This window comes from Candoia aspera, chromosome 8 (genome assembly GCF_035149785.1).
Source record: "Candoia aspera isolate rCanAsp1 chromosome 8, rCanAsp1.hap2, whole genome shotgun sequence".
Lineage (NCBI taxonomy): Eukaryota > Metazoa > Chordata > Lepidosauria > Squamata > Boidae > Candoia > Candoia aspera.
In genome coordinates, this window is record NC_086160.1 from 75,772,777 (window position 1) to 75,914,557 (window position 141,781).

Below are 141,781 nucleotides of genomic sequence, written 5' to 3' on the forward strand. Positions count from 1 at the left end.
TTGAACAAAATGGGAGTGAAAGGGGGTCAGGGAGATTTCTGCACCGAGCCGGGATTTTCCTTGGGGAAGGGCTGCTCGGATTCGAAGCAATTGTGGTGCTTGCAGATGAAGGCACGGTGCTGTTAGGCGAAACTTGGCAACCCCCTTTCGGGGTGAATTTGCAGGGGAGGGAAGAAGAGCTTGCCGAGGGCCTGAGAAGCTGTTGGGTGACCTTTGTTCACAGGAAGCTTCTCTGCTGCCAAAAAATGCAGGGCTGGAAGAGTTCTGGGCCTTTACTTGTGAGTCAGGGAAGGGCGAGGCCAGAAGCCAGGGCAGAAAGGCCTGTAAAGAATCAGGAGTGGCTGAGGGTAGCTGCTGACAAAGCCAGCTTCGGTTTGGTCAGGATGGGGGTGGTGGGAGCTGGGGGGGCGATGGGGGGGTGGGCCTAATCCGAGCCAGCCTGCTTTGCCAGGCAGCTCCTGGGAGGGAGGGGGCGCGCCCCTCCCTCCCCTCGCCCACGCACGTTTCCGGCAGTGCGCTGCCGAGGTGATTGGAGCGCAAGGCAGGTGAGGAGGAGGACCTGGGCGTCCTGGGGGGCGCAGGGGCTGACGCTTGGAGCCCGGTTTGCAGGGGAGATCTTTTCCTTGGGGGTGGGGGAGCCCCGAGCTCTTTAGAAAAGCAAACATGCTGTGAAAGGAATGGCCCCTCTTGGCTACGAGCAAGTCTACCTGAGTGAGGGACCCTGCCAGGTGAGGGTCTCCTTCCGTTGGTTGTGATTCTTGAATGCAAGTGGGACGGGATGGCCAAAGGACCCTTTGAGGGAAGATGGCAGTGCTCCTGGCCCTTCCAAGACCTCCTCCCTGGTCTTCTCCTCCTCTTTAAGGAAGAAGCCCCCACCCCAATCCAGAGTTGTAGATCTCCAGGCCGTTGTAGACCATCAGCCTCCTTCAGCCTCGATGCAGCCTGCGCCGAAGAGGGGGAACTCATGGGATGGGTCCAACCAGGTTGGAGGTCACCAGGGATGAGGAGAATTCGGAACCTGGATCTTGCACGCCAGGCCCACGCATCCTTTTCAGCGTCTCGAATTCCAAGTGCCAGTCAGTTGCTTTGTCTTTTGGGAAGGCGTCCTCCCATCACCAATTCACATGGGCGGTACAATTAGCCCTGACAGGCCTGGAAAACAGAGAAGGGCTGAGTCAAGCTCAACGCTGCAGTAGCCCGGTTGACTCAACAACGAAGATGCCAGTGAACTACTACTCGGGAGATATGGCGGACTTTGTGTGCCCAGCGTGCAACAGCCCTGAGTGCACCACTGGCTTTGCACATGCAGCATATGCTCGCCCAGGTCCTGTAGATCTTTTCTTCAACCTTGATTTAACTGAGGTGTGTGCAGATAACCTTTTGCATGAAGGAACTTCCCTTACGCAGGCCTCCAGTGGCATGGCAAGCTGGTTTCCTGTGTCCGACTCCTGCACCAAAAGTCAAGGGGAACTTCCCCATTTTGGCTGCATCTTCGCCCCGATTGCGAGAAACGTGGCAGGGACTCTTCTCAGCCAACTGGCAGGCCCACGGAGGCAACCAGCTGACCAAGAGGCTGCAATGTCAGGCAGGTCCGCAGGGTGTGGTCCAAAAGGTCAAGGTGGTGGCCCCGACGGTGCAATCAAAGCACTGCCTTGCGTGCGATGCAGATAAAACTAGGTGGTTTTGATTGCACTGCTGTGTCCTTTCATCTTGACTTTTCGGACCACACCCTGCACTCACTCCTGGCTGCCTGCATCCTGGTGGGCCTTTGGCACGGTCAGATATAAGTCAGACTTCCCAACCTTGCATTGGCCAAATGTTTTGGATTTCAGTTCCAGAATTCCCAGCCAGCCTGGTGATACACTGGGCCCTTTGGACGTTGAGGCTCAGCCTGGCTGGTGGACATCCAGTTGGGCAAGGCTGATATGCAAGGAGACAAGAAGAGTTTTCTGAATTTGTTGAAAATCTCTAACATTTGATCTTTGCAGCTGTTTGCTTTTAAATCTGCACACTGTCTAAAGGAGGTTTTCTGCCCTGAGAAGCATTATAGCGATATGCCCACCTACGAAATAAATGAATCACGCCCCAAGTTTATAAATACATACAAGTTTACACCCACCTAGCCATCTACCCCCACCTCCCCACCACGTTTGCCCTCATTCTGGTGGACAGAGCAAGTCCCCGTGAGGCGGTCGCTGAGAGTCACACTTGTTCAGGGTGAGAGGAGCAGAGAAAAGGAGGGAGCCGAGAAGGCAGAAGGAGAGAAGGAACATACTGTGGTTAAGAATAAGCCAATCCTTGGAGTGACCGAGACGGTGTTTGAAACTTGTCTGCAGAATCCTCAAAGGGTTGGTCTGGTTGATGGGATCAGGCAAACATCAAGCAAGGGAGGGAGGGAGGGAAAGGAAGAAGGAAGGAAGGAAGGAAGGAAGGAAGGAAGGAAGGAAGGAAGGAAGGAAGGAAGGAAGGAAGGAAAGAAGGAGAGGAAGGAAAGGAAAGAAGGAAAAGGAGGAAGGAGAGAAAGGAAGGAAAAAAGGAAGGAAGGAAGTAAAGGGAGAGGAAGGGAGGAAGGAAGGAAGGAAAGAAGGAAAAGGAGGGAGGAAGGAAGGAAGAAAATAAAGGGAGAAGAAGGAAGGAAGGAAGAAGCAAGGAAAGAGGAAGGCCAAGAAATAAAAATGGAAAGGTGGTTAGCGAAGCACAACAACCGCAGTAAAGACAACCCTGAGATTCCATTAAAACAAGAGCGACGGAAGGCCCGATTCCTCTCAAGACACTGCCTTGTCCTGGTGTTAGACAGGGAGCAACCAGAGACCCGCCCAGAAGCTTTTGACCACCGAATAATGCAATTGCCCTGTTTTCTTTTCTGGCGGGAGAGGTTTAGAGGGCGCACCATCCTAGGGTGTTCAGAGGGTGGGGAGGACGAGGGGAAAAGGTACCTCAAGGAGGTTCCTGGGAGGAGCCCCCTCCATCCGGCAGGCCTTCTAATTCAAGCCAAGCAGTCCCTCTTCTGAGAAAGGGAGCAACCCCTGTGGCTTGGCTGAGTTGAGAACAAAACTGTCCACGGAGGGTTTGGGGGATTCAAAGGTCTGTTACCAATCAGCCCAGACAAGAGACTGGTCCTCATTGAGGCTGAAAGCTCTTTATTTTAAAAACAGGTCTGTCTGCTTAAAAAAGCAGCAGGTCAAGGAGGTGGGTTTTCACTTCCACACGATGCAACTTTTCTGTACTTCGCTGCTATTGTTGCACGAAGGAACGTTTAAACCCTGTCAGCCTGGCAACCCTTTGGGGTAAAGGTAGGGTCCAACCGAGCCCCCTCCCCACAAAGCTGGATTTATTTCTGTCCACTTAGGTCCCACAACCATTTTGGGGTGACGGAAGATGCCTCTGGGAAAATGTTATTTGCTTTAACGGAAATGCCCTCTGTGATTCCTGAAATTCCTCCCATATATTCTGGAGCAGAAGTCCCCCTGCACTGCTCCGACCTTCACTTTACATGATTGGTGGCGAGAAGCCAGTCCGAATTGGGGGAGGAAGGGAAGGGTACGAGGACCTTTCAAGCTGGAAAATTCAATTGCAAACTCGAAGGGGCCTCTATCCCTTTCCTTCCTTCCTGAGCAGGACCACAAAGCTTGACAAGGGACAGTTCCAGGCAAAGCAACACACTTCTTGCTCCTGACCAAGAGAGTCAGGATATTTCCAAGGTAACCCAAGTTTGCCGCATGGGCCAAAACGGGGTTAGCTGCGGATTCTGCTTCTTATGCCCTGCAGACAAATCTGCCGATCCATGCTGCTGGGAGGGGGAACCTGCAGCCCTTCAAGGGTCACTAAACTACAACTCCCAGCAGCCTTGGGAAGTTTGGCCAAGGGTGAGAAGTCTTGGGAGATGAAGTTCCCTGTCTTTTTGAACAGGCTGCAGCCAATCCCACTGGAGGAGAGATTCAGTTAAAACTGTGCCAGTATTTTTTTGCGATTCCTCCAAAGAGCGGTCCTTGGAACAGAGGCTTCTGTTTTACAGCCTCAGGAAAGCCTTCTCAGGGGACTGGAGAGTCTCTCTCGGGGGTGGTCTTCCAGCCACTGTATTGCGGGCAACTGAGGTTTCCTTTGGGATTCAAAGGAGTCAAAGAGCTGCAGGCGATGGGGGAGAAGACCGTGCGACCAGGACAGCTTGCAGATAGAGAACGTGGCTGCCTCCTCACCATATGAGCACCCAAACGCCACATTCCGCCATGAACATTTCCCCAGATATATTTCTTTCCCCTTGAGAAGGACTTTCCAAGCAAATTCTAGCCGAATGGGAACTGGGAGGCCCAAAAAGCAGAACTGTTTTTGCACATCGCTCAACTCCCACTGGCCAGGCCAATGAGCTGGGAATGATGAGAATTCTGGTTTACTACATGCCAAGACTAATATCTGTAGGTCTTAGACAGTGTTCATCAACCTTGGCCACTGGAGGATGTGTGGACTTCAATTCCCAGAATTCCCCAGCCAGCTTTGTGGACTTCAACTCCCAGAATTCCCCAGCCAGCTTTGTGGACTTCAACTCCCAGAATTCCCCAGCCAGCTTTGTGGACTTCAACTCCCAGAATTCCTCAGCTAGTTTTGTGGACTTCAACTCCCAGAATTCCCCAGCCAGCTTTGCTGGCTGAGGAATTCTGGGAGTTGAAGTCCACACATCCTCCAGTGGCCAAGGTTGATGAACACTGTCCTAGACTATCCATAGGGAAGGTTACGAGTTTGCTACGATCACCAGGATCGTAGCTCTGGTGGAAGACAAGCTGTGAGGCCAACTTACCTTGCAGGCCGCTCCCGTTCGCGCTGGTGCAAGTAGGGGGCGGGGAGGCCTGTGGCCGGACGACGGGCGCAAAGGCGCTTTTCTGCTTGACCGCTGAGATCATGTTGACGGGGGAGAAAGAGAAGACGCCGGCTGGGGTGGAAGAGGCCCCCAGTGGCGGGCTGGACGGCATGACTGTGCGGGAGAGAGGGACCGGGGTCAGTGGGGCAGAGGAGGGGAGAGCCTCAAGTCCTGGGCAGTTGGGGAAGGCTGGCTTTCCTGCACCCACGTCCGTTCTCCACCACTGTGCAAAATCCCACATCCTTCCAGCCCCGTGTTGGCCCTGAACTGGAAACCGTTTTGCACACCAAGGTCTCCTTGGATTTTTTGGGAAGGACCAGGGTAGAAGGAGATCTTCCAGCCCAGGGAGTCTCCCCCAGCTCTTTGGTCTGTCCAGGGGAGATCATGTCCTCTTCTGAAGATTGTTCCTGTGGATGACCTGGAGTTGGGCACCAAAACCAACCGAAGCCCAGACTTTGTCTCCAGCGTGGTTGGTGGGGAACCAGAGGCTGCAACAAGTGGGGCTCTTACAGCCCTGGACTCTGACCAGACACCCCACGGATCGCCTGTGGGAGCAACAGCGCCACTAGATGGAGGCCTGCAAGGAAGGGCTCCTCAGAAGCCAAGCCTGTGTGAGAATAGGTGCTGCTCCTGAGTAAACTAGCATTCTGGATGGAGTAATTGCCAAGGGTTGCAAGTCATGTTTTCTCTTTGGGCTGCCAGAAGCATTCTTTGGTTAGTAATGCTGCCTACTTGGACCCAGATCCAGATCTGGACCTTTTGGATGTCTGGAACTCTCTTACAACTTTGGCTGATGGCCAGCGGCTGGTGGATCTCATCTGGCTTCTCTTTCTACAGGTTTCTGATGCGGCTAAGCCTCCAGTTCCTACATCCTGGCTGCTGGCCAGGCAGTTCCCCAAACTCCAGCGGAAAAGAGTGGGATGGGACGGGACAGACCTGGTCTCTCTGATTTTGGGGAGCTGGTTCCAGCTGAAGGAGTTGGGCCAGGTGAGATGGGCCAAGAGCCAGCTCAGCAGGAAAGAGGTTCCTGTGCTACGTTTCACCACCAAGGGCTTCCCCCAGCCTACGTACACCTGGCTCAGAGAACGTCCCCTCAAGTTGGCAAGCAATGAATCCAACCGGTGCCGTTACAGGTCTCTGTCAAACAGCCATGATACTCACTGGCATAGGGGGAGTTGGCAGTGGAGCCGTTGAGAAAACTGGGCGACCCTGGCACCCCAAGACCGGTCATGGTGGCCCCTGCGTAACCGTTCATGCTGGACGTGATTGTGTTGTAGTTACTCTGCTGTGGGGTGGAGCTGGGCACATAGCCCCGTGGCGAGACGCTGCTTGCACTGCGTGGGTAGCCTGCAAGGCAGACAGAGAGAAAACCCAACCTTCTTTGCCCCTCTGGAAGGAAGAGAACTCTAGCCAGATGGTGCTTAGGGTAGACTGGCAAATGGACCCTCCAGGTTTAGGAGTAGTCTACCCCACACCCCTGAATGTCAGATTACGAAGATCATTCAATAGCATCAATTAAGTGAAAGGGCACAACGTCCCTCCTTGGCCTACCTTGCTCTGAGCCCTGAGTGGACTCGCCAATGTTGACGGCCAGCTGGCTCCCGAAGGAGTTGACGCCCATCATGCCCGAGTGGCCGTGATTCCCGGCCAGGGACGTCAGCTGGTTAGGGTTGCGCGGGACGCTGTACAAGGCCTCGGCAATATCCGCTGCCCGTTTCAAGATGATGTCCTGGTTGGGTGCAAGAGATCAACCAATGCCATGTTTTTGCTGTTTAGAAAACTCCGTTCCCAGCCTCACAGTCCCTCAAAACTGCTGGGAATGCAACTCCAGATCCCTCAGCCCAGCTCATTGCAGACGGGGGGCGGTTGTGAGGATAACGTCAGGGGAGATTCCCAAATGGGGCTCCCACGTGATGATGGGATAAAAATGGTTGAAAGGAAGAACAGCAGCAGGCTCCTCTTCTGAAACCCCTTTTCTGCCTGTGCGCAGTGCGTTGAGCTGTAAGCTCACCAAACTGGCTGAGTTCACACAATACACTAAAGCCCCACCAACCTCACCCACCTTAATCCCGACCACGCTTAGCATGTGGCATAACCCGGCCATTGCTTCTTTTCAGGCAATTGGGTGTAACATGTAGCCAGGCTCCATCTCTGGCTTCCCCATCTCCTTGGTGGGCGGCTGAGAATTTTGCCCCACTGTTCTGTTGCGGGTCACCCCTGAATGGGTGTGGAAGATTTACACCCTGGAAAGGAAGCCGCAGGCACTTTGGGCCATAAAACAAAGTTCTCGGTTGAGCCAAACGCCTCCCCCCACCTGCTTGGCCTGACCTGACGCCTCCTCAGGACCACAGCAATATCCGTCCAGGTGGTGTTAGCTATGACTGAGCTGTGAAAACACTGGCTGGGCCCTTTACGGGGGTGAGGAAGGATGTTGCTGCTCTAAGTCCGTTACTCAATGGCCCTGGAATTTCTGATGACAAACAGATGTCTGCTTTGGAGCCAGGCCTGTGTATGGGCCCAGCCAGAGCAGTGCAAGGCTGTGGGGAAAATGTGTTTGTGTGTGTGTGTGTTGAGGGTAGCAAGCGAGATCCAAGAAATGGAAATGATTATCTGCGCAGACAAACAAGTGGGGGGATATTAGATACTCAGAGATTTCCGGCCCCCTAGAAATCCTGCACAAAAAAATGTCTTCACATCTGCACATCCACGGCTGGATCCGCAATCTGGGCCGGATCCAGACATTTGCAGCCAACTGGAGCTGGGATGATAAAACTTCTGCAGAGGGGCATTCTCCAACCTGGGGCACTCCAGGCGTGCTACCAGAGGCATCATGGGAGTTGAAGTCCAGCATGGTGGAACATACCGGGTAGGAATGGCTGGAACAAGGCGACCTTCAATGTTCTAAGGAGGTCTCTTGGTAGCTTTGCATGTTCCATCTAGGGCTACCAGGTATGGATACAAACACTCAGGTAACCTCCAGATCGCCTCCAAAAGGTGCAGAAAAAGTCCTCTAAGAGGTCCTCTGGTCTTAAGTTTTGCAGCCATATCAGATAGTCCTACTTCAATCCTCACCTTCACCAGGTATGGCTGGGAAATCCCAGAGACCCTCATGAGCTAAGAGTGACCAAAAATGAGATTTGGTGTCAAGGCTGCCCACCGTTGAAACATCCTATAATATGCCCAAATCTGGCACTCTGAACTAAAATGGCACTCGGGCCCATGGCTGTAGAAGTTTGTCCACCTTGTCTCAGCCTTGTCACCAAGCCCATCTTCCACGTCATCTTGTATCACTGATGCCCAGGTACTCCACTTTGGCTGTGTTCACATAAAATGCTCACCTGTGGGTAACTCAACAATGGTTTACTGAATTCTCAATGTGTTGCATTTGCACACAGGCTAGGTGCTCTCAACACGCTAGGCCAGTGTTTCTCAACCTTAGCAACTTTAAGGCGGGTGGACGTCAACTCCCATGCTGGCTGGGGAATTCTGGGAGTTGAAGTCCACATGTCTTAAAGTTGCCAAGGTTGAGAAACACTGCGCTAGGCTAAAATACCAGCGACTGGTTTGTGGTTCAGCTCCTGAAGCACAGACTCTGCATCTGGACAAGGAACAGGGCTAATTCCCCATGCCTTGGTGTGTCTGTATGGAAAGACCTGGGGATCTTTTTCCAGCTGATCAATCTTTGGGCTACAAAGCCTCTTTATGCAAGCCTCAGCAGATTCCTTTCCTCCTAGCTCTCAGCTGTAGGCATCTGGTAGAAGCCACAACGATACCAACAGGGTGTCATGGCATTGAGTGGAAGCCATGATGACATCAGCATGATGTCCTGGTGCCATGATATCATTGCATGGATTACACAGATGACCTATCTGTGTCATTTTCAATGCAATGGTGTCATGACGCCTATTTATTTTTGCATTTATTTATATGACCTTTTTTTTTTTGAGCGCCTTTGAGTTGACTCCTGGAGACTGCCTGGACAAGCCCATGCAGTTTTCTTGGCAGCGTGGTGGAAATGGCATTGCCTCCTTCCTAGGCTGAGAGACAGACTGTCCCAAGGTCGCCCAACTGGCTTTGTGCCCAAGGCAGGACTAGAACTCACCATCTCCCGGTTTCTAGCCTGCTGCCTTAACTACGACACCAAACTGGCTCTCTATAGGCTGCAAATTTATAATTTTGTATATGGGGCAAAACCCACAGCTACTGGGTCTGGCTAGGGTTGAGTCAGAGCCTGTGTTTCCCCACCCAGGCCCTGGGACAGAATCAAGACAGCGCTTGGTTGCTCAGGGGCAGAAACTGATCACTGAGTATCATCGGTGCATCAATGAGCCATGGGCCCGTGCTGATGGATGACCTCGCCCAGCGTTTTCACGCAGATGTTAAACCAAAGCATGATGTCGCTTGCCTCCCTCTGCTCTTCCCAAATCCCAGGGTGAGGGTGGCCAAAGGTGAGGGTGGTGAGATTTACCTGGTTATTGTGTGGCATCCCATACAAAGCTTCCACCAGATCCGCTGCTCTCTTCAGCAGCACCTCCTACGGTAAGAGAGACAGAACTACGATTAAGACCTTACCAACAAACTCTGCTGATTATTTCTTTAAAAGTATTCTTCTTGTTACAGAAAACCCCAAGATGGTTGAACAAACTATAACCATGCTCACAATAAAGCCCTCTTCCTCCCTTGGATGCCTTCCAGATGCATTGTGGGCCCTCTCTGCCGTTCCCAGACAATGAGGCCAACACATCTGGAAGGCACGCAGTGGAGGAAGAGGGCTCTGCTAGGATCGGACAGCTGTGGAGACAGGAATGCATTTAGATGAGGTGCAACCCTCTGCGCATTTCCAAAGACGGCCTCCTGGGCCTACTACCTTGGTCCACAGCAAAGATGGGATCCTTCCCTGGGCAGGTCCCATCTAATACCCACAACCTTGCCCAGAGTCCTCCCCAAGTGAGAACTTCTGCATTCCAAGAATCTATATAACCTTTGGGGTGTTGGTGCTGGATATTATGATATGTGACATGGAGCAGCTCATTACAGCTCTTCTTGTGTTTTTCGGGCACAAGTTATCAACGTGGGAGAGAAATTGAATGCATCCTGATGAGGCTTGGGCTCTGTTTACCTAGCACGCTGCCAAATATTCTTCAATTTCAGGGATTGTTCTCTGGATTTTTTTTTTTGGATCACAAAGCAATAACTTTACTGGGATAGAACATTGCTGAGCCTGTGCAACTATTTCCTCCTCCTCCTCCTCCCCCCCCCCTTTTCTGAACTGTGTTTAGCTCAACCGCTTCCTTGGTTGAGACTCCTATACAGTTGGTCCCACCCAATCAGGGAGCACAGCGTAAATGGACCGAGCTGGGGCAAAACCAGGATCTAACTGCAGATACGTAGAGATAATTCTTCTAACCACATGCAAACAAGGATAAAGTGAGTGGTTTGCCTTTTAATAAAATGTGTTAGCCTGAAAAGGTGCCCCCGGACTCCTTCTGTGTTCTTCTTGGTGACATGTTTAGATAGAAAGCACCTTTTTGCACGAACTTTCCATCTTCTTACGCCGAAGCAGCAGAATCTGAAACCTTCACCTACCCATTGCTGGTAATTCAGAGTTGTGAAAAAGAGCGAGAAATCAAAGATCAGGTACACCTTTTCGGACACAGCAGGCTTGCTTTTAACCTGAGAATTCTGGCTCACTACAAGGAATTAATCCCTTTTCCCCCGCTTCTGGTTTGTACAATGCACTGGATGGGCTGGGTTCACACAATATTCCACACCAGCAGAAGCTAACCTGGGTTAAAACTAACCAGGCTTTACAGGTTGCATGTATAGAGTTGCTAGACTTGGTTTAACCGACTTGGTTAAACCTGTTGGAAGAAAGGAGCCATCGCTGGCCAATTCCTGGGGCAGGTTGGAGACGTTCCCCCAGTCCATTCCTGAACCCGCCCACCCCAACCTCCCCCTCGCCTGCTTCCCAACAACCCAGAGACCGACCGGCCAGCTCTGGACTGTACATCAGGATCTCAAGGCTATTGCATTGCTGTCAAGCTAAGTGCCAACAATCACCAGCACTTGCTCTTCTGTCTTCTGCAATCTCTCTGCGATCAATACAGTAATGGAGCGGGGAGGGGGGCTTCCAGCCCATTCCTGCGCATCCAGCTCCCGTTAAGGCGGCATAAAGCACCCGCTTAATTCTGGGCAGAAATGGTCGGGGGGGGTGGGTTAGGAGGGAGTCAGCAGCAAGGCAGCCTCCAAGTTTTCCACCCCAACCCCTGAGAACACAAAGCTTCGGAGCGGAACCCCCCTTTCGTGGGGCATCACGGAGAGCAGGCATGGAGGATCCGTTCTGCCTAATGAGTCAGCAGGCTTGGGGAAAGTGGAAAGCATAGGACAGGGTGGGGGGGCATCCAGAAAGGAAGCGTGTCTTCACACAGAATGTAATTGACCTACAGAACTCATTCCCACATGACACAGGGATGGCCACCAGCCCTTGATGGCTTTAAAAGGAGACTGAATAAATTTGAGAAGGACAGCTCTATCAAGCGCTATCAGTACTGATCAGCCCCTTTTCTGAACTGTGTTTAGCTTGACCACTTCCTTGGCTGAGACTCCTGTGCAGTTGATCCTACTCAATCAGGGAGCACAGCGCTGATCGGACTCACTGTTACCCTCCGAAATCGGAGTTTGGGGAAGCATTCGTAGGTCAGGCTAGATCTGGTCTCCTGCTTGCTAGCACCCCAAGGGGATCAGCTGAACTGCGCTGAAAAACCAAATGCGGGACTGGGACTATTTTTGTCTTGCTATGTCGTGAAAGAGAACAAGGTTGATCTAAATGCTGGAGCTCTTTGTCTAGCTTAAAAGATCCAGGGGACCCGCAGAAAGGATTAGCAAGTGAGTGGAAGAAAGATTTTTGCAGAATCCCTCCTTTTATTCTGGGATCTGGGAAAGGGGATCATTTTTCCATCAACCCCTCGCACCCCAGTTTTCTCTTGGCATCTTGTGAACCACACATTTGCCCCAATCTGTACATTCTTACATCTTGGTGTGTAACACCAATAAAGTACTAAATGGTAACCTGAACAACACCTCATGAGGTCTAGGAACTTGACATTCCTGTCTGGATGATGCACCGTCCTGCATGCCACACATTCCATTCCACGTTCAGCGTTCGATTTCATTATGGCCTTTACAGCATGCAGATCACTTTTTAAATTGCTGGAAAGGAAGCTTTCAAGGGTTTTGTTGTTTATGAGAGAGGCCCTTCTACAGTGAGAGGAAAATACACAAATCTCCTTTTCTTCTGCATCCCTCCAAAGTTGTGCACTCAGGCGCGTGCACACGCGCACGCACACACAGAGAACTATGTCTACCTGTTGACAGTCTTGCAGGATGCATAGAGGAGGAGGGAGCTGTGTCTGTCGGGCTCTGCTTCATCACAGCCCAGCTACGACAGGCCACCTAACTATGATGAATGACCAGCCGGGGCCGGCCAGCCACTCCCAAGTCTTGGCTAAGGGAGAGGCAGATCACGGGCGGCTGAGCAGATCCTGCAGGTCCCTTTTACAATCTATCAAGCTGTCCAGAGGCTGATAGGGAAGCACCCCAGATGCTGCCCCGGAGCCATGGCCTCTGCTTTGGGGGTGGGGAGGGGAACAAAAAGCAAATCTGGATCTCCGGAGGAGACTTACAGCAGATCGGAAAAGATTTCTGACACCCAACAGCTTAGCGATAGTGGTAACCCATGTCCCCTTCCGGTGCCCCTTCTTTTAAACATTCTTTTTTGCATAAGACGAGGAGGACCCAGAAGGAATAAAAGGAAGGTGAGAAAATGCAGGGCAAAAGAAAGAAATGTAACAGAGATAGAAGGATCACTGGGACAATGGAAAAGGTAATACAATCCAGGCTGCAAACAACAAATTAAGCCTTGACCACAGTGTCCCGTCTTCCCCTTGCATCAGCGCAGGGCCATTCCCAAGGCTGGGAGTACCCACGTTTCATCAAGCCAAACACTGAGGTCAGGGACCGAGAGTCTTTCCGAGCCAAGGTTCCTCACAGAGGTAAGTTTCTAAATCTTAATTCCCCTCCTAGGAGCTGGTTTCCCACTAAGGATATTCAGCCACTACAGGGCAACTAAAGGGCATGAATAAATCGTATGTATGAATGCACTTTCACACTTATTTCAGCCTCCCATCCCTGCCTTCGTGATAAATTGGAGCAAACTTGAGATAAACGGGTTTATTTTTGTGCAGAAAGACTGTTGTGGTAGCCCTAACAAGCGCATGGATGGAGAATTATTTCATTCCAAGCAAGCGCGTTTTGACCAGCATTTGGCTGGTGCACCACTCCATTTTAATAAAAAGGAATTAGGCAATTCCTTTTTTCCCCCCTACTGTTCACATCCAGTTGGGTTTCTTCAAAGGAGGAGAGAACTTTGGTGCAATCTCACAGCTGCTGCTGCTGTGGTCGCACAAGCAATATATCCGAGAGTGTTTATCTTTCATTGTACAACCATCTTGCAGTGGGCTCTCTGCTTCTCACCTTTCCATTCCACCCTGCAGAAGACATCACGAGGGACCCTTTTTCACACTGGAAAATCTGAGCAACCAAGGGGAGAACTTCAGAGGGGATGGAAAGGTGTGTCATGGAAAACCACGCTAGTCACGGCACACGCTATGGACTGCACCAGACACAGAAGCCCAAAAACATCAGCAAGAGAAACCGGGAAGGAAAAACATCAAGTATCCTGAGAATGAAGTAGAAAAACAGAAGCCTCCTCTGCAGGAGAAGAAAAGCTTGGAGAAGCTGCCAGGCCTGTTTGGCACAGCCAGAAAACACGTACACACAATCCCGCCAGCCTGATGTCTGCCTAGCTTTGCCTCAGTCCAAGTCCACTAGAGCAGGGTTCCATCCATTACCAGGCACGATGATGTCACAATGGGTGTGATGTAATCCCCCACTTGCCTCCCCTTGGGGATGACTTGGGGGGATCACAAGGGTCCCATTCTGAAGACGGGCAACGTTTGGAAGCAAAGGAGCAGGCTTGCGGTGGGTTTCTGGCTCTTTAAGAGAGAGATCCCCAGCTCAGAAATCCAGTGCAGGAAATGGTTTTGGCCAAAAAACTGACACCATTGCATAGAATGAAGGACAGGTTTATTCCAATCTGGCTGTTTAGTTATATTAAGACAGTTTTCCCTAATTGTTACTCTGTACCAGTGTTTCTCGACCTGAGCAACTTCAAGATGTGTGGACTTCAACTCCCAGAATTCCCCAGCCAGCATGCTGGCTGGGGAATTCTGGGAATTGAAGCCCACACATCTTGAAGTTGCTCAGGTCGAGAAACACTGCTCTGTACAACTGTGATTCTGGGTGGAAATACTGAATATGCTTGTTTAAACTTACATACATACATACATACATACATACATACATACATACATACATTTATCTATCTATCTATCTATCTATCTATCTATCAAATTTGTCACCGCCCACCTCCTCCGACCGGAGGGACTCTGGGCGGTTTACAACACAGAATAAATATACAATAAAAACTCAAATAAATACACGATAAAATTCCAATAAAATCCCATTAAAACCAAAACAATTCCTTAACTACCCCAGCTCAAAAAATCCAGATGGCTATGATCTCTTCAACCATCATGTAGGAGGGGCACTTCAAGGTACCAGCCAACCCCAAGTATGTCGATTCTCCTCCCTGCCCCAAGCCCGGTGGCCAAGCCAGGTCTTCAACTTCCTCCAGAAGGCTAGGAGCGATGGGGCTAATCTTACCTCCGGGGGCAAGAAGTTCCAAAGGGCGGGCGCAACTGCCGAGAAGGCCCGCCTCCTGGACCCCGCCAGAGGGAATTCTCTTATTGACGGGGTCCGCAGCAGGCCCTCTCTGCACGATCGGGTGGGATGGGCTGATGAAGCGGGGAAGATATATACTCTCTTTCCTTCTCTCTCTCACAAAGGGATGCTTAAAATTGGATATTCTGATTTGGCCGTGGGGATCAAACTACCTCCAATTTAGAGAATTGATTTTTGGAAAACTGGCTTGGACCCAGATTGGCACAATCTGGAGAAAAAGGATGGAACATTCAGCTTTGCACATCCCTAAAGTTTTGCGTGTGTGTGTGTGTGTGTGTGTATTTCCAAGTTTTGCTCCCCTTTGTATTAATTCTTCTTCCTTTTCTTTCACTCCCTATTTTTAGTTTTCCTCTGGAGGTCATGTCTGTTTGCTCAATCACCCTTTTTAAAAAGTCAGAATGGGAGATCTCCTTTTTTTCAAATCACATGTTTTAAAATTTTGCAGGATCTGCAACCTATGATGTACAGTAGCCATGAAAGGTGCGTGCCTGTTAAGCCACCTTCATGTGCTTAACCTAGTTAGTGGTAAGAAGCCAAGGAAAGGCCAAATGTCCCTCTGTCCTATTCCATCCTCAGCAGACCCAGCCAACAGCACCTGAAAATTTTAGGGATTCTTTTGCACAAAAGGTAAATGCTGTCCCCACACTGCACACCGAGTAAAATTTACTGACTTAACAAATATCTTCAGATCATGGCAAAATAACCATCACCACCACCACCACCACCACCACCACCACCACCACCATCATCATCATCATCATCATCATCATCCCCAACATATAAATAGCCTCATGCACCAAGAGTCACCACTTCATATGCTCTAAATAAGGAAATGAAAGGGATTCAGCAAACGCATGGAAGAGCCTCCATAAACAGAGGCAGTATAACTCAAGAACCATCTCCTGGGGACAAACAACTGCAGCATCTATCGTTGTATTTCCCTGAATCACTTCCAAAGAGAAAGAGGGCTAGAAAAACAACCACGTCTGTCTCCAGCTTGGCAAATCTAGTTCTAACGGTAAATTAACTTGGATAAAAAGGGATCCTCCTTCTAGGCAATGACAGCCTCTCCAGGGCCTTCTTAGGACCCCCAAGAGCCGCTGATGGTGCTGGGAGGGGGAGGCCCAGGAAGAGGGACCGGAGAGGGGGTCTTTTATGTCCCCCTTGTAGGGGGAGGCTTCTGAGCCCCCCAAGCTTGGGCACTGAGCCACCAAAGCCGGGGATGGAAGCTGGGGGCGGGGGGCAGCATCAGCATCAGCATCTGCAGCGCCCGGATCCCTGTCAAGCCATGATAAATGGCTCCAATTTGGAGGCTGCCTCTGGCTGTCATTCCCATCTGAAGGCCCCCTCTCGCCGCCAGCTGCTCGCTGCCCAGAGGCATTAGCAGACTTTCCCAAGGACGGCACAAGCGAAAGGCACAAAGCCACCCAAGGGGGAGCTGGGCGACGCTCTTGCCAGAAGTGGGTGCCCAGGGCTCCTCTGGCCTTGGGGAAGCCCAGCCTTGCTCTGCTCCAGCTCATGGGGGTCCCTTCAGGGATTCTCAAGGAGTAATCAGGAGCGTGTCCCTCTTGTCCCTTTGCAGGGTGGTGGTGATGTGGCTTCTGAACCACAAGCCTGTTTTGATCTTGGGGTTCAAAGCAATTTCCTGCCCGTCATTGATTCAATGAAAGCTCTGCAAAACCATTTAACTGACTGATTGATTGATTGATTATGTGCCATTGAGTCGTTTTCGACGGCTAGCGACCACATAGGTAGATTTTCTCCATGACGATCTCTCCCTAACCTGGTCCTTCAGGTCCTTCCAACTCTGCACTCAACGCCACCGTGACTGAGTCCACCCCCCCTTGCTGCTGGCCGTCCTCCCCTTCTCTTTCCTTCCACCTCTCCCAGCATCACAGCCTCCTCCAGAGAGCTCGGTCTCTGCATACTGTGTCCGAAGCAGGATGATTTGAGCCTGGTCTTTTGGGCCTCGTGTGAGAACTCTGGGCGGATTCGTTCAAGGATCCACTGTCCCCGGTCTTCTCAGGAGTCTTCTCCAACACCAAGGTTCAAAATCCTTTGGACACCAGCACTAAACTGGTGCGCGGTGGGTGGAACGAGACTTTCTCCCCCCGTTCTCCATCATTTCATCAAACGCTACCGTGCACCCTCCCCGCCCCCGCAAGTGTTCTTTCTCCTGGGTAGGACCATCTTCTTCAACTTGGCGCCCTCCAAAGACTAGGCCTGCACATCTCAGGATTCCCATACCAGCCTGTTGGATGGGAATCGTGGGAATTCTCATTCCAGCTCATGAGGAAGGCATCGGATGAAGAACCAGAATTTATTTATATACAGCTGTTTGCACCAAGATGGAGCTGCTATTACAGAGAGATTTGCTCAGAATAGAGATCCCCCATGCTGGGGATATGTTTGGGGTTTGATTGCTCTATTGGCACGAAGATGTTTTCTCATTGTTTTATTGTGCTTTTTTTGGGGGAGGGGTATTTTTTCATTCGCAGTTCGGTCTTGCTCTTACGATTTACGGTAGTTATCTTTACCGTGGAGGTATGTGGTACATAAGCTACTCAGATGGGAGCGGCATGTAAGCCTTAGTAAATAAATATTAAATAATATTGAATTTTGATGTTTATATTTAATCACACCCTGTGATCACCTTGATCACACCATTGCAGCACCATCTTGACTTTTTTGTCACACACCCCTGAGGCCAATAAACGCAGGAAAATGAGGTGGCAAGACTTCAGGACTTTTAAATGCTTCCCCTGGTAACAACAACAACAACAACAACAACTCCCTGCAAATTAAAAAAAAACACCCTAGCAGATAAAGAAAAAAAGTTCTATTAGGGTTACTAAGAGTTTCTCTTTCTGCCCCCTACCCTCACTAGAAAATTCAAAAACAGGACTCCTTTGCTGGAAGTTAAAACCTGGAGCAACACGCAGGGGCCTCTTGCAAAGCCTGTGTCGCTTGTCCAGCTCAATGGGAAGATGCTTAAGGGAAAGGACGGTGCCCCTACCTTGGGCAAGCGTTCAGGGTCGCCGGGATGCCGCGGGATCACCTTCTGCAAACGCTGAAACCCATAATCGATTGTTGGCTCGTTCAGGGCTAGGGATGGAAAGAAGGAGGTGGTCAGATCTGTGGAGCTGAGGCTGCCGCATCAAAAGAACAAACAAGGTGACTTCAGTTATAAATCCATACTTAAATCCATACTTCAGTTATAAATCCATACAACCCAGGAGACGTTCTTACTCTGTTATCTGGGAATGGTTTGAACCTGCTGAGCCCGAGGAAGTGGACAGGATCCTCCGGACTGTAAACCCCACCACTTGTCAACAAGGCCCATGTCCCTCCTGGCTGGTGAAGGCAGCCCGGGAGGGGACGTGTGGTTGGGTCCAAGCGATGGTAAGTACTTCCTTGAGAGAGGGGGTATTCCCGGCAGCCTTTAAGGAGGCACTGGTGTCCCTCTCCTCAAGAAACCATCGCTGGACCCCAGCATACTGGACAACTTTCGCCCAGTCTCCCACATCCCCTTTTTGGGGGAAGGTGGTTGAGAAAGTGGTGACGCTGCAGCTCCAGAGGATCCTGGATGAAACAGATTATCTGGACCCCTTTCAGGTTTCAGGCCAGGATATGGGACGGAAACGGCATTGGTTGCACTTATGGATGATCTGGCGAGAGCAGGATGGAGGCAGTGCGTCCATCCTCGCTCTCCTTGATCTCTCAGCGGCTTTCGATACCATCGACCATGGTATCCTGTTGGGGCGGCTCAGGGAGTTGGGGGTGGGCGGCGTAGTTTTGCGCTGGTTCACCTCCTTCCTCCAGGGCCGGTCCCAGTCGGTGTTGATAGGGGAGGAGAGATCGGCCCCACGGCCCCTTCTTTGTGGGATGCTGCAGGGATCAGTACTCTCCCCTCTCCTTTTTAACATCTACATGAAACCACTGGGTGAGATCATCCGTCACCATGGGATGAGGTATCATCAGTATGCTGATGATACTCAATTGTATATCTCCATCCCGGGTGAAGTGATGCTGTGGCTGCCCTTTCCAGGTGCTTGGGGGCTGTGGGGGCCTGGATGGGGAGCAACAGGCTTCGACTGAACCCTGGTAAGACCAAGTGGCTGTGGGTTAATGGCTCCTCGTTTCCGGGACTTTGTCATCTTTAGTCCTAGATGGGGTGGCACTAACCCAGACAGACCTGGTGCATAATCTGGGGGTCCTCCTGAACTCACGGCTTCTGCTCGAAGAGCAGGTGGCAGTTGAGGCCAGGAGGGCCTTTGCTCAACTTCGGGTTGTGCGCCAGTTATGCCCATTCCTGGAATGAGAAGCCCTCCAAACAGTCACTCATGCCCTGGTCATCAACCATATAGACTACTGCAATGTGCTTTACATGGGGCTACCCTTGAAGAATATCCGGAAGCTTCAGCTGGTCCAGAATGCAGCTGCGCGGGTCATTTTTGGTGCCCCTAGGTCGGCACATGTAACACCTTTGCTATGTGAGCTGCACTGGGTGCCAGTTTGCTTCCGGGTCCAATTCAAGGTGTTGGTTATGACCTTTAAAGCCCTACATGGCATGGGACCAGGTTGCCCGAGGGACCACCTCTTCCCCATAACATCGACCCGTCCCACTCGGTCAGGCAGGGGGGGCATGCTACGGGCCCCATCTATAAAAGAATTCCATCTAGCGGGGTCCCGGAAGCGTGCCTTCTCTGCTGTAGCTCCCGCCCTTTGGAACATCCTCCCCCGCGAGGTCAGACAGGCCCCCTTGCTCCTGGACTTCTGAAAAAGACTAAAGACCTGGTGTGGTCAGCAGGCTTGGAATGGGAGGGGGAACAGTCATACCTGGGGATGGCTAGCGCCCTGTGATTTTGAGGGGCCTGTTACACTCACGGACTGATTAAAATCTTTTGCCACTTAGATTTTATTGTATCTTTATTTTATTGTATTGTTGTATTGAAATGGTTTTAAATTTTAACTTCATTTTGTTGTAAACCGCCCAGAGTCCCCCATGAGGTGGAGATGGGCGGTGAATAAATTTATAAATAAAAAAAAAATAAAAAAAAATACTTTGGTCTATGCGTGTTCTCTATGGGTAGTCCTCACTTAACAACCATTTGTTTAGTGTCAGTTCAGACTTAACGATGGTGCTGAAAAAAACTGGCATACGACTGTCGCAGTTGTGATCTGGTCTCGTGATCGCCATTGGGCCACTTGGCAACCAGTTCGCATTTATGACCATCGCAGTATCCCTTGATTGCCATTTCCTGGCTTCTGGCAAGGAAAATCAATGGGGAACTGCATGATTCGCTTAATGATCATGTGGTTCGCTTAACGCACATGATTTGTTTAATGCCCGCAGCAAAAAAGGTTGTAAAATTGGGTCAGATTCGCTTAATTACCGCCTCACTTAGCAACTGAAATTCTGGTCCCAATTGTGGTAGTTAAGTGAGGACTATCTGTACCTAAGCAGCACACTAGACAATCCATTCTGAGGTTCTCCTTCAGTTTTTGTGGTTTCTTAAGTTTCCTAGGGGGCACAGGACCCTAATTTTATCCCTGGTATTTGGCTTTGATAGCTAAAGAGCTGGCCACTGATTGTTCAAGCTGCTCATTGTGGTTTCAAATTCATTTGGAGCCTCACCCGACAAACCTACATTTAGACAGTGCAAATCCCTTACAAATGTACGAATCCTTACGGCCACACCCCACAAGACTGTGATTTCTGGGAAGTTAGGCCTGAAACAAAGACTCCTGTAATCGACTCTAGTCCTCAGCATGAACCGAGAATGGCATTGGCCTTTTCTGCAGTCACAGCACCCCACTGGCTCATGACTTTGGGCTTGCTATGCACATGTCCAAGTAGTTTTCGTGGCAACTCTATGCAAGTGGTTTGCCACAGCCTTCCGGTCTCATCTGCTGCCCTAGGATTTCCTCCTGGTCTCCTGTCCAAATACCAACCCGTCCCAACCCTGCTTAGCTCTTTGAGATCAGTAAAACTGTGAATTGTCTTACACACCCTGTCCAAACTATCCGAACAGGCCACTTTGGCTCAGTCCAGATGTGTTAATCCCACAATGTTCCCACACCCCACCCCACCCCACCTGCCACCACGGGCCTTCTTGGAAAGAGCAAGGCTAACCTGAGCTTGGGGTCCAGACTTCTCCCCTGTTCGGCCGCCATACCAAGTCCAGAGCATCAGGGATACCTGCCCCCTTTACCCGGATCCCCTCCGACAGACGCACGCAGCTTCCTGGTACCCCCTCCTCCAACGCTGCTCCCCCGCCCCCGCCCAGATTGGCGTGCTTCATTACTACACCAGGATGAAGATGGATTGCTTGATTTAGTGTAAACACATGCTGCGATTCCAGTCCTGGGCAGCACTCGTGCACCAGTAATTGGTATTGATTTCCCTGGCTCCCACTGCTGCCGCCGCCCTTAACAGGCCACAGCACGTGGGACTGGCCATGCAGCGAGGAGGAGACAGCTGAAGATGGGGGAAGGATGCTCGGCGGCGGTCCCTTCTTACTCACCAGGGTGTGGTTTCTCTCAGTGAGGGTTAGCATCTATTGGTTCCTCCATTCCAGAAGTTCTCACCCAAGATGGAAGCAACTGGCCTCCATCCCAGATGGAAGGAAGCATCAGATCTCGCCCAGGCATTTCTGGACTCTGAGTTTCCATTAGCAGCTTCTCTTCCACACACACAAAGGTAGTCCTGAACTTACAACCATTCATTTAGTAACCGTTCAGAGTTACAATGGCGCTGGAAAAAGTTACTTATGACTGGTCCTCACACTTATGGCCATCTCAGTGCCCCCACTGTCACGCGATCAAAATTCAGGCACTTGGCAACCGGCATGTATTTCCGATGGTTGCAGTGTCCTGGTGTCACGTGGTCGCCATTTGCAACCTTCCCAGCTGGCTTCTGACAAGCAAAATCAATGGGTAACTGTGTGATTCATTTAACAACCATGGAGATTCGCTTAACAACCACCGCAAAAAATGTCATAAAATCAGGTGCGGTCACATGATCCCTCACTTAACGACTGCACTGCTTAACAATGAATTTTCTGGTCCCTGTTGTGTCGAGGACTACCTGTAATCCAGTGTTTTTCAACCTTGTGAACTTTAAGAGGTGTGGACTTCGACTCCCAGAATGCTGGCTGGGGAATTCTGGGAGTTGAAGTCCACACCTCTTAAAGTTCACAAGGTTGAAAAGCACTGCTCTAATCTCTCCTCTCAGTGCCATGGTCTGAAAGAGCGAAGCCGAGCCCTGGGATCCAGAGGCTGCAAACTTTTGGCTAGCAAAGGTCTCCAAGAGGCACGTAACTGCCACCGAAGCGTTGGTCAAGGCCCCGTGACTGTCTCCCGCGGGCTGCCATGCAGCATGGGTCTCCCGTGCTCATGGGGGTTCCCCCCAGATCAGACCCCATCCTACGCTGGAGAGCTGGCTCTGAAAGGCAGGGCGGGGAAACTCGCCTGACGGAATTTCCTCGGTGAGCTTGCCCATGGTTCGGGCTGCCCAAGCGCTCCTTGGAAGCCACCTGTGCTGGCTGGTGGGTTTAGCCTCTCTCTGCCTTCCCCGAGGGGGCCTCCGTGCAGGTCTCCCTTCATCTCTCCCACATCACAGTGATCCTGGGAGGAAGGCTGGGCTGAGAGGGAGGGAGGGGAGGACTGCCCTTAAGTCACCCCGTGAGTTTCAAAGGGTGAGAGGGGACTTGGATCTGGCCCTCTCTGTTCTTGATGCAGCCCCTTCCCAGCTGCTGGGTCTTGGCCCTTGCACGAGGACCTGGTTCAACAGAGGTCAAGCCCCCTGAGGCAAGCTCAGCTCCTGGGGTGACCTGACGCAGCCATGCGGTTTTCTTGGCGCAAGACCCTCGTGGCTGGCACTGCTCCTCTCCACCCCTGTTGAGCCATCGGTCTTGGGACAGCCCAGCAGGGCCCGGTCCAGCTTCTGGGCCCGGATCGGAGGGGCCGCACGCGCTGAGAGCAGCTGCCTGGGACTCCAGGCACAGGGTGGCCTTCCCTGGTCCTCGGCTGCCTGGCTCAGGTAGGAGTGAGGAAGACGATGAGTGTCTGGTTGTATCCAGGCTTAATTCTAGGTTAGTGGCCGAGGGTCACTGTGGTGAGACGGAGGCCATAGGAATGGGTGGTGTAAAGGAAGCGAAGTGAAATGTGTAGGAAATAAAGTAACGTAGCATAAAAGTGAAATGAAGTGAAATGGTAAATAAACTAACATAGCCTAACAAATGTAAAGTGAAGCAAAATGAAATGAAAAGTAAAGTAATATAAAGTAACATAATATAAAATGTGAAGTGTAAATATAGAATAGAATTAGAATTAGAATAGAATAACCAAATCAAAACCTCAAAGTGTGGAATGAAAGTGGGCATTTTAGCCAAGCCATGGATTCTCCTGCAGTCTAAATCTAGAGCTTCTGGGGGGCCCTGTGGCCTGGAAATTTCTGTTTGCCACAAATAACTTTCCGTTCATTTTCCTCTTCTGGTTTTGTGGCCCAGGAGCCTCCCGGTGAGCACCAGCTGTTCCGCCAACCCGTGGCCACAGGCCCAGCTTGGCCCAGCTCCCATGGTGCCTGGGTGGCGCCCTCGTCAGCAAGGCTGTGGGAATGCACATTTGCTACGGAAGTCTGGCTTTTGAGAATCTACTGCACTTTTAAAAAACAACCTTCTGCTAAAGTAATAATTCTTTCCCTGGCTAAGGGAAGTGGGAAAAAATGGGCAAACTGATCAAAATTCACCCTAAGAGATGCCTGCTAACCCTGAATTAAACCTTATCTGTCGAGAGGTACACTTAAAAAAAAAACTTTTATCACCAACGTCATGTTACACTGCTGTAATGATCCCCCCCCAACCAAGTTTCTAGTCCTTAAGAACACAAAGTCACCGTTGGCAGCACACGGGTGATGCCCAGCAAAAGAATAAGTTGCTCACCCCAGATTTTTTGGAGCTTATGGCCAAAGCTGCTCTAAAGGATGAAGGCTTCAGTTTGTCACGAAACTGCTGTTCCCCGTCAACGGAACAGCATGAATTAAGCCAAATAAGCAAAAAGCTGCAAATGAGCTTAATTTGCATGCTGTCTAATCTGCATCTGTCGGCCTCTGTTTGCAATAATTTCTTTGGCCTGGTTGCAGAATTGTGACTCATTGCAAAGCCCACAAGTCCAACACACCCCTCGATAGCAGCAGATGGGCCGAGGTCTCTCCCTCATATAACAAGGACTGACTTATTTCTTTCCCCATATATCTTGGGGAAATCTTCCTTCCTCACCCCAAACTGCTCAGAATCAGATCCAGGAGGAGGGGGCGCAGAGGAGGAGCGTGTGTGTATGTGTGTGTCTTCTCCTTTACTAAGAACTCCATCTGGAAGATCAACACCATATACAGGCCATGCACAAAATTGTGAAATTTAGACCGAGCACCCCACAGAGACCTATAGCAATGACCTGGGTGTGCCCCTGCTTCTTCTGGGATGTTTCTAACTTTGAGATTTCCTCGTGGTCTCCCATCCAAGGATTACCCAGCTACATCGGCGCTGGTTAGCCCTTTGAATACAGCCAAGGTTGGGCAGGTGCCCTCGCCTGCTGTCAGCATGTAGGCATTTCGTTGCAGGGCCTGTGCCCACCAGCTTCGTGACTCAGCCGGACAGTGGCAGAAGCCATGGATGCTGTCCTCCCCCTCATTTTCTTGCACTGCCCCTCCCTCTTGCCGGGCGCTTACCAGTGTAGACAAAACGCCCGGGTGCTCCCTTGCAAAACTGCTTCGACTTGTAGGAGAGCGTCACCTCCACCACCCCGGGGATGTGCCGTGGCGGCGTCTGGACACGGATGGCGTGTGGCGTGATGAGCTGTGGTGGGGAGAAGAGGATGGTCAAACCAGAAGAGAAGCTTTGCAGCAGGGAAACTGGGAGGGCACAGAGAAGCCGGGAACATTTGTGGCTTGCAGCTACCTCCTCCTCCTCCTCCTCCTCCTCCTCCTCCTCCTCTGCCCCCCGTCAGTGGGTTTATTGTCCCTTGTTCTGGTCACACTTCTTCCTGCACTTTCCCTCCCTGCCACCCCACCCCGAAGGAACCCACGGACATGCAGCGACATCAGGGCTCAGAAAACGCTCCTTACAAGAGGACCCAGCACAGAGCCTTCTGGAGTGTGGCCAACTCTCCCCAAGGGGATGCCCATATCCCCCACGAGGGGTGTGCTGTGCTTTGAACATGAAACTGGGAGCAGGCGGGGGGGGGGGATCAAGGCTCCTTAGCTCAAACGTGTATTTTCCTGGCACCAGAAGAAGACGCAGCTTCTTCAAGGGCCCGACGGCAGGTGGGCCAAAGCTGCTTTTCACCTTGGGATCCAAAGCAGACTGCTGCACCAGCTGCTTTTTGACCCCAGACCAAAAGCCGTTAATTTGCTGAATTGCTCTAACTTTTACGTTTGCTTGTCCGCTGAGTGTGGAGGTGGGCTTTGCACAATTTCTGCCTTTTGTTAACTTGGTCTGGATGGTTTCTGCAAACTCTCCTGGGAGCCAAAAAATGAAGAGTGGCAGAAGGATGGAGTCAGATCAGCCTGGGACTCTTTTGAGTTGGTTGGAACTCAAGGCCAGGGAAGATGTAGGGCTTTAAAGGTGATAACCCACACCTTGAATTGGACCCGGAAGCAGACTGGTACCCAGTGCAGCTCATGCAGCAAAGGTGTTACGTGTGCTGATCTTGGAGCACCTAGAATTGTCCACACGGCCACATTCTGGACCAGTTGTAGCTTCCGGATAGTCTTCAAGGGTAGCCTGATGTAGAGCGCATTACAGTAGTCTATATGGGAGATGACCAGGGCGTGAGTGACCATTCGAAGGGCCTCTTGGTCCAGGAAAGGACCTAACTGGCACACAACCCAAAGTTGCGCAAAGGCCCTCCTGTCCACAGCTGCCACCTGCTCTTCGAGCAGGAGCCGTGAGTCCAAGAGGACCCCCAGGTTACGCACAGGGTCTGTCTGGGGCAGTGCCACCCCATCCAGAACCAGAGATGACGAAGTCCCAGATATGGAGGAGCCATTAATCCACAGCCACTCCGTCTTCCCCGGGTTCAGCTGAAGCCTGTTGTTCCCCATCCAGGCCCTCACTGCCCCCAGGCACTTGGAGAGGGCGGTTACAGCATCACTTACTGTTGAATAGGAGAGGGGAGAGAACCGAACCCTGTGGCACCCCAAAAAGAAGGGGTCGAGGGTCGGATCTCTCACTCCTTATCACCACAGACTGGGACCGGCCCTGGAGGAAGGAGGTGAACCAGTGCAAAACCACGCCGCCCACCCCCAACTCCCTATGTCGGTCCAGAAGGATACCATGGTCGATGGTATCGAAAGCCCCTGAGAGGTCAAGAAGAGCAAGGATGGGTGCACTTCCTCCATCCTGCTCCCGCCAGAGATCATCCATAAGTGCGACCAATGCCGTTTCCGTCCCATAACCGGGCCTGAAACCTGTCTGAAAGGGGTCCAGATAATCCGTTTCCTCCAGGACCCTCTGGAGCTGCAAAGCCACCACCTTCTCAACCACCTTCCCCCAGAAGGGGAGGTGGGAGACTGGGCGAAAATTGTCCAATACAGAAAATTGTCCAATACAGTATATAATGAATATAATGGATATTATATTCACTACAGGGAAGGGAAGGGAAGGGAAGGGAAGGGAAGGGAAGGGAAGGGAAGGGAAGGGAAGGGAAGGGAAGGGAAGGGAAGGGAAGGGGGTAAATGGATGAAGAAGGGAAGGGTAGGGTAGAGTAGGGTAGGGGAATTGTATTATGTCTAATACGATGGGACAGGACGGGATGGGAAGAGAAGAGAAGGGGAGAGGGAAAGGGAAAGAAGGAAAGGAAAGGATAAATGTACAAAAGGAGGGGGAAGAGGAAGGCAAGGCAGAGGATGGATGGGTGGATGGATGGATGGAGAAAGGGAAGGGAAAATGGAGGGAAGGAAGAAAAAGGGAGAAAGGAAGAGAGAAAGAAAAAGCTGGGAGATAAAAATGAATGCAGAAAGGAAGGAGGCCTCCAGACTCACCTCACTCCACACCAGCATGGTGCCAAAGACCACCTGAAGCCCGTCAAAGAAGTTGTCTCCGATCACGATGACGGTAGCCCCGCCCGTCGTCCAGCCTTCGCTGGGGCTGATGGCTTTGATGCAGGGGGTGGCTGCTTTGGGGGGGAGGGGAGAGAGAGAGGGCAAAGCATCAGGGGTCCCCCAAGCAGGGCAGGAGAAAAGATCCTCAGGGGCGAGGGGAGCCCAATGCAGGGGCCGGAGGCGGGCACCAAAGAGACCCCCTTGCAGCTCAGAGGAGCCCCATTTGGGCAGACGGAGAGGAAGCCAATGAGGAGAGCCAAAGAGGGGCGCCCTGATTGGTCTTCCTCTTAATTAAGACCTTAAATTGCCTGCCTGGGCTGGAGAGGAGCTAGCCCTGAACCAGGAGCAGAGCCACCTGGCTTCCCTTCCTGCTGGATGTTCTTCTGGCTATCTCCACTCCCCAGGCAAGTGGTGACCTCCTTTGCAGAGGAGACAGGGAAGGGGGAGGATTGTCTTCATCGCTTTGGACTCTCCTGGAAGATGGAAAGTAAGCCTGCAGGGTTCTCCTTCACTGGAGGCTTCCAATAAAGGTTGGGTGATCCTCTATCAGAGATGCTGTAGAGCAGCGTTTTTCAACCTCAGCAGCTTCCAGATGGGAGTTGAAGTCCACCCACCTGAAAGTTGCTGAGGTTGAGAAACGCTGCTGTAGAGGATCCTGCAATGAGCAGGGAGAGGGACTGGATGACTTTAGGACTCTGATTCTAGGGAGATGGTGAGGCTGGAAGCCAACATGGTGACGTTAGAGCATTCTACAGGAAGAAACATGGCCCAGCTTGCTTGCTTAATTAATTAAATCAACCAATCAAGTCTATCTATCCATCAAATTATTCTGAGTACATAACCAGGCCGATATAAATACTAAGTAACTGGAAGGCTTAGCTATTCACATCATAAAAATAAGAACAGCCACTCCATCTTCTGCTCCCTGGCAGCCAGCATGTCTGCCGAGTGCACTTCCCACTTTTTTCGGGTGGTGCTCATCTGGGAATGATGGAGGTTGTTGTCTGGGAGGCCACCAGATTTCAGAAAGCTGTTCTGAAGAACTGGAGGGAGCTGGATGGGAAAGAGTGTTTTGGTGGTATACTGCTGTTGATCAAGGAGGGTTAGTAACATTTCTCTATTAGTATTGGCTACCTGAAAGATTCTCATTTAGAGGCAAGTCATCGAATTTTGGTTCCTTGATGGAAATAGCAGAATATATTTGGAAACAGGCCAGAAGTAAGGCGTGTGGGCCTTGTTCCATCACTCCCTATGGCCCTAACATTTATTTATGTATTTATTTAATTCAATTTGTATACTGCCTGACTCCCAACATTTATTAGGAGTTTATTGCTTGCTTGCTTGCTTGCTTCCATCAGCTTCCCAGGTGTACTTGTGGGACCACTGATGAAAGCAACTGATGGGACAGCCCGTTCCTGCTGTTCACCCTGGCAAATGGGGTTCAGTAGCATCCTGCTCTTGAACATGGAGGCTCCAATTGAACATTTCCGGTCGGCATATGAACCTCTCTGTTTAAGAGCAGTGTATTACTGAGTCCCAGTAGCTGGGGGGCTCCTCCACTGAGACAGGGGCTAGGCAGTTGCGGGAAACAGGAAGCAGGCTGAAGCTAGAAATTTGTTTTTTGGGGGGGTCTTTTCAGGCCAGCCAACTGAGTTGGGGGGAGTGTTAGCTGTTAGAAGATGGATCCATTGCTCTGAAAAACACTCCCTGTGGAACTTTTCACATCTGGGGAAGAGTATGGGTTTTCTGAATTTAACTCTTTTTAAAAAAAAAAAACACGTGCCAATCATTTTATGCTATTGAATTTAATGTACTGATTTACAATTGCATGCTATTTATTTATTTTGAATAGATCTCCCACCATCCAGAGATTTTCATGGTGGGCTACAATTCAATTGTTTGCATAATGTTGATATGACTCTGCTAACGGTCATTCTTTGTGGGATCTAGAAACTATCTAAAGTTGGGGTACAAATGCCAGCCAATCGATCAATCAGTCAATCCCTGCCTCAATCCATATGTGCGTATCTGCTTGTACTCATGGAGAAGGATGGACTGCTCAATGATTAAAAGTTGGGGAATTACAGAAGTTGGACTCAACCATTTTCATCAACTGTATATAGTTGCTCATAAAATTGCACTGATTTGGAGCAATCAATCCTTTGCCAGGCTAGTGACCTCCACCAGGGTGGGTCTACCATTCCAATTGTCATCCATGCTGCGTGGAGTGATGGAAGCCATCGACCATCACTGAAGGTCACCAGGTTGGTGAAAGCTTCCATGGATACAAGTCTTCTCCATGTTAGCTAAGCAGAGTTCCATCTTCAGGAACAGCTTCTCACTCAGAATATTAATGGTCAGGAACAGTTGGCCACTTAGTTGGTCTTGGTTGGACACTGAAGGGGCATCTGTGATTAGATGGAGATCCTTATGGTTATCTGACAGTATGTTCCGTCCAACAGTGGAACAGTTTACCTAATGGGCAGATGGGTTTTTTATACTGTGGGTTTTAATTTTGTAAGCTGCCTGGAGTCACCGTGTGTGAGTTGGGCGGCCATAAAAATTTATTACATTTATTAAATAGATAAATAAATAAATAAGATAAGATAGGATAAGATAAGATTGTGGGTTCTCCAACTCTGGAGGTTCTTACAAAGTCACTAGAGATGTTTTAATCGGTTTTCCTGCAAACTACAGGGGGTTAGATTAGATGATCCTCATGGTCCCTTCCAAATCCACAATTTTATGATTCTGTGATTCTCTTCTTATCCCACTCTTCAATTAATTTCTAGAATGGCTTACAACAGAAATGTCACCTACATTCACTGAACACCAGACGAACAGTCAATAGACAGTATAGGAAAAACAACAAAATCTATATAACAGCAACACCCAGTGGACTGAACTGAAGGAATTTTTCCAAATGGTGAGGTCAAGTGTGAAAATTCAGATGTTCCTCCAGTGTCACTTTCTCCAACCTGGCATCTCCAAATGTGTTGGGGCTGCCACTTCCAGATCACATCCAGGGGGCACCATTTTGGGAAAGGCTGCTCAGATGCATGGTTTGTGGAAACCATGGTATGGATTTGTAGACCTGGAAGACCTGGATTTGTAGACCAGCAGTTGGGGCTTCAGAGCTGTTCATGCAATTGAGGATTTGGAGCTCCTTCTCGTGATGGTATGAGGATCAAAATTATGGGGTCCCAAAGGTCAGACATGCACCTGACAAAGTGACTTTGTGGTTTCTGGTTTGCAAATTGGAACCATATAATAGGGAATGGTACCTTCTGAGGGATCCAACCTCCGTGCTCGGCGTCCATGTTTGGAATTGTTGTGGACAAACATGTTGTCGGAAACTGCAAGGACGTGGCCATCTACATTCACTGTTGTTGACACCACAACCTGCGGAGAGGGAAACATCAGGGATAAGCTAAGGACAAAAGAGCACAGAGAAAACTTCAAGTATGACCAGGACAGAACCAAAAATGGTGGTAGCAGTGTTAGAAATTTAGTTATTAAAAAAAAGTTTCCTTCTATTGCTTGGGTAGTGGAGAGTTGTTGTTTTAACATATTTTTAAAATTTATTATTAAAGTAGCAAATAACTAGTAACGGAAAAACTACTTCCAGAAAATGCAAAAGAAAATATGTAAAAGGAAGGAAGGAAGGAAGGAAGGAAGGAAGGAAGGAAGGAAGGAAGGAAGGAAGGAAGGAAGGAAGGAAGGAAGGAAGGAAGGAGGCAAGCAAGCAAGCAAGCAAGCAAGCAAGCAAGCAAGCAAGAATGGAAGGAAGGAAGGAAGGAAGGAAGGAAGGAAGGAAGGAAGGGGAAACCAAGTCTGTCTGTCTATCATTTATTTCTATCTATGTATCATCCATCCATCCATCCATCCATCCATCCATCATCTCCCTGCAGAATGTTGATCTTGCCCAGAATGCAACTGGTTCCTTTCCAGATGCGTTGGACTACAACTTCCATTGCCCCAAACACCAAGTTGCATCCAGGGCATAACTGGACAATCCCCTACCTTCAAGGTGCTCACCTAAATTTTGACCTGGGACAACCACAGGGTCACATAAGCTCCCATTTTCAAATGCCTTCCCAAGCAAGTGCATCCCATGATTAAAAAGTATGACCATTTGAGGGCGAAAAAGTTGCTTCTCCTTTTTTTCCTTTTCGCCTCACGTTGGTCACCGGCCAGAGATACAAAGGGAACCGAGCTTGGCTGTGCAAAATCAGAGCGCTGTGGGCCAGGACTCCCCAGGTATCAACCAGCACTGACTAGCTAGTTGCTTCTTCATCAGTTTGCTTGCATAAGGATATGGTAATTGTGACATTTTTACATGATTAACAGCCATCCCAATTTGCATAGCATTGGTGCCAGGCGGCCGGCGGCTGCTGGAGCAAACAAACACAACTGCCTTGATGAGAAAATCTGAGCGCACTGCTGCAAGAGAGAGGGGGGTGAAGCAGCGTCCGGGATGAAGAACGGCCAGTGTCCTTGCAGGCTGCTGGACCTTTGCAGGGCTGGCCAAACACTTTAGACTTCACTGCTCTTTGCATTGACCACCTGCATTAAATCACCCCCAATCTTGGACCTGGAGAGGCCAAGCAGCGACAAAGCCCATCGTCTCCCCGCTTTGTGGCTGCAACAGTCGGGGTGGAAGGAGGCTTCTAAGTCTCCCGTTCGCTCCTGGGGGGAACTGGAGGTAGGGACCCTCTGCCATTCCAGGCCCTTCTCACTGGAGCTGCTTGGCACAGGATCCTGGGCTTCCTGCGTACCAAGCAGCTGCTGTGCCGTTGGGCTATGACCTTCCACCAGTTCCTGCGCTTGGTCCTCTGTCTCCTGGCCCTGCAGAGGGTCATCGGAGAACATGAACAAGTCCCGCCTTTCCCTGTTTCTCCTTCCCAGGGGTCAGGCCCCCTGCCATCATCTCAGGAGAGGGCAGAGGGAGTCGTTCTCACCCAACCAAGTGAGGACCCACTCCTTTGCTCACTAGACTGTGGGAAAGGACCATAGGGATCTCTACAGGAAGTGCCATGCCCTGTTTTTCCCTTCCCTACGAAGCCCCATCTTGCATAGTTTCTGGATCGTGGGTTCTGGGTTACAGGTTATGGGAGATGTGGCAGAACGTTGGTAACTGGCTTTGGCAGAATCATTGCTGAGAGGGATCTGGTTAAGCAAAACAGCTTTGACTGGAGTCAAGAGGGCCCTTGTGTTGGGGACCAGGACATCCCACTATGAAGTGGGCAGTGTTGCCCCTGAACCTCCATTCCTCGGATCAAAGCTAGGATCAGTCATGCAGCCTGCAGGGGACTTGGGAGAGAAAACCATCTGTCATTCGTATGCTTTCCCTGGATAAAGGTGGTAGTGAAAAAGAAGGGAAGCCATTGAGGTCCATTGTTATTGGGGACAAGTGATCCATTGTTCAAGCTATCTGTCCGACCTTGTAGGATAAGGTTGGGGAAACTGTCCTCCAGATGATGCTCAAGGACAGTTCTTAGATCTATTAACTAGTGTGGCCAATAGGAAGTGGAGGATCTCAGAATCCCCACTCCTGCTCCAGATCCATGTGGGGATCCACAGTTTCTCAGAGGCTTTTCCTGGGGATCAATTTGCTGCAGACTGCATTAACTTCCCAGGGTTTGAGGTGATGATACCCAGTTCACTTCCAAACCAGTTCAGGACAGTGATTTTGATGCCTCTACGTCCTAAAAGATTCAGCCCGTGCTTCTTGAAGACCAATCCACCTGCAATTTTACACTGTGAACCCAGGTGTATTGATGTGCATTGTCTTCCACAGCTGCCCCTGCCTCGAACCGATGGCTCACCCTCTTCCTGGAAGTGCATCGCCATCTGAGATGCAGCACATTTTGTGTGGAGCCTCCTGGCTCCAGGAGACCCAAACAAGCCAGACGAACAGATGCTGCAAAGGAGGGTATCTTCCTTTTTAGAAGGGTGTCTCCGGGCAAGGGCTGAGTAGGAGAGAGAGGAACTTCTGCCTCATACAACAGAGGGCCTCACCTGGAACCGGCGCATATCTCGGGGATTGCCAGCATTCTTCAAGCAGTTCTGATTGCATTTGAGGAAGAACTTGAGAAAAAATCTGGAAATAGGAGGAGAGAGAGAAAAGCAACATTATTTGTGGGGGCGGGGGGCACTGCTTAGTTGCCTTGAGGATTCCTTGGCTTCTTATAAGAGTTTGACCATTGGTCTGCCTCTGACCTGACAAAGGATCCCAGTGATCCCCTCCCTCCCTCCCTCCCTTCATTTGTTCTTTCCTTCCTTTGTCCATTCATTCATTCATTCCTCCCTCCCTCCCTCCCTCCCTCCCTCCCTTCTTTCATCTCCCTCCCTCCCTTCCTTTTCTTCTTTCCTTTGTTTGTCCATTCATTTCTCTTTCCTTCCTTGTCCATTCCTGCCTGCCTGCCTGCCTGCCTGCCTGCCTGCCTTCCTTCCTTCCTTCCTTCCTTCCTTCCTTCCTTCCTTCCTTCCTTCCTTCCTTCCTTCCTTCCTTCCTTCCTTCCTTCCTTCCTTCTCTCCTTCCCATTTCTTTTGCCAGGCATTATCAAAAGTATCAACCCTGCCTGTCTGCAATTTCCCAACTGGTTTGGGCAGAGTTTTGATATTTCCTATTTCCTGTCCTTCTCCCCAGGGAGAACATGCACAGAAGCCACAGCTAAACCAATAATCATGCAAATCCATGGCTGTACCGTAGGTGCATCTCCCCACCCTGGAAGCTGAAGTTAAAAATTGGGGGATGGCGATCACATCAGCAATGGCACATAGAGCATATTGTGCAAAGATGAATTGAACAATTTGTAAACTAATTTAGCTGGCTACCTCCAGTCGAGTTCAGCTTGCCCTATACAGTATTTCACAGAATTGTCGCCTGTTTAGGACTGAAACGTAGTGCTTCTTTTCAAGTATGTAACGAACACGGTTAGTTCCATTTGGGGTTTGGGGATGATGCACAATAACTACAAAAAGCAGTTTTGATGACAAGCAACATTAAATCCCACTAATTCCAAAGAAGCGTAGTTAGGGCTAATTTGGTCTAAACGCTACCAATGAATTCTAGGAACATCTTCTTTAGAAGACCATTTATCACTCCATTTAATTAATTTGTCTATCAAGTTGCAACCCTGCTTCTTTTCTGATGTAAGTTGCACAGATATCTTTAAAGTCTTTAGAGCTGGGTTAGTTATTCTGGAGGTCTCTGGGTGGCAACTCTGGTTTTCGTTAAGAATTAAGGTGGAAGGAAACAGAGGTTGGCTGTCCCCCAATTCAGCTCATGAGAACTAGAAACTTCTATAAAGCAAAGGCAGCTTTGCTCATGGCCGCTCCCTGGCCAAGCCTGCCTCCCTGCCCTGAAATGAAACTTCTGCCAGGGCAAATTCTTCACTTCCCTCCTTCTCCATCCTGGTGTTGGCCCTTTAAGGCAGCTCTGAAATGCATCCTTGTTTGTCTAAAAGGGTATTGATTGGTAACTGATCCCTGGCTGCCTCGGAGGCAGCTAATGGGCTCCATTCCTGCACAGAATGATCAATCAGGGAATAGCAACTCTGGAGATAACGGAGCCTGCAGGGAGGGGAGAAAGGGAGAGGCCCGTGGGGGTGGGGGGAAGGAAATAGGGGGGTGGGACAAAGCCTGTGCTGGAGAAACTCAATGATCAGCCACCTCTGCACTCTCCTCGCGCCTTTCCAGACATGCTGAGCTGTTGGGATCCACCCTTCTGCTCATCCTCCTTGGGGAGGCTCTGAAAAACTCAGACCCGCCTCCAACAGCAGACTGATCCAGGGGAAGCTGCCTGAAAAGAGATCTCGTGGCAGGAGTTTGCAAAGCATCCACTGCGGGCACCACTCTGCAGCTTCTTCAGCAAGGATGGGACTGGCCCGACAGGGGGCCATTGTGCGCAGGCAGCCGCTGTGTGTGCAGGGAACTCTGGCTGCCTTCGGATTGAGGGACCAGAGACCTGGGAGGTAGAAAGGCCTTCCTGCCTTGAGCTCCAAGGAGAAGGACCAATGTGGGTCTCAAACAAAGGGAGGCTGGGGGGGGGGGCAAAGCTGCCAATAAAAGGGATAGAAGTATGCTCTGTTCCCCAGAAGCCTTCCAGGCTGATGAAATATTTAGCCTGCTTGTGCAGGGACCTATAACTGTCATTCTGGCATCAATAATTAACGGGCAGAAGCCGCACACACTCTGGAGAAGGAGAGAGCCAAGGGGGAAGATAGCTTAACCCGCACAAATGCCCCTGCGCGATCCAAGCATTCACAATTATGCCCAGCATGGTCCTGGTCAGCCCCTTTGGGCCAGCCCTGATGGTCCACCTGGCCTAAAGTGAGCCCTCTCCATCACAAGAGCCAGGAACTGGGGTGGATTGTGCTCCGGGCAATGGGTTGGAAGACCCGGGTCTCCTTGCAGATCCTGTTCCACAGAGGAATCTGCTAAGAGCCAGAAATCCAGCTGTGAAAGAGGTCCTCCCTGATGTCACCTCCTGGCAGAAAACAGGTCTTGACCTGAATCCCACCCCTGATTGAAAGATGTCAGAAACAGGAAACCGGCAAGGGATTACCACAAAGATAATAAGGGCATGGAGGTTGTGGAGAAGACAGTGGGATTCTGTGTGTCTCTCCCAAGGATGGGAGAGAACCTGGACTTATGTGTTGAGGAAAGAAATCTGAGGAACTGAAGGAAAGAGTGACAGGGTCTAACATAGATTAATGAATGTAAGATTACCAAATTGGTAAATCGGCAGGTCCAGGAAGCATCTACCTAAGAATTCTTGAAAACTTCAACGGATTTTTTACTCCTCAAAAGACAGCAAAATGGGTAGCTCATTCCTACAACCAGTCTCTGAACCAGCGCACAATAATGCCGATTTTCAAAAAGGGATCCAAGGAAGAATTGAGGACTGGGCTGTTATGAGCATCTCTCCAGGTAAACTGGTAGAAGATAAAGATAAAGATAAATAAGATAAAGATAAAATATAAATATAAAGACAAGCCTTGCTCAAGGAATATTAGCACAGCTTCTTCAAAAGTAAGGAGTGATCCAGTAGCGCTTTTAGAGATTTTTTTTTACAAAAGGTATCCCATAGCTACACAGATGTATATTTCTCACTTGGGCTTCCAGAAGGCTATGGACAAAAAATCCACCAACCCAAACTCCTGAGCAAGCAAACTTAACAAGGGATCAAAGGAGGGTTTACCTTAAGAATCCTAACAACTTGAACAAAATACAGATTAAATTTGTATAAAATTAGTATAAAAATGCCAGTTGTATAAAACTTTAAGATGAGTGGACTTCAACTCCCAGAATTCCCCAGCCAGCAAAGCTGGCTGGGGAATTCTGGGAGTTGAAGTCCACTCATCTTAAAGTTGCCAAGATTGAGAAACACTGGTCTTGACATTCCGCTTCTTGAGGAAGACTTGCCTTCACCTCCACCTCCTCCCTTGGAGCCACTTGAAAAGGATTATGGCGAGCAAGTGCCCCCAAAGCCTATCTGACTTTCTGTCCCCCCTTTTTTGAGAACTGCTCCATCCGAGCCAAAGAGAAACTAAGCAGAGGGGAAAATTGGATAGGTCTTGCTAAGGATGAGAACAAATAATGGAGGGGGGAAGGTGTGGAGGTTCATCACAGGAGTGAAAGATTCTCAAGCAAATTTCGGCTTAGACTGGCGGCTGGGTGGGGTTCCCAAGATCTTTGCAGGTGGTAATCAAGAGAGGGAAGGAAGAGAGGACGGAAGAAGAAAAATTCATAAATGTGGAGTGGGGGGGGGGAGAGGGAGGCAGCCCTCCCCTTCGCAAGATTGACAGTGAACCTGCAATTTCTCTCTTTGTCACACACACACACACACACACACACACACCACTTCTGCCGGGCCCACCGTCCCCCCCGACCTCTCTCTTCGAATAAAAGACAAGAGAAGGAAATAATAATAAACACATGTCGGACTCCCTCACCTCCTTAAGTAGCAGGGGTGCATATAAGCCCAGGGAGTTAAAAATAAAGACAATGTGCATACATTAGCATCTCTAATGCACAACTCTCCCCATTTAACATGCAAATTCCCAGGAACGCTGCCGAACACCTTCTGTTCCAAGTGCATAAATTTGAATTTGCAATTAGAATAATCTTGTATAATTAATGAAAAGCGTCAATTTTAGCTCCTAAGTAATTTGATTAACATGTTGATAGGGGCACTTACCATGCTCTCTAAACCAGAGGGGCTGGGCGTCAGAGGAGGAACGAGGGGATGGGGAGAACGAGGCAGAGGAAGAGAGGGGAGGGAGGAGGAGGGGAAAGGGGGAGGACGCCCCCCTCCCCAAACATCAGCTGGGACGGAAAGACTGCAGGGCTAGAGAGGAGAAACGGGTGGGTGGATGGGCTTGTAAGCCAGAGAGAGAGAGAGAAGCAGAGCATGGCAGTTCTGAACCCACTTCTGCCACCAATAGGCCCCCAGAAGGGGCAGGAGAGGCCATGCAATTCGGCCTGTGACTTGACCATCGGAGGCCTGGTCAGCACTGGAAAGTGGCTGGCCTGCTAATTCTCAGTCCCCCCACCGCGGCCCTGGGGATGCCCTTCTCACTGCTCTCACCACCCATCCACCCATCCCAAGTCTTTCCAGGAATGGTGAAGGCCGCGGCCGGAGGGTCCTGGGGTCGCAAAAGGGCTGGTGGGGGCCGGGGCACAGAGCCCTGATGTCCTGCCTGGGCCAGGATGGGATGGCAGGGACTGGGTGCCCATGGGGCTCCTCCGGATGACGGGCAGGCCAACTCGGCCCGAGACCTGCGAGAAAGGGAGGGGGGAGAGGAGAAAATCACGAAGCGGAGAGTTCCAGGGGTGGGAACGCCCCAAATCAGCAGTCGTGTCTTTGGCCACTGTCCTCAATACATTTATCTAATTTAGGTTACCCTTGGGAATGGAAAGAAATGAAAACTTGTGGTGGTGGTGCTGCGGTTAATCGTTTTCTTCCAGTAAAAAACATCAGTCCTGCCCACTGGATCAAATCCTGGGCGTTTCTCTTTTCCCTGCTTCCCACCGAACTGCTGGGTCTTCTTGGGGAGGGAGGGGCTTCTACTTTGCGTATTCTTGCAATGCCTGCTTTATCCAACAAAGTATCTGTCAATGCTTTACACTGGTGTTCCTCAACCTGGACAACTTAAGATGGGTGGACTTCAACTCCCAGAATTCCCCAGCCAGCATGGCTGGCTGGGGAATTCTGGCAGTTGAAGTCCACACGTCTTAAAGTGGCCAAGATTGAGGAACATGGCTTTACGTGCTTAATCCTGCTTTAAGAGGCTTTAGAAATGCTCTGGGGGAGATGATTGGGATTCTGGCTGACACACAGGCCGGCCAATAGGTGCTGTACATGGCTCCGCTGTGCAAAAAAGAGATGGCTATTGAAAAATACAGTAATTTTCCCTCCAAACCTTTTCTTTTCCCTGCTGTTCTTCTACCCAGCCCTTTCCAGGAAAGAATGCCAAACGCACTTCAGATAGCTGTGAATCTGACCCATGCTTCAGTTTATAACGACAGTCCCTATCTTGTGGCCATGAGTTCCACACATTTTCGACAGAGGAAGGTCCTCTTAGCCTGAGTTCCTCATGCTGGCTACCCCATTCAGTTCCTTGAAAGCTGGGTGTCCTAAAAACCAACAACTGGCTCGATTCACTTGCTCCACATCAGCTTATACACTGTTGCCGTGTCCGCTGACCCCCCAATGGAGATACAGGTAGTCCTCGCTTAGCAACCATTCATTTAGTGACAGTTTGGACTTACAATGCTGCTGAATAAAATGACTTATGACTGGTCCTCACACTCAAAACCATCGCAACGCCCCCACAGTCACGTGATCACGATCTGGCCACTTAGCAACTGGTTCGCATTTATGACCATCACAGCGTCCCATGGTCATGTGATCACCATTTTCGACCTTCCTGGCTGGCTTTGGCAAGCAAAATCAATGGGGAATCACTACATGATTCACTTAACAATCCCATGGTTTATTTAATGCCTGCAGTTATTCACTTAACAACTGCCACAAAAAGGTGGTAAAATTGGATTGGATTCGCTTAATGACCACAACAAAATTCTGATCCCTATTGTGGTCATTAAGTGAGGACTACCTATACTAAGTCCCTGGTTTGGTCCTGCAGCGCCTTTGAGGAACAGGCATTGGGCAACAGGCTGATGCTCGATAGGGGGTAGAGATGGTGGGGAGGTGGTGAAAGGGACAGAAGGAATCTTACACATGAGCAAGGAAGAGAGGGAGGGAAGTTCGTTAGCAGCTTATCTCATAAAAGGGGACTCAGGCCAGGCTGGGGGAAAAGAAAAAGAGGAAAAAGAGTTGCAAATATTCCAGGAGACTCTGCCTTAATGAACTCGCTAATAAAGGAGGGTTTCCAAGTTCCTCTGTTCCTCATTCTGCATTCAAAGACCACACTGAAGTCGGTAGGATGCCCCCTTCCTTGAACACGTCCTGCTACGAAGAGCTTGACGTTCACCTGATGGGCTTCCCCCCACCCCACAGAAGAACCCCAGCACTAGGGGTTGAAATAAGCCCACTGAGTCTCCAGCCCACACTAGGGTCCCGAGGTCAAGGGAGGTGGGGAACGTAGGAACACGCTCAGCCCCACTTGGATCTGCCACCCTTCTCCACAGCTGGGTTGGCACACCTTACCCAGCGAGCTCAATGGTGAAACACGTTGTGTGAATACCAGGCTGCACTGGGGCAGGCCGGGGGTAGTTTTAACCCCACCCCACCCCACATTTATTTAATTATTGGAATTTATAAGCTGCCCGACTCCAATGGACTCTGGCTTAGACCGGTGTTTTTCAACCTCAGCAACTTTAAGATGGGTGTCATGTTCACCGTTTCAATGTTTCTGGTGCATCGTAACGTTTCGCATGTCATTTCCCTGATGCGTGTTTGATCTTGGATGGGAGGAGGATTTTACTCTGCAGAGGTGTAATCTCTTGGCCGCTAGTTTGGAATGTGTTTGGGTTATCTCATGTGTTCAAGGTTCCTTTCCCAGGATCAGTGGGTAACGGTTACCAGCACCTGGGAGGGGGTGGTTGCTATGGACGGGCGAGGGGAGGGGTTACGTGTTGAGCCGAGGGATTTTAGTTTGTATTTGGCGCGCTTTTGCTCATTCCCAGCTTTCCTGTATTTGAATTTATTATTCTTTTAATAAATCAGATATCATTAAGAACCTGCTTGTGAGCCTGAGTATGTCAGGATAGGCAATCACTACAATGGGTGGACTTCAAGTCAGTGGCTCAGGGCTTGGTATTCTTGGAAAAAAGAGACCTGGATCCGCCACAGCGTGGAGGGGAGTGGGCTCACTGGCTCCAGCCTCCATCAATAGCCAGCCCCCTTGGAAGGCTCACAAAGGTGGATGGGTCCATTAGACCTTTGTCACTAATCTTTGCACGCATTCTTAGCATTCATCTACCCTTTCTCAAACCTGCAACCGATCATAATGGGGGGGAATTTATTCTTAATCTTGGAGGTTTTCCATTCCTGGAGAAGCACTGCATCTCAAGGGGTAGGTGTATGCGTGCCTGTGTGCCCGCACACGTGTGCATGCACAGCAGAACGGAGGCCCAAAGCCAGAGCACCCCTTCCTTCTGTTGCGCCTTTAAAGCCTCCGCATTAGATATCCCTGGCTTGCTGGGAATCTGGGCCGTGCCGAGGGATTTGCAAAAGAGCACGTAGGATGTAGGCCTGCCCTGCGGCATTCACTTGGACGGCCCCGGGGTCTGTTCCAGGCCAGGTCCAGCATCCTCAGAGCTGACTCCAGCAAACGTGCTGGAATTTAATCCAAAGGTGGCTGGGTGTTTGTCCTGCGTGCGCTCGAGAGCAAGCGCCAGAGCCGGCGGAAGGAAAAGCTGAAAGATCAGCAGGCACAAAGGCTGCTGGCGAGACAGCCTGTAATGGCTTTGATTCTTCTCCTTCTAATCTCCCCACTGGCTTGTCAATCCTTATTCTTCTCCATCGGCGGCCGGCGGCCTCTGCGGCGGGCTGAGTGACAGGCAGGCCTTCCCAGGCACAAGCCCCCTCTTGCCGCGCCCGATGTTATCAGAGCGGACAAAAGCTGGGGAAATGTCAGAGTGTTATCAAGGCCCCCAACTGCCACCAGGATACACTGAACAGGAGGGCCACTGTCCTCCCATTGGCCTATTGTCTGCAAGAGGAGGAAAGTGACTTGTACACGCATGCACGCACACACCCCCCCCCCAAGCACACAGGCACAGAAGGCGGACAATAGAAGACTCCTGATCCCTGAGTGAAGGGAGCAGGTTTCCTGTTGAAGGGCCGAGAGGACCTTCTCCATGCAAACCATAAATAAGCCAACTTTGCAGGCATCTTGTAACAGCCCAGAAAGTCAGCTTGCAATGGGTCTGGAATAGGCCCTTGCTAGGTGCCAAGCCCCGCGGAGCAAGAAGCAAAAAGCACACAGATTTCAGAAAGGCATCTTGAATGCTAGCCCGGGGTTGAGCTCCAATCTGGAAAAGCACGCAACTCAAACCCCCGGCAGACTCAGAGCAAGCCAAGGAAGGTAGAATATTTTCTTTCCGCAGCCTCCGCATCTGCACTGGGCTGAGCTGCCTTTCCTCCCCGCTCCCTCCCCGAAATCTTCCCCCACCAGCTTCCCACAGTCCCTCACGCTGAGCTATCTCGGCCTGGCAACCCAGAGGCACCTCCCTTGTCCCCTTCTCCCAGCTCACAACAAGTTCTGCCCTCCACAGCACGCGGGAAGACCAGTCAAACCATCTACTGTGAGAAGTGGCTGTCCAGCCGGGTCTTAAAACCTCCAGGAAGGGCAAGCACCCCATCTCCGTAGGGAGACTGTTCCACCACTGAACCGATCTTACCATCCAAAGCTTTTCCTCGTATTTAAATGAAATCTGGCCAGCTGCATCTTGTACCTGAGGTTTCGGCCCCATACCATGCTGACATTGCTACCCGCTCTGCTGTGAAGAAGGGAAACGTCTTGGCTAGCCGAGCCGATATGAAATGGGGCTGCAAAGAGAGCTTCAGTTTGCACTGCTGGTGGGGCTGCTATGTTGGTTGAAACAAGAAGCTGGAGCTGTTCTGTGGTAGCCCCACTCCGCTGGTTACCCAAAGGTTCCTGTGAACAGAATCTCCTACTCCGCCTGGGTCCCTGGCTGGAACAGGTCTTGATTTTACTTTTGTAGTGGGTTTGTTTGAACCCTGGTTCAGAGGCACCCTTTCTTGAGAAGCCGTTTGCTCTTAAAGTAGGCCCAGAAGTATTTTCAATAAAATTAAGTGTAGAACTAAAGATCACACCCAAGGAAACAGTGGTGAGACCACCTCCTGGGGACAGGCTTTGGAGATTCCAAAGGAACGATCCAGATTCATTCTGGATCAGGTGTGGACCTTGGATGGTCCATTTTGGAGGGTGGAGAAAGAGTCATCGTGGTAGACGATACCTCTGGCTGGACTTCAGGGTGTGGTCTGACCCAACAAAACCGAAGCTTGGAGCTTCTTTGATTGTGCGAGAGAAAAAGCAAGGCAGGAAAAGAAATGTGTGTTTTCTCTCTGCTCATCCCCAAGACCTAGAAGAGAGCTCTCTCTCCCCCACGGGAAGCATCAGCATTCCCCAGAATGGGACATCCTCTACTTCTCTTTATAAAGAACAGACATCCTTCTGATCTCTGGAAGGACCAAGCGCCCGGGAGAGGAAGTGTCCGGTCTTTGAATTGTCCGGTGCTGCTCAAACCTCTAACTTCTCTTTTCTGTGCTATAAACAGGACGATCAACACAACTTGGCTTTGTGGAGTGTTCTGTCCAGGGTTCCAGCCAGCCCCCTATCACAACACCTTATCAGTACACCCTTTCAGTTTCCACTTTCCGACTGTCAATGGCCACTGAGCAATGTGGCCGTACAGTGCTAAGAACCTGCAGGCGCACCAAGATCTTTTGTCTGTGACTTATTAAAGCAGCCACGTCTGGTCAAAGGGCCTCTCCTGAATGGAATGTGAAGGTTGCACAGCCACACTGAGTGTGTTGAAGCCTTACTGAGCAGTTTTTTTGGGGGGGGGGCTTCTTTTAATTTTTCAGTTAGTTGTGCCCCTAAAACCTTGGGGTCCAATGAGTTTTATCTTCTGCACCGCGGGAGGGTGTAGGCCTCTATGAGGAGAATGAGTTTGCTGTTGGAATGCAAGAAGCAAATTGTGCAAGACGGAAACATGGATTGAGGGATGGAAGAGCAAGAAGGGAGATACACCAGGTTCTACAGCAGCCCCTCAACAAGACACCCCCCCATTGGCACCCCCTGTTGGCACACCGACACACACCATGTTGGCGCTGCAGTCCCCAAATTCCCAGCTTATTGTCTCAAGATCTGGAAGGTGGTAAACTGGGGAAGGCTGGCCTTGATGCTGTGTTCACACAATACACTTACCAAAGTCAGTTAGATTCTTAGCAGCTGCATTCGCACAACATGCTAAACTTGGTTAATTTTAGCCATGGTTAGGTCCCTTTGCAGGTTTAGCACATGATGTGAAGTCAGAAAAATGGGTTGAGCAACCCCATTAAGTCTATTGTGTGAAGGCAGCCAGAGTGTAGGACGGGCATAAGTACCTCTGCTTCTCTGCCTAGGGGGAATCCATAGCAAGCCAGTTTCTATGCATCCAATGTCTTCTTGAACAGACTGAGCCAGCATAGAAGTCAGAATCTGCTGTAGAAGGCAACACCCTTTGCGAAAAAGCCAGCTTGCACCTCTCAAGGAACACATCCGTACCAGGTTTCCAATCTTTGAAATACATATGGAAACAGGGAGCACCAGGTAAAATCTCAGCATCCAGCAGGAAGTTGAGAACTTCCAGAAATTGTGTGTCCATGTCCGAAGATCCCCTAAAGAGAGCTAGGCGGGGTCTTTCCAAACCTTGAAGAAAAAATGGTCTTCAGCACCATCCACCAAGACCCTTTGACCGGAGAGGTTGAGAAGTGACTTACGAGCTGGGCCTACAAGGCTGGTGCTCAGCCTTCCCCAGCGCAGGGATTGAGGGGTAAGGGCCGGGCCCCGACTCCCTCCTCACCCTCTCAGACTTAACTATGAGACCACATCTGCGTTCAGTTCCCAAGTTCTGCCTACCACGGAGCAATTCCAATGTGAAAATTCAGAACTGTCCCGTTGGTGCTCACCTGTCGATGATGACGGGATCGGAGGGTGTCTCGTTGCGGTTCCCACAGCTCTTCTTGTCACAGCAGCGGCTGTTGGGGGAGAGAAAGGGGGGGCAGTCAGGCAGGAGCAGAAACCCAAGATTGCAATGACTTTCCTTGGAAACCAGAAGAAAGCACCCACCCTCCCCAAAACTCTTTGAATGAAAGACACGGTGAGCAAGGTGTTAGACACCTTATTACGGTGTTTCTCAGCCTTAGCAACTCTAAGACATGTGGACGTCAACTCCCAGAATTCCTCAGCCAGCATGGCTGGCTGGGGAATTCTGGGAGTTGAAGTCCTCACATCCTAAAGTTGCCAAGGTTGAGAAACACTGCCTTGTTAGGTCAGAATCTAATTCTTTTTGTTTTTTTGTTTTTGAAGAAGGAATTCTTGCATTCTGTTCTGCATTGGTTTGATTTCCTCCTCAAGGATGATGTCCATTTCTGGTCAAGACCCTTTAAGGAGGGATCTGACAAATTGGAGTGGGTCCAAAGTAGGGAAGGACGAGGAGGGATTGAGGGAGCTGGCCTTGGGAAGAGGAGCCCTCTTCCAACACAGCAAGGAGGTCAAGAGCCAAAGGTTTCCCTCTCATCCAGAGTGCAGGGCATGGCATCATGGACTTAAGTTTCAGAAGACTTTTTCCAAATGGGTGTTAAAAAATTCCTCAAGGGTAAGAGTAGGGAGCCCTGGAATCACTGACTCAGAGAGGTAGTGGGCTCCCCTGCACTGGAGGGACCCAAGCAGAAACCAGCAGCCATCTGGTGGGGATGCTTAAACTTGGATTCCTACCCAGGGGTGTAGCAGGACCTGCCCGCTCCAGATGGAAAGGCACATCTCACAAGGGAACCAGTCCCAGAGCTCAGTGGGAGAAGAAAAAGTGACCTGCTGCTGTGTTCTCACAATATGCTTGGCTTGGTTACCGAATCTGCTGCATTCATGCAATACATTGAACCGTAAACCAATCAGAGAGGCTGGGCCTGGATGGTACACCACCCACAAAAAGACTGGCCACCTTGGGGTGTTGTTGGGACGGAGCTGCTGTGCTGCAGATAGGCTAAGCAAGGTTAAGGCTAATCAAGAATTGGTTGTTGTATGAACCAGTTTTGTTAAATGTTTTGTGTGGATAGAACCATAATGGGCTGGAGGTCCCAATGTCCAGTTTAATTAAACAGAACCCAGGGTCTTGCTTCTACTTCGACTTGGATATGTCCCCCACTTTTAAAGTTTCCCTCCCTCCCTTCCTTCTCATATCAATCCAAATTCTTCCCCCACCTCTCTTAACAATTTGGGACTACCAGAAGGGGTCAAAAGGTACTGTACTATACTATTACAGTCCCTCGCTCTCAGCCCAACCCACCTCGCAGGGCTGCTGTTGTGGGGAAAAGAGGAGGAGGAAGGAGTATGAGGTATGTTTGCCGCCTTGAGTTATTACTTATAAAAACAATAAAGGTGGGATTCAAATAAATAAATAAATATTTTCCCCACATCCATAGAGTTTTCCCGTCTTCACTCCTGCACAGAGGCAGCAGAGAAATCAGAGGACCAAGAGATTCCCAGTTTAGTTCCTCTTTCCAGAGTAAGCTCTGAAACTCGGTTTTCATCTCAAACTTGCAAACCACGGATTTCTTATCCATTTGGGGGGATTCAAGACAGAAATCCCCCCACTAGATCTCCTGCACATCAACCCCACACGGAAGCATGAGAAACTGGCTGAAAAGAAGAGCATTAGGTTTCACAATAATTTGGCTATGAAAACTCTGTAATGGTTTGGATTCTGTTCCAAAAAGGGGCTTTGCTGCATGTGGGGATTGGAACGTGGCCCACCTGCAACTCTTTAAAGCAACCATGTCTTTTCATAGAGGGCAGCTGTTCCGTCCAGGGAAAAGAGGCAGCTGCTTTAAAGAGATGCAGGCGGACTCACGCTCCAAAGCATCAATTGCCAAGTTTGGACATATGGAAACAGTACTTGGGTTCCACGCTGGGTCCACGACACGCTCTTTCGCAAGAAACTGGGTGGATCCAGAGATGAAAATAAATAATGCAGCCAGGTCAACATGGATTTCTTGATTCACCATCCCAAATGCAGAGATGCTGAGAAACTGACCTGATCTTGTGAAGCGTCTCAGCATTAGGCTGCCTTTCCCTTGTACGCCATAAGATTCAAGATCCCTATCCAATTATTGTTTTCTCAATAATTATAGCAAGTACCTTCACTCACATTAAATATAATTAATAGCTGATCTGATAAACAACTGAGAGCTCTAAATTCACCCCACTCCCATTGGGGGAACGGCAGTTCCATCCGCAGCTCCATAAACAAAGCCAGAGGCGTCCGTCTAAGCCACAATATTTTGCCCTCCTGAGTTGCTACTCCTGAGCCACCCCACCTATTCCCTTAGCCCCTGGGATCATTAGCAAGGTTCCTGAAGATCAATTAGCCACGAAAGTTGGCAATGAGGCAGCCGTGCTAATTTGCAAAACACCAAGCGCGAATGCCGTAAACAAAGCAGGCGTTAATGGGACACCAGGGGATTTGGCAGAGCCGAGCAACGTTCCGCAGCTCCTCCAGTTGACCAATGACATCCTGGCACTTGGTGAGGGGAAGGCAGCCCCCATAGGTGGCTCCTAGCTGGTTCTGGGGGCGAATTTAGAAACAGAGGCCAGCACCTCCCTAGCCTGGGTCACGTTGTGCCTCTGCGGGCTGCCCTAAGCCTTTGCCCTACAATGCAGTGGCATCTCTTGATGCCCACAGGTAGTCCTCACTTAACAGCCATTTGTTTAGTGATGGTTCGGGCATATGATGGTGCTGAAAAAAACCGACTTATGACTGGTCCTCACACTTACAACTGTCACAGCATCCCTGCAGTCACGTGATTACAATTTGGGAGCTTGGCAACTGGTTCACATTTATGACCATCACAGCATCCTGTGGCAACATGATTGCCACTTTCAACTTCCCGGCCGGTTTCTGGCACACAAAATCAATGGGGAACTGTGTGACATGCTTAATGTCCATGTGGGTTGCTTAACCCCTGCAGTGATTTGTTTAACAACTGCCGCAAAAAGGTCATAAAATTGGGTCAGATTCACTTAATGACCGCTTTGCTCAGCAACCAAAATTCTGGTCCCAATTGTGGTTGTTAAGTGAGGACCACCTGTACTTTTTGAGTCAAAAAGTGCATCAGGGAGCATGGATCTGGACCCTAGAAGTGAGGATCAAGTGGGAGAAAGAAGTATCTGTGGGAACACCAGCTGGATAAGTAGCAGCATTCAAGCCCCCCCCCCCTTACCTTCTTTTGCAAACATCAGTCCCTCACCTCTGCACGCCCACACAATTAAGGCACACTGGCCAAAAACAAACAAAAAACTATGCAGTGCATTTATACACATTTGAACAGCCTTGTTAATAAGGTTTCTTTACAACTGTTTAGCAAAAAAAACCAGGAGGAGTCTGGTAGCCCTAACTTTATTAAAAGGCTTTATCAGGAAAGAAAAGCTTTATCAGGAAAGCTCAGCGTGAAAGCTTCTGCTTTTCAATAAAATTTCCTTGCCGGAAAAGGTGCTACCAGAAACAACTCCTGATTTATTTATTTTTTTTGCCACTGAACTAACACAGCCCCCCCTCCCACAACGCCTCGAGCAAGAAGCACCAGCTTCTGCCGGACGGAGCAGAGTCCCATAGGACGTACATGGCATTTTTCCTACAACCTTAACATTTCCCTAGCACATGAGTGTCTTCCAGGACGTGTCTGCTTGCAACCCTCACAGCAACCTAACATGGCACGATCTGCCCACTTGTGGGTGTGTGCCTGCACGTGGAGAAGGATACGGCTGAGAAAGTGGGCACCACTCTCTCCTATATGTCTAAACCATCCTTCCTGGATATGATCCACACAACCTCTTTAGACTGATGTTCAGTTTAGTGTTGAAAAGTGTGTGATACTTTGGGTGATTTTTTAAAAAGCTGCAAAGACCCCAAGCAGTCAAGGACAACATTTTGATGTTATCAACCGGACTCCCAAAGGCGACGTCTGAGACCAAGCAGCCTCCGATGCAAGGAAAGGCCACAGAAATAACTACAGGCAGCCAAGTGACCCTCGGTTTTTTTGCACTGGGGTTGATTGCAAAGCGGAGATGTTCAAGGTGTCGCCAAACCATGGAGACTGAGGCGGGGTGTCAATTTCAAAAATGCATCAAGAAATTCAACCTGACATTCTGCAGCCCTAAATACAGAGTTCCCTCAATCGCCATACAGGGCTCAAGCCGGAAGGCCCACTTTGGATTTAAAATCCTGGGTCCTGGATGGCTGAAGTGCAAAGGAAGGAGGCTGTGGATGTTTCTCTAGCTAAAATGAACAGTCTGGTTTCCTGCTGAGCCGCTTAAAAAGAAGGAAGAAAGAAGCTGGAAAAACCGGGAAACCTTGCTTGTGCCCTGCTCAAGCATCAATTCCAGTGTTTCTCGACCTTGGCGACTTTAAGAGGTGTGGACTTCAACTCCCAGAATTCCCCAGCCAGCATAGCCAAGGTCGAGAAACACTGATCTATTCCTTCCCCTTCTCGTTTTGACCACCTGGTTCCTGAGTGGTTTGTCTTCAATTATACCCACAATTATAAGAAGGAATTAAGGGAGAACCATCACCTGAAGCAGCACTAAGAAAAGAGGGTCCGCGTTGAAGCTGCAGCAAAATCAATGGAGGAAAATCAACTCCACCATTATTTTTGCAGGAAACCCATTGAATCTGGAAACCCAGTTAACGGACTTCCGTGAGAGACTTCCAGGGGGAATGATCTCCTGCGTGGAATTTTATGGGGGGCTTGGACAGCAGCGCCTTCTACTTGTAGCCCCCCTCCCTTCCTCTGACTTCGCTTCTGTTTAATCAGAGACCATCCAGTCAGGAGGAAAAGGCCAGCAAGCATCTCAAGGGCCGTCTTTTGAAAGTCTGTGTGGGAGTCCTTCTCCTGGAGGGCCTTCCAGGTCAGTGATAAAAAAAACCTGGTGAGCCGAATTTGGTCCCTGTTTCCAGGTTCGCCCAGTCCAGAGTTCAAGAGTCTTCGATGGGTGGGAGAGAAAGGAAGGTACATCCCAGGCACCACGCTGAGTTACAATCCCCCCAGGCCAGGTTCACCCAAAGCTAAGTCCAAACGAAGACCACCGCACCATGCAGCGCATGGCGCAAAGCACAAAGCCCATGTGCCGACGCCCGGTCGGGAAAGGCTCCTCCTCCGCCTGGAAGTCGGCCTTCCACAGAGGGTGGAGGTGTGCCCCCAGCATGCATTTCCCAGGCCAGAGTGCTGCACTTTGACAGTCCTTTCCCCAAAGGCAGCAATGGGCATGTCCTGCATTTTTTATGTTTAAAGGAGGGGGAAAACACGGTGGTCTGATCGCAGCCTTTCTCGCCTGTATTGCACCTCCCATAGCCCTGTGGCACATTGTGGGCTGAAAGTAGAGTGGAGAGCGCCAAAATTGCAGCAGCTGCAGCACATCCATTCTATGGCCTCGTCTTCCTCCTGTCTCTGTGCCCACAAACTGACTTATTCCCTCATTCCCTCCCTCCCTTCTCTCATCTATCTATCTCTCTCCTTCCTTCCCTGCCTCCCTCCTTTCCCCCTTCCCTTCCCTTCCCTTCCTCCCTGTTAATTTTAACCCCAAACCATCCCAGGTTTTTTGGGGGGTGAAACCATCCTCCCTGGGTCAGCCACGCTGTGCAAACACCCTACCCCTACCCCAGTCAATGCCAGGGCCACTCTAAAGACCAGCCTTGTTTGTCCTCCAGAAAAACAGCTGAAGATCACGGACGGCTGAGGAAACAAGGCGTGCTGGGGCCGTTCTGCATCTCAGCAGCCCCTGAAAACACCTCCTCAGCTGGGTGGCTCCAGTACTCAAGCCAAGCCTGTTTCTGCCTGTTTAACTAGTGGAATGACAGGAGAGGGGTGTTATTGCTTAGCATTGGAAGGGCCCCTTGAGGCCATCAAGTCCAACCCTGTGGTCAGTGCAGGGATCACATTAAGGCATCCCAGACATCTGGCTGCCAGACTCTCCTTGGACCCCAAGGGTTAAAGGGCCTCCGCTACCCCTGTGGGTCACTGGCTCCACTGTCCAACCGTTTCATTAGCAGGAAGTTTTTTCTAACATTCATTAGAACCGGCTTCCTTTCTCTTAATCCATTTTTCCAGGTCCTGGTCTTCTTCTGTGTAATTGTGAAGAGAAGGATCACGCTCCATCAGTCATCTTTTCCCAAGATGAAGTAGTTTCTTGTCCCTGGACGCTTTTCCCTACTGTTCTTTGCAGGTGCTCCAATCTGTCTAAATCTTAAAATTTGTGCTGCCCAGAACTGGACAACATTCTCAAAAGTGGCATGTGACCAATGCAGAATATAGAGTAATAATCTTACTTCTTGTGTTTGGAAACTATATTTCTACTGACGTGGCCTAAAGGATTGCATTTGCCTTGTTTGCAGGCACGCTACGGTACTGGCTCAAATTCAGTTATGAGCATCTACAGCTCCAAGATCATTTCCCACGTTCCAGGTGCAGAGCGAGATACCCCCGTTCTAGACCGGTGCATTTGATTTCTCACAGGATTCTAGAAAGCCTTGGAGGAAGTGGGTGTAGTCCATAAAATGGTTATTTTTGACCCAGTTAGTGTGATTCTATGTTTCCAAAGCCAGGACTAGAGAAACTTGACCAGGTTAATTGCGTTGTGTGAAAAAAGCCATGCGGTTGTGGCTAAGGTGAATCAACTTTCTACAGATCATGGGTACAAACTTTGGTTAAAATGTTCCTCATTAATCTCAGTTTAAACCACATATACTAGGCTTAACCATGGACATATGAACCAGGTCCATGCAAACAAGAACAGTAGAACTATTGTCAACCTAAACTGGACTAAAAGGATTCATTCTTGGTGTTCTTGCTATTCATTCAGAATATTAGACAAGTTTGGCTGGAACAGGCCAAACGTCCAGCCAACGGCGGGCAGCCAAACACCTTTTATGTAATCCCACGCATCTAGAGGCTACCAGGCTGTGGCTGCTTTGAATCCCCCCATTTCCCAATCTTTCTCTCTCGGGCTGCCTTTTTACGTGCACATTAAATAAGAGACGGGGGTTCAATCACATGGCCATGGCCGCCATCTTGACTTTTTTGACCCCCCACCCTGTGGACATCCCCCTGCTTCTAGGAGGGCAACTCCCACCTCCAGATCATCCTGGTGGTTTCTTTCGGTGCTTTGGAAAACAGCCTCAACTTCACAATCCAAAACGCCGTCAGGAAAAGCTGGCCAGAGGTTATCACTAATCCAACCGATGCCTCGCACGAGCATGACTTACCTGCACATGATCTCGTGAGTTAATAACACACGGCACATCTCGGGGTTCTTATCCTGACCTTCATAGATGATGGCCTGGAACAGGAGGGAATCAAGGGGGAGACACAATTTGAGGCAGTGCCCAGACTGCATGTGCAGACCATGACTTGCCATTCTGCGCACGATTAAGTCACTGATGCGTCCCTCCCTCCTCTCTTATTGGGCACACTTCACCCGGTCTCGACTGGTCATCAGAAATGGGGAGGCATTTCTGCCCTGAACAGCAGCATCTCCACTGGCTTCTGAGATTGGCCAACCCTCTCCCAACTGTGATGGCTACCTCCCTGCAATGTCTCACTCCAGGGTGCCCACCAAAACCATGAGCTGCAACCCGTGTGGGGTCCTTCCCCAAAGCAGCAATACCCCGTCTCGTCCTGCTTGACTTCCTGTGTTCAGCTTTCTGGGGCTGCCTTGCCGAAGGTAGAAACCCCAATCTGAGGCCTTCCAGAGGGGTAGGACTACAAGGTCCATCAGTCCAAACCAGTGTTTCTCCACCTGGGTAACTTTAAGCTGTGTGGACCTCAACTCCCAGAATTCCCCAGCCAGCACGTGCTGGCAGGGGAATTCTGGGAGTTGAAGTCCACACAGCTTAAAAGCTGCCCAGGTTGAGAAACACTGGTCCGAACTAACATAGTCTTACTATATAGCCCAGCTCTGGGCCCTTAGTTCTAAAATGAAAAATATGCTGACCTAGATTCAACACAATGCAATTCAAGAACTTTAATCGTGGCTTGGTTTATCGGCTGCATTCACTCAGTGCATCTAAGGGGGAATCAAAGCGCAGTTCCTTTGCACAACATCCAAAGCTTGGTTAACTTTAACCATGGCTTGGGGAGGGGATGGGAGGGGCACTGCGTGTCTTCTGCAAATGCCACCCTTGAGGTCAGTGTCAGCTTCGGCATACTGAGTGAATGCAGCAAACAGGCTGGCTCAGGAACCCGATTCAATGCAGCTGGACAACTGCACTTCAGTCTCTGTGGGGCTGCCCTTGAAGATGGCCTGGAAAATTCAGAGGTCCAGAATACGGCGGCCTGTGTTCTCCCTGGCCGATCCTGGTACTGCCACATGACCCTGCGGCTGCAGGAGGCACACTGGCTGTTGCTATGCTTGCGAGTGCAATTCGAGGTGTTGGTCGGTACCTGTCAAGGGTACTCAGGGCCTGGGTATCCAAGGAACCCCCTTTTCCAGGAAGATTCTGCCCACCCCATCAGAGAGGAGATGATGATGGCCCCTCCCCTGCTGCAAGGTGCAAGGGGAGGGGCACAACAGCAGGCATTTGGGGTGGAAGGGGCTCCCCTTCCACCCTGCCATCCCAGGCGAGGGTGGCCCCAACCCCTGGGGCCTTCTGGAGCCTTGAAGAAACTCAGCTTTCCCCAGTGGCCTTGGCCTTGGGCTCAGTGCAAGGGAGCCACTGACAGGGCCAGGAAGGTGATTCCTGTTTGCATCGTCTGATACACGGATGCCGCTTAGAGACTCTGGGGTTGATTGGCCCAGGAAATGAAATGAAATGCACCTTGGGTGACTGCAGCAAGATAGATCCTGGTCCTCTTGGTAGCACCTCACCTCCTTCAGGGGCTTCTGGCTGGGAACTCCCTGGGGTCTCCCTGCACTGACCTTTAGTAAAAGGCCCATCAGGGAGGCCTCCTGGGATTTTGGCTCAGCCCCCAATTAGTCATCCTCCGTGCAGTGTTTCTCAACCTTGGCCACTTTAAGATGGGTGGACTGCAACTCCATGCTATGCTGGCTGGGGAATTCTGGGAGTTGAAGTTCACCCATCTTAAAGTTGCCAAGGTTGAGAAACACCGCTAGTCCAAGAAAGGTGTGATGGATCTGACTTGGATGCTCATTTCTTAACAAGTGTCGTAAGCTTCAGCTTTTCCTTCTTGCGCATGGTATTGTTTTTTGAATGTGGAAGTTTTACTGAGTTTTGTTAAATATGGCTTTCTAAAGAAGCCAGGGTCTTGAAGATTCAGAAGCATACAGTACATGCAATAATGATGATGATGATGATGATGATGTCCCCCACCTGTAGTCAAAAATTGGAGGCCTCAATGCATGCAATGCTTCAGTAAGAGCTGATAAACTGAGCAAGGGCACATAAACATCCTGTAAAACCACAAGGACGCCATGTGTGTCGGGACGCCATTGTGCCAATGATGTGAAAAACGTCCTCTGCATCAGCTGCATCCTAATTTGTGTCATTTGCACAATAAAGTTATGGCACACCTGCTGTCACCTACCTGCCTTCCCCCCTCCCCCTCCAAGGGAGGGGCAGAGGAGCATGTACTGAAAACCAAACCATGTGCCAATTAATTTGAATGATGCACGGGAATGTCTGCCTCGGCAAACAGCTGGATTACCTCGCTGCAGATCCATCTGGATGTTTTTTAGCAAAGCATGTATCTCTTCCTTCTTTTGATTTAACATCGAGCACAAAGAAAGACCTCTGGGGAAGAATCCAGGGTTCTAAACAACCCTGGGCACTTCTTGGTGTAAAGAAGGTGTTAAACACAAACCATCTCATCTGGGCCAGGCGGTATTAGCACCCAGACAGAAGCCTGCCTTTCCACTTAATGGTGTTGATTAATAAGACGGAAACTTAATGAAGCATCTTCTGTTATTTGCAAGAATTACTTCCCTTGGGCTCCTCCCTTGGTGGAAGAGAAACACAGTGAGCTCATTTGGTGTCGTACAAATTCTAAGAGTTCCTTGGCTTCTCATCAAAAGGAGCCCAGTAGCACCTTTTCCCACTAGCAGATTTTATTAAAAGGCCTAAGATTTTGTGAACTCACCAAAGTTTCTGCCTTTTAATAACACTGGTTCATAGGGAAGGGTGCTGCCAGGCTCCTGATCTTTCACCACCATGAACTAATGTGCTTCTCCTCCTGCAACTGGTTTGGCACCTTCTAGGTTGGACCTAACCTCGTCCCCTGCTTAATTTAAGTCACCGACACTCATGGGTCTCGCTAGCTCCCCTGTTTGACATTCTTCCCTTTCACTGTAGTTAAGCCTTAGAAGAGATTCTTTCTCCCACTTGAGCCTCTTTCCATGTCTGCTCCAGGGCAAAAGGTAAGATCCGTTGCTTGGGTGGGTGGATGGGGAAGGGGGAAAATGTTGAGGGACCCGGACAGGCTTGAAGGAGAAGGTGGCAGAGGGCCTGTCTCCAAAGCACTGGGATGGTTCAGCACAGCAGTATGGGGCTTGGGTCGAAGGAAATCCACTGCTATGGACCAGAGGGGAGATCTAAAACAAAACAAATCTTGGAAGAAGGCAGCAACAAGCCATTCTCACATAGCTCCCCAAAATTGCGTGACCATGGTTTGGTAGTCACCAGGCATCCAGCCTGCCTTAAGGGAGTCTTGACCTTTTCATAGGACAAGAACAAAGCCCCTTGAAGATGCTCATGGGTTTTTGTGGTGTTAGGACCCCTCTTTCAGGCCCTTCCATCAAACCCCATCCCTCCACTGTTTGGGGAAGGGGCTTATTTGCCCAATCCCCTTCACCTGCTCTGTTAAAGACCTCATGGCTTCATTCCCACAACACATCCAGCTGGTTAAGGTTAACCTTAGATAGCTGTTTGGAGATGTGTTGTCTGAACCCAGCCCTCTGGGTTAATTTATGGTTGGGCATGTCCAGAAAATGGGTGAGGCCACTCACCTATGAAAGCAGCCTGTGAAAATTCACTTTCTATAGCCTTCCCTGACCAGTATCCGCTGACCTTCGGGGAATTCTATTTCCAGAATTGCTAATCAATGTGGCCAGGAAGGTAGGAAGATCACCCTTCTCTTGTGAAAAGAGAAGGTTCGTTGCAGCTGCACCAAACTACAATTCCCAGCATCCTTTTGAGGACATCGCAATGTGCATTGCAGTGTGTTCGTTCTGAATCCCCCAAATATCAACTTTGACCCTTTTAAGCACAGCCAAGTACGTAGGGATGCTTCCCCATCGCATCCCAAGCACAGGGTGTTGTTACCTGCTTGGACATGGAGTCAATGAGTCGTACGTAGAGATCTTGCTCAGTTCGAAGACCTGGGAAAAAGCAGAGAGGGGAATTTGGAGATACTTGGGGGAAAAAGTGGTGGGGGAAAAATGATTCCATGGTTCAGTTTGCTCTGCAGATTTCCTTCCTTCCAGGGGGAACCAGGGACTGAGTGGAGTGATGTCATATACCTCATGATGTCATTTGCACAATGACCTCATGCCACAAGTGACATCATCATGGCTTCTTCCAGATACCTATTCTTTCCTCCAGACGAAACTGGTGGCATACTGATGTTATAGATGGAGGAGAAATTTTGCTTTAACTAAAACTAACCCAGCTTGCAATTCCTATTTACTTACGAGTTAAGTTTTTCTGATGCAGTTTGTAACTTTAAAAAAGTACAGAAAAATACATATTTTAATGTGCACACAACAATACATCGTCCTGGGGGAAACTGCTTGCAAAAATGTGACTTTTAGCGCAGATATTCCAATTGTTGCAATGATTTTTTTAATTGCCAAATGATGCAAGAATGAAACAACAAATCTAGGTTTTCGGAAGCTGAACAAAACGGAACGATTCACTGAATGTTGCCTCTACTCTAAAACATTGCACTGGCTTTATGTAGCTTCAACAACCGTTCTGGACTCATAATTCCTGGTGTTCCAAAACAGTTTCCAGAATTCCTAGGAATGTGTGAAGAGGGAGGGAAGGCCCATTAAATGACTTTGAGGGGTGGGGTCCTTCCTCAAATTGGTTTGATATTTAATTTGCAGGCTTGCAAATTAAATATCAAACAACCGCTGTGAATCCAGGTTGGAGGGGAATACCTTCTGATTAATAAATAAACAAAGCAAAACAAGGGCAGAAAAGAGGAGTGAGCTTCTGTCCCCCCAGTGCACCCCCCCCCCATTATTGGTACAGCAATGGAGCAGGTCCAATCCTGCCCTGGATCAAGGATCTGAATTTTGTAAATCTCAGAAGATGGGTGGCTGCTAATGAAACCACCCTTGTTCTTCTTATTATTTTTTTTTTAAAAAACTGTTTCCTCTAAGCAGCCCAAGACAATCATCCCTTGTTTTTATGCTCACAAATACCCTGCAAGGTAGGTTGGGTTAATAAGTCCTCTCAGTGAGCCTCCACGGTGTTTGACCATCTGTCTCCCTGGCCTCTGTCTACAACAGTGTTTTTCAAACTTGACCACTTCAAGCTGTGTGGACTTCAACTCCCAGAATCCCCTAGTCAGCATATGCTGGTCCGCACACCATAAAGTAGCCAAGTTTACAAAAAAATGGTCTAAAAGCTTAACACTGCACTGAAAGTATACTATAACTTTGCACCCAATTGTTCCTTTTTAGGAAGACAACTGAGCTGTGAAAAACAGCCAAGATGATGCTTGCAGTGATGCAGAGCTATTTTGCCTGGAGGGGAAGATGCACGCTGCTTTGGAAACATACTCCGGATTGCTTGGAGGAAGGCTCTTAAACTTAGATTAAGAAATGCTTCCCACAATTTAAGATCCCACCCTTGGCCACCTTCTTCCAGTTGCTCAAGGGAGGAACGGCCCCTTACAACACGGATGTTTTAGACACGGTCTACCTCCAAACCAATTAGCAAGTAGTCCAGGGTGTGGTTAAAGCAGCAGACTGGAAGCGTTGACCGCCAGTCCTGAACCCACACAATTTGGGGGGGGGGTGTCCTTTCCTCAGCCGCTGGCCAAACAAACTTGCCTGCTTCAAAAGCTGGTACCCCAAACTATCACACTATCCGACTGCAGGTGGAGGGTCCACATGAAAGCGGGATGGGCAGATGTATCTCAGCAGCCTCCCCCTTCCCAGGGCCCTTCACTGAAGGCAGCGGGCTTTGCCCCAAACCCGGGGAAGCCTGATCCTGCCGGGCCGTGTTCGCGGGGCCCTTACCGTTGCTGTACAGCAGCTGCAGCCGGTAGTGGATGCCGTTGTTGGTTTTCTCCCCGTTCTGCTCCTGCCAGAAGGAAAGGAGAGATGAAAGACGCACGCTGGAAATCTTCAACCAGGCGCTTCTCGAGGCATGCTCGACCAGGAATGGTGGGCAGGCAGAATATACCTTTCTTTAGAGCTACAATAAATCGGAAGTGGGGTGGGTAAACTGGGGCTGCCTGTTGCCTTCAGAGTCTTGGGAAAACTCCTGATCATCCTTATTCCAAGCCAGGGAGTCTGGGCACGAGAGGGCAAAGCTGCCACCCTCACAACCAGCCTGTGCAAACAGGGTGTGCAACCAGCCTCTTCTTCCTCTTTTCCATCCCCTGCTCTTACCTGGACACCCCAGCTGCCAGGTTGCATCATTCCTGAGCCTAAGGGGATCTGTGTGTGTGTGTGTGTGTCAAAAAGTCTAGACGGCACCCCCAACCACACCCTCAGTGCCTCACATGGGTCACCCTTATTAGCTCAGGGTCTCTGCACAGAGTCCCTCTTTTAACTGTATGGAAAATGAGGAGACTCAATCTAGCATTGGCTGAACGTATTGCGGTTTATAGTTTTAGTTTGCGATAGATTCCGTGTTAACCAGGTTGCCTCAGGTTAAGGCTTAAGCGGGATTTCTGCTTTCTGTTCCGACAAAAGATATAGTCTAGAGTACCATAAGTCATGAATGATGTGTTGGAGAAAAGTTGTTTTTACGCTATTTTAGATTCTAGAGTGGACCTCCTTGCGTCTTATTACTGGTACTTGGCTCCCTTATTCCTTTTCTGCAGTGTGTGTCTCCTGGAGTTTATTCATTTTCCTACCAATGTTCAATAACAAAATAAACAAATGAATTAAAAAGCAGCTCAGGGAGGATATTTTCAACATTACCCCAGTCACCGACTAGCACTGCTGGATTCTGAATGGGAAAAGGACGGCTGTTGGGAAGAAAACGGTAATAGCTGCAGCTGGAATGGTTCTGAGATGTCCTGCCTTGACTCTTTCTTGTGTGTGTGTGTGTGTGTTGGGGGGAATTCAAAAGAACCACGCATCAGTTTTCAGCTTACTCTGTCCTTCTCCACAAAGTCAATGAAGGACGTCCTCTCGATCTCCACGGGCTGTCCGTGACGGTCATACATGGCAAGCACGAAGTGGAAAAAGTTGGATTTCCTGAGGTTGGAGGGTGGCTGCTTTTCAAAATGGGCCCGAGCCAGTCCGATGCCACTGGGGGAAAGAGAAAGGAGAAAGAGGTCTTTGAGGGGCCGGAGCGGCTGCGATCCAGCACATCTGCAGGCGCTGGGCTCACCATCCCTCTGGGTGCCAAAGTGAGGGAGCGGGCATACTTCCACAGCCTGAAAATAGCATTTGTAATAATAATAACAACAACAACAATAGTCACTGCAGTTGCTCACAAAGGCCTATGGCAGCTTCTGTCTTTTACTAAGATTGGTTCATTGGAAAAAGGTGTGGCCAGACTCCTCCTGGTTTTTGGCTGCCCTTCCTGCAACATAGCTGAAGTGTCCACAATGAAGCCAGCCCCATCAAGCAAAGGGACAGTCTAGATTTGTCACCCGAGCAGAGCATGGAGGTGGGCACTGTGGCTCCCCCTGGAAGGCTGCCTGAACCTTCCTGAATGCCAGCAAGGCCAAACTTCAGTGCAAGCAACTCGAGAGCTCCTGGTGGGAGGATGGGGTCAGCAATAAGGCCAGCTCGACAGATCCCAGATCTTGGGCTCTCAGAAGGAGCAGGACTCATTTGCCAAGCTTCATGGGAGTGGCAGACAGACGGATCTATGCAAGATCCAGACCAGGCAGGGTTTAAAAAGGTAACACGAACCAAATATTACATCCACATCGATAATATAATCTGAAAACGGCTGTGATGCCCAAGCCTGCACAGGGTGTTTGATCCCTCAGCAGTTGAGGGGCCCTAACTTTGAATGCATTTAGCCCCAAAGAGTTTTTAAAACAAGCATTTAAGAGGTTTAATGATGGGGCAGAATTAAAGAAGGTGACAATATTTACTGGGTTTTGTTCAGCCCAGCATGATTTAGGGGAATAAAACTCTGTGGGCCAAGAAAAGATGAACTTGGGCACAAAGCTGCAAAGTGCCCCCAGACTCAAGGCGACAGGTGGAAGACCCACCCCCCACCCCTGGTCCTCGGAAGAAGAGCAAGACAGGAAAAGGGATCAGTGGAATAAGAAGACGAAGGAAAAAAACCCAGCCCCTAACCTTGGTTAGGAAGGTTTATTTTCATTTATTTTTTGGTTTATTTAAATTTTAAAACCACCCAGTAGCCGAAGCTCTCTGGGCAGTGGTTGAAAATAAGTCATGCTAAAAAGGGACCCCCCCCCCACAATGATTGAAATAAAAACATGTACAGTAAAACCAAATAAAATGCAAAAAAATAAAGACACCCCCCACCCAAACTAGGCAGCTGCAGGGTGGTCATTCCCAAACAAAAACAATATGAATTAAAATGCAACTAAAAAGCCTGGGAAAAGAGAAAGGTCTTTGCCTGGTGCTGAAAGGAAGGTGATGAGGGCACCAGGCGGGTCGCTCTAGGGAGGGCTTCCTGTCAATGGGGGCCACCCCAGAAAAGGCTCTTCTCCTTGTAGAGGCCGCCTCTCCTTCTCTGGTGAGCGAACCCAGAGGAGGTTAAAGACTTCCTCGTGTAAAGCTTGACTCCCCGCGACTTCAGGGACTCATCCAGGATGTTCTCTTGGCAGCAGAGTATAAGCCAGTGTTTCTCAACCTTGGCAAGATGGGTGGACTTGAACTCTCAGGATTCCCTGGCCAGCCATGCTGGTTGGGGAATTCTGGGAGTTGAAGTCCACCCACCTTAAAGTTGCCAAGGTTGAGAAACACTGGTATAAGCAACTTGCCCTCCCCTTCTTCTGGAATGATTTTTTGACTTGCAGTTCTAGCCTATAGCTCTGACATTTACTGACTGATTGATTTCATTCTATTTTGGCACCGCCCAACTCCAGAATGACTCTGGACTCATCTTCTGGTGGCTGCTCATCCAAGTCCCAACCAGATCAGAATCCTCCTGAAATTTTTCACAACCAATTGAATTTTTCACAACCAGCCAGGGCCAGCAAGGTCCTGTTGTGGGTGGGGAAACTAGAGTTTTTGACCCAGAGAATGACTAGCATACCAAGTATTAAAAACAAAAACAGGCATTTCTGCTGGACCCGGACTGTAATAAAGATTGATTTGATTTTTGAACAGCAACAGGTGCGTTTGAAGTGAAAGCACTTATCAAAATGAGGGCACCATGCAAGATGCCTGCCCAGGAGGAGTTTCAGTGTTGTGTGATGATGCCCAGCTGCTGACTCTGAAGAGCTGGGCACCAGCTGGGGAACAAGGCACCCTCCAAAGCCTCAGTTTCACTCACAACCAGATCAAAAAAGGAGATGTAAAGGCCATTGTCCCTTGAGAATACAGAAGAAGGAACCCTTATGTAGACCAGTGTTTCTCAGTTCAGCAACTTTAAGATGTGTGGAATTCTGGGAGTGGAAGTCCACACATGCTGGATGGGGAATTCTGGGAACTGATGCCCATGCATCCTAAAGATGCTCAGGTTGATAAACACAGGTACAGACTGCTTCTCTGCCATTCTGAAAATACGGGATTCCTTCACTTTTGGCACCCTTGGAAAGTAGTGAATGTTGTGATGGGGGAAGGAATATTTCCACATGTCAAATGGCTTGGAGACCAAGTTTTTGGAGAACAAGCCTTGGGAGCATCAGACACGTTCAAGCTTGCTTAGGCAGGGACCGCCCAATTTTTCATTTGTGTTTTCATTTTGTTTTGGTTTTTAAAATAAATTTGCAAGTGGTGCTAGTTAAGAGGTGAAATGGGACTCAGGGGTTAGCAATGGTGTGAAGTGGCCAAGGGGAAGGCTGCCACCTTCCTGTTGTCCCCCCATGCCCTACACCTTGGCAAAACTCCCTTGTCAGATGTCTGTGCAGTTGATCAGGGAGCGCAACCTTTTCAGGTAGATGCGATGAGTGATGAAATCTCTTTGCATGCTGGGATTGTCACGGTACAAAAGCATGTAGGATTTAGTAAGGTGGACCTTAGAAGGACCAAAAAGGCTGGGGAGGGGTAGAGGACCACAGAGGTGACCTTGGAGAAGGAAAGTGTCTGTTAGCAAAATGTGAATTATGCCTGGGAAAAAACAGAAGGCATGTCAACTAGAGAAATACTGTCCTGTATCACACAAACAAAATGGCACCACGCATTCAGGATTATTGTCATGCCCCCGAAGTTTGTTGTTAGCTTCTTTGGGAGGAAGAGAACCCCAAGGGGTCCACCTCCCTTCTTTTCAGCTCACAGGCTCTGAGGGCCAATTCACACACGCAAAGTGCCCTTGCTGGAGCAACGGAAGCTCAGCCTTGGAGAAGAGGGAAAGGGAAAGAACCAGAGAAAAAGCTGTTCAGGGCCAATGGTGGTTGGGGGAGGTAAAAGTGTTTTTTCCATGCCTGATGAAGATGGGAGAAGAGGACCCACAGGCCATTGCCCCACTGCCCAGCAGGAGATGTTCCTTTTCTCCCCAGAAAAACTTGGGAGATGTGAAACTTCAGAAGACCCTGAGATGCTACAGGCCTACAGCTCTTCCTTTGACATCATTTCATCAGCATATCCATAGGTGTGAGGCAGTCCATGCAAGTCCACCTTAGACCAAAAAGGGATTCAGAGCACAACCTTCTTCTTTACACAACCAGGATATACTCAGGAGACAAAGGCCAACAGGGCAAAATCCCAGAGCCTTATGACCAGCCTTCCTCAACTTGATATGGTCTCCACCTCCAAAGATGACATCTTGGAAATTCGAGAATCTTAATCCAGAACATCTAAAGAGCACCATGGGAGGAAGGTTGGCCAATGGCTACTCCACTGCTTCTTTTTTCTGATTTTTGGGGAGGGTTCCTCGGAGAACCCAGCTAGCCACTTGCAGAAGAACCCCAATGTTCTTATTAATACACCAGGTTTCATTAGCCTCAATGGCATAACTTTGTGCCTTCCTTTAAAACGGAGGGTAAGTTCACAGTGTTCTCTATCCAGGTGAAACTTGATGTATATTTTCAGACCTGGTTCTGCATTTGTCAAGGCTGGAACTGTGGATTTTCCACAAAGAAAGCAGAGAGACATTCTGATGATACAATAATCTCTACCCTCTCTGGAAATGCCCACTGCGTTCATTATAATCCAACCAACAAATGTTTAAAACTCCTGGGAACGATAATCAACACTTTAGGCCTCTGGACAGATACAGAAATGAAAAGGCAGGACCTTCGGATGCTTTGGAACTTGGCAAACTGAGATTGTAATAGCCTGTGCATTAGGGATACAGGAAATTTATTGCACGGGTATTATTTATTTAGGGAATTACATACAATGACGCTCTGCAAAACCTATCCACGAGAAATCAGTAGGCCATCGGAAAGCCTTAAATAAGGGCTCAAAATCTGCACATCCATAAATCAAAAACATTAATCCAGAGAACTATAAATAAGAGAGCCAAATCAGCAATCTGAACACAGGACTAATCAATTGGTTTTCAAAAGAGATGTATTATTCCCCCCTTGTTTTGGAGGGAAGAGGAGAAAGACGAGGCTCTCTGAGGAATTCCCGGCCTTGGGGGGCTACCATGGTTAAGTCCACAGTCAAAGTAAAAGGTTGTCTAAAATCATGAAACCTGGATGACAGAATGTTGCCTTTCATCAGGCTGAGGAAGGAGAAATCATAGGGGGCAAAAGGGAATGCGAGGGAGACCCAGCTGTAAGAAACAGCTGTCTGGATTGATCCAAAAACCCACTGGCCCCTGGTAGCTCTCCTGGAAGGACTTAATTTCAACCAGCCCAACTTCCACAAGAATTGACACCATGATCCTCCAGCACGTAAAAGTCTTAAAACCTGAATACTGCAACCCAAAATCATTTCTCAAAAGCAGAGTTGGCCTTCTCAGATGCCAGTCTGACTGACTAACCCTATTGACGGTTGCGAAGGTGCAACCCTGTGGCCAGGCTCAAAAATCCCAGCTCCCAAATGGCCCGTAAGCTTTCTCTGAACTGCTGCAAATTGTTTTGTTGTGCCTGCTGGCCTTTGCTGCTAGCCCAGGTTTATCTGATGCCCATTTTATCAAGGGGGGAAGCCTTGGGGTTCTGCAGCCAACCAAGGACAGTAGCAATCTAGTAACAGGAAAAATGGTAATTTACAACCTTAGCCAATTGCAGTCGGCTGTCTGCAGCTTAGGACTCCTTACTGCCATCCTGGAGCTCAGACCTTCATTATTTGCTTAAACCAGAACTTTAATATTTGCTTGAACCATGGTTGAAGAGCACAGCAGAGAGATTTGAGAGGGAATCTAGTACAAATGCATGCTATAAGTGACATAAATTATACATGTTTTTCTCCCCGGCACTTTGCATATTATAAGCCAATGGCCAGAAATGGGAGAAGATGGAAGTGAAGAAAAATGTGTCGTCTTTTTCAGAAGGTGCTGCAAAATCGTAACTGCTGCAGCTTCTGAAAAGGTGATCAGAATTTGGCTTGTATTGCTTAATTCTGCTTAAAGAGGGGACAAACCGACTGCCTTGTCACTTGAGAATAAAAATCCCTGAACGTAACTGCACCCATCAAAATAGGCAAATATAAGACTACGCTGGGCAAATAGTAATTGATCCCAATATTTGATAGGGGCAAAGAAGTGTTTCCAGAAAAAGTTTTGAATTGGCTGGAAAAAAAGGAGCTGCGGAGGGGGTGTTGTAAGAATCTGCTGCATGATCCCTGTGGCAAATTTAGGGTTTAATTCTCCACAAGGGGATACAATCTTACACAGGGAATAAGCTGTGCAAAATCTAGGAAAAAGTCATGCCTGGACTGGCAATGGAGTGCTCTGCTTATCTCTGAGGAGGCTTTCAAGAAGAGGGCCAGGCGGGGTGGGGTGGGGCTTGCCCTTTTTGGAAGAGTCCCAGGCCAATTTGACAGGGGGTTCTGGAAGACTCCCCCATGATGGGGCTGTAAGGGAAGCTTTTTCAACCCTGCAAACCAATAATTGGGCTGCCTTGTTCCCTGAGAGCTAGACCAGGGTTTCTCAACCTTGGCAGCCTGCAGATGTGTGGACTTCAACTCCCAGAATTCCCTGCCCAGCATGTGTGGCCCTCAATTCCCAGAATGCTGGCTGGAGAACTCTGGGGGATGAAGCCCACACACCTGCAAGTTGCCAAGGTTGAGAAACCCTGGTCTTGATGAAGGCAACCGTTTTGGAGCGCAAGGGAGAGGGTTCAACCGAGAAGTGATCTTGCTGAACGATGAATGACGCAGGATGGTTGAAAGGGGGTTTTAGGCATTTCCCCAAAGTGTGGTCTCATTTTCGTACCTTTTGCATGCATGTTGACTGTTCATATTGCATTCTAATGTAAGCAGCTTTGAGTCTCTTCAGTTTAGTGGCCTTATAAATCTAATCCAGTAATAATAATAAACGGAGGTGCATATTATTCAGATTCAGCATCAGTGGCAGACAGGAATTTTGGGACAGGACAGAAGGGGAGGAGTCTGAAATATCAAGGGAAATTCGCAGTGTTTGCCAGTCCCCAAAGAGCTACACCCTTGCAGTCCAAAGAGATCGAAGCTCATGGTCACCAGACCCCAAAGTTTAGCTGGGGCCATTGTCCAGACGCCGCACCCCAAAACACCCTCAACATTCCATGCAGAAAATGGAAGAAACTGCTTTTCTGTCCTAGTGAAAATCATGGCTCTTCAAAGAGATTCTCAGGCTGGATCACACCCCTTCATATTCGCTCCTGCCCACCATGGTTGACTGGATCCATGAGGAGCTGCACTAATACAGGTAGTCCTCACTTAACAACCATTCATTTAGTGATGGTTCAGACTTACAACAGTGCTGAAAAAACGACTTATGACCGATCCTCACACTTACAACCATTGCAGTGTCTCCAGGGTCACAATTTGGGTGCTTGGCAACTGGTTTGCATTTACGACCATTGCAGCGTCCCGTGGTCACATGATCACAATTTTCTACTTTCCCTGCCAGCTTCTGGCAAGTAAAATCAATGGGGAACCATGTGATTCGCTTAACAATCACGTGATTCGCTTAACACTCGCAGTGACTCACTTAACGACTGCTGCAAAAAAGGTGGCAAAATCAGGTAATCTTGAGTTTCTTTCCCACCCCATCTTATCTAGCTGGGCTAAGTGGAGGCTTATATAACTGTAATTGAAGTCCTTCTTCAAAGCCATCCCTGTGCTCTTCTACTGCTCTCCACCAAGCTCGCCGCTTCGCTTGATTTTCTTTCCATTCTATTTTTCAGTTAAAAGCAATTAAATGGGCAGCAGGTATGCTGAAAGCAAAGCACCAACCTCCATGCTTCTGAGCCCCATAAGGCCCCACAGGCCTTCTGGGAAAATAAAAATGGCAGACATCTGCAGGCCATGGTGTGTTGGAAGGCTTGCTCATCTCCCCAAAAATACGGACCATCCCCTCCAGTTGGCCTTTGGATGGGTGCTTTGTCATGGCTCTGAAGCAAGCGTTTCATAAAAGTACACAGATCATGCTCCCCAAATTTCAGGTGGCCCTCCTGACCCCAAAGGGTTGAGGACCTCTGGTTTGGTGGCACATGATGACTAGATGCAACCTGTCCAACAGGATGCATCTTTGGAAACACACCTAAGTTGTCTGCTGATCTGGAGGACCTTTCTTGGTTCTTTGGCATCTTTCAGTCTTCCTGGATGCCTCTGAGTCCTCTTCCCTCACTCCAACCCATCTCACAGAGAGGAAAAACGGCAAGATGCAAGGGCATAAATGCACAGATAAGAAGAGGCACTCTTCGCAGGATGTGGGGAAAATATTCTCCCCAAACTGGTTGAGCACCCCAGGAGGCCTCCGTAGCACAAAGTTAATCCTCTCCTCGTAGAAAAGCCAAGCTGGGCTTTGACTCGTGTGGCAAAACCATTTCAGTCCCTGCATGACTCAGTCATCAGGTTTTTCCCTAGGAAGAAAATCTTCCCCAGCATTCAATTTGAAGCTGATGATTGGCTCCCCACAACCTGTATGGGAGTTAAAAACCCACTCTTGAGGCAGGCTCACCAATATATATCCAGTTAGGCTCTTTCTGGCCTGGAAGTCAACCCTTCGAGGTAGACCAGATCAGAAAACCAACTCTGCAAGTTTTACTGGAACTATCTTTATTGAGATACTTCAGGCCAGTGTTTCTCAACCTTGGGAACTTTAAGACCTGTGGACTCCCAGAATTCCCCAGCCAGCCTGATTACGGGGAGGTCATTCTGAATCTAGCCTGAGATTTGCAAGCTTTTCCTTCACCCGCCTCCTTTCGCAGTGTTATCCCCAAACTCTGTAACTGGCGTGGGCGGCCCTACCTCCTTGCTCAGAGTAACAGGCCAGGCAGCAAGGACCATTCTGGGCGGAAATGGCACCTTCCAATTCTCCTCTCCTGGGAGTCCCGTCGGCTTGGCCTTGCAAGCAGCGGTAATAAAATCTGGCGTGCCGCGTAACTGGAGTTGACTCGGGTCCCTCGCTCTTATCGCCCTGGCTCAGAGCAGGCAGGATCTACGAGAGCCAAAAGACCTCGGACCAACCCTCCTGCAGAGCCTAGAAATCTGCACGTGGACCTAACGGGCTTTCGCACCGTTTTATGTTGCCTTTTAAAAATTGATACGGTTTTTATGTGTTGTTTGTTAGCTGCCCATAGTTATTTGTTTAAGATGAGAGGTTGCGCAGATTTTCAAAAATAAGTGAATAGCCCAGTGCTCGGAGTGTCATTGCTTGCAAACTTTTAAACAGCCCAAATGGCAGGCTTTGCAGACTAAGTGTATGCATGCACATAAAATTATATCTATCTATCTATCTATCTATCTCATCACATTTTCAATAACGATTCTCTCCTTCCAACGTCACCACTTCAGCCTCAGCTAAGAAGAGAATTTGAAAAAAGAAATCCATTGCAGAGGTTTGCATTAAGCTTTGCCTGTGCTGGTCTAGTGCTGTGAATGCAGGTTTGGAAATGATTTAAAGAGAAATCTCACCCCAGCAGGAAAGGCTGCAACAACCAGGTGACCTGCTCCCTCCTTATCTGCTGCCTTGGCACTATGTGTTGATGGGGACTTAGGGGGCACTGCCCTTCTTTCTCTGACTGGGCAGGCTGCCTTTCAGATTCCACGGAGAGTCCCCCACTCCAGCATTGTCTCCAGCTAGGCAGGACCATCAGCTCATCTAGACCCTTTCTAAGAGATCCAGGGCAGCAACATCATTTTCATCCTAAAGAAAATATGCTTCCGAAGTGGGCAATCCGCTGTCTTAGAGCTGCATCATCTGATCCCAAAAGCAGCCTGCAAGGAATGAATTCAGACTTCTGACAGGAAATCTCTCTCCCTTTTGCAGGGTTGGCTGTTCTGGGGAAGGAGGACTGCTTATCAGAAAAAGAACAAGAATTAAAGAAAAGGCTTCCCAGGATTTTTCAATCAATCCTGTCCAAGCGCCTAAGAAAAGTAATCTAGAAGAAGGCTAGATAGGAAACAGGATCTGATGTCTCCCTCCCTCCCTCCTTCCTTCCTTCCTTCCTTCCTTCCTAAATATTTCCTGCCATGTTGTTTTCAAAATCCAAATTGCTCATACAAGGCACCCCTAAATTCAATTTTGCTTCCCCATCACCTAATGGTAAAGCTCACCAGCCCAGAATTAAATTGCATGTTGCGGTAGTAAATTCTATCCCCAACTAACTTAACAGGTAAAAAAGCTTAAGTTCCTCCTGGTTTCCTTGCCTTCCCAGCTGTGAGATGTCACTCTTCTAAAAGTGATTAAAACAAAATAGCCAGTTAGTCTGAAACCACCACTACCATCAAACAGCCAAGCAAGGCCGTTCCAGTCCATGGCTGTAACAAGGACGGGAACAGGGTCCTCTGCACAGCAACATAACCCTCATTCAATTTAACCAGGAGCCGAGTTGATCTCCTGAGAAGGCAGAAGATACATTAGGGCAGACTGTGCCAAACTGGGGCCTACTGCTGCCCCTGGCTGGGTGTGGAGGACACCACCTTAAAGGAGAGGCCTTCCAAAGGATCCGAGTCAAACACTGCACGGCTATTCCAGGAGAAAGATGAAGACGCATTGAGCAAACCAAGGAGGCTTGCAAATGGAGGGTGTGGACACCACTTGGATCATCTACCCATAACGTTTCAAGAGTGTTGAGCTTCAGCGACCGTGGTTTGGACAACAGATTTCCTGACGTTTTGCCGGCATCATCAGAGGCTACGCAGACCACCTTGCCTGTGGTTGTTGAAACCGCAGTCACTAAACTCTGAAGCTCAGCAATGCCCAACAGATGCCAACCATGAAAGCCCACACCAGTACATCGAGGAGAGACAGCTGAACAGTGAAGACATCTTTCAAGAATCGCTAGGCCAGGTTCAGCCAGTGGAATCAAGGCAGGGGATGGAGCCCGGGATTAAGACTCCTCTTGTGTTCTGAAGCCACAAAGGGACACGACGATACTAAAACGCCTTGGCCTTCAAGCAAGCAGCAGCGGCTTTGAGCTGGAACTGTCAGGAATCAGCCGCATCAGGTTCACCAGGCTTTCCTGTGCAAAAGCCTGCCAAGACACCATCAGCTTGCCAAAGCAAATGCCGTCTTCTTTTTGGTCAAAGGGAAGCCGCAGAGGTAGAGGCAGTATGAAAATGTATTCAAATTAAGTCAATCAGTTAAAAGGCAGATGATTAATCAACCAGGAATTCTTTAACTGGCCCTCATTTTTATGCATTATTCTCCTCTAGCATGTGAGCGTCGATATGAACGTAAAGCATCTTTCCATCACATTTTTCTGAAACCACCCAAACTTCTAGATATGGAGAATTCGTTGAGGTTTTGGATTTGGGGTTCCCGATAACACTTCTTGGACAGTTCTAAATACAGTAATAGATTGCTGAAAAAATAAAATAAATAAATGGTGGAGGTTCTCTGCTGCCTGGTTTGGACGGCTGATTTTTCCTCTGTTTCTACACCCTTGTGGGGGCCAGGAGGGGCTGGCTTGGTCTTTCAATCCAGAAAGGCAGGAATAATAGGAGAAAACAGAGGGGAAGTCCTTTCTCTTTAAAAAGGCAAAACAAATTTTCTTCCCAGCCTTCAACCCCCGCACAACAGTCAGGCAAACTCCTTCTCCCTCAGCACAATTTCCTAAGTAAATTACTTTTCCAACCACTGTTTTCTCCATAAGTCTGTTGAGCTAAGAAACATGGGTCCTGGGGAAAGGAAGGGGGAGCAATGGTGGAAAATGGTAGACGGCAGGTGGGGTGGGGTGGGGTGGGGACAATTTTCTGAGCTGCTTCCTTTTTAAGACCCAGAGGGAGTCTTTCGCCCAAGGCTTGTGGGAAGGAATGCAGGGGGAGCTTCAGGGAGTGGTCAAAACAGTCAAGATGGTGGCCACGATGGGGCAACTGAAGCTCTGCCTGTTTTTTTCTGTGTGTTCATCCCTTAAAGAACAAGCGGAGATTGGACCACGTCCTTGTGGCCACCTTCGTGACTTTTTGGACCCTTCAGACACTCCTGAATGGACGGGAACTACCTAACCACTGCCTGTTTTCACAGGGCCTGGGAAAGGAGGATCAGTCAGCAAAGTTTTGCTTCTTTAGTTTACTTTTCAACCTGGGGTCTCCCAAGGCCTCAGGCAATGCCTTGACTACCATGCCAAACAGGTGGTGGGCTCTGGGGCTTTTAACAGTGACCGGGTGCTTCAAACCCAAGTGGCCATGATAGTGGATCTCTTGAACCCAGGGATTCCGCCTTTTGGGTTGTTTTAAGTGCCAGGATGCAGGATCTAGGGATCCAACATGGCAACCATTTAGGACTGGAATGGCACAGTATGTCCAAAGTTTGCTGAAAAAGTCGCACAAAGGTGACACATCATTTTCCCACAATGCCTCTGGTGGCCACAGCTGAGCAAGGATGCCTCTTGGGGCGATGGGGGGCTTAGCGGAAGATGTGTTCCTTGGCTGCATGGATGTCCACATGCGCCAGAGGGCTCTGTGCATCCGAACAGAAAGAGCAGCACCATGCTGCAAGTTCCGTCCCTTTGGGACACTTGGGTGACATCATAAGCACATCGAAAAGGGTGGGGCTAACAGTCGTAAAATATCACAGAACATAAAGCAAATTCCGCCAAAGGCGATCTAACAATCCGAGGTTTCCAACAGAGAACCTACATTTTGAACCTTGAACTCCAGCACATTTCTTGGTTTGTTCTTCGGGGAAGACTGCTCCTACCATGGCAAGCACCGCTTCGCGCTATCTTTCATTAGCCCGGATGTCTATTTTTTGGTTTGGCTAGGAGCCAAAAAATAAAGTCACATTTTGCACAGCTTAGCTCTCATTATTTGGACGTATTTCTTGCTTTGACCTTAAGAGAAGGCGGTTCCTAGTGGCAAACAGCTCTAGTTTCTAATCTCTTTTCTGTTGGATCGACACCTTTAGACTTTGCATGACAGAATGCCTTCTGGCTGGGCAGAATGGGGATGAGGAGGAGGAGGGGGGGCGGAGGAAGATGTTATCTTGGTTAGAATCCAGATCATCAGAAAATAACCCTTTCTAAAGACTGTTCGTTTTGCTGGAGGAAGGTGCAAGAGTGATAACAAACTGCATGCTGCATAGTGTGTGGTGCCCTGATTTTGAAGGCTATTCCCTCTTTTGAAGTTTCAGATGCGGCAGGCCCCACATAAAACCGAGGGGAGGGCTGGCACAGTTCCTAGAGATGTTCTTTGGTCAAAGCCCTTGTAACAGAAAGCTGCTGAGGAAGAGCAGCGCTGACAGCGGGAGGCCTTCCTGCGTGCAGAATGAACCCTGCCTCCCCCTTGGAGGTTCGCGCAACTGGTGCGCCCGCCGAAGTGAACCATGCCCGTTCTTAGTGGCCACTGAACAAGGCAGGGACATCGCAAGCTGTAAACCTGGTCCTCCAAAGGGGGTTCAGCCTTTCCACCCCAGGCATCAGATGCTTTGTGGTGCATATTTGAATTTTCACTGTATTTTTGTCCACAAACATTGGGCTGAATTTAAACAAAGAGTTTGAACTTCAGTCCACGGAGTTAGCCGTGACGCGCTTAAGCCTTACACGTTGTAACTGGACGAAAAACCTGAAGAAGTTCCTCCAAGCCATCATCTCCGCTCGCACATCATTTGTTGAATGTTGGAAGGGGGCCTGACTGATGATAAGCCAAGGCAAACAAATCGTATCGTGGCTCAACATGACATGTCAGCCTATCTCGTTTTTGGGGAGGGGTGGGGGAAGCAGTCTCGTAGCTGAATTTATCTGAGAGGCGCTTGCGTGCCATTTGACCCCCTGAAATGCCTGCTTAATATTGCACTGAAGTTTCAAAATGTTATGAATCAAGGGGACCAGCAGTGCATTTGGCACATTGGGTCTGATACAGACCTTCTCTGTGCCAAAAGCTGAAAAACACTTTCAGTGAAATTCAAACAGGACAGATAATGGAAACGGGTGGACCCCTGTGTGTCAAAAGCTAATGCTCTATCCCTCGTCTTGAATTAAAGGCACGTGGGATCCGCAATTACAGCTCATATAAAAAATTAGCTTTGTTTCATATATCATATTTTTGTTGGCGTGAACTAGCTTTGATAGTCTGGAATGACAGTCTGACGTTTTACAAACCTACCTGAAATAACGTTGCACAAGTTTTATTTTCCTCTGATTTTTTTTAATGATTTCAGAACAGGGTCGTAAATGGACATGAGCATATAAATACATTTTGGAAAGCTGCTTTTCCACTGATGCTAATTATTTTAAAATATCCCAGTTCCTGATCTGGAGAAGCAGAAGTCTGAATTTCCTTAGCTGACCAGGCCAATGGTATTCCTGTATCAACAACATCCACCATAAATCAATTATTTTGCATATCATGGTTGGATCTACCTTGGAGTCTTTGTCCAATTCTGGGCATCACCTTTCAAGAAGGATCCAGAGAAAATGGAATAGGTGCGGAGAAGGGCAGATAATCAAGGATTAGAAACTAGGTGCTAAGAAGAGAAGTTGAAGGGGCATTTTGGGAAAATATGACCGAGAAGGGACATGATAGCCCTCTTCAAACATCTCTGAGGACAGCATGCAGAAGGAGCAGACCTCTTTGCTGTTGTTCCAGATTGTACGCATGGAATAACAGATTTAAGCTGCAGGAAGGCTGATTCTGATGAAATGTTAGGGAAAAAAATCCCTAACAGTAAGAACAGCTGGACAACGGAACTGAGAATATCTTCAGCTGGAAGTTGAGGTTTGAGATGATTTAATTTGGATTCTTGCATGAAGCAGGGGGTAGTCTTGATGCCCTCAAGAGTACTCTCACCTCAAAAATTCTATACAAAGAAAAGAATCCCTGCTGGGTGTAATTGCTGTACCTCTCAAAAAGACCACGTGTGTGATACGGAATCTGCTTTGCGTGCCAAAGGTAAATTTTCGGCACCCCAGGCAGGGCAAGGAAAGAATTCAAGCAGAAGCTGGGGGATACTATGAATGCGGAGAGCCTGCAGTGGGCACTCACACAAACTGGCTGACCTGGAAGACTTCCCTCTTCACAAAATGGCCAGCATGATGGGCATGGAGGATGTTTTTTCACCAGCTGTGGGGCTACAGGCATGGCTGCAAAGGAGCCAATCTTTAACATCTTTGGCAACAAAGCTAAAGACGATTCTTTTCTTTGATCCCATCCTTAATGTTTTTATTTCAAAGGATCATTTTCAAAAGTAGCATCGGGCAGAGCAGGGAACTTGGTAGAGCTACGGGGAGGGGGGATTATTCCCCATGAAGGCCACTTGCCATCCCTGACACAGTTATAAAATCTTACTAGATTCCAGCATTCTCACCCTAGATTTGACCCAAGATTGCCAAAATGTCGCAAAACCAAAAGGTAAAATGCTGCGACAAATCTCATTTTATTTATGGATGGATGTATTTGCTGGATTTGTAAGGCCACCTATACAATGCAGAGAAAGCCACGTCTTCTTTGTTGCAGCACCTGCCCCAATGTTTCCCAGTCTCAGCAACTTTAGTATGCAGGCTAGGGAATTCTGGGAGTTAAAGTCCGCCCATGCTGGCTGAGGAATTCTGGGAGTTGAAGTCCGCCCATGCTGGCTGGGGAATTCCGGGAGTTGAACACACATTTTAAAGTGGCTGAGACTGAGAAACATTGGCCTGCCCTATGAGACAGCCTTCCCCCAAGATCTGGAAGGCCCCAAGATCTGTTGGTGGTCTGGAAGGCTGTGAAGACCTGCATTTTTCCCCAGGCACCGGGCCAGGATGTTAGGAGAGCCCAGGATAGCTGTAGTTTGTCTTGGCGATTGCATTATGTTCAATTTTAATTGTGTTTTCTCTTTAGCCTATAAAGGTTGGATGGTGTTGCTTTGGTTGACTGTGGTTATCCACCCAGAATTTGCACGGTAGATGGGCAGCCCTATTAATTTTCTAAACGAATAGATAAAACGAAGAAGATGAATAAAATATTCATCAAACAAGTCATGAGACGTTGACAACTCTGTGTAAGAGAGCTGCAAGCACATACCCTCGTGACGGCGCTCCGGAGGATGAACAAGATTTTGGTAGCCTCATCTTAAACCCCAAGCTCTGATACTGTATGACTAAGGCAGCGTTTCTCAACCTTGGCAATTTTAAGACGCGTGGACTTCTACTCCCAGAATTCCCCAGCCAGGCTGGGGAATTCTGGGAGTTGAAGTCCACGCGTCTTAAAATTGCCAAGATTGAGAAATACTGGGCCAAGGCATCAAGAGAGGTCTGAGAAAAGCAGCTCAGGGCAAGACGTAGGACTAGAAGCCAATTCACAGAACCTCATTCACACCCAGTGCTAAGCCAGGATTCTTTTTAACCACACCTGTCCACAATGGACAGATTCAGACAACCCTCTAAAGCAAAGGCAAACCAAACACACCATTGTTTTACTGCTATGAGCAAACCAAGCAAAAGAGTTAATCGGAGCTACCAGACCTGGGTGGCAAAATCTGGATCACCGCTGAAGGACAAGCAAGAAAGATAGAAAACTTTGACTCTTTGCTGCTAGCCGATATTCGTAGCCCAGATCTCCCAGCCCTACCTTAGCAGGAAGCAAGCATGTCTGGCTATCCTTTCTGCTGGATGGCTTCTACGCTAGTGTTTTTTTCCAGACCCCCCATCCGTTGATTATTTTTAATTTTTAATGCAAGGGCAAAGGAGGTTCTCCAGGGTGGCTGTTCAAGAGAAGGGGCATAGTACAGGTAGTCCTTGCTTAATGATCACAATTGAGACCGGAATTTTGGTTGCTAAGTGAAGCGGTCATTAAGTGAATCCAACCCGATTATACCACCTTTTTGCAGCAATCATTAAGCGAACCATGTGGTTGTTAAGTGAATCACACAGTTCCCCATTGGTTTTGCTTGCCAGAGCTGGCCGGGAAGGTTGAAAATGGCGATCACGTGACCATGAGATGCTGTGACAGTCATAAATGCGAACTGGTTGCCAAGCGCCCAAATCGCGATCACGTGACCGCTGTGACAGTCGTAAGTGTGAGTACCAGTTGCAAGTCAGTTTTTTAGCACCATCGTAAGTCTGAACTGTCACTAAACGAATGGTCATTAAGTGAGGACTACCTGTATTTTGGATCCTCGCTATATCAGTTGGCATCACCACCCCACTGTTGCTTAACATCACGACTCCAATTTATCTTTTTCTCACCCACACAACTCAGGAAAAGCCACGATTCCCGTAAGAAGGAGTCAACAGCTGCAGCAAAGGTGCCAATCAGCATTGGTTGTGAAGCGGCATTAAGTGTTCTGGATCCAAATCTGGCACATTTCTGCTGTTCGCTGTTTTGTCCAGCTATAATAAAAGGTGGCTCCTTTTCCATGAAACACAATTGCTGCACCAGCCTATCACAACAGGAGAAGTGTGACAAGAGGGGTTTTGTGTCTTTAAGTAAATCATTCCTCCTTTTCAGGTCCAAATGGAGTTATTTCTCCTGGCTGTTCACAACTGGAGGATTAGGGATGAATCACCTCCCCGTTTTCCTGGAACAGCTTTTGCGAACTATTCCATTGCCCGTGTTTGTATTCTTAAGGGAGAAGACTTAGCACCTATTTCCTCTTAAAACACACAGAAATACAAGGAAGCTAGTAATCGAGGCCCCTCTCCTGCATGAAAATAAAACTTCATTCATTCCTCCCCGCCTCCATTTATTCTCATCAGGAAAAAGCAACTTGCAGACAAGAAGCTGTTTTACCAACATCAGAACCACCTTTTGCTGCACTAGAGAAGCTACGGTGGGGGACGCCAAGACAGGGGGCTATTTCATCATACAGCACAAACGTCCCCAACTCAGCTTTCTCCAGGTGTGCCTGACCACAAGTCCCATCATTCCCAGTCATGCTGGCAGGGGATGATAGAATTACTGGTCTGACACAGGCAGGAGATCTCAGAGGAAATGTAGCCATGTTGAATTCAGTGCAGTTTAATTCCAGCCAGTGGCAGAAACAGCGTGGGGCCACCCGCCTGCACCTACTAAGGTCCTGAGACATTTTAATCTGGGAAGTGCAATACTACAGCCCGTAACCTGGGAGTAAACCCCATTGAGTTCAACTTGCTGGGCACATCTCTTAAAACGTAAGAGTCTGACATGCTTTACGTTTTAAGACACCTGCAAAGGATTGCTCTGCAGATGCAAACAGATCTCAAGGATTCCAAACCCATGATCCGAATAAACATTGTTCGCGTCTGGATTCTACGAGGAGGGGGGACCAACTGAAGCAAGATATCTGAGCAGGGCGAGGCGGGGTGGGGTGGAGAAGCAGAACGAAACGCCCCAGCAGGGGAAGTCTGCCTGCAACTTGCAGGGGAAAAGCAGGTGACAGAAGGCAAGAAACCTGACCCCCTTTTTAGTACCAGGCTCACGATTTAAGTGTTGTTGCGTTGCTGGCTTTATGGCAATCTCCAATGTCATCTTTTGAAAAAGTCAGCAGTAGCAGAAAGCTGAGAGAGAGAGAGAGAGAGAGAGACAGGCAGACGGAGGACTCGAAAATAACCCCCGAGCCCCCACAACTGTCTTTTTTAAAGAGGGTAAGGGCAAAGCATGATGCACCTGGCATTCATTTCATTTATTTATTGGCTTAATCAGACTAAGGGACCACCTCTGTCTCAGTTGCAACTCCAGGAGGCTTGGAATAAGAAAGAGAGGGAGAGGGAGAATAATGATGTATGTCCAAGAATTGCCGATTTTCTAATAAATAATCCAGCACTTGCTACTTGGGGAACTTGTAGGCGGAGGACTATCTTGCAGCATTATCCCTTCCATACAGGAGAGATAAAAATGGGAAAGCCAGCCTCGGACGTCGGGTCAAATTCCAGGTTCGGTCATGGGTAAAAGCCCCATCTGTCCTCCAAAGCAGACTGAGCTTGTCTGGGCTCAGAAGCTGGACAGTCAGGCCTGGTTAGTTTTGGATGGGAGGCCACTAGGAAATCTCAGGATTGTGGCCTAGACAGGGAAATTGAAAAACATCCCACAAGAGGACAATGGCAAGTCACCTCTGGGTGGCGGCCAAGAAAATCTCTCCCTGAAGTCCCCAGAAATGAAGACAGAAGACGAAAGACAGAAATGAAGACTTTACCAATGTCTGTCCATGGTGCGCGCCTCCCAAACCAGATGGCTGATGGCCGAATGGAGAACGAAGCCTGAGCATGCCGTAATGCAAATATTTAATGTTGAATACCGAGGCCACAATTGCAGAGATGGCTATTGGAGGCCTTTTGGGTGCCCACCCCCATTTATGGAATTGCCCCCCCCCCCCGATTTGTTTGAGTGGCTTTTAAAAGGCTCTTAATGCCTGAGTTAGCCCAGTTTATTGACTGGTAACACTGGAGTTTAAGAAGAGCCCACTGGTCCAATGGGAGGGGGGTCAAAAAAGGCAAGTTGGCAGCCGCTGTTGCATGCCCTGGACTGCATTCAGAGGGCACTATTTCTTTCTCTCCAAGGGACGCATTCAGCCAGCCCAAGGGGACAGGAGCAGGGCAAAGTGTAAAATGGATTTCATTTAATTAAGCCTTTAATTAAAATCACATTAACGATGTGCAAGTTAACAGTATCACCCTGTATTTAATCACTGCCCAATCCTAGTAAAAACTGCAATAGGGCATCAACGTTGGAAGGGCCAGACAACGCTCCATCTTGAGCGTTCCCTTTGCTGCCTTAAATTTCACGGACTGCCCGGGTTTTATATTTTAAAAGAGTCTGGTGACAGGATCAGCTGCAAGAAAAGAAAAGGGAAGGACGCTGCCTGGTTGGGATGTGCCGGATTCATCGGCTGAAGAGCAGGAAAGGGTGTGTTGTGAAAGCTGTTTCTTCTCTCTCTGCTCCACAAATGATTAACAGGAGCTCATTTCCTGGGTGGGAGGCTCAAGGGCTACTAAAACTCTTTTTTCCCAGACTTGTGACCTGTTTCTGTGGCGTTCTGCTTGCCACCGCCTTTTCCCAGCTATCATGAGCTGCGGCAGAGGCTAGGAGGTAGCGTTTGGAATCGGGGAAGAAAAGTCTTGCATTCGAAATTTGGGATTTTCAGAATCTCTCTCTCTCTCTCTCTCTCCGCCCCCCACTGGGCAATATTGGGACCCTGGCCTGCTCTGCAGGGCTGTTGTGAAGGTTCCATGTACTTCAAGGCTAGGAACCCAAGGGCCACGTTTGCCCGTAGGCAAATGCCTGAGGTAGCATTTCATGGTGGATAGGACCTTGCTAGGACAACAGTAACAGCAGTGGGGACATTCACACTCCAACATTTATCCATAAAACGCATGAGTACACACGGCCATCTCTTCTGGATGGGTTAGCTGGTTTTCCTGCACAGAGAGGGCTGGACTGGATGACCTTAGGGGTACCCTTTCATTCCGGAATCCCTCAATTCCTTCCCAATCTTGCCCTGCCTCTAGATGCTTCGGATTCCGACTCCCGGATCCCTGAGTCGGTCGGCACCTGACCGTGAAGCCCGGCCCACCAGCACGGGCCCCGGCCGATGAAGAAAAGGGTTAAGACAGAGAAACTTTCCAACTGCAGCTTCGCTTTCTCTCCATCTCTTCTGGCCAAGGAGGCACACCTGCATTTGATTCCATCTCCATTTCCCCAAAGGCCTCAGGAATGAGGGAGGAGGGAAGGCAGATGCGGGGCTTCTCCAGTCCCTGACGCTGGAGAGACTTCCATTAATTATTCAAGGAAATCAGAGCATTTCCTAGCAAAGCAGACCAGCGCGGGGCTGTTACAGGAAAGGCACCTCGGCCATGCACCGGACCGCCAGGAAGCCGCGGCGAGGACCATCACACACGGACACACACACACACACACACACACACAGGCGTATCTGCCTGGCTCCATTAGGGTCAGTGAGACTGCAATCTGCCATTGCCCCCCCACCCATCAAGCTTTTGGCTGCACTGGTCTGAAGGCACCGAAGTGTGCTTGATCCTCATGGGGGTGCAAATTCTGCAAAATGCCCTATTGCTTTATACAATCTGGACTTTCTTCTAGAAAAAGCACAGGGGATAAGCTTGCCCCCCACCTGGGGCATTTTATGGGGGAATTTGCCTAAAAATGCCTTCTTCGGGAGGCCAGAAATACCACATGTAGCTTGGGATTGATATTCTCTCCTGCTGCAAGTGGGTGAGGCAGGGAAGCCTGAAATTTGCACACACACCCCCAACTTCCCAGGAAATGGCTTGTTTTTCAAGAGCAATTCCAAGCCCAGGAACAGACCAATGAAAAACTTTGTGGGCTTTTCACCAGGGTCCCAATCTTGGTGACTCTGTTTTTTAAACAACAAAAGCAGGGGAGGTTCTTCCCTCGTGGCATGAAGCCTGCAATCTCCTGCAGCTCTTAGAGGAAAGGCCTGTTCAGCTTAAGGGGTTTACTCACAAGGAAGGGTTACAAGATTCCACTTTAATAAAGGATGGGTGAAAAAGAGGGAAAGAGAGAGAAGGAAAGAAGGAAGAACATTAGCCATGGAAGCAGCCCCTAACAATAATAAAACTATCATTGACAAATAATAACTACCATTATTAGTCCTATAATCTTGGAGGACTTCATTTTTCACTCATCAGGAAAGATCTCCCTAAACCTAATCCTAAGCACACCTCTACCCCATCCCACCTTCCCCCAGATTAGCCAATGGCGTCCATTTCTCTGCTCTCCTCTGTCGCACATGACTTGGCTTACTTGCTTGAGACAGCTGTTTTGCCTTGCAGCGTGCAACCACTGTCCTGTTGACTCACCAGCTGGATTTTGGAGGGGAGACAAGGCACCACATAGGGGGATGACTTTCTGCTGCTTCTCCTGCCCTTCTCCAACTGACGCACTCCATCACTTCCATCACTTGGTGGAAGAGATGATGGAACTTATACCTGCCCACTGGGGAAACTAATTTACCCACTTGGTGCTATTCCTCGTCATCGTTTCCATACACTCACCAATTAAAGGCTTGCTGTGTGCAGGTGCCTTACAAAACAGGAGATGGACAGGGAGGTGCACATAATGTGGGCGTTAAACCACATACTGTATGTTTTATTAAACCGAACCTGCAAGATGCTCTCAGGCCAGATCAACAGGAAAGAGACCCTGGATTCCATAAAGCACATTAAAAAAATGCACACCTCTGATCACTCTGTCGTAGCCACCATCTTGACTCTTTTGACGCTACCCTGATCCTGGTCTTTCAATTTTAGGCAATGCCCATCCTATAGCTAGATTGGAAAACCTTAGGGGAACCCATTCTTCTGCTTCAAGTCACAACTACGCCACTCTCCCACAGCCTCCCTTGTGACAGAGCGGCTGAGACTCCATCTTTCAGAATTCCTAGCCAATGGGACTTAAGCCTGGCTAGGAACCCTGGGAATTGTAGTTCCAACACATCCAACTTGTGCCCCATGGCAAGGACCGATGTCACCTTCACTTTCCTTGCACTGTACCCCTCCTTCCGTATTCTGGGCTTCTGCCGCATACAATTCCCCTCTTCCTTTCAACACCAGGGGAACAATCTGGTTATCGTTCCCCACAAGAACCTGGTTCTCCAGCCTTGAAAGTGGACGGGTAGCTTTTCACGATTTTTGGAAAGGGAGATGGGAGAGCCATAAGGGCAGCCACTAGCGAACGGCTGCCTGCGTGGAAGTGCAAAAGCAAAATGTATGGTTTTCTTTGGTTTCCAGGCCCCCGAGTTTGCCATTGCTCAGTGCAACCTCCGATGCGAAAGAAAACCCATCAAAAGCCAATCCGAATGCATATAAAAATGAATCACCTCATTTTGTCTCACGAGAAGGCTAAATTAATCAACAGCAGCCCCATTCCACCACGATGGATGGGATGGGAAGAGTGTTCAGCTCCTTGCCAAAAAGCCACACAAAACACTGCCCTATCACGGCATTAAACCGAGTGCTGGGTACACCCCATGCAGCAGCGTAAACCAACTTAAAGTGCTGGGTTTACACAGCTTCTGCAAGTACATCTGCTGCACCTTTCCGTGACCCGGGTCGCTGTGTTGCCTGAATGCAGCCATGGTGTAGAGCCCCCAGCCTTGGCTGCAGAGACGGTGAAGGGCCGGGAGTGTCTGCTGCTCTCAAGATCATGCAAGAGAAAACAGTCTTTCAAGCATGTGGGGCCCAACTAATCTGAGGCTTTTAAAAGTAACTGCCTTAATCCTGAACTAGCTGGGACGCGGTGGTGCTGCGGGTTAAACCACTGAGCTGCTGAGCTTGCCGATTGGAAGGTCGGCGGTTCGAATCCGCGTGGCGGGGTGAGCTCCCGTTGCTAGTCCCAGCTCCTGCCAACCTAGCAGTTCGAAAACATGCCAATGTGAGTAGATTGATAGGTACCGCTTCGGCGGGCAGGTAACGGCGTTCCGTTTAGTCATGCTGGCCACATGACCACGGAAGTGTCTACGGACAAATGCCGGCTCTTCGGCTTTGAGACGGAGATGAGCACCGCCCCCTAGAGTCGGACACGACTGGACTTAATGTCAAGGGAAACCTTTACCTTTACCTTTACCTAATCTTGAACTAGGACAGGATGCCAAACGGTGACCACTTTGAACCCTATTTGGTTTGAACACTCCAGTAAGTGTGGATACATTCTGCACTCGGCCAGACTTCGGATCTGCAGTCAAAGGTGGCTCACCCCACCCCGGAAATCAGCAGTACAGACACAGGCTCGTCCAACCCCAAAACTACACCTGGAAAATCCATGTGGAAGCAGCACGGAGAAGCAACCCGCACCTTGGGAAGAGGGAGAAACATTTTGCGCAAAGCCTCTAGTTAGCGGGGCCAAAATTCTGGCTGATTAACTGGTAGGTCATGAATTCAGATGCTGATTTTATCCTTAAGCATCACAGTGTTCCCAGGTGGGCAAACTGGTGAGAGAAACGCCAATGTAACAGCCCAGCCTCCCAAAATCTAAAGAAATCTGGTACCAAAGACCACAGATTTCAGACCAGAGACTTCTCTTGCAAGGGATCTTCTCCTCGAAATAAAACTGAGCGGGCTGGGAGCTGCCATCATAATGATCTCCCTTCCATTTCTCTTTTCATCTCCCCATCATCGATCTTTTATCCACAGATGGCTAATTTGGTAACTCCAAAGTGAATCCCGCAAGCAAGCCGCGTGCTTCGCATGGATCCTAAAAACCTGTCCCTGTGGAAACTTCTCTCTTTCTCTGTTTTTTCAGAATGTAACACAACAGATCAGCAGGGAGGACGTTTGCTCTCGGCGAAGGTTACAGAATTCAGACTGCTGCTGAAGGATGAAAGGTAATCTGAAAGCTGCTTCTCACCTTCCCCAGCAGCATCTGGTCCTTTCTCCTCAGTTGAGCCAAGTGCCCAAGATCACAGGGGAAGTCAGCCTCGCCTCTGTCCTAATCCTAAAATCAGCGCCTTCATTTCTCCCTTTATTTTTTGTCAACAAAGCTAATTCTGCACCACAGTGGGATTTTTTTTTTTTTTTTTTGCTTGCAAAGGGTTGGTACTAAATGGCCAACCCATCCTAGATTGTAATTCAGCCGGGCTACTGGGATTCAAGTCTGTTCAGAACCGGTCCACACAAACTGCACAGTTTTTGCTTTCCCCCTTAATTTCCCGCATAAATGAACTTCCTAGCTTAACAAACATCGGAGTCCTTCTCTGGAAGCACGAAGGTTCGCAGACCTCCCGGTGAGAGGCTGAGCGATCACTGCTCACGATTCAGCATCAAACCCAAAGTGATTCTTGGCTCAGATGGATAGGCCGTTCTCCCCACTGAGTTAAAAACCCCACACAATTCCAGCCCTAGGCTGCTGGATGCAGACCGCCAGAGTCCTCCTGAAACGAGGAAGACCTGTTTGTTCAAATACGTGCGCAACTGCAAGACTGAATTCATTTGTTGTGGTTGGATCTGAGTGCTGGTGGCCAATTCATTATTATTTATTTTTATTTATCGCCTCGGGGGCCCCTGCCAGCTGCTGCTGTTCATTGTGCGAAGGCACATCAGTGTTATGGACTGAGCAAGGGGAGCGCAAGGCAAAGCTTAAGAGAAACCAAGGGTTAACTCTGGACATAGCAGATCCCACTTTTTCCATCAAGGCCAGATTTGCTACGTTTCCCCTGAACTGGAATTCAGAATCACCAGATGTTAAAAATTACAGGCATGGGAAGGTGGGCAGCTTGATATCTCAGGGAGGTAAGCCAACCCACCGGGACAGACATTTCCAAGCTGTCCAAAAGAGGACTTCCCCAAATCTCTTCCCCAAAGATTTTTTCTTTCAACTCTGATTTTTATCCAGATTGCAACTGTATGAACGTTGGAAGAAAATACCAAGAAAGGACTAATTCTCTTTGCTTTGCAAACTGCTTTGATTATCAGGTGAACAGGAAGGCAGGGTGTAAATCCAATAATAAATGAAATAAGATGCCCGGATTTGTCACAACAAGATGGAATAGTTTAGCCCTTTTGTGCCTTGACTCCAAAGAAAGCTCAATGTATTTCTTGCTCTGGTGAAACCTTCTCTCAACCTCAACATGCTCTGCCAATCCAGGTGGGCTTTGCTGGTGACCGCTGTGAGCGAAGCGAAGTGAATCTACCTGTTTCTCTCACTCTGGTGGGGAGAGAAGAAATACTGATACCGAAATGGAGGGAGGGGTGGGTTGAAGGCAGGAAAGTGAGTAGTTAGATTAAGCAGGTCTGAACTGGAAAGAAGGGAGAATGAACGTTGGACTTACTCTGGTCCACTTAGATGACTCTAGGGAAAAAATTATGGTGTGGAATTTTAAAAAATGCCTTGCTCAGGCTGCTTTAAAGAGAAAGGCAAGAATATAATTTATGGAAAAAGGAGGTGTTTTCTCTTCCCCTTGGCCCAAGAAGTGTATAGATAGATACACATTTCTCTCCAGGCCAACATAAAAAAAAAAGAAAAGCAAGCAAGTAATGATTCTTTCTGAATGAATTCAGCCCAGATGGTTCGAGCAAGAATGAGGAATATTCCAAAAATGTGGATCCTTGTCATGATGAACCTCTGCCTTTTCCAGAGTTACTCCCTGAAAAGGCAGATTTCGTTTAACAAGTGGAATGGTACAGTCCAGAGCAAAATCTGGAAAAAGTGGAATATTGGAATGAGGCCCCCAGAGAAAGAAGGCAAGAACACTCACATGTTTGACGTAGATTTCCTTAGCTTGGGGCCCCTTCCTCTATTCTTTTACTATACACCCTTCACCTGTCATTAGGCCAAATCTACCCACTTATTGTGTGATCCAGTGACTGCTAAATGCATTCACTTTCAGGCAATACTCAACTCACTGTAACCCGCAAAGCCAGATCTACATAATTCCTTTGCTGAACTCAGCTGGAGCCGCCTGGCCCTGGGTCAGAGAACTGAACCAAAATCTAGAAACAGGTTGGACCCAGAGAGAACTAGACTAAAACCCCAGCAATCAACTAGGTAAACCCTGCCTCTTGGCTAATAATGATTGAGGATCAGATACCATCAGAACTGTGTAGCCTTTGGGGCTTAATGGCACATTTTGCTCTGCACTCTTCGTGATGGCACAGAGCAGCTTTGGAGGGGATTGCCCACTGAAAACATAGAAAGACAGGGCAATGCCACTTGCAGCATCAGGCCCCCTAGTCCACACACCAGGATGATCATTTCAGGCATATGGTTTTCACATTACCTACTATCTTATATGCTTAACTAAAGATTGAGCTGTAGGGCTGCTGAAAGACTTGAAATATTTGTGTGTGGTGGGGGAACAACAGTGCTGGAAGAATTGAATCAATTGTGGCAACGCTTTGGCCCCAGCACAGTTGGACAAGGAGGAAGCATTAGTGAATTTACAAATTGCATCTCAGGATTCCTTCCTGGGGCACAGTCCTCAGACTGTGTGTCACCACAAGGAGGACGTGGGCCTGGTATCCCACCCTCAAACTAAAACAGATGCAGAAGGCTGGCAGAGAGAGATCGAAGTCTATGGACTGGCAGACGCCAAAATTCAATTCAGTTGGAATCTTAGGTGAACCAGGTCCTGGAGAAAAATGGGTTGGGAACGGGAGAAGCATCGTTCTGTCTGTCCCACCCACCTAATTTGTTAGCTATGCAACCTAACTCTTATTTCCTTTGTTTAACCAAGCTGAACTACATGCCAAGCAAGATTGGATGTCAAAGGTCAGGGAACATTTGTGATCAATAGAAAATCAATTTAAATCAAAAGGAACAAACTCCCATACTCGTCAAGCCCTGGGAGAAATGATTCATATAACCCTGTTTATTGACTGACAGAAATAATTGTAAGAGACAGAAAGAAAGAGGAAGGGAGGCGGATTTGAGATGTGGAGAAATCTAGCCACAAAGAGAAAGATGGGAGACGGTTTTGCTTTTTTAGAACTGGAGAGGGAAGATAGTTAAATCAATAGAATTTTTCAAAACTACTAATGTCTTTTTAAAAAAAAGAACTTTACAAGATAATTTGAAAGTTGAAAAATTGCAGGAGTGGGTGTTACTGAATGAGAAATCAGCCTAACTCTTTCCTGCAGGGTTTGGCTTTTCCATCCAGAAGTGTTACTTTCAAGGAACACTTTCCAGCCACTTATAGTAAGTCCCAGAAACATCACACCAGCCTCAGACCAATCTTCACGCAAGTGCTCTCCGGCGTCTCCTGCCAGTTCCAGCCCAAATGGCTTTTGGTTCTGCCAGAAGAAGCGATGGCTGAAAACAGTGACTTCCAGGGAAGTCCTGATGGTCCTTGAAGAGCACCAAGGAAGGGGATAAACGAAAAGTGTTTATCCCTTCCTCACCTCCCTGCTTGGCCACTTGACCTACTCAGTTTGATGCTCTGACACAGGGTCAGCTATGCCTATGACATGGCCCCAAGGACGACGGTGCTGGCCATCACAGCCGTCTTCCACCAAGTCCCCTGTTCTTTGCGCCCACTCAAGCTACCATCTTTTAGGAAATCAACATTCCTGGTTTGTTAATCCAGTTCAGATCAGTTTCTAGAGCTGAAGAAGGCAGCACTTAGTTTGTATTTTGTATTTTTTTTCCCCATTGGAGGGAGATGCCACCTTCTGCCCTTGCTCTCAACTTCCTGCAGAAGCAGGCATTCAAAACCTCAGAGGGTTCCCAGACCGGAGGGGAAACTGAGGCAGGGGAGAGGGAGTGGAGGACATGGACCAGCTCCGTGGCAGGTCCCCACCCTCCCTCCTCCACTCAACCGACTGGGGGGGGGGGAGGAAGGGAGGGAGGAAGGGCCCCTTCGGTCCTACCTTTGCAGAGCCGTGTGGGCATCCAGAACGCCAGTGGTCTGCATCCAAGACCGGACAGCTGACAGTCCTCCGGTCAAAGGCTCTTCCTTCATGGTCAGCCCGCCTCTGGCCAGACTCTCCTGGATGGAGAACATCAAAACTGCTTTTGACGGGCGCGGAGAGGGGGGTGTGCCTGGTGCGCGCGCGTGTGCCGCCTGCCAACCAAAACAATCCCAGCCCCCAGCCAGGGGCTCCGCGGGGCTCGGCGCGGAGGGACGCGCAGAAAGTTTGGGGCTCCCGGCTCTCCTCGGCCGGTCCGTCCGCCGGAGGAGGACCGCGGGGGCGGGGGAGGAGGCGGCTCCCGCGGAAGCCCGGCGTCGGCCGAGACCCGCAGCCCAGCTCGGGGGGGAGGAAGGGGCCCCCGCGCCACCTGCCCGCCGCTGCTCCGGCCGCCCCGAGGTGTCGGGGTGACAATCCGGGCGCGGGCGGGCGCGGGGCTGGTTTGTTTGCTTCCCGGCGGCGGGGCGGGGGTGGGACCGGAGGGCAGGAGGGAGGCAAGCGCTGGGTGGGGACGCCGCGGCGGGCAGAGGGTGGAGGAATCAGAGCGGAGCGCCGGAGCCCCCGGGGACGGGGGGCGGGGAGGGCGGGGGAGGGGGAGGCCGGCGAGCAGGAGGCGCGGCGCGGCGAGGCTGGCGAGGGCAGGGCCGCCAGGCGAGGCTGCGCCCGGGGCCACGGGACCCGTGCCGGAGCGGAGCGCGCCCGGGATGCAGCGGCCGGGTAGCGGGGACAGAGCCGGGCGGCGGCGGAGGTGAGGCGGGCGGCCGAGCCGGGCCGGGATGGGATGGGATTGGGGCGCGGGGGACGGATCCGCCGCCGCCGGAGGAAAAGTTCGGGCAGGCGGGCGGAGGGCTGCCAGGGCTGCGAGAGCGCGCGGGCACCGAGCGGCGGCGGCGGCGGCGGCCGGCGGGCTCCCCTCCCCTCCCCTCCCCTCGCCGGCTGCGGACTTTACCGGGGCCACGGGCAGGTCGGAGCGCGGGCCGCCGCCGCCGCCGCCGCCGCTTCCCCCGCCGCCTCCGGCCCCATTCGCCGGCAGCAGCAGCAGCAGCAGCCTCCGCCGCGGGTCCCCGGGGAGCAGCCCGGCAGCCGGAGCGCCCGCTGATCGCCGCCACCGCCGCCGCCGCCGCCGCCTCCGACGGCCGGCCTGGCCGCTCTCCTCGTCTTCCCCGTCCCCGTCCTCGTCCTCCTCGTCGTCCGGCAGCAGCACCATCAACACGGCCAGCCAGTGCGGCGCGGGCCCGGGCGCAGCCTCCAGCCGCAGGGGGACGGGGCCGCCGCCGCCGCCGCCTCCTCCGGCCGGGCCGAGCCGGGCCATGCCGCCTCCCTCCGCCTCCCCAGGGAGGAGGGGGCTGCGGCCACCGGGCCGAGCAGGCTGACATCATCCGGGGAGGGGCGGACTCCAGGGGACGGACGGAGGCGGCGGCGGCGGCGGCGGGGATGACCGCGGGAGGGGCGCGCTGGGCTCGGCGGCCTCGCGGAGCCCCCCGTTGCCCCCGGCGCCGCTTCCCCAGCAGCGCCCCTGCTCTCCCCCCTTCCCGTGGAAGCCCCCAGGATGCCTCGCCCTGGTCTTCGCTGCCCCCCCCCCCAGGCCCCAAGTCTCCAGCCTCGGAAAGTACATCCATTCTGCCTGGAGCCCCTGAAAGTTTCCCATACGCACCCCCCTCCATCCATGTCTCCCGCCCCCCCCCCCCGTTTGCCTGACTGTCGTCCTCCCGTTGCCCAAGTCCCCCTTTTACAGGGCCCTATCCGCAGGCCCCCGTCCCCCAAATAACCCCCCCCCCGCCGCCCTTTAAGGGCTTCCTTTCCAAGCCTGCTTTCTTCCCCTCAAGCCAAGAAGAACGATTCTGCGGCTCTGCTCCTCTTTCTCCCCAAGCAATGGGCCCCTTGCGTTCAGAGGGCTGGCTGGCCGCACCACATGCCAAACTAGGATAAGATGGAGGCTGAGTAGCTTGTGGTCCAACCTATGGGGGGAACCCAGCCCTGAGTAGGTGAGGTGTGAACAGTGCAAACCGGTCCTCACGTTCCCCGTTGTAGAGCGGACAAGTTTGGGCACTATATGTCATGCGAACACAGCTGTGTCTTGCATTCACCCAGGTTTACTGATGCTGTCTGAACCCAGCAAATGAGACGAGGGCCAGGCTTGCAAACAGCCTGAGCCACTAAGTTCCTAGTAAATTTTCCTTGCCTTGCCTGTCGTGAAAATCCACCCTCAACCTGATCTGCCCTCCAGCATCCCACAGAATCAAAAGCCCATGGAAGGGTTGGCTCAGCCTTCCTTAGGGTGGTGTTCCCCAGCTTTGCAGGATTCGGTTGCCCAGGATTTTTATTTTTAGGCATTATTTTAATAAGTTGACCTATTGTTCTTTGAATTTCTATCACAAATTGCTGTTAGAGTATGGCAATTGATGGTATAAATCATCATCATCATCATCGTTGTCCCTGGTGAAACTGACAAAAGATGCTGGCCACTGAAGTCCAACACACTTGAAGATTTTCAGTTGAAGGAGGCCGGATCAGAGTCCCAAGCGCAATGGAAAACACTTCACCCTTTTCTCTTTCTTATGTAGGACTGGAAATGGCATATGCCAGGGTAGCAGTGCAGAATTTTACTTAATCAATATATTAGTTGCTTCAGTCACTGTAGCTGCTCTGGAATGACAGAGTTACCTTAATGAGTTTGGATTTTCCAATTTGGAGGATAGAAGAACCCTGTCGGAAGCAGAGATGGGGGTGGGTGGTAAAAATGGCTTATTTGGAGTGAATTGGAAGCTGATCGGTATACCCTGGTAGAGCTTTAAGTTTGCATTAGATCAGGAAATAAACTTCCAAGAGATTATCAACAATTAACAATCAACAAGTAAAATGAATGTTAAGACTCCCTTAAGGTTGTGCTAATCCTTAAACTCCATAGTCTCTGTAAAATTGGGCTAGGAAATCTTGCCTTTGGTTATTCTGGGAAGCTGTGTTGGACATTCTGGCTGAATTCACCCAACGCTTTCAGGTCAGTTAAAATTGGAATTGGCTAAACATTGGCAAACCATGCTAGTTTTATCTTTGGTTCAGTTCTGGGGAAATTAGTGTGTTGTGTGAATGCGAAAGTAGCCAGGTTAAGTGTGTTGTGCAAAGAGAGCCATTGAGAATTTTGTGTTAGAAACCCTGATCTGTAATTACAAAAAATGTCCAGTTATTTGTACCCCTACTGAAACACTCTTGGAGGGGAGGACAGTTGTAATTGACGCTGGTGCGCTTCCCACCACCCACCCACCCCACCATTAATTTGCACTTGGCTCTGAATACTCGAGGGCGTAACCAAAACCCACAAGCATGAAGGCTGTCCGCTTGCGACAGAATATTTTGGAATTGCTTGGCAGTTAGTTGGCATAACTTTTTGGGGCATTTTCTGGGCATACCCAGTTTGCAAAGAAGAGGTGCTGAGTTAACTGGAATTTGAGTTGGGGGTGTTGGTGTTGGTTTAACAAACGTAGCCCATCCGGTTTGTTTACAGCTTGCTGTATTGGTGGAAGCCAGACAAAGGAGTTAATTCAGTTCCCTGATTGTATGAATGTGGTCAGTGGATCTAGAGACAAAGCTGTCGATCTCCTGGGATGTTCCTGGTAGCAATTCCATCCGTGGATGGAAAGTGGGTTGTTGAGCTGGGCTGCTGTGAATGCTGCGGAATAGACACCCAACATCCTACCCTGTGCTTCAGTGGAGCTTAATTTATGAAGCTTTTGATGGCCGATGACTACTAGCTGTTGCACATGCTTGGCTGGAGGGACAGAGCAAGGCGGAGGTGACCTTAGGTGGCTTTAATGCATTTTTAAAATCATTTAGCTCTTCAGCTTTCTAGCATTTCAGCTTTTGAACTCATATTCTGTCCTGGCTCACTTTATCTAAATTTCTGCAGAATTCACTCATCTCTTTAAGAAGATCTTTCTCTGTCACGTAACCTTTATTATCAATGGGGTAAAGTTCTGCTCGTTGATCCTAATGGAGGATACTGATAGAGCGATTTGACATCCCCAGTGAAAGATGGAGATCTGGATTTCTGTTTTGCTAAGGAAAAGGTGAGGTGTTGGATTTAAGCAGTGTTGTTCTTAATCAACTGAGCTGATGTTCTTGCTGGTCTAGCTAGCAACTTGCCATCCCAGCATGTAACTTGATAATAGATAAGCACATCATAAAAGTCCTTTTTCCATCATTGCCTACTCCCAAGGGAAGGGAGCCTGTAAAATGTGGGCAGTGGAACTCCCTGCCACTTGGGAGACATGGGGAGGGTTAAAATGGAAGAGCTTCAAACTGCTGGCCTGCTCCCAAACACAATACAGGTAGTCCCCACTTAACAACCATTCGTTTAGTGATGGTTCAGACTTACGATGGTGCTGGAAAAAATGACTAATGACCACTCCTCGCACAACCGTAGCAGCATCTCTGCAGTCACACGATCACGATTTGGGGGCTTGGAACCAGTTCGCATTTATGTCCATTGCATTATCCCGTGGTCATGTGATCACCATTTTTGACCTTCCCAGCCAGCTTCTGGCAAGCAAAATCAACGGGGAACCATGTGATTCACTTAACAGCCACATGGTTTGCTTAACACCTGAAGTGATTTGCTTAACGACCACCGCAAAAAAGGTTGTAAAATTGGGTTGGATTCACTTAATGACCACTTTGCTTAGCAACCAAAATTCGGTCCCAGTTGTGGTCTTTAAGTGAGGACTACCTGTACATAAGAAGGAAAAAGGAAGATGCTCCATGTACCGGGGAATTGTTTTGCTTGCGCTTCCCCAGCCTCCTGATTCTCACATACCTCATTCTTAGGATTCTGGCAGCAATCAAGCTCTTCAGTGGAGCCTGGTCCTGTGAATGGACACAGCAAACCCTCTGGGCTCCCATGCACAGCACCCGACCCTTCCCTCCCAGCTGCCAAAAAGGGAGAGCATTTTGCTTCAGAAAAAGTGGGCCTGTCTGTTCAAGCACGCAATGGATTTTACATATATTGCCCTTGCGACTTTTGGGCACTTCAAACGCGCCCAGGGAGGTCTGTTCACACTGCAGGAGTCAGAGGCTGGGTCTCTTTGCTGCTTATGTGTTTCTGTCTGCTGGGGGGCCTGAATGGCTGAGTGCGGCAACTTTATCGTGGGATCAGGGAGGAGAGGTCGCAGGAGGGGGACAGAATTGTGGCCACAGTCTCCTGACCCATCTCAGTCTCCATCAGGGAAACGATGGAGAAGAGCCAAAGCCGCATCTTACGGTTGGAAGCCTGTGGGCAAACTCTGTAGAAATCCTGGAAGCCGGTACCATAGGCAGTGGAAACCATTGGGGGTCTTACTGATTAAGCTGTTCAGCAAAAGCAGCACTTCAATACAGTGTTTCTCAACCTTGGGAACTTTCAGATGTGTGGACTTCAACTCCCAGAATTCTCCATGCTGGCTGAGGAATTCTGGGAGTTGAAGTCCACACATCTGAAAGTTCCCAAGGTTGAGAAACTCTGGTTTAACAGCTTGAGTCCTAATATGCAGACTGATCTAGGACGAAGTCCCATTAACTCTGTGGGGTATAGCTTTGTCCAGGCCTATCATGTGTCGTTCCTCTGACAGATGCTTGGGTGGCCTGGAGCAGGGGTGAGCAGCCTGGGGTGGTCCTCAGCACCTCTCCATCTTGGCTGCAAAGTCTGGCTGGAGCCTCACAGCCATAATCAGATGCCTATCTCCATGATCAAGCAATTCGTTTGCTCTGCCTACAGCCAAAGGACAGCTGTTGTCTTTCGCACGGCCTTCTTGTGAGGACAAATGTGATGCCATCTTCTCCGTCGCTGTTTCCCTCTATGCAGAGACAGCTGCAGGTCCTCCTCCACATCCACGCAGAAAGAGAATTCAGGTGATGGGGGAAGGGCCTGGATCTCATCCTCCCTCACCAACTCTTGGTGAGGGAGGCCTTCCAGTCAGGTAATGACATCACACAGCAACAAGAGGTGGCCCCAGACACTATCAGACCTTCCAATCAGGAAATATTTCTACCCCTGTCTGGAGGAATGGATTCAGTCAGATGCAGGCCCACGTCAATCCCATTGAGAAGGTCCCAGCAGACTCCAGAAGAAGTTGGTGGGGAACCCCTTCTGCACTGCTGTCAAGAAACCAACATGGACCTGTCCGTAACCTCATCAGGAGCCAAGCGCTAATTGAAGGAGACATTATGTCCAGGGAGAAGAAGGAAAGGGAGATGGAAATGTGGTTTTGGAAGATGAACACCAAAGGTTGCTTAAACTTCTGGCTGTGTGAAGAAATGCCCTTTTTGTTCTTTTTTCCACACTTCCTTTGGATAAAGGCCTCCTACTTCGTTAGCCGTTGCATGTATGAATGAAGTGAGTCCAGAACCTCAGAATTCCTGCCCCTAATATGTCTTTCAAGGTGCCCCATAAGCCAGATCCTTCTGGCATGGCTATCTGGGGAAGCCCAAAGGTCACAGCTGAGGCAGGAGAACACCAGAAGAACACCAGGAGAGAGATTCCACAGCTGGAACCGTGGTGGGCATGACTAGCCTAAGCCAAGAGCTTCTGATGTCCACAGATGCCCCCTTAGTGATGGATACCAACACCTTATTTCCTGGTGGAGAATGTGCGTTGGGCACTATCTCTCTTTGTCACGGCCTCCTTAATGTGCATTCCTCCGGTGCTTGAGTTGGCAGAAAAATAGGCCAATGTAATTTGTGCAGACCAGATGACTGAACTCTTACCCACCTCAAGAATGAGGCTTGTGTGTAGTCCTATCTGTACAGCTTTATTGTGGGGTAATTCAAGGCAGTGATGGAGAAATTTCCCCTGCTTTTCTTTTCCCTCCCACCCAGTAGCAGCTGCTGGCCAGGAGAACCGCCACCAATCACTCTTATTATGGTCTTCTCAGGGCCTGGGAAAGAGGAGGGTGGTTGAAAAATATTGCAGGTTCCAGACATCTGCCTGCTCTTCCATTATCTGGGAAACGGAGCTATTTCTCCTGGTCATCCAAGAATTGCTAAAAAGGGAACGAAGAAAGTTTTGTGTCTGGAAACAAAATTGGGTCCTAAAACTGAAAGTGGTTGGGACGGATGTAACCTAGTCCTTTTTTCTTTTAATAAATCTAGTTAGAGAAGCCTCTTGGAGAATCTTGAGTTTGGGCATACTTGGCTGTCCAGAGTTTGACCCTTTTTCTTGAAATGTAGTGGGGACAGCCTTGGATGAGAGGTGGGTAGGTGGGTTCTGGGACGGAGGCTTTCAAGTTGCCTGGTAAGCTGAACACAGGTCTGCTGGTCTTCCAGAAGCCCAAGTGGCAGGAAGAACCTTCAACCTGTCTATGAGTATATGAGAGGCCCACCTAAGGGCCTAAAATGCAGATCAGGCATTTGATGCCTTCACAGAAACCAGGTATCTGGTTTTTCTTGCAGCCAAAGTGGTCACAAAGGACAGTGACTTGTACAGCACCCTTAGGTGGCACTCAGCAAGTGATCCCTGACCGCACCATCACCAAGCTTCTGAATGATCTTTTGCAGGCTGAGATCTGCATTGGGAGAAGATGAAAAACATGACTGGGACAGCTACGGATGAATTTAGGGTGCCCCTGTAATGGGGTGGGGTGAGACAACAGATGGTTTGTTAGGAGACGGCCTCATAAAAACAGCTAGAAGGGCATCTTCAGCCAGATGGGAGAACTGACATGATGCTGCTGCAGAGATGTTCTGGAAGCACATTTCCCAGAATCCCTGACCACCTGTTGCCCCATGCTTGCTAGAAATTCTGGGAGAGGTCACCCTGGCAAATCTGGAAGAGGCCAGTTGGTTTGATGTTATGCATTGCTGGAGAAGGGAAGAAGGTGGAGCTTGGGTAGATTTCTGCTGAAATAATTATGCTAAATGGATTGTGGCTCTGTGTCAAAATGTGATTGTCCTGGGTGCATCAGAGAGGAGGAAACGCTTGGAGAAATCAAGCAGAAATGCCAGGAAGGAACGAAACAGCAAAATTCTGCCTCTCCCCCCCCCCCCCCCTGTGAATTTTAGCAGCTAATTATTTTTGTAATGGCATGTCTGGCTTGAAACCAGCTTCCAAGCATTTATTACAAAACCCCAAAGCCCATCCACTGTTTGTGGGGGAGGGCGACGGATAAAATGTATTCCTTGTGTTAATTCAAAAACGATTCAACGTGCAGCAGAACAGGCCTTTTTCAAAAGAGAAAAGTTGGAGACTGATATGCTTGTCCGCTCACATCAAGGAAAATGAAACGGTGTCCGTTCGGCTGAAGCAGAAGTTCTTGAGTTACGAAAACTGCAGACAGACAGAAGGATGTTGCAGCGAGGATTCCCCTTTTCTTGCCCCAGTCTTACAACCTGGAATCTCCTGCGTCAGTTATTCCTACGTTTAAATCCCACATTTCCTCTAGAAACCTGTGTCAATGAGGTGATTCTGGAAGTCATAGCTAAGGCATTTGTGCCTAAATTTCAGAACAATCACAACAACTGGTGTAAATATTAGTATCTTTTCATGGCCTGTAACAGCACCGCAACCTTGGTCTGGATAGTGGCACGTTGGTTTTGACTGGTAGTGTGCCATCAGGTTGTCACACAGCTGACCTTATTGATCTGGAGAAGTTAAGCAACAGACCACTGTTGTTCTGAAAGTGTGTATGTGGTTCTGTGAAAATAATAACCCTTGATATATGTCAGTGACAAATTGGTCACAACTAGTGGGCGAGATGGATGGATGGACAGACAGATGAGACAATTGGATGGATGGACGGACAGGCAGGCAGAAGTGCAATGAGGTAGATGGACACCCAGACAGACAGATGAAACAATGGGATGGATGGATGGATGGACGGACAGATAGAAATGCAATGAGATGGACAGATAGGTGTGAAATGAGATAGATGGATGCACAGACAGAGGAGACAATGGGATGGATGGATGGATGGATGGATGGACAGATAGAAATGCAATGAGATGGATGGATGGGTGGACAAAGACAGATAACAAAGAGGTGGATGGATAGTAGATACATGGGTGGATGGATGGGTGAATATACTTTTATACATGTGTACACTGTGTGGTTACATTTTTACCATCTGCTGTGATTAACCACTTTTTCTCATTCAACCCTGGACAAAGTGCACACTTGCTTCTGGCTGATGTTTTCTGTGTAACTCTTTCCCCCTTTTAAATGTAAAGCCTTATCTCCAAATGTGCTTCGTGTGGGGTTGGGGGTTGGGTTGAGGTTCCCAGCTGCTGAAATCCCTGTGGGGAAGCGTGCTAACGACAGATGTGCGTAGCACCTCCGCAGCAAGTGTTGCCGTGTTGTGTTTGAGGAGAGAATTGCTCCTCCCCCAATCTCTGCTGACTGGGAGAAAGATCACAAGTAGATCGAGCCAATTCTGATTGGCCCGTTTTTAATACAACTACGACATGCCTGAAAGCAACACACAGGCGTACGGTGAGAGGGTGGGAGGTTTCAAAGGAGGAGCATTCTGCATATGCCCAGAGGAACAGAGTCAGACTAGTCACAAAAAGGGAAAAAAGGCCGCTAAGGCAGTGAGGCCGATGGAGTCACTGGCTGTTTGCGCACAATTTACCCGGTTAGTTTAAGGCGTAACTGCTGCTTTTGCACACCTTGCTACATTTAGATAGTTTTCACCTAAGTTTGTCTGTCTCAAGGTCTCGTGGTAATTCGGGGATGACGTTGAAGGATGCTGGGTGGACCCCACCGTTGTTCTAAGCGGGGCTTGCGATGGAAGACTGCAGCGAGGAGGTATTTGGGGATCCTGGTCCAGCCGATCAAACATCCTGGCTGAACTGCAGGCAGGCAGCCCCCGTCTCTGGCAGTTAGGTCCAGTGGCCAGGGTTAAACCCTTCAGAAGCATTTTCACAAGCGAAAACCAGAGAATGGTCACGCTGAGAGCTCAGCACAGCCACCCGTTTCCCACAACAGCCAGCCAGAGGTCCCAGGATGCTAAATGCTGGGATATAAGGCAACAGGCTTTGATGTGCCAAAGAAAGGGGTTGGATTTGGAGGGCACCAAGGTCATCATCCCCGGCAGAGGATAGAGGAACCTGGGTCTTCCTGGCCCTAGTTCAACTCAGGGCCACAAACCTTGGGGTAGTTTTGAAGACATCCATGCTGCTCCTGCATTCCAATTCTTGGCAAAAGGAAGGCACGCGGCAAGAGAGGGCAGGCTTCTGCTGTTGCTGGTGCAAATCCATCGTAACTCCAGACTTCTGCTGGATCTCTCCTTCAGCAAGCCACGTCCCACCGTCCCAGGCTGCTGAGAAAACGTCGAAGGACAGAAGCTAAAATGTACAGCCTGGGAGACGGTACCTCAGAAACCCCTTTCAGACGATCTGTCTGGTGAGGCCTCTGAAAGTTGGCCCAGTTCAGGTGCTGCTTCTCAAGGGGAGGCCAAGAGGTCCCAGGAGATAAGCTGCGATGCCGGCTCCTTGTTCAAGGCAGCGAGTGGGAAGGGCACAGCAAAGCTGCAGGTTGGCCAACTGACCACATTCAGTGTGAATTCAGCCAGAGTGTGCACGGGATTCTGTGGCGCTGACATTCCTCCCAAGAAATCTCTCAAGATGGAGCCCCACTTCCCAAACATGCTGCAGGCCTCCGGTGATGCTAGAGGATGCTGAATCTTGGGTAAAATGCTTGCATGCCTGCCATTCTCATTGCTTAGCAGATGGAGTGCAGATGGGGAGCCATCCTGGCTCCAAGCTGGCTACAACCAAAGGCCGGGCAGCCAGGCCTTTGGAGATGCCAGCAGTGAAACTGAGGGGCAGGAAACCACAAATATGGGGAACTTCCTAAGCAACAGCAGCCAGCACCCCCCCCCCCCCCGGCCAAGATTCCTAGGGAAGGGCAGGCGTGAGTGGCCGGGGAACCTTTGACTGGGCCAAATACAACGCAGCAGGGTTTGCGCAACTGGACTAAGTAGGTTGGGCTGTTGGTGGTTGTGTGAACTGGGCCCTCGTGTTAAGCCCAAACAGGGTTTCTTAGAGGACAGCACAGCACAACACTAGAACAGAACAACTGCATTTCCTTGATCCCGGGTTAGTGCACTGGGTGAACCCTGCCAATCCAGGTGGGATTATGCAGCACAACCACCCAGGCTAAAGGGGCACAGAGCAGTTTGTGGCTCAGCGGGCCCTGGGCATTCCGGCCACTGGCTTAGCACGCTGTGTCAGCTCTGTAATTGCACATGGGATCATTCTAAGGAGGGTGTGGGGATTTCACAATTCTAGAACAAAAGGTACATCCCACTGCTTGCCCTCTTGGAACCTGCAAGGATTCCCCCCGATGGTGAAAGGTCTGCCCGTTAATCTCAGAAACCAGCAGTGGTGGCTGGGGAAGAGTAGGCCTTTCATCCGTCAGGATTCTTCAGCGCACATAGTTATGCAAGAGCATCAAACCCAAGGCGGGCTTGATTTGGGCCAGTTGTGGCATCCTGGTCTTCCGTGTCGAAGAGTTCCAGTCTGTTTATTTTTTAGTAAGAGGCACACACGGAGCAGCCTTGTTCTGATGACATCCATAACTGGGTCAGCTGCAGGTGCGGGAATTGAGATGCTGCCGAGACACCAAGGAGGGGCCAATGGACCGAATCAACTTGCCCCGCAGAGCTCAATTTAGCCCCTAGCAGACCTAGTGGAGCACAGGGTGGTGGGAACCCCAAACTCAGTTGGCACTTGACTTGCCGTGAAAAAGGAACACGCTCCCAGTTTAGAAAGCAACTTTTCAAGAGTGCGGATTGTCCTTTGGAGCTGAGCGGTCTCGCTGGGAACAGATCCTGACCTGACACCCAAAGCGGACGTGCACCGGAGTGCAACGAAGACAGCTGAGGATCGGATGGGGAGCAGCTGGGATCTTTGAGAGATTTCAGGAAAAGGGGAGGGCCTACCAATCAATTAAATGAAACCAGAGCTTTGGTAAAAAAAATTAAGCACACCTTGGCACTCAAAGTTTAATTGTATTCCCTGCAGGATTTGAGGATTCTCTCAAGAAAGCCCCCTTGCAGAAGCACTTTGAATCGGAGGGGGGGAGGGAGAGGTTCAGATATCCTCCCCCCTCCCCCCACTCCGGTTAACGGTGCCATGATTTGTCCAGAAACTGCCCTCTGCCCTGTTGTGGGTTTTCTTTTCTTCCTGGTTGCACACAGTAGGTCCACGCCTGTCCTTTATGTAGCCTGACAGCAAGAGACCCTGGCCTTGGATGTCCGTTCTGCAATGTGACCACCACGACATACAACTGGCAGAGGAGGAACCCATGTCCGCAGGGTGCCCTGGTCGCCTCAGTGGGTTGGGCCAACCCTGGGAAGATTCACAAAGATCCTTTGTGGGGACACAAGGTGGCCACCCGCCAGCCCGCCCTACGGACTGTGAGGACACGGTGCACGCCCCGCCCAACCCAGGAGGTGGCCACAGGGCTGCGCGCCGGGCTCAAGGCAGCCTGAATTCAGCTACGGGCTTCCCAAGCGCAACGCAGCAAAAATGGTGAACCCGGCCATGGGGCTTCTGAGCAAAGCTTGGCAACCCCGATTCAAAAGAAAAAACAAAACCCGGTTCTCCGTGGCACGAGACTTAAAAGCCCGTTGATCTTCCTGAGTGATGGATGGCAAGTTGGGTATCTACTGCAGAAGCAGGAAGAGGGGCTAATAGGATACACGGCTTTTCAGTGAAGGACGGCTAGGAGGGGGCAGGGGAACAGGGTCGCCAGGGCCCTCTGACTGCTCGTGGGCAGCGTCTGGTTTCCCCTGCCCCCCCCCCCCCGTGGTCTCTGCATCTCTCCCCACTCCTGCAGAACGGTGTCAGCATGGGTCCCTCCTGACGACCCTTGGCAAGAGCACCCAGGGGAGCCGAGGGCCAAGGGGGACCGGGGTCCCTTTGCGTGCTGGAAAATCTCAGCTCGCCTGGGAGACGGCTGGGCTGAGAGGGCTCTGCCCTGCAGACGCAGCCTCTCCCAACTTGCCGGGTTTCAGGAGAGTTTCCAGAACCGGCGCGTGGCCGCTTTCCGTGGCTGTGGTGGGACGGACTCTTTCTGGGGAAGGACTTGGTCCAGGCATGCCCCGCCCTGAACTGCGACACAACGGGGGCTCTTCCCCAGGGGTCCTGCCGGCAAAGGGTTGGGCTGCTCTGTCCAGCTGGACGCACCAGACTTCGCCGCCCCACTGTCCCGGGAGTCTGCAGTGCGCTGGTGGCCAACAGACCCCGCCGTGCTCCGGGTGGGGTGTCTCCTCTGGGGCAGCTCAGCCCCTGTGGCCACCCTGGCCAGCGGGGACTTGTGCCGCCCGGTGGCAGAGGGGACAGGTGTCTTGGACGTAGAACCACTTGCGGAGGCAGCCCTCGTGGAAAAAGTGGCTGCAGGGCATGATCACGGCGAGGGCCATCTCCTGAAAGAGGCAGAAGGGGGTTGAGGAGGAGAGATCCTGGGCAGATCTGAGCTCAGACTGGCTTGCGAGGGAGAAGCGCGAATCGTTCGCCTGTATAAGGATCCTCCTACGGCAAACTTTGGGGGGAACCAGGTTGGCAAGTGGCAATGAACTAGCCATGGCGCACAGCTCAAAGATCAGGAGCTGCAGCTCACGAAAGCTTGAATAAAATGTTTTAGTCGGGAAAGGGGCTACCAGGCTCCTTCTGATCTTTTGCGGGGGGAGAGTGTTCTGTTGGGTGGGGGCTCTTGCAGAGAAGGCCTGTGGCCCCATTCCTAGCAGGCCCTCTCTCAGGGACCAGACTGGTCCAGATCCAGCTCTGGCCAGGCGTTGCCCGATGGATCGGCTTTCTCCCCTCTTCCTGATCGGTGTAACCGCTCTGCGCTTCACGGGTAGGGTGACGGAGGAAAGCAGAGCATCCGACTCTGAAGGAGAGGCTCAGAAACACAAGGCTGAGCCAGATGGGCGCGGGTCAGTTGTGCTGGACCACAACACCCATCTTGCCCAGCACCCATGACGTAGGACGGTCCTTAATGGGAGAGATGGGGGCTGCGTTCCCATAGATTTGAAGGCTCAGGGAGGATGTCACAGCAACAGGGAAGGGGGATCCAGAAGGAGGGACAGTTAGGTGAACATTGGCCCTCTCATCCTGCAGCTCTGCCCATCAATGCGGTGGTGCAACCTTATGCTACAATAAAGTTGTTTTTAAAAAATGCAAAAAAAAAAAAGCCGCTGGAACTCCTAGCCTCTGTGACCTCCTTTGTTCCCCCTAAAGTCGGACTCTTGAATGGATTCGAAATAAATGCTGCAGACAAAGACGTTGGCATTCGTGTGATTGAATGCAAATTTAAGAGACCGCAGAATCCTGGCTGCCTTGGGCAATGAACTAAAGAGGGTGGAGAATATTTAGAGTCTTGGAAAGTCGACAGAAACATAGAGCTGGGAGGGACCTCGGAGAACATCCCATCCAACCCCCTTGCCCAGGGCTTAAAACACCCTCCCTCAAGCTGTTGTACTCTGGATGGGTGACCCTACAAATCCCACCCTGCCCTGAGTCTTGTGGGGCAACCAGTCCAGGCTGGGGGTCACTCACCTGGAAGCAGATGGCACACAGGTCGTTGTGCTCCGCCAGCTGCCTGCTGGTGGCTCTGGGTAAAAAGCTGATCTTCTTGGCTGCCTCCCAGCGGAGCAGGAAGCTCTTCCAGCCAGACTGGGCCCTCAGCCAGACGTTGAAGTAGCCATGGATGATAATGACCGAGGCCCCCATCCATGTCCACTCCCCCAAGATGGACTCCCACGTGCTGTAGGCCACCGTGCACACGGCCACCAGGAACTCCAGCGCCCGGCTGATGGCGTTGACACAGTAGATGATCTCGTCCATCTTCTGCACCGGGGTCTCCTGGAAGAGCTCGACCAGGAAGAGGCCATAGATGAAGAGGGTCCCCATCACCTATGAGGGGCAGAAAAAGACTTCCCAGGTACGGCTCTCCCCACAGATGACAGCTGTGCTGCCCAACGGCTCTGCTGGGTCCAGCCCAGGACTCTTGAAGACACCCATCTTTCTCGGGAAATGGCAGGCCCCAGCAAGCTCACAAGCAAGCCAGGAAGCTGGCCCCTGTTCCTTCTTTCCAGAAGCCAGAGCTGTACAGGTAGTCCTCACTTAATGACCATTTGTTTAGTGACGGTTTAGACTTATGACAGTGCTGGAAAAAACCACCTTACAACCAGTGCTCACGCTTACAACTGTTGCAGCATCCCCACAGTCGTGTGATCACGATTTGGGTGCTCAGCAACCCGTTTGCATTCATGACCGTCGCAGCATCCTGTGGTCATGTGATCACCATTTTTGATCTTCCTGGCCGGCTCCTGTCAAGCAAAATCAATAGGGAACCACATGATTTGCTTAACGACCATGTGGTTTGTTCAATGACCGCTGCAAAAAAGGTTGTAAAATCGGGTTGGATTTGCTTAATGACTGCTTCGCTTAGCAACAGAAATTTCGGTCTCAATTGTGGTCGTTAACCGAGGACTACCTGTACTGCCTCTGCAGATGGAGGCTCCATTCTCCGCCACTTTAAAAGGCTGCTGTCTCAAGCACATTCTCTCCGCCTCACCCCACAGCACTTTCGCTGATGCCATCTGAGTAGGAGCCACCCCCGTTTTGCACCCCATGTCCACTGGTGGCCTGAATGCTGTGTCTGAAGGTCCATTCCAAAAGCTGCCCAAGTGACAGACCGCTTGCCTTTGGGGGGGCCCTCTGGAGCCCCTGCCTCTTACGCCAGGGCCAAGGCAAGAAGAGGCCGAGGGAACGCTGAGCCGTACCTGCAGGGAGGTTAGCGTGCAGTTGGAGATCAGGATCAGGAGCCAGAAGTCCAAGCGGAAGAAGTGGGCAATCCTACAGGCCATGAAGCCAGGGACGGCGAAGAGGAACAGGCACATGCTCACTCCCCGGAAGTGTTTCCAGAAACTCCTGCGAGAAGAAGGTGGGTGGTTGGCATACTGGTGGGTGAGGAGCCCCCCAGGCCCCTCATCAACCCGGGCACCACCTCGCAGGCCAGAGAGGACCACGCCGGGCTCAGACGGCACCCAAGGCATGAGGAGGGCGGCAGATATTGCACCATGGTGGCACAATCCTTCTTTACCTGCCCCCCCCCCCTCGCAACCTCTCCCCACCTCAGTCGGAGGACGATGCCGGGCAAGAGACATTTGGAAAGCAGAGAAACTGAGCGGTTGACTTTGCACACCACGCCTGACCAGATCAAACGGGTTGGGTGTTCCGTGACTCAAAGTGGTGCGTGAAGCAGACCGCCCTGCTGGGCCACAACGGGCCTTGCTTGCCTGTGCACAGCACCTTATGGGGATGCAGGACCTGCAGTTTGTTAACCTGAGTCGAGGGAACTGCGTGAATGTAATCGCTCTGTGTTTTCTGCCTGCATGGACTGGAAAATGTCCCGGTTGTCTTTCAGCTGCCTTGATCCTGACATTCTCTGGTGAGGTTGAAGGTAGTTCTGGGGGTTGTCTGAACTCAGGGGGACACCCCATCCCCAACACACATTGAGGGCCCCCCCTCACTTTGGGAAGGCAGTACAGGCAGTCCTCGCTTAACAAGTGTTCATTTAATGACGGCCCAAACTTACAACAGCCTCAGAAAAAGTGCTTTACGACCCGTACCCACACTTACAACCGTCGCAAAATGTTGTACCAACCCCGCAGTCACGTGATTGCAATTTGGGCACTTGGCGGTGGTTTGCGTTTACGACCAATTGCAGCACCCTGCAGTAACGGGATTGTGATTTGCTACCTTTTTTGCCAGTTTCCAGCAAAAAACATCCATTGGGGAAGCTGGATTCACTTAACGACCATGGTGATTCGCTTAATGACCCTCAATTCAATTAACGACTGTTGTAAAAATGGTTGTAAAATCAGGTCCGGTTGTGAGGTGACTCACTTAACAACCAAGCCACTTAACAACCAGTGTCCCGGTCCCTATTGTGGTCATTAAGTGAGGACTACCTATAGACAGATACTGCCCTCCCACCAGCTACATGGATCCCCAGGACCAAAAAGCACCATCACCTGTTCTGCGATGCCCCCAGCCCCAGCATGACAGGTTTGGCGATTTCTATCATGGACTGCAGGGTGGAGGTCACCACGATGAGAAAGATGACACTGAGCAGGAAGGTCCTCTGCAGAAGCTGCAGGTCCAAAAGGCCCGTCTGCAGGGCGAACAGCAGCAGAGTCGTCCCCTCCGTCATGCCACTGAGGGGGAGCAAAAGAGGGGTGGTGGGCCAAGCCCCCGGAGACTCTCACGGCTGGGCTTTTCGGCGGAGGGCAAACCCTGCGGGATTTCTCATCCAGACGTTCCCTTGACGGGCTACGAACGGTTGCAAGGAAAATACCCTTTTTGGGGGAGACTAAACTGCTTTGCTGGGTAGCAACCAGCATTTTGCTCAAGGGGCCTTCTGGGACACCTGGATCCTTTCCAGGGTCTCTTGGCCTGGGATGGTTTCTCAGCCCGGCTTCCTAAGCAGTTGGCGGCATCCCCGCTGCCCTCCTGGCTCCCAAACTGATCATGCTTTCAAGTTTCCCCTTTGCTTCAGGCTTCACTCCTCCAGTTGCAAACTTGGACCCGGTCCATCAACTATCTAAACCAGGGTTTCTCAACCTCAGTGACTTTTAAGGCATGAGGACTCCAGCTCCTAGAATTCCCCAGCCAGCGCATGCTGGCTGGGGGATTCTGGGAGCTGGAGTCCACACGTCTTAAAGTTGCTGAGGTTGAGAAAGACTGATCTAAACCAAACTCACACTCACAGGGGCCCACCCCCCAATCTGATGCCAAGAGAAACAGCAGCAGTCCTGCCAACCAATTGAGTCTAGAGTTCATTCCTGTGGCTGCCTGGCAGGGCGACCCACCGATCCCTGAGCTGGCATAAGCTGCGCCGTCCCCACCAACGGTCGCTATCCCACAGCGGAACCAGGGACAGCCAATCGGGCCCTCCTTATGCACCGACTGCGGCCGAGTTAAGGAGAACGGGGGCGCGATTCGTTTTCCCTCACACCACACCTCACCAAGTGGCAAGGAAATATACACTCTGGGTGGGGAGGAGGCGAGTTTTGACCGAGGGCTCGAAGAATTGGTTTAGTTGTGGGTCAAAACCTGGAACGAGAAGGGCTGATCTGGGGGCGGGGGCGAGAAGCTGTTCAGAGAATGGGAGACTCTGGGCAGCCCTTCTCCCACCAAAATTCCCGGGGGGGGGGGAGTATTACAGGGCAATTTCTGCCCCCCTTCGCCCCCCCCAAATGATTCTGGAAGGCTCCACTTCCTGTCAACCAGCCCAAGGAGCAGCTGGAAAGTGCTGATGGGGAGATCCATCTTCCCCTCTGCCCCCAGCCGCCTGGTGTCCATCAGCAATTACCTGTGCATCACGTTACCGTTCTGGAAGGCGCCGTAGCCTTCTAAATAAAGCTTGCCCAGTTGCAGCAGCCCCAGGGCCAGGTAGGAGACCGTGAAGGTGAGTCCAACAAGGGAGTACGGCGTGCTGCAGCATTCGGCCACGCTGGGGATGCCAAAGAGAGAACAAGCTGGGCCAGCTCCCTTGGCACTGCCTCCTGTTTCTGAGCGCAGCCCCTGGCCCCTCTGGAGGACCTCCTGTGGCCTCTCCAGGTGTGTGTGTGTGTGTGTGTGTTCAGAGAAACACAGCCTTTGCACACAGAAGCCCCGTTCGCACCACACCCAGGAACTACTGACTGATCTCCTTTGTTGTCGAGCCAGGAGTGCTTACCTTGCAGCAGTGAGTTCCAGAAGTTCCTTAAATCATTTCCACAAGGAAATGCTTTTTTCCATCTGCCTATGGACAAAGGTGGGTTTGGGGTTCTCCTCCCCAAATGCATACCGTGTGGGTTTTCCCCCCAGCCCCCCACTTCCTTTTTCTTAAAAAAAGTTTTATCTTCCTAACCTGGAAAGAGTCAGGGAAATACTCCTTTGACACCCCTCTGCAATTCTGCCGGGCTTTTGCCATTCGGAGCAATCTGGCATTGGCCACCTATCGGGCCATTTAATAGCTCAACCCGGTTTGGTGTGATCTTACGAGCGACGGGAGGCCAGACCCGCTTAGTGACAGACTCCTCTGCGTCCACTTTAGCGTGATCCCTTCCATTCGCCAAGTTCGGCTCCCCTGCTCCCCTTGCCCGAGCCCAAGGGGCCGCGGCTCAGGGGGTGGTGCTCTGGCTGGCACCATAGCACCGGCGGGAATTGCCAAGGCGCTTTCGGGTGGGGGCAACTGCAGATCGGAGGCTGCTGTTCAACCCCTACCTGCTGAGGATGATGAAGATCCACCCCCGCTGGGACAAAAGGTGGCTGGCAGAGGAAGAGGCCAAGGTGAAGATCCGCAGCGTGAACAGGACCAGCCAGAAGGTGGAGAACAGGAGCGGGACGGCCAGCCGTCTCCAGAGGGACACCCCCAGGGTCACCAGCTGAAACACCTCCGGGCCCTGGGAAGAAAGACGCCCCCCAGCTAAGGGTGATTTTGCTAACACCGGGTAGCCAGGACTCCAGAGTCCAAGGGCACCTTGCTAAGGCGGAAGTGGAGGACAGGAGGCCTGGCCACGGCCCAGCCGCACGTCTACCCCTGGACGCAGGCAGCTGACACAGCGACCAGCGGATTCACCTCCGGAGGAGGCGGCCAGGCTCAGCCCCCCCATGGCACGACCATGAGCACGGCCTTTTCCGCCCCTCTGGCCCAGCCCTACGCTGCGTGGAAGCACCGATCCAAAGAGCTGGCGGGCCCCTTTGCCAGACGGCCATCGGTTGGAGGGGGCGGCCCCTTGCCTAGGAACCCGTTTTTAGCAGCTGTGCAAAGCGATGCTGGGATTTCGAGGCTCGGTCACGATGCCAGCAACACTAGCCCATCGGTTCCTCTGGGGGGGGCAACAGAAGGGAGGCTCTCCCCATCTTGGATTCTGAGGCTGATGATGTGTGCGCATTAATGCTGCAGGAGATTGCCTATTGCAGGGTTCCTCGACCTTGGCAACTCTAAGCTGTGCGGACGTTAACTCCCAGAATTCCTGGGAGCTGGCTGGGGAATTCTGGGAGTTGAAGTCCGCACAGCTTAGAGTTGCCAAGGTCGAGGAACCCTGGCTTATTGCACTGCGGGGCTCGCTGCACCGTCCTCTGCCCACCCCGGACGGTCCTGCTCACACAGCCCGTCACCCCCGTTCACCCAAAGCCGCCCCAGAAAAGCAACTCTGGAGCGGAGGACACAGGTTCGCCGAAGAGGGGCCGGCTGGGGGGAGGGCGGGGGAAGGGGCTCCCAGCCCGCAGGGTATCTCGGCCCCCTCCTCACCCGGAAGATCTCTCGGCAGGCCACCGCGGCCGTGCGGAAGGTCACCCCGAGGCAGGATGCCGCCCCGCAGAGCAGCTCCAGGGCCACAAGGAGCGTGCCGAAGGTGCTGACCGTGGACAAGGCCTGGGCAGGGAGGCAGCACAGCCGGGCAGCCAGCGGGAGGAGGAGGGCGCAGAGCAGCCCCGCCTGCCGGGTCTTCAACAGCAGGGAGCAGAGGGCGACGATCGCAGCCTGCCCTGGGAAGGAAGTGGAGGGTCAGCTGGGCAGAGGGGGCTGGAAGCAGGAATGTCGTTGGGAGGGCTAGGGGCTACGGACAGAGGCCCTGCAGATTCGCACGTCCACGCTTGGCCACGAGAGGGCTGCCTTGGCTTTCTCACGGGCTGCATTTCCCCCACAGCAGCGGCTGGAGCCACATTGTCGCTAGAGAATCCCTGCCCTGGGTAGGGGGTTGGACTAGAGGACCTCCAAAGCCTAGGACTCGAGGATCCCCTGTCAGCCGCCCCCTTTAGTTACTTATTTTTTAAAATTAGGTCGGGGGATATATTAAGCACCGAGGTTTCTTGCACCTGGCCTGTAGCCAAACCCTTCCTTTGCCCGTGGCTGCAGTCTGCAAGAGAGGAAATCATTGGGTGAAGCTTCCCCCGTTGTGCCACGGGATCGTCATGAGGGAAAGAGGTTTACCCGTGGCTTTGCTGCCCGCCAGGTGGGCCACAAAAGAGCAGATGTGAGCTGATCCACAGGCCTCCCACTGCTTGTGAACCAAACACAACCAGCTGCTTTGCTCTGGGTGACAACACGCCCAGCCCAACGTTGAGAACTCGGTGCCCCTTAGAGGCGCTTTGAATTTCAGCTCTCAAGAGCAAAGGATTGTGGAACTGGAAGTCAAAATACATTCAGGGCACCAGCCTGCCTTTCAGTTTCAGTTTGGTGTCGTGCTTCAGGCACCGGGCCAGAAACTGGGAGACCGTGAGTTCTAGCCCTGCCTTAGGCACAAAGCCAGCTGGGTGACCTTGGGCCAGTCCCTCTCTCTCAGCCCTGGGAAGGAGGCAATGGCAAAGCACTTCCAAAAATGTTGCCAAGAAAACTGCAGGGACTGGTCCAGGCAGTTGCCAGGAGTCAAGACTGACTCGTAGGCCCCTCCCTCCCTCCCCACGACTGGCAATCGCTCCCAAATCCCCTACAGCTAAAGACACAGCAGGCAAGACCACTCTGGTGCACGCGCTGACTGACCCAGCCAGTGCGGCAGCTTCCAACAACAAAGACAGTCAGGAAAGACCAGCAGAAGGCCACCCACCCACCCATCTCCCACCTCCATCCCTCACCAGTGAGTGCAGTGGCAAAGTGCCTGAGTGCCACGGGGTCCTCATATATGGTGCCCTGGGATCCATGCTCCATCTCATGGTGAATGTAGTCCCTGGAACAGCCAGTGGAAAACAAGAGGGGGGTCCCCAGAGGAGACACAAGCAGATCATTGCCTGAAGTGGCCCCTTTTCTAACGCAGCCCATCGCCTGCCCTCCCCTGCTCCAGAAACGGAGACTACGCATTACTGCTCCAGTTGCAGAACTCGGGACTTGCACCTATTCTTTTTTTACTCCTGCCAGTAGCAAGCAGAGACAGGCAAATCGTGGGTGGAGGGAACTCTCTTCTTTGCTCAGTGGCACAGTTGCTAAAATCAGCTCAAATCCCATGTCTGAAATCTCATGAAAGAAGGCATGGTCAAATTTTGCAAGCTGTCTCTCTTGGGTCATTTTTAATTTTTTTAAAGAAGTCACTGTTACTGCTACTAGTTTCTGCCCTGTGCTAGGTACTCTCATTTTTGACAGCATGGATCCTATTGCTCAGTTTAAGATGAGGGTGCGTCTTGTAAGCTGCCCAGAGTCACTTTTATAGTGCGATGGGTGATGTATAAATTTAATAATAAAAAATAAAAATCTTAACCTGGGTGACAGAATCCGTGTGGCGAAGAAACTGGTATTGGTCCAGGTGCCCATTGGTTTCAGCTAGGCACGATTTTCCCCCCAACCCATCTTTCTTGAATTGGGGGCGGGGTGGGGGGCTTGGTTGGAATTAAACTTAACCTCGGCAACAATATATTGAAGAGGTTTTCTCAGGGCTCTAAACTAGTTTTTCCACCCCTTCTCACAGGATGTAGCCAAATGCACAAGGAAGCATGTGGATACTAATTTTACGGATTTACGTGGTTTTATACATTTTAAAAATAAGCCTTAAAATAATGCCAATACTGTGAATTCCAAGAGGTGGGAAATCAGCAGGAAGGAAAAGGCCTTTGGGGAGAGAGAGTGAAGATCCTTTGCTTCATCCTTGCCTAATCTGTAGTTCTTGCCATCTTCTTTATCATCACCATCATCTTAAACTGATTATTATATTTTCCTTGTTTTAGTTGTGACCTGCCCAGAGTCACTGGGAGTTGGGCAGCATACATCTCTGATAGATAAATAAATGCCTAGATTAGTGTTTCTCAACCTCAGCCACTTGAAGATGTGTGGACTCCAGCTCCCAGAATTCCCCAGCCAGCAAGTCCACCCACCTTCAAGTGGCCAAGGTCGAGAAACACTGTCCTAGATGATCAATAATAAGGCTTATGGGATTGATGGGCACAGAGAAAAACTTCTAATCATTCCCAGAAAAGTCATTTTTCAGATGGCACAAGCTGGGGGAAAAAAAGATCAGTGAGATGGGGAGACTGACCCAACTCTACCCCCTAGTGGGTAAGGAATGCAATCTTAATTAGTTCCAGTCAGTAACCTTAATTCTTTTGGAGAGTGGGTCACTGCCACACCATCCTGGAGGCTGCCCTTCCTTTCCAGATGCTCAGCTCTGTAGCCAGCTGCTGAGGGCTATTAATTGGTTAGATTTATATCCCCTGCTGCTTAAATGGGGACTTTCCTTTATTTTCTCCCCATAAAGACAACCCTGCGAGGCGGGCTGGGCTAAGAGGAGAGTGCCTGGCCCAAGGAGCCCCAGCAAGCTTCCAAGGGCTGAACCGGGGCCTCCCCCCACCCCCTTTTACTCCGGAGGAGGGAACATCCTTACCAGGCAATCCGGTGGGCCACGTACAGGAGCAGAACCGCCAGCAGGTGGAGGTACAACCTCACCAGAGAGCGGAGGGGCAGCAACACCACCACCACGCACAGCAGGTGACCTCGAGGGCACAGAAGGGGGGAGGGGGAAAGTTGCACTTCTCTTGCACGAATCTGGGCGTTCAGAAGCGCCTTCCGGGAACGTCCGGCAGGTGCCCAACCACCGCGGCCACTCCCTCCCTGCCGGCAAATGCACGCTCAGGACCTGGACCAGACTTATCCGAAACGCGCATCGCGGCCGCAGGTTGCGCAGTAAACCGCCGAGCTCGGAAACCGCAACGCGCGGCCGTGCCGCCCCGAGCCACAGCTGGTCTCCGCCGCTGCAACTGCCACAGTGTGGCAAAAGTGCAACAAGGTTGCCCCCTGCGGAAAATGGTTCGACCCCCCCCCGCCGCACCAGCCGCTCCTCTCGCAACCTCGCCCGCCGCCCGCGGGAGCGGGACCCCGCCCAGCCACGCGGGCACCGTTCTGGGTGGGGTGGGGGCCTTCGTTAGGGCGGTGCGGGGAGGCGCGACCCCGCCAGGAAGCCGGGCTCGCGGTCCTGGGTGCGGGCGAGGTGCGGCTGTGCCGGGCAACCCCCACCCCGGCGGGGAACGGGGGGGCCGCTGCACCCTGATAAAGCCTTTTGCGGGTGGGCTTCTCTTCGCTGGGGCAGAATCACTCACACCCCCCCACCCCACCCCACCCCCCGATCTGGAAGGTGCCCTGCAAATCCGAAGCTGATCCTGGCTCTCTCCACGCCCCCCGATGGGCTCTCCGGGTGGTGCCCTTTCCGCCCCGCCAGCGGCCTCACCGGCGTAGTAGAGGCTCCACAGGCGGCGGCCCCGCAGGTGAGGCTGGTCCGCGAGGGGGCGCCCCGTGTCGGCGAAGGCCTGCACGTCCCACCGGTAGAGCCGGTCCAAGAGGACGACGGGGGGCACTCGCAGGACCACGTTGGCCACCCTTTCCAACCGGGGGTGGGGCATGGCGCGGGGTCTGGGCCGACGAGCCCCCTCCTGTTGCTTCGCCCCCGCCCCACCTCTTCACTCCGCGGTATCCGCCCCGCGTGAAGGCCCGGAGGCCATCTTGGACCAGGGCACGACCATTTCCCCGCCGGAGCCACGTGGCGGCGTGCTGGCGCACAATCCTGCGCGTCGGAGGGCGTCGGCGCCATGTTTGGTGCGGGCGCGCCGGCCTGCCACGGGAGGTTGGCGTGGGCGAAGGGTCGCCAGTTCCGGCTCTGGTGCGACTCCTCCTCGTCCTCCTCGTGCGCCCTCTGGAGGGGATGGAGGGCAACGCCGGTCGCCCGCCGCCGTGTGCCGCGGGGCTTTTACGCCCCGCTGGCGCTTGGAGAGGGCAGTTGCACCCGCGGGTCGCGGCTTTGTGTGTTAGGAACCCACCCCTTTGGTTCAACCAGATGCGAGAAACCGGTTAAACGGGTCGTGTGGACGCGGGTCTTGTTAGTTCACCAGTGCAGATTAAGAGTCTCATCCCATCCTGAGAGGAGCCGAATTAACTTGTCCGTTGCAGCAAAACCTTCCAGGGACACAAAGTCAATTAAATGTGGCGGCAGGTTCCCTGTTCCAAGAAGCAAGGGGTGGATGCCTCGCCCATTCGCCTTGCTCGGGGGAATGCAAGCCCCGGGCTCAGGGAGGTCTTGATTGATGCGCTATCAAATCGTTTTTGACTCCTAGCGACTAGATAAGAGATCTATCTCTATCTCTCTGTCTGTCTGTCTGTCTGTCTGTCTATCTATCTATCTATCTATTGCATGGAGGTCTAGCAAAGGTTATCGAGGTGGAAGATCATTTCGTTCCTGAACATGCAACATACTTAAACGAATAACCAAATGCACCACTTGCGTGCAAGCACACGGATTCCACAGTGGGTCTGTTATGCCGAGTGAACTGCTCCTGGTTGTCCCCGGGGCTGGGGTTCTTCTGCTCGTAATGAAATACATTGCTGTTCATTTGTTTTCATCTTCTGACCCAAGAGAGGAAGGTGTGTCATGCGGAATCCCCCTGGCATCTCAGCCAGATATTTGCAGGTTCAATGTGGAAACCCAGAAAATCAGTGAACGTAGCTAAAGATAGTATCAACTCGTCATACGTCGCCTTTAGCTGTTCCGCCAAGGTGGGAATCAGGCAGGCCGTGGCATTCCCTGTGACGCTATGGGAGGGAAAGGTGGGCTTGGTAGAAGCAGGAGGGCAGGAGTATAACACCTTTGACCTCTGCTGTTGGAGACTCTTGTGAATACTGTGGACAGCCAAGAAGGCAATGCCTGTTTTTATACATGTATTTTTTAAAAATTGATTATTGTACATCTCCCAGAGTCTGTTCTGGTGAGATGGGTGGCTATATAAATAAAATGAATGAATGAATGAATGCAAACTGATGTATCATTGAACAAATCACCCCAGAGTGATTCTCCACTCACCAATGACCAGGCTCAAATTATCATTCTTTGGGCACATCATGCGAAGGCCCAGCTCTCTGGAGGAGGCTCTGATGCTGGGAGCGCTGGAAGGAAAGAGAAGAGGAGGACGACCAGCAGTGAGGGGGGTGGGCTCAGTCACAGTGGCGATGGGGGCACCCTTGGAAGAGCTGAAGGACCAGGTTGGGGACAGACCATCATGGAGAAGGTCTATCTATGTGGTAGCTAGGAGCTGACACTGACTTGATGACACACAATCAATCAATACATATCCAAAGATAGTAAGGGAGCTCCAAATTTATGAACAAAATCAGGGCCATGCACTGAAGAACCCAGTGAGATACGGGAATAGAGTTGTGATCTAGAACTATTTGGGCCTTTTAAATTGTTGCTTGATGTGATGTTTTAACAGAAGTTTCCCTCTGGAATGGAGCCAGGCAGCAAGTAGAAAACGGCATGACTTTATGCACCCAGCAGGTGGCGCCAAACTCTTTCCTATGATAAAAGATGCCTCTGGTGCCATTTTCCTCCTTAAGGGCTGGCAACTTTGGGATTTCTAGCCTGGAGAAACAGGATGTTGCAAGGGCTGGGATGCTGCTCAAATCAATAAGCCAATAGGGCAGTTTAATTCTAGAGGTCTGCTACCTTAAGCCTAGGTTTAGCCACAATTCAGTAAGCTGCAGGTACACATAAACCTAGATTAAAACTAAGCAAGCAGCACGTCACCCTGGTGCAACTACTAGATCTTATCTGGTTAACAATGTAAGGCAAACTCAGGCATGGTTTTGGTTTTATTTCAGCCTTCTCCATATGAGGGCGCTGGTGATGATGTCATCCTCGAATAAGGCTGTGTGATCTGGGCTGTAAAAATCCAGATGGTCACTACATAGTGGCAATCTCGAGTCGCTTGCTTGTGAGGTGGGCAGCTGTAAAAATCAGATAGATAGATAGATAGATAGATAGATAGATAGATAGATAGATAGATAGATAGATAGATAGATAGATAGATAAGTAAATCTGTTTGCTGCCATCTTGTGGTCATCTGGTCTTTTTGCAACCAGGATCTCATAGCTCCAGTTTTTAAACCCTGTGTAAAGATGAAAAATCTGTCTCACTGCTGTGAAGGATCACCTTCACCAAAGGTGGTGTCTCCTGTGTCTGGAAAAAGATTCAGGAGATCCAGGAGGATACCTCCAGGAGGTCTGTGATGATCTCTGGAGAAGTCAGCCAGCAGGATTGGGTTGTGTGCCCCGAGGAATTCTGGGAACTGGGCCCTGGAATTTTAAAAGACATTGAAAGGACATTGTAGCCGGAGAGCTGTGTGTGTCTGGGCTAGCCCCAAATCAGAAAGAGCCTGATAGCGCCTTTTGCGACTCACACATTTTACTAAAAGGCAGACGCTTTCACCAGCTGTAGCTTACTTTTATGCTTTTTAAGTTGGAAAAGGTGCTACTGACCCCCTTTTAATTAGTAGGACTGTAACAGTCGTATCAGCTCATCAATATATTTTAAGCAGGAGTCCCTTTCTTCCTCAGCACCCCCCACCCTTCTTTTCTGGATCTTGCTGAGCTGCAACTCTGCTATTCTTCCACAGCCATCTGGACTTTTGGGATCACGCTCTGCAGACACCTCCAAACAAAATACATAGCCCAAAGGGGAAAATGTTATCCGCCTCCATTCTGGGGGATTGTAAATCTTGGAGTATCAAAATGGTACTTTGCTGTGTTATTATGCCAGTTTTCCAAAGGAGAAAGAAACCTGTCAGGTGCCAGGCGCAAGAGATGGTTCCCACTTACAATGAGACATGCAAACCCCCCCCCCCCCTCAGGAGGAGAGCCGAGCTGGGCAACCCCAACTGGGACCAGGGAATTGAAGAGGGAACCTCCTGGCTGGGCTTCACTATTGCAATCCACCACCTTTGGCAAGCTGTGAAAAGAGAAGGCAAAGCAATTAACGGGCTGGGAAGGGAATGCTGAGCCTGGGGGTGGAGGGGAGGAGGATCCAGCCAGGGATGTGTGAACAGGCCATAGATGGATCGTCAGCCAAGTTTTCTTCAAGAATCCAAAGAGTTGTGGAGGTCAGTTTCCAGAGGAGATGAATGATGGAAGGAAGTATAATGCTTTGCCCTTGGCAAAAGGGTGTTCAGCTGTGCATTAGGACATCATTGTGCCTATTGTTTGCCCAAAGATGCCAGGGTGCAGGTGATGTCACTTGCCCTGCCCACCAGGGATGTCTGCAGGGAGAGGGTAAAAAAAAAATCAAGGTGGCAACATGACCATGAGATCAAAGCTCCTCCCTTTTTTGTGTGGGCCTTTGATTGCATGGGTGTGGCTGCCACCTTGACTTGCTGGACCCCCTGTGGACCTCCATGCCCCCACAGATGCTTGTGCAGCTTTCTTGCTGCATCTCCCACCATGCTATGAATGAATTGCTCCATGGCGACTACATCATTTCCTGTCAATTGTCTGACCTCTTCTAGAATTCAGGAATACACAATGCCTGTGGATTGCTGGTTAACGGAACCCAAATCTTTATCTTTAAAATCCTGTCTTTTTCTCTGCAGGGAAAAGCTCTCACTATGGAGATAGAGGTGAACAGAAAGAGCAGTAGATGCAAAATTGCAGGTCTAGCATTTTGAAATCCTGGCAACTTGGTGTTTCGGTGGAAAAGAATTCTGGGGAAAAAAAATACAGGCAGCTTGGACCCGTATGTTAAATCCTCAAGTTCATACTCAAAACAAGGTGGGAATTTAGGGGAAGGAACTTGAGGAATGACAACTATTACTGATTGCTGATATCAAAGCCAGACTCCATCACCAAACGGTTTACGGGAGCAAAGAACAACAGAACGTCCATATTTTCCAATACTTGCTTCAGAATTCTCTCTTTCTGTGAAAATGGATTTTTCCTGGGAAGGAAAAAGGAGGCTGTGGGTGAAGGATGACCATCTTGGCTAAGTGTCTGGTGCACAGTCTGTGGGTTGAGTCATGGCAACTGGATTTCTTTCTCTTTGCTGCTAGTCCAAGCAGCTTCTTCAGTCTGGGCAAAGGTTGGTGAAGGGACCCCGTATATGTCTTCCAGGGTGGCTGCATTGTCCCTACACCTGAATGGCTGTTAATTGTGCCATGGAGGTGTGGATTGCCTTGGGATGTCTTAGTCCTAGATCCTCTGTTCCTCCCCAAGTGGATTGTTAAGAGTGGCCTTCCTGGTGGTCTTAATCTTCCTGCGGACTGATGAAAGAGCAGCATGAAAAATGGGGGACAAGTCACAATTTAACATCTTTTGGGGAACCGACCAGTTACATGAACTACGCCATCATGTTAACGGGGCCAGAGAAATGACATTAGTGTCATTTCCGGACCAAGGGAAGACCTTTCTATTTCCCCCTTTTCTATTTTTACTTTTATTTTTATAAAAAATTTTATTTTTACTTTTCTATTTCCTGGGGACTGATGAAACAGCAGCATGAAAAATGGGGGACAGGTTGTGTCTGAGGCCTCCGCCTCTACTGAGGGAAGGATTTTCCACTTTGGCATGACACCTGACTCAACCTACAGACAATTCCACCTGGATGACTGAGTATCTTCATTGACATACTGTCTGGTGCAGTGTTTCTCAACCTTGGCAGTTTTAAGATGGGTGGACTCCCATGGGTGGACTCCCATGCTGGCTGAGGAATTCTGGGAGTTGAAGACCACCCATCTTAAAGTTGCCACGGTTGAGAAACATTGGTCTGGTGAGTTTATTGCAATACACCAAGGACATTGCATGCTTGAAGATCTGATGGTCTCCAAGGTTAAAGCTTTGGGCATCAGCATAATGGCAAGTATTGGCAAGCTCATATTCTGTTAAGGACTTGTTTGCTTTTGGCTATCTCCCTTTTCATGGACAGGCCTATCTAAAGGGTAGCATCTGGCTGACCTTGGATGACCGTGTGAAGCTAAGATAGGACATCCCTCCTTGACACTTGGGCAGAGGGCCACCGGGAAATTCCTAGTCTGGAGGGTAGGCTGTGAAGTTAATCTGCATTCATTTATCTACTAGGCTTATACATTGCTCCAAAGAAGCCAATTTGGAGTGATGTACACCCCAACCTTCGTAAAATTGTGTTAAAACATACAAGACCTATTATGATAAATGGCAGAGTTGTGATTCGTAAATAAACCATGTAGGGTTTTCTTGGAGTCCTGCACAGATGGCCTTCCATGGTTTTCTTCCAGAATTTTTTTTTTTAACTTCTAGCCAGCAGCCTTGGAATTTTCAGGTGGTCCCTCATCCAAGTACAAACCAGATTTGTGCCAGCTTAGCTTCCAAGACCAACCAAGGTCAGCTGGGTGCTAGCAATGCCTAAAATGGAATAAAAATAAGTTTAGTTTTCTGAAACCCAGACCTACAGGAAGAAGAGTTTTCTCACAGATGGTACCTGATCCGGCCTCACCCAAATGCGTCAGTTTTGTTCTCAACTCACTGCCTGTTTCACCTTAGCACCTTTGCACCACGAGCGATTAACTGTAAACTGATAGGACCACTTGCAAGGAGGAGAACGAGGTGGCATATTTAAAATGTTCTCTGTGTAGTTCTGAAAGATTCTTAGAGGAGCCAGGATGGCCTTGGGTCCACCAAACCCTTTGAAACTGCCCCAGTGGGAGGAAGGGTAAAGCAGCACTGGTGGCCAGTCTACTTCCATCATGGCCAAAAGGTGGCTTCTCAAATGATAAGCAAGTCTAGGATTAGAGCATAAGCCTACATGCGGGGCCTCAGCTGTTTTGGAACGGTACAAAATGCTTGGGACTTTTTAATAAACCCTTCGTAATAATAGATTTGACTTTGTGGTGCATTTCCCATTTGCACTACTGGCCTTGTGCCCCCCTGGTTAGAAACAGGGACAGGGGCCATTTACGCTCCAGAGATGGGGCACATCCACGGTGGTGGCCCGAGAGCCCAGCCAGGGCCAAAGGAGGCAGCCACCAGTGCTTGGGATCCTCCCTCTGGGTTGTGATCTCCTCTGCCCACTTGGGTCATCAAGGGGGCCCTTGGAGGGAATCCCTGCCAGGACACATTGCACGTCCACAACTGGGGGGTGACCACAATGCGGTGATCAGGGGTAGGTGCCCAGAAGGCGTTGCAAGCTGGAATCTATCCCAGCCTTGCATAAAGCTTGAGCTTTGGGGCTCTATGGGGTCTGTTTCAGTGTTTCCAGTCCTTTGCAAGCTGCCCAGAGCTGTTCAGGGGGGATGGCGCTCATGGTTGCATGTGTACATTCTCACAACTCATAAGCCCACAATATGATGCAGTGGCTAAACAGGAGTAAGTTCAGAGGAGGGCCATCAATTTCAGAAGTCCAGAAGCGAGGGGGTTTGTCTCACCTCTGGGGGCAGAATGTTCCAGAGGGCAGGTGCCACTGCAGAGAAGACCTGCCTCCTGGACCCTGCCAGGTGGAATCCCCTTACTGATGGGGTCCGTAGCATGCCCCCTCTGCATGATTGGGTGGGATGGGTTGATGTGATGGGGAAGAAGCGGTCCCTCAGGTAACCTGGACCCGTGCCATTTAGGGCTTCAAAGGTGATAACCAACACCTTGAACTGGACCCGGAAGCAGACTGGTACCCAGTGCAGCTCGCTCAGCAAAGGTGTTACATGTGCTGATCTTGGAGCACCCATAACTGCCCGCACAGCCACATTCTGGACCAGCTGAAGCTTCCGGATACTCTTCAAGGGTAGCCCCATGTACAGCACATTGCAGTAGTCTATATGGTTGATGACCAGGGCATGAGTGACTGTTTGGAGGGCATCTTGATCCAGGAAAGGGCATAACTGGTGCACAAAACAAAGTTGCGCAAAGGCCCTCCTGTCCACAACTGCCACCTGTTCTTCGAGCAGGAGTCGTGAGTCCAGAAGAACTCCCAGATTCTGCACTGGGTCTGTCTGGAGCAGTGCCACCCCATCCAGAACCAGAGATGACAAATTCCTGGCACCCAAGGTGCCATTAACCCACAGCCACTCCGTCTTACCAGGGTTCAGCTGAAGCCTGTGGTTCCCCATCCAGGCCCCCACAGCCCCCAGGCACTGAGAGAGGGCAGTCACCGCATCACTTAGCTCACCCGGGATGGAGATATATAGTTGAGTATAATCAGCATATTGATGATACCTCACCCTGTGGTGATGGATGATCTCACCCAGCGGTTTCATGTAAATGTTAAAAAGGAGCAGAGAGAGTACCGAACCCTGCGGCACCCCACAAAGAGGGGCCGCGGGCTGGATCTCTCGCTCCTTGTCAACACCAATTAGGACCAGCCCTGGAGGAAGGACATAAACCAGTGCAAAACCACGCCACCCACCCCCAACTCCCTGAGCTGACCCAAAAAGGATACCATGGTCAATGGTATCGAAAGCCACTGAAAGGTCAAGAAGAGCCAGGATGGATGCATTGCCCCCATGCCGCTCCCACCAGAGATCATCCATAAACATGACCAATGCAGTCTCTGTCCCATATCCGGGCCTGAAACCTGATGAAAGGGGTCCAGATAATCTGTTTCCTCCAGGACCCTCTGGAGCTGCAAAGCCACCACTTTCTCAACCACCTTCCCCCAAAAAGGGATGTGGGAGACTGGGCAAAAGTTGTCTAGTACGCTGGGGTCCAGTGATGGTTTCTTGGAGAGGGAGCACGCCAGCGCCTCCTTAAAGGCTGCCGGAAACATCCCTTCTCTCAAGGAAGTATTTACCATCGACTGGGCCCCACCACACGTCTTCTCCAGGGCTGCCTTCACCAGCCAGGAGGGACATGGGTCTTGTTGACAAGTGGTGGCATTTACAGTCCGGAGGATCCTGTCCACTTCCTTGGGCCCAACAGGGTCAAACTGTTCCCAGATAACTAGGTAAATACTTTCCCTCAGTATCTCCTCAGACTGTGCCTCATGCTTAGAGTCCAACTTGGAATGGATCTGAGTGATTTTATCCTGCAGATGCTCAGAAAACTCCTCCGCATGGCCCTGTAGGTGGGATTTACTTACTTACTTATCTAATTTGTCCCCGCCCATCTCCTCCCGTCGGGGGACTCTGGGCAGTTACTGAGTCCACCTTATGCAAAAGGGATCGAGTAATCTTAATCAGGGCTGTTGGGCAGCATTCTGTGGACGCAATAAGAGTGGAGAAATATTGATGTTTCACCACTCTTATTGCCACAAGGTAGGCCTTAATCGCGGCTCAAGCTTGTGTTCGGTCAGATTCGGTCTTTGTCTTCCTCTAGCAGCGCTCTAGATGTCTCTTAACCCTCTTCTCAGCTCCTCGATGAACCACGGGGAGTGACGGGCTGATTGGGGCAAGAGAGGACACACAGGCGCGATCCTGTCCAAGGCCCCGGCAGCCTCCCTATGCCAGGCTGCAGCCAGGACCTCCACTGGACCATGCAGCAGATCCTCGGGTATAACCCCCAGCTCCCTCTGAAACCTCACTGGGTCCATCAGTCGTCAGGGACAGTCAAATCGAATGGGTCCGGCCTCCCTGTGGAGGGGGCAACACAAGAGAATCTCAGGGCCACCAGGGTGTGATCTGACCATGACAACGGGGACAGATCTAGCTCTCCCCTCAGATCACTTTGCCACTGCTCTGACAAGGAAACCAAGCCTGGAGTGAGGCCACTGTCTTGAGTCGGGCCCCAAACAATCTGGGACAGGCCCATGGTTGTCTTCTTCTTTTTGTCTTCCTCCTGAGCTGGCCCTAGTTCTTGCTCATCTGATCTGAACGGCTGTTGTCAGGAAGAGGGAATTTTGGCAGTTTTTCCCAGTGGGAATCCAAGCCCGTCTCTGTTGCACTGGGATATCTTGTTACTGCAGAAAGAAATGGAGCCCGCACCCCACTCCCACTGCTGAAATCCCAGGAGACAGCCTTGTGAAGCTGAAAAGACACACTGGAACTAATTTCCACCCCCAGGTTGGTGAGGGAAGACAATTAAATGGTGACCTTCTTTGAGGGTGGCCTCCAAGAATGGAAATAAAATGGGGATAGGCCCTGGGGTGGAGAAAGGCTATAAGAACAGATAATTGGGAAGGAACGATCCTTCCAGATGACAGGTGTTTGTTCTTTGAAAGAATGCACACTTGGAGACCCTACCTCCATTTTTATTCTAGGGACCCCCCAGTTTAAGAAAGAATATTATTTTTGCTTTATTGATGGCAAAAGGCCTCTTGAGTGGGTAGCTCATGTCAAAACAGGAAACACATTAAGGTGAATGGGGGTGGGTGGGCAGGTAGGACATCTAATGAGGAAGAAGAACTGAGACCTTCAAATGATGGATCACAGGCTGCAAGGAGAAGCAATCAGTCTGTCTTGGATCAAATACTCTCAAGCAGACGGCTAGAGAAAAAGGTGGATGGGCAGGAATGGGGTGCCTTGAAAAGATCCAGATTGTCCCTGAGAGCAAGCCAAGATGGGAGGCCTTCTCCATATGGTCACCAGCAGCCAAGCTCAACTGGATGGCTCCCATCTCGCTAACTACATCTACTGCCCTGTGCTGGACCTCCAGCTTCTGGGGCAGGCAATGGGTGTCCTGGGGCTGCCAACGAACTAAAAGGGTGAATTAAAACTCTTAACCTGATAAATCTCTATGCAGCATTTGTTTGTTTGATATCTATCCCACCTTTATTTTTGTCCCACTCAAGGCATGGTATGTAATGCTCCCTCCACATTTTTCTCACAACAACCACAACCCTGTAGGTTGAGAGAGAAGGACTGGCTCAAAGCCCCCATCCAGGGATCCTTCAGGCCCAAGGAGGACTAGAACTCACGGTCTCCTGGTCCCTAGTCCAGCATCTTAACCACTGCACCCAACCGGCCCTATTTCCTTTCCTGCTGAATATCTACCTGGATTGCAGGCATGGCTTCCAAACCAGCTTCGGTCCTGCTGGTGCCCTCCAAAGAATGTAATTTCCCCAACCTGGTCCCATCCCATTGCATTGGACTTGAATCCCCATTACCCTGATGGGCTGTGATGAAGGGGGTTGTCCAACGGTGCTTGAACGACTACCTCCCCTGGCACAAAATTCTAATCGGCCTTCTCTGGGCCCTGAATAGAAATGGGAGTTGGGAAAGGAAAAGTTGGTTAGCTCCTCTTTTGGAAACGGCTGCAAGAAGACGTGCATGGATTTCTCACTTGCGGGGATTTGGCGCAGCTCCTGCAGCGCCTCCCACTTGGCCCTCCAGAAAGGCCATGAACAGAGGTCAGCGAGGGAGACATTTCTGCAGCAAAGGTTGCTGGATTAAAACACGTCTTGTGGGTAGCATTTTCCCTGGGCAACCTCTGACCTGAATCAGCTCCCAAAGGATCTGAAAAACAAAGAGACAGTGGTTCATGAAAGAGGAAGAGAGAATAAAACGAACTGTGAGACTAGGCTGAAGCTGCCATAACCAAAAGATGGAGCAGGCATGTAAGCAGAGAGGACAAAAGCCAGGAGTCTGTCTACAAGATCCCTTCGGGGAGGTAGACGAGGAGAAGCAAGTCGTTAAGGAAATGGAAATGTCACCTGAGCGACAAAGGAAATCGGGCCTAAGCAAAGGGGCCTGCAAATGGATCCCATTGAAGGAGATCAGAGGAAACCCCCACCCCAATCCCATCAACAAAGCAAGGACTTCTGGGGATAAAAGGGGTCCCGAAGCCTGCCCACTCCTGGAGTCGTTTTTTGGATCCAGACTTGGCGGCTTCCCCTAGTTGGGAGGACATGGGTAAGTGTGTGTGTGTGTGTGTGTGTGTGTGTGTGTGAAGAACAATGCACCTTGCAACCAGTAAAGTTTTGCTGTTACTTTAAATCCACTGTGTCTCCGTGTATTCCAAAGAACCGGTTGTGCCTCAGTGTTCAGCTGAAAGTTATTTGTGCGTGCCCCTAATTACTTCCCAGCTGTTGACCAGGGCTGTGTGTCTTGTCTGCTCAAGCCGCACCTCTCTGGAAACCCAGGTAGAAAGCCAGGGGCGCTGACGAGATCTGCGTGCCTCAACAGGCTGTGAGTCTGTGAGTGATTGACCCTAAGCCAAACCTGGGAGCTTGTGTGTGTGACAGAACCACAAAACAAAGCATGTCCCCTTTCCACTTCTCCAGAACTCTTCATCAGGCAAAGGTTTACTAAAACAGCTCCTCAGGAGCAGAGAGAAATACCTTGTTTGCCTGGAAGCTGGAGCATCCGATGTGATAGGAGCGGCCCCCTGCTTTAATACACAGGGGGCTGGTTCCTATCACACATATATGTATTTATTAGAGCTCTATCCCACCTTTCTGGTCAGGAGCTCAGGGTGGCGTATAACAGCACCCCCTCCTCCCATTTCAACAAGGTGGGTTGGACTGAGAGGGGCTCCCGCAAATTCCCCCAGGGAGCGTCTGTGGCTCAGGAGAGGCTGGAACCCGGGGTCTTCCCTTTCCTAGCCCTACCTCTTAGCCACTCCACCACACTGCCTCTCATGAAACTCTTGTTCCCCACTGTGCTAATAAGGCACTGCAACGCACAAACTTCCTGACTTTCTCTGGGGCCAGTTGAGCCTGTGATGCCAGCCCAGCCACTGTGGGGTGTTGGAATTAAAAATCAAAGTGCAGGTGGGAGTTGGGCATATTGGCTGTAATGGACTCCCAAATAGTAGAGATGCACCATCATTCCAATAGATGGGTGGGGGCAATACGAAAACGGACTCCTTTGGATTAAGGGTTGGGTGTTGTGCAAAATCAGCTGGCGACTATCATGATCAGGATGGTTTTTGCGGAATTAATTCTCGCTGTTAGAAAAGGAAGGTAGTTCGTTAACTCTCAGTTTCTACGTGGCCAACCTCTAAGATCCCAACGAGCTTAAAAAATTAGCTAAGCTTGGGCGGGTGGGGGTGAGGGGGCTACTACCTGCTGAAGCAATTAAGATCTATCCCTCCCCCCACCAAAAGAAAAGAAGAGAAAAAAACCCCAGAGAGCCGGTATTTTTTCACTGATGTGTTTTGATGAGAGCTGTGATGGCTCAGGAAGGTTGGAATGGATGGTTTCTGCGCCCTTCATACAAACAAAGAGGAGTGGGGAGCTGGCATGTTTGAGGTTAGGGGCTCAGGGGAGGCTGAACTGCCCAACTCTGACAGTTCTCTGATGCCGGGGCCCCTGCCAGGAGGTAAATCAAAGCATTATTTACTGGTGTAACAAAGCAGGGAACTTACTTTGATGCTGCACGACTGCATATATGCAAATATACGCCGGTCCATCCCTGGTAAGCACTTTTACCTAGCATCCTAAATAAATAATAAAATAAAATAAAATAAAATAAAATAAAAGCAACTCTGGATTCTGTACTGGGAATTAGGATACCCAGCAAGAGTGTCGTGCGATGGTTTGCAATGGCTGGTTAAAATGTAGGATTATAAAAATGAAAGGGCGGTGTGTGTGTAGGTGTGTTTAACAGCCTATATAATACATTAAATATATTTTTGGTGATGTGGAACACCTTGTAGGCATAAGAGAAGCATGGTTCAAAGCAATGGCATGAAGTGAACTGTTCCACTCTGCCTTCTGCATTCAAGTTTAGAACCACTTAGTCTTAAATAGATGAGGTGGAAAACAACAGGAATAGGAACAGATGATGCCTGGAGCAGAAATGAAGTCACATCACTCTAGAGCTGCACACAAAGTACAGAAGTCCTTACTATCTCACTCCTACCCCAAATCCTCCCCTGCAACATGGGAATAATATTGAGTTACCTTATTTGATCCCTGTGCATGAAATCACTATACTTAATGTATTCTAAATAACACTTAGTTGGGGACCAGAAACTAGCTGACTTGGGTTGGCCTTGAAAAGCTAAGCAGAGTCAAACTTGGTTATTCCTTGTAGGGGAGACCACTAGGGAATCCCAAGGGAAATTGAAGAGTGGGAAATAGGAAAAAAAATTATGGGAAAAGGCACTGGCAAAACCATTCCATCAACAGTAAAGGAACAAGTAGTTGAGAAATGCACTGCAGGCTAGCAGTTGGCAGAGCAGCCATGAAGCCCTGGAAAAGATATTCAGATGCTGTGAAGGGTCTACATCTATGAAGATCAGAACTGTGCAAGCCACGGTGTTCCCTGTGACACTCTATGGAAGGGGAAGTTGGACTTTGAAGAAGCAGGAGAGGAGGAGTATTGATGCTTTTGAACTTTGCTGTTGGAGAAGAATACCGTGGACAGTCAAGAAAAGAAACTGATGGATCATCGAACAAGTCATCCCACTCAAGGCACAAATGACCAGACCCAAATTATCTTGCTTTGGACACCATATGCGAAGGTCCAGCTCTCTGGAGAAGACTCTGATTCTGGGAAAGGTGGGAGGGAAAAGAACAGGAGGAGGACCAGCAGCAATGGGGATGGCCTCAGTTACAGTGGCAATGAGTACACCGATGGGAGACTTGAAGGACCAGGTAAGGGACAGATTGTAATGGAGAAAATCTGTCTGTGTGGTCACGAGGAGTTGAAAATGACTTGATGGCACATAAGCATGCAAAAACAGTTCCATCCTGGCGCCAAGAAAACTGCATGGAAGTGTAAGTGGATTGAGCTCAGCGGATCTGCTTTTAACCTGTCAACAACGGCAGAACCCAACTGATCTAGAGAAAGGCAAGCAGGTTAGTACTGAGGTTAAACTGAGAGGTTAAGAAAAAACCCAGGGGGATCTGTCATGTTGTCACCAGCAGCTGGGCGTGACTCAAAAGAGAGATCACCCTATTCTAAAGAATATTTTAAAATACCATCATGTTGAAAAATTCTCCTATTTTTTTCCCTATATGGCCTTTTTCCTTCTGATGGAAGAGAATTTTCTTTCAAATGTTCCCTCACAACAGAAGAGAAATTAGGAGTTATTCTTGTGGGTAGAACACGCTGTTTTGCATTTACTTAGCGAATTGGTGACAACGACAGGTATGCGAATGGGCTGTTCTCCAGTGTACCGTCCTCTTTCCAATAGTCTGCAGCCTTGCTGGCTTCCCACATTCCTGCTTGATCCCAAGGAAAGGCATCAGGAGGGCTTTTTTCCAGATTGGAAAGTATGGGCAGCCAGGGAGACGTCTGAAGGTGTAATGAATGCCTATTCTAAAACACTCTCAGACTCATGAGCAGGAATGCAAAGATATCTGATTTATTAAAGAATAGTATGCAGGATCACAGAGAAAGCTGAGAATGATAAAAGCGCGCCAAATGCAAACTAAAAACCCTCGGTGTAAATGAGATCCCTCCCCCTGTAGAATCTTCCCAAGTTCACAATCCCAGGTGCTCCTAATGGCTTCTGATGGTCCGCGGGAAAAGTCCTTGAGCAGAGCACATAACCCAAACACATTCCATTGTAATGAACATACAGAGCTTGGTACAAGGTTTCACAGCAGCTCCCTCCCAAATAGCAACTTGCGTCAGCGCCATGGCATGTGAAACGTTACGATGTACAGTGCACATCGAAACAGTGAACATGACATACTGCCCCCCCAAAAGAAAGAAAACACTAAGCAGCAGGCTTTAAAGGGTATGCCAAGTGGAAACAGTGAATTAAATCAGGAGCATTAACGTGGCAAGCAGACACCCATTCAGGATGAGGAAAATGTTTCCATCGGACCAAATACTGGAGGGTGCCGTGAAGCTTGCGAGAATCAATGACCTCCTTGACCTCAAAGTACTGTTGCCCGTCAATCATGATCGGAGCAGGAGGAGGAGGTTGGGGATGCCAGCGGGAAGAGTGGTGCACAGGCTTGAGCAAGCTGCAATGGAACACAGGGTGCAAGCGTTTCAAATTGTGAGGCAAATCCAACCTAACAGTAACTGGATTGATAAGACCAACAATAGGGAAAGGACCAATGAACTTGGGAGCAAGTTTTTTAGAGGGTTGTGGGGACTTGATGAATTTGGTAGATAGATACACTTGATCCCCAATCTTGAAATCGTGTTGCAAAGAACGATGCTTATCGGCTTGAAACTTGTAAGCAGCCTGGGCATCAGCCAAAGCCTGTTGAATCACCGGCCAGGAATCAGCCAGCTTAACAGCCCAGTCAGAGGCAGAACATGTTTGGGAAGGGGGCTGTGGCAGTTCAGGGATGGGAACAAAGTTGTGTCCAGAAACCACACGAAAAGGGGTTTGCCCGGTACTCTGATGGACAGCATTGTTGTAAGCCATTTCAGCAAAAGGCAGCAACTCCACCCAATTGTCCTGATGGTAGTTAACGTATGCTCTAAGAAATTGTTCAAGGGCGGAGTTCAAAATCTCAGTAGATCTGTCAGTCTCAGGATGGGATGAGGTGGACAGCGCCTGTTTGGTGCCAATCAATTTTAAAAATGATTTCCAAAACTGGGAAGTGAACTGTGTACTGCGGTTGCTGACCAAACAGGAGGGGCTACCGTGGAGATGGTAGATGTGGATGAGAAATAGGCGCGCCAATTGCGGGGCCGACGGGATGGACGCACATGGAATGAAATGGGCTTGTTTGGGAAAAAAAATCTTTTACAACCCAAATGACAGTTTTCTTCTGACTGGGAGGAAGATCCACAATAAAATCCATAGAAATCTCATCCCAGGGATGGGATGGGCTGGCCACAGGCTGCAGAAGCCCCTGCGGTTTCCCCCCTTTTCGCTTTGACATTGCACAAACAGGACAGGAAGCCACATAGTCTTTTAAATTGCATCTCAAGGTGGGCCACCAGAATTGATGATGAACCAAATGCAATGTTTTAACAAAACCAAAATGCCCAGCAAGTTTATCATCATGGGAACGCTGTAAAATGTCAGGTCGTAAAGTTTCGGGTACATAAAGGTGGTGTTGCACCCATGCCGGACCGTTTTCAAAAGAAACAGTGTCTTTATTAGCTAGCAACCAAGTGTCAGATTTCAAGGACTGGAGAAAGTCTTTCTGGACAAGGAACTTACACTTTCTGCTTCCCAGACTGGGTTGGGGGCGGGGATGCCTGCGCATGGGTCTGGCTCTGGGTGACAGCAACTAAGCCCAGTTGTGGTTCAGTGAGAACAGTCCCAACCACATCTGCCATGTGGTCAAGGTCCTGAGGTAAACATGACAAAGCAGAAAGTTTTTCTTTCCCGGAATACATTTTAACTGGAAGTTAAAGCGACTGAAAAATTGAACCCAGCGAATTTGTTTAGGACTGAGACACCTGGGGGTGCGGAGGGCTTCCAAATTCCTGTGATCAGTCCAAACCTCAAAAGGGCATTTAGCGCCTTCCAGGAGGTGATGCCAGGCTTCCAAAGCGGCTTTTACAGCAAAAGCCTCCTTTTCCCAAACATGCTACCGGCGCTCAGTTTCAGAAAATTTTTTGGACAAATAAGCGCAAGGTTTTAAGTGATTTTCAGAATTTCTCTGTAACAATATAGCCCCAACTGAGGAGTCAGAAGCATCACCTTGGACCACAAAGGGGCGTTCAGGATCGGGGTGCTGTAGAATAGGCTCAGCAGTGAAGAGGGTTTTTAACTTCTCAAATGCTGCCTGGCATTCAGGCATCCAATTCAGCACTGCCCCAGGGTTTTTCACCTTGCGTGTCTCTCCCAAACCCTTGGTACGTAGCAAGTCAGTAAGGGGCAAAGCAGTCTCAGCAAATCCCTGGATAAACTGCCGATAATAATTACTGAACCCTAGGAAACTTTGCCGAGGCAATTGCCTCCAGGTGCGGGGACGTCCCCAATCACCTGAATTTTTGCAGGGTCCATTTCAATGCCCTTGTCAGACACCCTATAGCCCAGATAGTCAAGTTGGGTCTTGTGAGACTCACATTTGGAAAGCTTGGCATAAAGTTTGGCATCTCTAAGCTTGCTTAACACCTGTTTGAGGAGGCGTTTGTGTTCCTCCTCGGTTTCAGTGTAAATGAGAACATCGTCTAAATAAACCAGGACCCCTTTAAACAAATGATCATGCAATACTTCATTAATCAATTGCATGAAGACTCCGAGCGCCCCTGCCAACCCAAAAGGGAGGACTTTGTACTGAAATGAACCCAGTGGACAATTAAAAGCAGTTTTCCACTCATCTCCAGCTCATATGCGGATGCGGAAATAGGCTTCACGAAGATCGAGCTTGGAGAAAATCTTGCCCTTAGACAAGTGAACTAATATGTCCTTCATGAGCGGAAGAGGGTACTTGTTGCAAATTGAGATGGAATTTAACCCCCGATAGTCCATACAGAGTCGAAGCATGCCATCTTTCTTTTCCCAGAATAGCACAGGGACCCCAACTGGGGAATTTGCAGGTTCAATAAACCCCCTTGACAGATTTTTGTCAATAAAGTCCCGTAATGCCTCAAGCTCCTTCTGACTCATTGGATAAATTTTTGGCTTGGGCAATTGAGTGTTGGGAACCAACTCTATTGCACAGTCAGTTTCCCGATGGGGGTGGTGGTGGTAGCTGATCTGCTTCCATTTATGTAGGCATTCATTACATAAAGCTGAGAATGTCAAAAGCACACCAAATGCAAACTAAAAACCCTCGGTGCAAATGAGATCCCTCCCCCTGTAGAATCTTCCCAAGCTCACAATCCCAGGTGCTCCTAACAGCTTCTGATGGTCAGCGGGAAAAGTCCTTGAGCAGAGCACATAACCCAAACACATTCCATTGAAATGAACATAGATACAGAGTTTGGCACAAGGTCTCACAGCAGCTCCTTCCCAAACAGAAATGCGCGTCAGTGCCATGGCATGTGAAATGTTACGATGTACAGTGCACATCGAAACAGTGAACATGACAGAAGGACAGAGAGAGGAAGCACAAAAAACAACATCACCAGCTTAAAATACAAAAGCTGGTTTCCTTTGGTGTGGTGGTATGTGACATCCTGCAGGAGCCTAGGCCACGGTTTCTCAACCTTGGCAGCTTTAAGATGTCCAGACTTCAACTTTAACATATGCTGGCTGGGAAATTCTGGGAGTTGAAGTCCATGCGTCTTAAAGTTGCCAAGACTGAGAAGCCCTGCCCTAGGGTGATGGTGTGAAGTTGAGTATCCCCATCATGTTGATGGGACTGCACCTCAGACTGTCAGGGACTTCATCCAGATGTTAAAGAGTAGGGGAGAGAGGACCAGCCTGGGTGGAATCCAGTCATTCAGGGCTCATGGGGATGATCTCTTCCCCCATTACAATTAACTGAGACCACTTGCAAAACAGTGCCTCCACTATAATCAGACCCTCTGAACCCACAGAAGCCTGGCATGGAACTTCTGAAAAACGGCAACACGGATTTTAGCATTATGGCCTTTTACAATCTTTTTTTTTTTTTTTTGCTTCTGCAAACATCCTTCTGCCCAGCGAAGAATGGCTGCTCTTTGAAACATCTGGGTTTTTTTGTTTGTTTAAGAAGTTCTAGAGTGTGTTAATGAATTTCTTAATCTATTCTGAGTCTCCTGGGAATCACCATCAGATGTTCTCACTGGGGGACATGGGGAGGGGAGAAGCACATCCATCTTTGTCTCCATCTGGACCTGCATATTTCCCTTAGTACGTCTCTCCCTTTTGAGGAAAATCCCCTGGTGTGTTAAGATGTCAATGTCTATCACTTAATAAAACAATTTCTGACATTTGAAAAGCTTTCCCCTCCCTCCCTCTCTCCTTGATTTTTGCAAAGTGTCCTTCTCAAGAGCTGCTGCAGAAAGGGTTACGAAAAGGCTTGATTAAAGCTGCCTGTGAAAGCCAGGATCCTGGCATTAAGTGTGTGGCATGGACAATTCAAGGCAGATCAGGTCTGGCATCTGCCAGAGCTGCCAGCTCAGTTGAGGAAGGGGCAGGGGGTGGGACTCTTCCGATTTTGGCACTTGCTATCAGTCTTGAACTGGCCTAAGAAAAGTCCTACACTAATATCAATTTTGGAGTAGGGCTGATGTTGATTTGATTGTGGCAGGACAATTGTAATCCAGTGCATGCTTGCTTTGCCAGCCACCTTCCCCTCTGAGGGTCTGCCTGTTCCTTCCATTGTCCATCTCAGCCTCCCTCCCCGATATGAATTTATCAAGAGCATAATCTCTCTAGCTTGTTTGTCTTCCACTTGCTGAGTGGGTGAAGTGAAGGGCCTTAATTGGAAAGAGGAGGAGGTGAGTCACTTGACTCGGGGGTGTTTCAGATTGGCTGGACAGTGGGGGAATGGTGAGCCGAGGTATTTGACATTTCCAATTCCCCCCCCCTCCTTTTTCACACCATCTCCAGCTTCAAACTTTCAACAAAGCACTTCAATTAAGAGAGATGGCAAGCAATCAGGGTGAGGGGAGGAGGTTAGCTGAAGGCTGAATACCATCAAAACTGATGAAACAAGGGTGGGATGGGGGGGGGGCAAAACTGGTTGTAGGCAAATTGTTCTTCATTTAACCACCATGCTTCTTGCTCACTCTCCCAACCAGTTTGTTGTGTGAAAGGGATATTTGCATAATTGCTTCTTTCTCCCTGCTTGAAACTATCTCTGATATGTCCCCTCCCTTCAAGCCTACAGCCAAAGAATTCCGTTTCGTTCAGGATACGAGAACAGGGGATTTCCTCCCCCCCCCCCCCCATGCTATGGGCAGCAAATATGTCTCTTGACTTTTGGCTCCATACTAGATTTTCTCTTTTTTGTTTTTTTTCCTCCTTGGGCTTTCCTTTCTTTATCCTTCTCTAGTACTTCTCCCCGCTCAGTCCTACATTCCGCTACATCACTGCAGTTCCCTTTTTTTGCAGAGCCTAAACCTTTGGCTTCTCCTGACCTAGACACTAATCTGGTGCCTAACGCTCCAGGCACCATGTTCCCTGCCCGGCCCAGAAGATATGAGATGGATTCCATTGCTCCAACTCAGGAAGTTGTTTTATTATGAAGTTGTTCAGTTTTGAAGGTCCCCAACCACCCCAACTAACGAGAAAGGTTTTTTTTAATGAAGGTTCTTCTTTGATGCATCCTTAAATAGTTAATCACTGCATCTGAATATCTCAGGAATTGTCCTGTTGGCTGGGTATTTATTTATTTATCAAATTTGTCACTGCCCACCTCCTCCGACCGGAGGGACTCTGGGCGGTTTACAATATCGAATAAATATACAATAAAAATTCTAATAAACATACAATAAAAATTCTAATAAACATACAATAAAATTCTAATAAAATCCCATTAAAACTAAAACTATTTCTTAACTACCCCTTAGTTGAGTTTCCCCCTTCTTTCGCAAAATGACTCTTAGCTCCTTGGCACATGTTGTCTGAAGTTGCATGTCAAAGGTTGACCTGAATGACTGCTGCCTCTTTGGAGATTATCTGCAATGGACTCTACCTTCAGAATCTCCGAAAGAAGCTTCAGGGAGGCTCCCGTAGGATGTTGGGCCAGACATTCTCTCTCACTGCAGCCTACCTGACAGGAATGTTGTTGTGGGGAAAAGGGTCAAGAGAGGGTTCCAGGTATGTTGCCTTAAGTTCCTGGAGGAAAGATGGAATATCAGAAAAATAAATAAAGAAATTTTGCAAATCATAATAGAAAAGACCATAAGACAGTTGCTTGATTCTGCATCCTCAGTTTGAAAAACTGCCAGGACCAGAAATCTCTCTCTCTCTCTCTCCTCCACCCCCACCTGCCCAACCAGCCCTTCTTGTGCTGATTGATGGCCAAATTCTTTTAGGGTGCAGAATGTAAGATTTTCTAACAGTTCTTTCCGTCAGCCTCCTAATGGATGATGTGTAAAAATGTGACCTTTTCAGATCTCCCCCTAAAGTATTAAATGGCACCTTTCTAACTATGGTGAAACTGACCCAATCCTGATGGTAACAATAAATTGCTCAGTGATTTTAATCCTCCTTTCCCCCTTCTTCTTGCTTTGCTTGCAGTTACAATAAGCCTGTGGGGTAGGTCAGCTGTATTTTCATTTTACCAATAGGAAGTAGGGCCTTTGTAGTGGACTTCAGTAACACTGCTGGTTTTCAGACTGACATCAGGCCCATCCCAAGAATGACCAAGAATCAGTCCAGCCAAACTTCATTCTTTATTTGCTGACACTGTTTAGGCAGAACCTTGCCAGATGAAAGTCACTACCTCACCTAAGAGGAAATAACCTGGGAAGGCTCCAGGGCGGGGCTCTTCTGAACCTCTTAGTCTTCCCACATTCCACCTCTGGACCGTGCTTTCTCTTATATCGCTCCCCTCCTTGGAATGTGCTCCCTCCTTCCTGAGAACCAGCGGCATTACTGAAGTCTATCACATCACCTCCCCCTTCAGAGACACATTTCATCACGTTCTTAGAGCAACTGGGCTGCTATGGCTCATGAACCTGCCACTGGAAAACTGGGATGAGTCCAACATTTTTCTGGCTACAGCTCATCTCTCCTTAGCAGTCTGGGCCTAATAAGGTTAGTCCTCTTCACTGGGGTGGTGATCTCTGGCTTACTGAGGCCATGTATCTCCTCAACAGTGCATCTATAAAAGCTGTTAAAATGAGAAGCGACAGTTAGAATGGAATAAGGAGCAATTAAATGGCTCAGAATCAGGGACAGAGTGCACCCACTCTGTATGCTTTCACTTTATCAATTTAACATGTTTGAGAACATTTCATGTGAAGTGCTGGCCTAGAAGAAATAGAAACTGGAATTAAAATTGCCAGAAGAAACACCAACAGCCTCAGAAATGCTGGAAGAAGTTCTTGCTGAAGGTGAAAGAAAAGAGCACAGACAACGGTTTGAGGCTCGGAACTAAACAAAACCCTAAGAGTGTGTCAACAAGTAATGCCAAAACAATACAAAAGTATGAAGAAGTTGAAGCGATAACAGGAAACACCTGTTAGGGGTGTCAGAATGGCAACATCCCTATGTCAGTCAAGGTGCTGGACAAGATGATCTGCAAGATTCTTTCCTGTATTCAGCACTCTGAACTACCTATCAAGGTAGAGTTTCAATGAGATTGTCATGTAAACCCAAAGCAGGTTCTGTGGTTCAGACCCAGAAAACTGGATTGGGTGAACCACCCATTAATAATGGATAGAAGTGTCATGTGAACACAACCTATGAAACTGTGAGAGCAGGGGAGATAAAAAGAGGAAAAAGGAGAATGTCTAGAGTGGCTAGACCAGAAGAATATGTAGGCCTTAATTTGTATTACAAAACATCACCATTCAGCCCCCTCCAAATGAAAACAATCTGGGGGAAGGCAGGTGAGTTTAAAAGAGAGAGAGAGGGAGGGAGGGAGGGAGGGAGAGAGAGAGAGAACATGATACAAATTCACTGAATGGTGAATATGATGGAGAAAATGAATACTCATTCCTGTCTCCTTTCCCTACAGAATTCAATCAATCAAGAAAAATAAATCCTCACACAAGACACAGTTTAGTTTATGGAATTTGATTCTCCATAATTGAGATATTAGATTCAGACAGACAATTTCTAGTTAACAGCCACAGTAGCTGAATGGGAACAATCTGCTTTTTGAAGAAGTATTTGGGGAGGGGGCATGACAACGGGGGACCAAGGGCTCTGGAATCCACCCAGTCAGCTGCACATCTGGAATTGGAGCATCTGCAGCTTTTGAAACTGTCCCTTCACTTTCTCCCCATTAATTCCAACACTGTAGAAGAGGATGGGCTGAATAGTTAAACATTTGGACAGGAGTGACAGAATCGGGAGCTGGTGTTTGAATTTCAGCACTAAGTTGGGGGAACACTTCCACAGCCCGGAGACCTGGTGACCCTTCCCTCTTTTCTTTATCTGTTAGGTGCTGAGATTTGGGAGGCCGGGCGCACTGCGTGCGTGGGCGCGTGTGTTGGGCTGTTGGCAGAAGATGGTGGCGGGAACTGGAGGCCAACATTGTTGGAGGGCACAAGGTGGGAGAGGGGTTATTTACTCCCGGTGGCCTCGCGGGCTCGGTGAAAGGCGCCGGAATAGACAGTTGGCAACCCTTCCGCTCCTCTGCTCCCCAGCGCTGCCTGCCGCCCTGCCCACCCGCGCTCCCTTCCTCCCTCGCGGGCTCCAGACGTGTGCTTTGCTCACCTGCTCCTGGGGCGGTGCTAAGCTTTCCCCCCCAGCAGCACAGCCAGCCGGTGGCGGAGGCGCCTAACCCGTGGAGAAAGAAGCGCTCCGCGAGTCCTGGCTCCAGCGCCTGGCGAAAGCTCTGCTGCCAAAACAGAGGGAGCGGCGCGCGACCCCGTAGTTCGCCCGGCTCCTCCCACGCCCTGCCTGAAGGGAGGGGGACGTGGGACGAAGGCACAACCCTTCTTGAAGCGCCCCCTCCTCGAGCCGGGCCAGCCTCCTCCTGGTGTCTTCTGTCGCTCGCCCCGACGACGCGCGGGACCCGCTTGGCGAGGCGGACCGTTTCAGGACCATGAACAGCTCCCAGCCCGCCCTTTCCGCCGGAGGGAGCCCCGCGGAGCCGTGGGCCGAGGGGGGCGCGGCGCTCGCGGGGGCGCTCCCCTCGCTCTTGGCCGCGGCCGGCGTGGCAAGCCTGGCCGGTAACCTCCTGCTGCTGGCCGTTCTCGCCTACCAGCTCCGCCGAGGAACGGTCTCCGGGGCCCACGCCTTGGCGCTCAACCTGTGCGCCGCGGACCTGACCCTGGCCCTCTACTGCCTGCCGCCCCGCATCGTCGCCTACGCCCGGGGCTCGTGGCTCCTGGGCGGCTTCCTCTGCAGGACTGCGGACTGGCTGCTACACAGCTGCTTGGTGGCCAAGAGCCTCACCTGGGCGGCGGTGGGCCACGCCCGTCGGAAGGAAGCAGTCTCTGCCCGGCCCGCCTCGCCTTCCCAGGGCCCAGGCAGGAGCTGGGGGCGCCTGGCGGCGGTCCTGGCGTCGCTCTGGGCCGCCGCGTTGCTCCTGCCTCTGCCCCACCTGCTCTTCACCCGGGTGGAGCCCGGACAGCCGCGCGGGCGCCTCTGCTGCGACTTCGCGGCCCCGGCGCGCGCGAGCCGCTTCGTGGACGTCTTCAGCAAGGCCTACCCGCTGCTGGCCTGCCTGGCGCCCTCGGGCTTCGCCTGCTCCTGCTACTGGAGGGCCCTCCGCGGCCCGGGCGCCGGGAAGCCCCGGCTGGCCAAGGCCGGGCGGCAGAAGCGCGAGGGGACGTGGGCGCTGCTGGGTCTCACCCTCCTCTTCCACGCGACCTGGCTGCCGGCCTGGACGGCCTGGCTGTGGAAGCGGCACCGCGCGCTGGGGGAGGGCGGCCCTCCGCCGGCCTTGGCCTTTGCCGCCGACCTGCTGCTGAGCCTCGACGGCGCGCTCGGCCCCGGCCTCTTCCTGCGCAGCGCCGGCGATTTGCGCCGAGGGCTGCGCCACGTCTGCCGGGCGTTGTGGTGTGGCGGCGGCGGTGGCCAAGATAGGGAGGGCGCTCGGAGCAGCGGACGGGCGGGCGCCACTCTCCCCGACGTGGAGCATTTCTGGAAGGACCGGAGGAGCATCGCCGTCGGGGAAGAGAGTGACCCGGTGCCCTGGGAGCACCAGAGCGACCCGTGAAGGGAAGCGGGAGAGGGGGGTGGCAGCCGTTCATTCTCTCTGCCCCCCTCCCTGCCCCAACTTGGCCCTGGGGTCGCTTCCTGCCAGGCCCGGTCAACTGCTTAGGCACCTCCAGGTGGGCATGACTGTGACTCCCATCGTGCTGGCTGGGGAAGATGGGAGTCCTCGAGCCCATTGGGGATCTGCCTTAGCGGTTGTTTGCAGCTTAACTCCTGAACTTTGTAGCGGTCTGACCCCTGCTTTTCTTTACCTGCTAATGCAGTTCCCCCACAGCCGCAGGCCACCCACCACCCAAGGGAGAGGTTCTTTACATTCACAGTATTCAGAAGCTTTTGGATCCCCTTTAACCTTGCCTCCCCCCCCCCCAAACCTCTCTACTACCTTACAACCCCTGTGGCAAATGGTACTTTTGAGGAGCGGGTCTGAATCAGCCACGGATACAAGTTGGGAGACCCTTTGAGAACACCCAGCTGGTCTATTTCATTATTGCTCTGGAGCCTTGGCAATTTTTTTCTGTTTCTCTCTGATTTCAGGTTCCAAAGCCTGCAATTTTGACATACTGACATTGGCAGCTGTAAGCATCTCCTTAAACCTTACATCTATTGTGGACCCTCCCTCCAAAGCATTTCTTTCAATGCACTAACCCTCAACCTCCCTTTGAGAAATAACCTTGGCCCCTCTAAGATAGGTGGACTTCAACTCCCAGAATTCCCCAGCTGGCTGGGGAATTCTGGGAGTTGAAGTCCACCTATCTTAAAGTGGCCAAGGTTGAGAACCGCTGTTCCAAAGTGCTCCATGAATGCCATCCATGAATGTATTTACACTGTAAAAGGAGATTTGTGAGCTGGGGGTAGAATCTGGAACGATTTACTGCAAGGATTCTCACCTGTTGTGGTGCTGTGACCCCCTAAAGTGATAAATGAATATGTGTGACACCCCACCCCCCATAAAATTATTGATTCCTTGGGTTAGAGGTGGGCAAATTTTGTGGCACTGTAACTGCCTGTTGCGTTTTGTGCAGACGAACTGGGCACTCCGACTTTGTCTGTGCAAGGCCGACCAACTTTTTAGAAACGCGGTTTCTTTCTCCCCCCTCCCACAGTTCCTTGTGATTATCTTGGGGGTCCCAACCCACAAACTGAGGACTCTTGGATTACAGCATTTAACTCTCACCTTTTCTCCACTACGAAGTTATGATTCAATCGGCTGAATCTTTATTTGAAGGATTATTTTTGACTTGCCCGTAACAGGAAGATAGACTTCAAAGCGCTCACCTAGCTGGGTTCACACGTCCCTTTAGGCAAAGGGGGATCGAGGTTAGTGCATTGCAAGAAATGTCTTATTGTATTGTGTGAAGTAGGCCATCCTGTTATCAGGCTGTAGGGTTTAATTGTCAGGTCAGCACAGTTAGTGAACACAGTAGTTGTGTTTTGTTAACCCAGGTTTGCTCTGTTGTCTGAATCATGCCCCTTGCTCTTGGATGTTTCGTTTTCTGCACATTCTTCCATGCAGGAATAACTTGAAAGGTATGGAAAAGAATAAAATGCACTTCATGGGACTTTATAGGAGGGAATGCTGTAGTTTATCTTGTGTTTTTGTCTTCTAAGCTAACAACTTAATAAAACCTTGCTAGAAGCAGCAGTTTACAACTCAATATTGTCATGAAGTCTGACAACGTGAGAGTTTCAAACCAAGATGGGTTTAATTAAAAGACATTTTGTTATGGATCTGAGTTGGTATTGGAAACTTCCAGCCCCTGATCTTGCTCACACTCCAACTGAGAAACTAAAGGAAAACAAAAAAGAACAGAGTACTTTGCTTCTGTCGGTTGCTGGGTGATGATTTTTGCTTTGTGGTTTACCATTTGTATACCATTTATTGATCTCTTGGTACCCAGGCCATAACATCCCCAAATGACTGCCTGCAAGGGAAGAGAAGTGCAGAGTGCAACAGAGTTTGCTTGCAGACCAAGGCACACATGCATTCTGTTTAAGTGTTTGAATGTTACCAGCTTACTCCTTGCAACCCTAGAAGCCTACATGAGAAAATAAACATTTATTTACTCATTATATGTATTTCGATTTTTTTTAATAAAGACGGGATATTAAATAAATAAATAAATAAATAAATAAATAAAATCCAAAGCAGTTTCTCGTTTCCACAGTCTTGTAGCAGGAGAGAAAGAGATTTGGAGACGGCTGCCCCCTATTATTATTATTATTATTATTATTATTATTATTATTATTTACAACAAAAGGCTGCTGGCTAAAGTTGCTTTTAAAAGGCGAGATAACTGCCCCCCCCTCTCCATGGTATGTGGGAAAGACCCTGAGAGACAGGGTGAAGAGATGCTGCCTAGGGAAAGGTCAGATAAGAGAGGGCAGAGCCCACAGCTGCATAGTGGGAAGGATAAGAGGCTCAGAAGGGACCATTCCTAATTTTTCAGGCTGTAAAAGAGACAGTGGGGAGGACTGCACTTTCAGACTTGCAAGATTCTGTTAATATAGTTTTACAATAAAGCAGAATTAGATTATCTGGTCGTGTTTTGTGTCTGGTCTACTTGATCAGGCTGATACCTCCCTCCTCCTCCTCCTTTTTTTTTTTTTTTACTTTTCCCTCCTGAACTTTTAGGCTGGTAACCAATTTACCTTACTGTTCTTATGCTGGCCTTCGGAATGTTTTGTACATCGTTGACTTCTTCTGCCCATACACCTTTCCTGCTTAGCTCTGTTGCCAGCAAAGCTTCCCTGATGAGGATTTTAAAAGATGAGGGCCTACTACAAAGCTATACCCTATCTAGCAATTTCCCTTTAAACATCAGAAGTTGGGCAAACTTGAAAGCCTTCCCTGGTGCTAATCCCAACAACTGGCAAATTACTGAGGAGCTGAGTGGAACCCTCATAGACCAAAATGGTGTATTGTGGCACCAGGTGCTGGAATCAAAGAACAGAAAAAAGTGTGTCACCTTCCTGTAAGATTTTCTAAGGCATCTCTCTGGCTGCTGTTGCAAATGAGCTTTCAACTTACTTGATAGTTATCATCTTCTGACCCACCAAACCTATTCCTATTTTAACATCAGGACAAGCTTAACGACTCCCTTTTTCTTCCTCAGACAAACTACCAGGCTCCTCATTCCCAGACAAAGACTAACTTTTGGTCTGGAGAGCTAAAAAGGGAGTGGTAGAATCTTCAATAATAAACAAATATGGGCAAAAGCTTTGGGGTCTTTTACAGTGGTTTGGTGCTATGGCCCTGCTGGAGAAGTCTTCAGATGGGGAGGAGGTGCAGCCAGGGGCATCTGGTGACAATAGTCTTGAAGCAGCTGATTCTAACAGTGTTGGAGCCAATGACTCCTCTCTGGATGAGGCAGATCCTGGAAGGCCCCAAGACTCCCTGCCTGCACCCACTGACTGTCAGAGTAGGTTAGGAAGTGGTTGGCCCAGGAGATCAGAAAAATCACACACTATGCATTTCTATAAAAATTTATTTACAGAAAGCACAAAAACATATTTACAGGCTTGTGCATGCACACACGCTCTCAGAGAGGAGGGAGCTGCTTACTCGGCTGCAAGGCTAAAAACAACTAAACAAAAGTTCTGCAAGCTGCCTTCCCCTCAGGCAATGCAACTATTAACACCTAAACTGAGGACAATTAAATTTGACCTCTTCACCGGCCGATGCTTAAGGAAGTACTTAATTACCATGGTAAATAATGGCTTGTCCCAGCAAAAACAAAGGAATTCCAACACTGACAGCCTCTCAGACTCAGAAGTTCAATCACCCAGTTGCAAGCTGACCTCCTCGGAGGCTTGCCAAGAAGCATGCCAGCAGAAGAGCAGGCTCTGATGTGTAATATGTCTTGGCTGTGCATGTGGGTGGAGGCTCAGCAGGGCTGATTTATGGGCCTCACCCCAAGAGAAAATACTGGAAATAAATTTTCAAGACTTAATTCTGTCATGTTGGCTTTGCTGTGCCGTGCTTTAGAACTCTTAGTTGCTAGATTACTGGCTTCCTGATCACAAGCTGTGTGATGTTGACCACATTTACAGTTGCCATCCCACGATACTCGTAAAAAGGACTTTTTCCTTCCAAAAGACTGTTTCTGTAGTGAGTCCTGTAGTTTTAAATGCTGCTTGTAGAGCTGTGAAGAATTCTAAATTATTTGCATCTTCTGTGTTGCAGTTCAGGCCTCTCTGTAGGATATTGTGTTCTGCAGTGGATAGTGGGCGACTGGACATGTTGACCACCCATTTTGGTTCTGGTGTCTCTTTGTTTCTGAAATTCAATTTAAGTAGCTTAGTTTGGAGTTCGGTTTTCCTTTTTTCGGCTTGTCAGCTTGTTTCAGTGATGCATTTGTATGGTTAAAAGAGCTGCTTATGGCTGAACCTATCTTGAAACACCCAGATCCTGGAAGTCCCCTGGTGGCCTCAGAGGTTGCTCTGGGGGCTGTTTTACTACAGAAAGATGAAAGTGAGTTTCTACATCTATGTGCCTATTTATCTCAAAAGTTCACTGAAGCAGAGTGCAGATGGCTGGTGTGGGAGAAGGAGGCTTTTGCAATTCGCTGGGCTCTCCAAATGTGGAGGCATCTGCTTGAAGGGGCAACCCATCTGTTCGAAATGTGGACCAACCATAAAAACTCAGAGGCCCTAGAAACACCCTGCAAGCTAAGCCCAAAGCAGGTCAGATGGGTGCAATTCTTCAGCACATTCAATTTCTCCCTTAAGTATTGTCATGCGCTGCCTACCTCTGAATAACGTTCAGACACTGGTTTGCAAAGCAGGCTCTGATTTATTTCAGGGTAGGTACAACGTTGGTAGAAAAAAGCTGAGAGTGACAGGAGCGCGCCGGTGCGGGGTTTAAATACCCCGCGCCGGTCAGCGCCCCCTCGCTCTCGGTCACGTCACCCCCCTTTGTCCCATGCGTTGCCCTGCCATTGGTTGAGGGTTTCCAGGATCGCCCATCCTCAGGTTTTCATTCTTCTGCTGATTGCTTTCAGCTGGGCGATCCCCGTTGTATTGCCGCTGATGGCTTGGGTGGCTCCGTGATCCGTTTAGCTATTGTTTGTTAGCCGTTAGTCGTTGTGGGTTGATGGCTACTTAACTTGTACCCCTTCACCTATTTCCTTGTCATTGTCATGAGTGCCATTGCGCTGATGACTTTAGCTCAACGGCACTCATGACATACTGCCCCCTTTCCGAATAGTGTTCTCCCCCGGGTTTCTGGGTTTTCCCCATGGAGCTGTCAAAATGCCACATTTTTTTTTTTTTTTTTTTAAAGTTCCCGCCGGAGTAGTTGTCGCCCCTCCCTTTGCTCCTCCCTCTACCACGTGCCTTCCCAGGGTGTGTCCATGGTGCGCATGCTCGGGTTCTGACCTGGCGTGCGCATGCTCCAGCCACACCCTGTTTGTTTGGCTCAGTTCGGCGAGGCGAGAGGCGTGGCTGGTCGGGTGCTTCTCAGCTCCAGGTAGGGCCCTTCTTTTCTTATTTAGAGTGCGTCGCCTTTGTTGTGTCTCTTGGGCGTTGCCCCCAGGTTGCCCTGTTGACTTGCTTGCCACTCCCCCGCGGCCGGAGGGCGGGGGGAGGGTGCTGGCGATCGTTTGTCACCACCCCGTGGGCCCGGGGTGGGGGGAGTGAGTCCCGGGGGGGGGAAGGTCCACCCAAGTCGCGGGCTTGGGGGGGGCCCCTTCCCTTGGGGCACGGGAGGCGGGGGGAGGCCTGCGGGGGGGGGTTTGGTTTTGCTGACCTTGGTTGCGGTTTGTCGGGGTATGCCCGGTGAAATGCTCTGGTCAGGTCAGGCGCGTTAACGTTATGCGCCGCCACCCATTCAGGGTGGGGGAAGTGTTTCCACCTGACCAGGTAGTGTAGGGTTCCTCGTTGTTTGCGGGAGTCGAGGATGTCCCTTATCTCGAAGTGGTGTTGCCCGTCGATCATAAGCGGTGCGGGCTGTGGCGTGCTTGGGTGCCATCGGGAGGTGGTTGCCGGTTTTAGGAGGCTGGTGTGGAACACCGGGTGGAGCCTCCGGAGGTTGTGTGGCAGGTCCAGGCGTATTGCTACCGGGTTCACTATTTGCGTGACTCGGAACGGCCCGATGTACTTAGGCCCCAGTTTTTTCGAGGGTTGGGTTGACTTTAGGAACTTGGTGGAGAGATAGGCCATATCCCCCGCCTGGAACGTCGGTTGTAGGCGCCGGTGCTTGTCGGCCTGCTCTTTGTAAGCAGCCTGTGCCTCCTTTAGCGCCGCCGTGATTACTGGCCATGCTTCCGCGATCTTCCGTCCCCAGTCGCTGGCGTCCACCTGGGGTTCCGGGGGTTGAGGTAGCTCCGGGATGGGGACGAAGTCGCGCCCCGAGACTACTTCGAACGGGGTTTTCCCCGTGCTCGTGTGGACGGCGTTATTGTATGCGACTTCGGCGAACGGGAGCAGTTC

The 141,781-nt window shown here is 50.1% G+C and overlaps 3 protein-coding genes across 5 annotated transcripts; 1 reads left to right on the forward strand and 2 right to left on the reverse strand.

Moving 5' to 3' along the window:
* Window positions 1-587: 587 nt before the first annotated feature.
* On the reverse strand, window positions 588-87,444 carry LOC134501944 (transcription factor COE1-like). Its single transcript, XM_063309968.1, has 17 exons — window positions 87,122-87,444; window positions 86,134-86,252; window positions 58,366-58,522; window positions 57,278-57,341; window positions 55,350-55,405; window positions 51,339-51,412; window positions 43,993-44,061; window positions 32,838-32,919; window positions 30,101-30,218; window positions 26,757-26,890; window positions 24,444-24,570; window positions 17,730-17,818; window positions 9,321-9,386; window positions 6,404-6,581; window positions 6,014-6,199; window positions 4,793-4,966; window positions 588-1,152 (listed from the first exon to the last, which is right to left on the reverse strand). The coding sequence occupies exons 1-17, from the start codon at window positions 87,377-87,379 to the stop codon at window positions 1,121-1,123; spliced, it is 1,983 nt and encodes a 660-aa protein (XP_063166038.1). The 5' UTR covers window positions 87,380-87,444; the 3' UTR covers window positions 588-1,120.
* A 10,709-nt stretch (window positions 87,445-98,153) lies between these two features.
* On the reverse strand, window positions 98,154-110,626 carry LOC134501933 (RING finger protein 145-like). 3 transcript variants are annotated; one of them, XM_063309956.1, is made up of 10 exons: window positions 110,343-110,626; window positions 109,503-109,611; window positions 107,770-107,861; window positions 106,448-106,683; window positions 105,418-105,596; window positions 104,522-104,662; window positions 103,182-103,364; window positions 101,928-102,075; window positions 100,699-101,055; window positions 98,154-99,566 (listed from the first exon to the last, which is right to left on the reverse strand). In XM_063309956.1, exons 1-10 carry the CDS (start codon window positions 110,512-110,514, stop codon window positions 99,423-99,425), a joined length of 1,761 nt encoding a protein of 586 aa, XP_063166026.1. In that variant the 5' UTR covers window positions 110,515-110,626; the 3' UTR covers window positions 98,154-99,422. The 3 variants fall into 3 exon arrangements, with proteins under 3 accessions (XP_063166026.1, XP_063166027.1, XP_063166029.1); XM_063309957.1 differs by lacking the exon at window positions 109,503-109,611 and having other exon boundaries at window positions 98,155-99,566; window positions 106,448-106,678; window positions 110,343-110,625; XM_063309959.1 differs by lacking the exon at window positions 109,503-109,611 and having other exon boundaries at window positions 98,156-99,566; window positions 110,343-110,461.
* Window positions 110,627-134,234: 23,608 nt separating this feature from the next.
* On the forward strand, window positions 134,235-135,353 carry LOC134502414 (G-protein coupled receptor 151 protein-like). Its single transcript, XM_063310755.1, has one exon. It carries the CDS (start codon window positions 134,235-134,237, stop codon window positions 135,351-135,353), a length of 1,119 nt encoding a protein of 372 aa, XP_063166825.1.
* The last annotated feature ends 6,428 nt before the right edge of the window (window positions 135,354-141,781 follow it).

What these genes read in the sequence shown, in the direction of transcription:
- LOC134501944 (XM_063309968.1), bottom strand. Translation starts at nt 87,379, where the DNA reads ATGGTGCTGCTGCCGGACGACGAGGAGGACGAGGACGGGGACGGGGAA. An exon ending in GCCCACACGGCTCTGCAAAG is followed by an intron (nt 58,523 to 86,133) that starts GTAGGACCGAAG and finishes TCTTTCCCCCAG; the next exon opens with TGGCATCGGACTGGCTCGGG. An exon ending in ACCCTGAACGCTTGCCCAAG is followed by an intron (nt 9,387 to 17,729) that starts GTAGGGGCACCG and finishes CTCTTACCGTAG; the next exon opens with GAGGTGCTGCTGAAGAGAGC.
- LOC134501933 (XM_063309956.1), bottom strand. Translation starts at nt 110,514, where the DNA reads ATGCCCCACCCCCGGTTGGAAAGGGTGGCCAACGTGGTCCTGCGAGTG. An exon ending in GTGGAGCCTCTACTACGCCG is followed by an intron (nt 109,612 to 110,342) that starts GTGAGGCCGCTG and finishes TGTGCCCTCGAG; the next exon opens with GTCACCTGCTGTGCGTGGTG. An exon ending in GTGGCCCACCGGATTGCCTG is followed by an intron (nt 107,862 to 109,502) that starts GTAAGGATGTTC and finishes TGGCTGTTCCAG; the next exon opens with GGACTACATTCACCATGAGA.
- LOC134502414 (XM_063310755.1), top strand. Translation starts at nt 134,235, where the DNA reads ATGAACAGCTCCCAGCCCGCCCTTTCCGCCGGAGGGAGCCCCGCGGAG.